General features: G+C 39.9%; 3 protein-coding genes across 5 annotated transcripts in view; 2 read left to right on the top strand and 1 right to left on the bottom strand.

Annotated features, from left to right (window-relative positions):
- LOC141807458 (cysteine-rich secretory protein LCCL domain-containing 1-like) overlaps positions 1-10514 on the top strand; it is a 16599-nt gene extending 6085 nt beyond the window's left edge. Inside the window, exons 3-15 of the mRNA XM_074693495.1 lie at positions 1381-1499; positions 4165-4297; positions 4416-4531; positions 4617-4717; positions 4809-5000; positions 5690-5750; positions 5835-5901; positions 6728-6858; positions 6994-7037; positions 7157-7229; positions 7317-7392; positions 7510-7643; positions 9611-10514. Of these exons, the coding sequence (XP_074549596.1) occupies positions 1381-1499; positions 4165-4297; positions 4416-4531; positions 4617-4717; positions 4809-5000; positions 5690-5750; positions 5835-5901; positions 6728-6858; positions 6994-7037; positions 7157-7229; positions 7317-7392; positions 7510-7643; positions 9611-9662 (1299 nt within the window). The 3' untranslated portion in view covers positions 9663-10514. The remainder of the gene's footprint in view (positions 1-1380; positions 1500-4164; positions 4298-4415; positions 4532-4616; positions 4718-4808; positions 5001-5689; positions 5751-5834; positions 5902-6727; positions 6859-6993; positions 7038-7156; positions 7230-7316; positions 7393-7509; positions 7644-9610) is intronic.
- Positions 10515-28674: 18160 nt separating this feature from the next.
- dok6 (docking protein 6) lies at positions 28675-99059 on the top strand. Its single transcript, XM_074693205.1, has 8 exons — positions 28675-28997; positions 65033-65140; positions 71492-71606; positions 76983-77102; positions 80042-80231; positions 80616-80754; positions 81704-81809; positions 95117-99059. Exons 1-8 carry the CDS (start codon positions 28932-28934, stop codon positions 95269-95271), a joined length of 999 nt encoding a protein of 332 aa, XP_074549306.1. The 5' UTR covers positions 28675-28931; the 3' UTR covers positions 95272-99059.
- cd226 (CD226 molecule) lies at positions 99026-105877 on the bottom strand. Of its 3 annotated transcripts, none has more exons than XM_074693206.1 (6): positions 105677-105877; positions 104691-105014; positions 104174-104554; positions 103718-103820; positions 102460-102514; positions 99026-99320 (listed from the first exon to the last, which is right to left on the bottom strand). In XM_074693206.1, the coding sequence occupies exons 1-6, from the start codon at positions 105738-105740 to the stop codon at positions 99294-99296; spliced, it is 954 nt and encodes a 317-aa protein (XP_074549307.1). In that variant the 5' UTR covers positions 105741-105877; the 3' UTR covers positions 99026-99293. The 3 variants fall into 3 exon arrangements, with proteins under 3 accessions (XP_074549307.1, XP_074549308.1, XP_074549309.1); XM_074693207.1 differs by lacking the exon at positions 99026-99320 and adding an exon at positions 99327-100184; XM_074693208.1 differs by lacking the exon at positions 99026-99320 and adding an exon at positions 99327-100219 and having other exon boundaries at positions 105677-105810.
- Between the last annotated feature and the right edge of the window lie 2395 nt (positions 105878-108272).

Genomic DNA, 108272 nt, shown 5'->3' on the forward strand with positions numbered 1-108272 from the left:
CGCGGATTACAAAACAGATACACCAATACTGACTTACAGAGGCCAACAGAGGTAACTCTCTGCAGGGGTAGAGTTTCAGGTAAACAAATTTGCTGCTTCCTGTTTTAGCCTAAGCTCTGTCAGTCATCATTTGGCCTTATTGTGCAAGACAGACCACAGGCAACTCCATATGAGGCTGGTGTAACCCTGATATGCTTCCTTTGTTGCAGGTGAAGAGATGAATGATGAATGTACCCCATACCTCATGTGGTTGATTTGTTTTCTGAGCTAGCCGTGTGAGATTTTTACAAGGATTGTGTCGAAATCTGACGCAAAACACAAGGCAGTCATGGCAGAATCAGCCAGTACTGCCTCGTTGTTTTAGACAAATAGGCCTACCACGCTGTAATAGCTAACAAGATTCCCAGAAAGAGCTGAAGTTAATTTGCAGAGCTGCCAGACATCCTGTTGTTAGGTAGGTGTGTGTTTTGGGAGTAATGCAGAGAACAGCAGTTGTTTCTGGTGGGACTGGTGGGTGACAGATGACAGAGGAGAGGGAGGAGGCGTTGGTGGAAGTGGGCTAGTTACTGTGGATTCTGTCATTGGAGGAGATTTCAGTAAATGGTAAGCCATGAGTTCCAGGTTTCAAAGTACAAAACATGAGAACTTTTGATGCCTCAGCTGGTGTGTTAACACACATGCTTAAACACACATTCATGCACACATTCAACTAATTGACTCCCTTGCAGAGACCTGTTACATTACACTAAAGGTGAAAGCAAAGGTGTGCAATTAGGAGCATATATAGTGTCCTTTGGAAGACTTACAGCTGGTGTTATTCTTACATTTTTTTATGGCAGAATGTAGGTCAGCAGAGAGGAAGGACACTTTGCATTCCCAGAAAACCCCAGAAAAGGAATATGATCTCTTAGTATCCAACCAGAGCCCAACTTAAACTGCCAGTGCAATTCAGAGAGGTAACAAAAGCTTGCACCCAGACATCTCACCAAAGACATATGGAAGGTATTACTTAAAGGGGGAAAAAAAAGGCCTAGCATTTTTTAAATAACACCCAATCCTATGGGAAAATCCATCTGGGGGGAATCAGCTGAGAAGAGAGGAAAAGACATCCTTATAAAGGAGCAGCAGCAGATCAGCATAGTTTTTAAATGAGTACCTTTTCCTAAACATAACAGCTGTAATTCACAGCAGCGATCAGAGCTCATGATAAGTAATCCATGTTCAGTCTGTGTTTTAATATCCCCTCTCTTCACATTATTGGAAACCTTGGCTGTGTTATCTACTAGAAGCATTGGCAGCTTTGGTTTCTTTCTTAACACTTTTTACAATATATATGGTCCAAACAACAACTTTTATCTTACCATCATGTTTTTCCCACAGGTGTGGGACACAGAGCTGGAGCGTACAGCCGAGGAGTGGGCAGAGACGTGTCTGTGGGAGCACGGTCCTGCTGGTCTGCTACCTCAGATAGGCCAGAACCTGGGAGCTCACTGGGGAAGGTATAAGAAAAATTACCATGTGATAAATAATTTGCAAATATCTAACTCCAGTTTGATTTAAATTTAAGGTGGTGAAAATATTTTCCACAGCCCTCATACATTACCTGAAAACAGCAGTGCTCGAAATACGAGAACTCTTGTTCCACATCTAATCATATCTCTCCACACCCAAGATGTCTGCTTGACTCTAATCAGATTAACGAGCAACACCTGGTGCCAAATCAGTGTCAGCCCCTGCTGCTGCAATTTATTTACCAATGCTCGGTTGCCAAATGTGAGCTGAATGACGGTTCTGACAGATATATAAATATTCTACAGTTTGCAGCGGACGTTAATTATACGCTAATGGTAACTTAGTGATTTTCTCTATTAAGCAGAGTATAGTGTTAGATACTCTGTGTTTGTTCTATCTGACATAAACAAAAGATTTCTATGTTGGGCAAGTAAGTGCGCTGTAAGAGAATTTGTCTCTGTGTCACTCACAGACTGAGAATATGGTACGTTACCCATTAGCCAGGTAAATTTGTGAAAACATATCGATACAGAAATATATAAGGATACTTTGACCTCCGATAAAATAATGATATTTCAACTCTTAATATTGATGTTTTTGTAGAAATGGAACTACAATATGACTTCCACAACTACACTGCGGTGGAAGGCGCCAAGGAGCTACTCCACTGTATGTTGCCAATAGACTGTATAATAAATATAATCTCAAAGTATATTCAAAATGTTTTTTTCTAAACTTGATAATATTGGTTTTTGTTACACTGAGAAAGTCAGTCTACTGTAGACATCAATGTTTTACTTTCTCCTTTTAATTTTGAGTAATGTTTTATGATTTACATAAACATCATCTCTAGTATTTCCTCAGTTAACTGTGCAGAATATCGCGACATAACACAATGTTGTGATAATGTTATACATCGAGAAACTACTGTACCGTGACCCAAGTATTGTGATGTGTATGTTTTTGTGAGGTTCTTGCTGATTCACCCCGATAATCAGGTAATGCAGGAGTGCCTTGAACCTGCATTCTTTATAATGCCAGGCATTTGAAACCTAATATGGAAACAAGCCTTCTTCTGTTTTGATTTATTATCCCAATACTAAAACTTTTTCTTCAAACAGTACACTGCTCATTTTTTAATGCCCAATTCAGAATAATGTTAGGTGTGGTTTGCTTTAAGGCAGGGCTTTATGTGATTGACATGAAACTACCACCATGAGGTTTCAATTTTCTCTGTTTTTTCTCCACATGTGGTCACTCCAGGCTCTTAAAACATCAGACTTAAGATTTTCAAAAGGCAAAAAGGTATATTAACTAAATGCAAATGTAAACAAGAACAGATGAAAAATGGCATCTCGTGGTGCAACACAGTTTTACTTGATTTTTATCTAAAAATAAAGTAAGCTAAACATCTAACAGCTTATCCGGATCAATGTGTAACCAGCACAGATGTCAGGTCGTTAACCTGCAAGAAGGAAGGCTGAGGATGCTAACTCTGCTTATGCTAGTCTTACTTGGTAAACCAGTTTTAAATGACCTGCAGACTTTATGACCCTGTGTTTAGCAACAAAAATGTCCTAAGTTTAAACCGTTGCATACATGTTTTCTTACCTTTAGAGGTAGGGTCTTCACAAATTTTTGTTACTGGTTAGTTAACACAAAGTTAAAACTGGGCTCATCCTTCTCTTTGGTTCAGTGCCAGCAGCAGCGCACTCTAACAGTCTCTGACCGAAGCTACATGAACACACTCGCTAGCCTAGCAACCACCTGCAGCATCCCATTTCTGCCCCGAGAGCCGTATACCTGACTTGGCACGTTAGCACAAGCTAATCACAGATATTTGACACATACCTGCTCAGAGGAAAGCCAACTTTGTCCCATCCCACTCTCCATGCCAATGAAAGTCGAGCCAGGCTTCACCCTTGTTTAGTAAAAAGCTTTATCTGCTTGTTGTTTCGTTTCACTTTGGTTGTGGTTTTCTTTCTCTGTGCTACATTCACTATCGTAGCCACTCAGGATAGCTTCATCCATTTGCTAACACGCAAAGTTACTTGCACACTGTGATTGACTGATGTACCACGCTTACTCTCAGCCCAGAAACGTCCCGACCTAAACATGAACATTCAGGCAGAGGAGATGGTTTGAGGCAGTCACAGACACTGGTACACATAGAGGCCCAGAAGTGATGATTGAGCTGGATTATTCCTGTAAAAGTTGACAATTTATATTTTTAAACCTACCTTCAAACTAATTTGCTTTGCCCAAATTTAAATTTTCATCCAAACAATTACAAAATCTGTCCATTTTGGAGCATCTCCTATCTGTACAGTGATGTAAGGCCAAATGTTGTTTTTTTAATCTCCTATTTGTCCAAAACATTCCTGTGACCTTCTTTTAAACTTTCTAATCTTGACAAGGGTAAGACTAGAGCTGTTTTGCACTAATAAAACCACAGTTATTTAAATAAATTCCAAGGCTTAAAGGTCACCCACTGTATGGGCATCATTTTATGCAGATCGGTTTTTGAAAGAGTTCTCGCAGGAAGCAGAGAATAGCTTTGCATAATACCAACTCCTACACCAGCGCACACAAGGCAAAAGATTTGTTGTTTGGAACAGTTTTCATTCCAGGTATGCTTACTCATCTCTCCAGGTATCGGCCTCCTACGTTCCATGTGCAGGCCTGGTACGATGAAGTGAAAGACTTCTCCTTCCCTTATCCTCAGGAGTGTAACCCCTACTGCCCCTACAGATGCTCTGGCCCTGTTTGCACTCATTATACACAGGTAGCTGGCTTTGAATCATACAAATTCATCAGGGGGGTTTGAGATGTAAAGTTTATCTTTGATTGATTTTATATTTTATCATCCCCTGCTCATGGTCTGTGTTGTTACTCTTTTCTAGCTGGTTTGGGCCACCAGCAGCCGGATCGGCTGTGCAGTCAACTTGTGTTACAACATGAATGTGTGGGGGCAGATTTGGGCCAAAGCAGTCTATCTAGTCTGCAACTACTCACCCAAGTAAGCAGAAAACCATACCGTGTATTTCTGATGTGTTTGTAATTTATGTCTTCAATAAACCTTGGCTGTTATTTGTACTGAACAGGGGAAACTGGTGGGGCTATGCGCCTTACAAACACGGGACCCCCTGCTCTGCCTGCCCTCCCAGCTACGGAGGAGGATGCAAGGACAACCTCTGCTACAAAGGTACGTGTGGAGAGAAAAGAAAGATAGGCAGAGCAAGAAAGCCTGAAGAATAAATTTCCCTCCTACATTCTTTGCCTGATTTTACCTGAAGATGACAGCTCCTACCCTCGGAGAGAGGAAACGGAAGAAAACAACTTCATCGAGCCGGAGGCCCCACGCACTCCACAGAAGCCTTGGTCGAGGGCCTCCAAGCCTGAGCCTCCCAGTCTCCCTGCTCCAGCCCCCACCCAGCCCCCCACAGAGGGCCTGCAGAAGAATGAGGTGGTCAACACACAGCAGATGTGTAAGCTGCTATTTAACTGTTTATTCGGGATCTAGTTTCTCCAAATGTAGGCTGAGGAGTGCAGGATCTAGCTTAAGGTTGAAAGGTGCACCAAGCACCATAAGTTGAGAAAAAAAGGACATTTGTTTTGAGAAATTTTCATTGAAAACCAGATAATTTGTGAAAAGCTGACTGCTCAGTGTTGAGCCAGCAATAATGGATAAAAAATGGGTCCCTGCCGGAAATGTTTTCTCTGCAATTTATCTTAAATTGCCTTGATGTTCTGTACCCTTTATCTGTCATCTCCCTGATTAACCCTGACAGTTTCTGAAGAGTTTGTAATATTGCAAGTCACTCTTTGCAGCAGGGAAGGGAGGTCTATTTTAGCACGATCCCCTGAGTGTGTGTTTGCTTTTGGCCGGCTGAGAGGGGTGAGGGGGGGCTCTCTGTGGTTTTTAAATGGCTTCCTCCCTGCAGTGCAAGGGGCCTGTGCTTGTAAGCTGAGATGCTTCCTCTAGTACTGCTGACCACCCTGAACCTTGTAGCAGGAATTCTCCGCTTTGGTTCCTGAAGCAGCGTGACAACAACAAGTCTTCTGGGTTTTCACTCAACTCAGGCTTTTAGCAACAAGTCACCTGCATCGGAGCTGCTGATTCCAGCATATTGGTTCCTGTGTGTGTGCTGAGAGGCTTGTATGTTTGTGTTTACAGCTCAGCTTGTGACCTGTGACACCAAGCTTCGTGATCAGTGTAAAGGAACGCCATGCAATAGGTACGGCTGAGAGCAGACAATAAAATCCACCTCACAAAACAAAGGGGAATTCATATTTCATGATCCTTTTTAATCATTTCCTAGATATGAGTGTCCTGCTGGGTGCCTTGATGCTACAGGGAAGGTAGTTGGAACAGTACACTATGAAATGGTGAGTTCAGAATCTCTAACAAGAAACCTGACTGCATTGAAACATTTGAGTGTCCAAGAGAATTTCTGAATCTTTTGGTAGAATATAGGAACACATTTTTTAATTAAAAAACAAACAAACAAACAAACAACAACAACAAAAAAACATTAAATTACTTCAAAAAATTCTAGATTGCAATTTTGGAAACTTTTTTTTTTCGATTTTTTTTTTTACTTTTTGCAACATGAAACCATTTTCAATGGACATTTCTCAAGTCTGACATGTATTTTAAATACCAAATTACATTATCTTCTATGTCAATGTTTTTTCCATAAACAAATTGAAAATAATTGATAGTTTTCAAAATTTCATGGGAAACCTTTCACAAATTTTGTAGGAAACTTTCAAAAACTTTCATATATCTTATGTGATGCATACATTTTTAAATTTGATGGATCTTGTGGAAAACTTATTCCAATTTTTGATAGAAAATTTTGACATTTTTATATATTCAAAATAAAAAGCTAGATTAAAAAATACTGTAATGATTGGATAATTTAATTATACTTTTTTTGTTAAATTTGGAGATTTTAAGGACAAAGTACATTAATTTTCAGCGGTATTAGGAAGACATTTTTTAAACTCTATGGAATGTCATTTAATTTTAATTTAAGGAATTTTCAGCAGAACTCTTTTGTGCCCCAATTTTACGTTTGTATTGCGTTTTGTTTAGGGCTTATGTTTATGTTTCTGCCAAGTTTATTTGGCAAAACAATGAACTGCTTCTTGCTTACAAGTGTTCGAAAAAGATATCACTGTTTTAAAAGATCACATTTTTATATTGCAGCAATCCAGTGTGTGCAGAGCTGGTCTCCACGCTGGTGTTATAGATAATGATGGAGGCTGGCTGGACGTAACAAGAGAAGGAAGAAAGGACTTTTTCATCAAATCCAACAAGAATGGCGTCCAGTCTCTAGGGTGAGTCAGTAATGTCTGAAACACTTTAACACAAGCTTTAATTGATGACATTTGACTAACATTAGCTTAACAGACTTTCTTTAAGCTAAATCGATGTGATCTGATGCTGGTGTTGTGTTGTTTTTCTTTTGACAGAAAGTATCAAAGTGCTAATTCCTTCACAGTTGCAAGAGTGGCAGGTTGGTACTGAAATAGTGTGGCACAAAAATTATAGCTATGTCACATTTATATTGAATTAGTTCTGCCAGCCCAGACAGCATCTGTGTTTGTTGACACTCACTATAATTATTTCTCGTAGTCAAAGCCATCACATGTGAAACCACAGTTGCACAGCTGTGTCCATATGAGAGGCCAGCAAAACATTGTCCAAGGTATGAATCTGACTTCTTGTGTCAAACTTCTACAAGTTTAATTGTAGCTTTGCAAACATACCAGATATTCTTCTGTGTGTTTTTCAGGCTTTACTGCCCAAGGAGCTGTTTAGAAGAGAATCCTCACATATCCAGAGTCATTGGTACCAGAATATACTCTGATGTAAGTTGCTTTTTTTTGTAAGTGTACTAAAACCCTTTAAATTCTGGGGAAATAAATGATTTTATTGGTATTTTTTAAGCATTTATTACATTTATTTCCCGCTTCTCCACTCTGCAGAAGTCTAGTATATGCCGAGCAGCGGTGCATGCTGGAGTAATCAGGAATGGCGTGGGCGGATACATCGATGTGATGCCAGTGGACAAGCGGAAACACTACATCGCCTCACACCAAAACGGCATTTCCTCTGAAAGGTATAAAATCCTCACTCTAAAAACTGCAAACCTGACCTAAGGTTCCAGGGGAAAAAAACAGTCTTTTGTATTTTTTGCTGGAAAAAAAAAAATCAACCTCACATCAACACAGAGACAGTTGCGTCCTAATTTTGTGGAAACAGCTTTACTCTGTCTATACTAAACCATGTACACACCAAGCCAAAAAAAAAAAACCTAACAAAACATACTTTTACTGCATTAAGAAGCATATTTACAGCCTGGTTCTAAAAACGTCTTGGGTCTGAAATGCCAATTTTTTCTCTGCAGTTTAGAAGATATTAGGATTGTTTAATTATCCAATCAGAGACACAGCTCATCTCACATGACTGACAGGTGCCCTATAGCGGTTAGAAAGGAAGCTCGAAGCCTGCGTCATATCAACTGCAGTTACGTCTGCAGATTGGCTTCACTGTTTGTTCACTGTTTCAGGAACAGATGGGTGATGTCGCAGTCTATGGATTCTTCAGTCTATGGACAAGCTTGGCTTTGACAACAATGCACATTGGCATGAAACACAATTTGGATCAATAGAACCATTTTTCAGATAGTTTGAGTTTCATTCAACTCTCACAGTTAGTGTGAATTACATCACTTCGCTGATGATGCAGTGTTTCTGCTTACTGTTAAATGTTTCATGTTAATCTTGTCATAAACTTAAATTTCTGATTAAAAAAAATCTTAAACAGGCTTAAATCAAGGTTATAGTCCCTTGATAAGTTGGAGGGAATAGTTTGGAATCTGAACCTTGTGAGCACATTTTGGGGTCATATGTAAACACAGGTTTTAAATATTGCTTGTAACCTTACATTCCATTAAAACGAATTATGCAATGCCGAAAAGTTTTTGAACACCGAAAATCGGTTAATAAGAGTTTAAGATATAGAACCAACACAAAATTTTTAGTAGAGCACTGCATTGTCAGTGTCGTGCTGTATTTTTTGCCAACTTTTTATATTCTGCCCCAGAAAAGAAGGGGATGGGATAGCAGGAAGGGGTACGACTCTGTTTGACGTCACCTACCAACACAGAAGAGGAAGGAAGAGATGTCTTTGGTTTGTACCGTAGCAGCTGGAATGTTAAGAAGCTTAAACCAGGCGAGAAAAACCAACCCAATTCAGGACTATTACAAAGTTTAAAATTAAGCTTTCTAGGAAACGTTATTGCCTTGCAAAATCAGCAGTATGACTTTGGAAACGTAAGAAAAAAATACCATAGGAATGAATTATTGAGCCATTTTACTGTCGTCAAAGAAAGGAGATGTGACTTCTTGTGGAAAGACTCAGCTGATGCTAACAAAGAGAGAATGTGTGTTAAATCCACGCTGCACTACTTTATGATGGCATTAAGGTTACACGCCTGTACATGCCTCTGTCAGTGACACACATTCTGTATGTTCTGCTCTAGTTTTTTAAATGTAGTATTGAACTTTGTATTGTTCCGTTGATAGAGTGGCTATTGTTAACTTGACCTGTGTAGAGGACAAATACACACACACACACACACACACACACACACACACACACACCAAGTAGTCTCCTTTCCTCTCTCCTTGCCTCTCTCCTCTACATTTATCTTTGTCACTCTGCTGAGATGCCTGACGTCTGTTAGTATCTACCAATCATTCATCTGTCTTCCTTAACTTCACAACATGTCTGTCTTTGTTGGATTAACACGTGAAGTCCCCTGTGTTTTCATAAAGATGGGCGGTTTATCTGTTCTCCCAGGGAGCCTCAACCTCTATCTGTTTGCACCTTATCTGTCATCAGAGTGTCAGACAGCACACTGACGCGGACATTTCTCCGTAGAAACCTGAAGTCTATCTGTTTGTGTGTGTATGTCATCTCCGGCTCCCTGCAAAAAAAAAAAGGCTGAGATGTGCTCTATAACTGACACATGCTGCACCCACCCAGACTGACTCTCTATCTTGTTTGTCTCTTTCCTTGCAGCCTCCAAAACCCTCCTGGAGGGAAGGCGTTCCGGGTGTTCGCTGTGATTTGAGTGTCCCTGAGGGCGGCTTCGCCAAACACAGAGCACACTTGGGCTGTTGAATAGGCGGTAATCAAGCCCTGTTGTCAAACTCAATGACTGAAATGTTTCTGGCTTTGCTACACTCCCAAGGTTAGAGGTTGTCTCCATGACAGCGAAACAAAAAACTTGACACATACACCAAAAGGGGATTTTAGTGCTCACTCACTTTGAGCTTTCATTTTACTGCATTTCTGTGGAAATTAAATGAAGTGTAAATATGTTGTTGTACATATTTGTTTATATTATAGCAAGTATTTGTTTCTGTGTCATTGTCTTGCCCTTTTAATCAGCTATTTTAAAGAAAACCCAGGTTATATCATTAAAATGGCACTTAAGCATGAATACTATTTTATTATATTAAGTCTGGCACATTTTTATTGGTGCTCTGAAGAGGGTTTCTTGTCATATTTTGTACTTTTGAAAAATAATTTGGGGACAAATTGTAATGCATCTATTTTTATATGATTACGCTTGATATCATTATGATTCATAAAGGATGCTGCTACGTTTTTTTTTGTATTGTTATTGTAATTGCTGGTCTGATGGGTTGTTTTTGCTCTGTAATTTTTCCAGATAATGTGGTTTAGTTAAAACTCCCTGCAGGTCGGGAAGTGCACTCATCGCTCAGAGTTGTCATTCTGTAAACAAAACCTATGTGCCCAGCCTCATCATGCATCACAGATTACTGGATGTTGCAACCTTAAAGATTGTTTTCAGGCGATCCATCTCTTTTTTACTTTGTCAAAAGATGAGTAACTCGGTGCAACAGTTTTGAGAGCAGTATTGTATTGAAATTTTTAATCAGCAAATGTATTTGTTCTTTTTACCAAATCTCAGCTTTGTCTATATTTGGGCAGTATGTTGTTTTGCCTCTTTCTGTCAGTGCATATTTTCCTACCTCAGGTTGTTAGGAAAAGTCCATTTTGCAATAAAACATTACAAAACCCACAGTCACTGCTTAGTTTTTAGTTTCCGGTGTGTTATGTATAAGGTGCTGCTGCATTTTAACATTTGATTCATATACAGCAAATTACTGCTTTGTTATTATTTAGTGATCGAGTAAATAAGAACCAAAATTCACTGGTTTGGAAGACAGCTCACATTTGAAACTAAAACACTGCACTGCAGAAACGCATTGCTTCTTGCAGTAGTTCCCAAAGTGGGGGTCCCAAAATGCCTTTGAAAATCAGAACTTATTAACAATGAGATAATTCATCGATCATGGTTTTGAAGGGGCTGTGAGGAGTTTCTAAATGACCTTGCAAAAGTCTTCCTTCTAGATACCTGCCTGCTCGTAATCCACACTTTCAAATGAGATTATCAGCACCAATATAGGTTTTTTCAAAATGCTACATCATAGCTTCCAGATCGGGTCGAACAGGACCAGGTTGAGAGGAGTGATAGCACACAGGCTAAAGGCTAAAAAGGGCTAAGCTGTTTGTGCTAATGTCCATTCCAACCCATATGCAGCAGTTATTCTGCAGTGGTCTGTTCAAACTTGAGAGCCTATCAATAAAATGAAGAGTGAGATTATGTTAGCTCTGCTTGGTGAAGTTGGAGTTGGTAAATGAGCATCAGTAGGACATAACCAGAATTGAGTTAAGTTACACTTAATGGACATGTCTTTGAGCACCAGGCTGCCAGTAGCGCTACATATAGCCAGCTACTAGACTACAGTACAAACTGACAATGTTTGCTTGATGTCACGTTTCAAACCATAGTGCTACATAACTGTACCGATTAATACCTTGCCTTGTTGTATCCGGTCATAAGTCGTCTTGAACAAAGAAAATTAGTTTGATCCCATTTCCATTTAATTCCAAAACAAATGCACACCTTGTTCAGAGTAACATTTCCATGACAGTGTGTGTGAGACTCCAGGCCAAAAGGTGGCGAAGCAGTCCAATTAAAACAGATCCTCCTAACAGCATCTTTTCTTTAAAAAAAACTTAGGGGCAAAAACATGATATAAAACGATGCAATTAGAAAAGGTTTAATCTGTTCTCCACATTTCTTTGTTGCCTCTGAGAGTACCAAGTCTGGATAACAACAGTATTCCTATGGCAGGGGGTTGCTGGTCTCAGGCACTGGGGGTTGTGGGGCGAACTCTCCAAAAAATCAAAACTGCCCAAAAGAATAGATGAAAATGAAAAAAATCTATTTTATATGTGTAGTAACACTTCCAAAACCCATATTGGTTGATCCTGGTTTGAATCCCTGTTGAATCAATCCAAAGCACACCGCAAGCCCAAGTTTCTTTTCTATATTTTCAACTACAACAAAAACAATAATAAAGCAGGATGAGATTTTCTCGTCCAAAAAGCACAACTTTTGCATGTATATGGTAAAATTAGCAGATATACAGGGTGCAGTTTGAACACTAGGGGTGCCGCAATCAATACATGATGAAAGCCGCTCATTGAAGCTCTAGCAGGAGTCACCTGCTGGAAAACCTCTGTGACAGTCTATCATACTTTGTTTTGGGTAATCTGTTCATAGTTTGGAAAAGTATTTATTTGTTAAGAACTGAATCATTACCAGCCTCCTATTGAGCTAAAGCTTGAATGGTTATTTTAGAGCGGCAGCATTTGGTTTGTAATTTCCCTCCAAAGTCAATGAATGAAATAAGGAGAATATCTCCTCTAGTGTTCACATATTGGCACTCCACAGCTGGAAAACCATTTCCACAGACAGCTATCAGTAGACCCTGAGCACTTCATCTGATACGGCTGTTAATGGCCTCATATTAGAGCTGACGATCTGTTCTAAAACCTCATTGGCAATGAGTCATTACACGTATACTCTAACCCAGTGGATAAGCATGAAAAGCTGAAACACCAAACATCAAAGTACCTCAGGGAGTCACTGAAGTGGTCAGTTTTGTGGGTTCATAAAGACTGGTGCAAATTCCCCAGACTTCAAAATCCATTGCTCCTCATGATGAAGAAGCCAAGAATACAGTCGTTAAAGGCTCTGTGCCTTCCCTCCACCCTCAGACCCCCCAAATATCAATAAAGGTCATTCATTCATACCTTGGACAGCGGAAGCATTTGATTCTTAATGTCCCAGGCTTCCTCTTCAGGTCTGTCACCAGGGAGCAAGGTCGTCACTCCTCATTTGCTTCCAAGCAGCAAAAGTGAGAAATGACCGATCCCTAATGGGTTCCACCATATCCATGTCCACTAGTGTTATAATGTCTGGAGGGCTGAAAACGGTTGTGACTCAAGCTGCCAGTCTTTGTTACTCTCCTGACATATGCTACTAAATCTCACATGATGGGCTGAATATTAAAGACTCTGATGGTGACACGATGTGACACAACACAAATGCAATCTTTTAAATGAATCGTCATGGATTTTATGGATCAACATGTTTGGGGTAAGTGATTACACGCCTGTGTGCATGTGCAGCATTAATCGCACATATGGGAGAGAACATGTTACATGCACTGGGACCCTCTAAACATATGGAGAACAGCTTAGTAGTTTAGTGCTCGTAAACTGGGGAGAAAGGCGCACAACTGTGTGTGTCAAATTATTCTATGATTCAGTTTTCATACTGTGCTAAAATTACAACAACCGTTGCCATATGGTATATACAGTACAAACAGATTTAATTGTGTATCAACTTTAATTAATGTCTTATGAATAAACTTGGTTGTAAATGACTTATTCCACTCAAGAGAAGGTTTCTAATCTAATCTAATCTAATCTAATCTAATCTAATCTAATCTAATCTAATCTAATCTAATCTAATCCAAACTAATTAAACAACAAAGAAAAGCACTTGGCAGTTGTGTCCAAGTAAAACATCTTATCAAAAAAAAAAAAAAAAAATTCTGTCAGAACCAGACTCAATACCAAGTCCAACTGTGCTGAGTTAGTGGTTCGTCATGGTTATGGAGAATGGCAATTTGCATCAGCAGTTACCTAAGAGGCACAAAATACAAAGTTAGTGATGAAAAACACTGGAAAACATACTTTCCCTGAGTATGACCTTAAAACTGCAGTGATAATCGTAGGTACTCACTAGTTTTCAGATACTTGCCCAACTATGGTGATCCCCAAGGATCTAGAGCCTTATTTCCACCAAGCAGGCTGGTTTGGATCAGTACAGTTTGGTATGGGTGGAAATGGGGCTTGAGCCTAAAGCAGCTTAACCCGGACCTAGTTTAAGCTTACCCTAGTTTGAAAAACTGATTACTTCATCATTTGTGGAGAACAAGAAATGACTTTGTTATGCATGACATCACCTGATGTGGATTTAGAACTGAATTGAATTGAATCAAATCCAAACTCATTACAAAAAAGGAAAAACCTGGTCTTCGCTTTTTTTTTTTTTTTTTTTTTTTTTAAAGACCAAACACTTGTATTAAGGTCAAGCTATACCTTTACACAAGTTCCCTATCAGAAGGAATCTCCAGCAGATCCAGACTCATTGAAAGCTGGCAATCTGCCAATTAGAAACGAAAAACTCTTGAAAATTCAGAAATTCAGAAACTCTTCCCAACTTTGGTGATTAAGATCTTAGAGCGTGGTCACACTGCTGTGGCATTCTTAAGAATGATTGGCCTTTTTGCAGTGCCATTGCCCCGCTTGTAAATGCATCATCATGAAGTGTCTGTTTACAAGAAGCGTGGGCTCATCAGAGTCAGCACCCTGAAGAACATGGAGAATATGGCGACAACTTTAGAAACTTTTTGGCTCATGTTAAGTTGTTTTGGTCTGTCTCTAACAACCCCCGCCACTGTTTAAAATAACTGTCTGGAGGAGTGGCTGCCACGATTAGATGTCATAGATTAAACATCTTGTCCTGTTGCACACTCAGGCTTGTGCGTGAAGCGTACTGTATCAAAGCGCACCTCTCCAAAGTGTGCCCAAGCTAAGGAAGTGTACCGTGCCTGAGCAGTCACACTAGCCAAACAAACTGGACTTTAGGGTTGAAGCGGTACAGATGGCAAGTGTCTGCACCCTGAGCCTATAGCAGCTTAACTCGGGGTATCAAAGCCAACATTGGCCATGATTTAAAAACCTTACTTAAGTGTGTCAGCCTCCAAGATTCAAACAGGTTGATACTTCTATAAAACATGGACAAAATATTGATAGAAATATATGCCTCCCATACTGCACCTGGAGACTGACGGAACCACAAGCACCCTGTAGAGAGGCAATGGAGCAATACAAGCTCTGCACGATTCGATGGTACTTGACCACCTTAAGATTTTGGGGCTGGAGGAAAAAGACCTGAGTACAAAGATTGACTGTATTCAATAGTGACTGTCAAATGTTTCTACAAGTGATGGGCCTTAGACTAAAAGAGTCTGCCTCCCATAGGCTGGAAAACATTGCTCTTAGATTGTTTCAGATTTTGTAAGGAGCAGATCCAGTGTGTGTGTGTGTGTGTGTGTGTGTGTGTGTGTGTGTGTGTGTGTGTGTGTGTGTGTGTGTGTGTGTGTGTGTGTGTGTGTGTGTGTGTGTGTGTGTGTGTGTCTTGGAAGGATGTTGACAGTCTTAATTACTTCACTCAAACCTTTCAAAAACACATTTTGCATTTTAAAACCATGTACACACACATTTGCACACTCTTATATTCATGCCCTTACTCATATGCTCAAACACATCATGTTAGATTACACCAAAGCGTCTGTGATTGTTTTTTTGCTACAGGAACGGGTTCTGCAGAGTGATTGATAGGCCAACCATGTGCACCCAGTTACTGTGAGAAGAAAAGAGAGGCATACATCAGACAGGTGTCAAAACTCACAGCAGGGTGTGGTGATAGGTTGTGTTCACAGGCTCTGTAGATTGAAAGGCTGGAGGACGAGGTGGAGAGCAAGAGCGAGAAAGTGGTGGGGACCAAAGGAAAGGGCAGAGTGATAACCTGAAGGTGAGAGAAAACAGCGTGAAGTTTTGATTCTGCTTCACCTTCATGCTCTTAACATTGGGACACCGCCTGCAGAATGTCTGATCTCGTCCTGACTTGAGGAGTTGATGAATAACAGAACAAAACTGAAGTGTCATGAAATAAAGTTTTGAGGCACAGCCTTAAACAGTGTTTGACACTTAAAAATATGCTGCACATCTTCAAAATAATTAAAGAAGAGGCGCAAGACATCAGTTGATTTTGATGGATTGTTGTTTGCCTTCATGTACGCTCCATAAGACAGACGAGGCTGCATTAGGAGCAAACAGACAGAGCGACAGCCACTGGCCCATTAGAACCAAGGAGACTGAGTGCCGTGAAGACAGATGGGATGAAAGACAAGCTTGCAGCTAGCAGGGGTCTGCATGGTGCCACCAGTGTTTTCAGACTGTCGTTTAAAATAAGGAAAGCCATTAATAACCTCCTCACCGTGCTCTGCTCGGCTGCAGTCTGGCGTTTCTTGCAGAGCTGGATGCGGTGCTGCATGGCAGCCGACTGGCAGGTTGTGTCAGAGAGAGCATACACACCTGAGGGAGAGGAAAGAGAGAGTCTGTATACTCCTGTGTTTGTTTGTGCTGTAAATGTTTGGGTTTAATTGTGGGATTTTGTTATTATTTACTCACCTGTTTGTTTGCTATGTCACATCCCAACAAGTTTGTATGGGAACCAGATAGCGGTGATGCATTCAAGGAGCCGTCAGCACCAAGGTGAAAAGTAATGGCTGTCAGTGGTAATGACTGTGCTCCTTCTTGTCAAACCTTTGCTTTGGCAGGTGAACAAAAACATAAAATTTGACAGGGAGTAGTTTTTTTTTCCTCTCGTGATCCAAAAATATTACACGTACATAGCCGCACTGTGAATTTGTTTTTGCAAAAAAAGATGGAGTGGGTACTTTGGTGCAGAAAAAATAAGCTTTTCCTGAGTGGCAATATGACTCATATAATTATTGAGTTATTTTAGGCCTCGGTGCTTTTAAAACAACCTTCTGACCAGTCTGAGACGTTTGATTTATAATAACCGTTCATTACCAACCGCCTCTTGTGTGACCAGCCCAGCCAACTACTTGACTGAAGATTGAAAATCTTATAGTAGGAATTCAACCTGGTGCTCAGGACCATTTAGCTGCTGAATTGAGCTGCATGAAAAAAGTCAGGCGATACTTTAGATTTTTCAAATTAGAAGAGGAAAATGTTTTCTGTGGATAGATTTTTTTTGGCTGTAATGATGAGAAGAATGGTTTTAAATAGTTCACCTGGAAATCATAAACAGTCTTGAGTCTGTGAAATGTGCTGTTTGAGCTTGATTGATTATTATCCTTGTCAATTTATTAATAAAACCTTAACAGAAATACCAACTGGACCTTGTTTTTCAACCAAAAATATCATGGAACAAATAAATATTAGACAGATGTGAGAGTGACCTTATACTTTCGAGCCACTGGTAACTATGTGTGAATGGTTTATTCCATGGTGATATGATCTGTAAAAGGAGCCTCAAGGCCCATTTATTCTCCCTTACATACAAAAATGCACCTGTTTTTTTCAAATGATGTTGCAGTCACTGCGTCCTTTACGTTGGCATTGCTGTTAACCAATACATCCACCAGGGGAGAGCAGCCCAGAGTCAAAAGTTTATGACAACAAACTTAAAAACAAACATAGTGACTGTGGAGGAGGTTTTGCTACTGTACTTCATGCATTAAAGACAAAAACTGAGGCAGCATTGAAAAGAGGCGGTGGTGGTGAGGCTGTTAAATATATTGCAAAAGTTCCACCGCTGTTATTTCTTCTGTGTGTCACACTTAAGCTACGTATCCCCCACAGTTTCCAGCAGTATTTCTCCACTGTGCCTAAAGGCCCAATTATGCACAACTTTATTGATGGAAACGTGCAGAAATGCGTCCAAAATGAACGCAGAGCACAAACAGAAGGCTCCGTCTGTATCTGGGTCTGTATGTTAAGTTGAGATAAATGGGCCTTTAATGGGGAAGACAACTGAAGTTGGTTCACCAACCAGGAACAGATATGTACATGCTTTGTAAATTATCTCCTTTTTTTATTCATCAACATGTTGATAACTGATTAAGTTGAGATGAGACCATTTAAAGTGCTGTTATACTTCATGTCACATTCACACTACATTTATCCCGGTGGCAGAGGCTGCTGTGAAAAATATTTATCAATATTAACTACTTCCCTTCACTCATATTCCCTCATAACTGGCAGTACTACTGGGAGTAAGTGGGGTTAAGTGTCCTGCTCAATGATACTTTGGCACGTGGACCAGAGGCTTAGTCTGAACAGCCAACCTTTGATTTAGAGATGACTCACTCTTCCACTGGGCACAAACATTGTTTACAGACCAGTTAGCAGCTTGTGATATAGCAATGTGTTGAGAAACTCCATGAAACTCTGCCCTCAAGCTGTGTCTGCAAAGTACTTTTAAATGTTTTTATTTGTTGGTTAATTTTCTAAAGTCAAACCTCTTCATCATTGACTGTATGATAAAAGGGCGTTGTCTGTGACGTCACCCATCCGTTTCTGAAACTGACTTTTGAAGCATATTGTTTAACAGGGCCATAATGGAAATGGCGCAGGTTTTGAGCCATTAGAGCAAAAAAAATGTAACAATGACCCAGGGTTAAAAATAAATAATTTATAAAATAATGATAAAATGAAATTCATTTACTTCTACTACTATTACCATTTTTAATACATTTCAGGCTCAGAACTTTTGTTACAGTCAACCAGTTGCTGTATTCCAGGTTTTATTACTTTTTTTTTTTTGGATTGCATTTTGGGTTGTTGTTATATCTTGGGTCTTTATGGCTCTAACAAGCCTCCATTCTAGCAGCTACAGGGTGCCCGCCTGTCAGTCAGCTGAGCTGTGGGAACACTTGTCATCTTAATATCTTAAAAACTGCCAAGTTTGGAAAAAAAAATAGTCACCCCCTAACAGAGTGGAAAGGAAATGGAGATTCAGACAGACCAGACTGGCCTTTATACCTGGTTGTAAACCTGTTTATTTCTGCTGTGAAAACAGCTTTTTTTTTTCTTTCTTTCTTTCTTTCTTTTTCTTTTTTTTTCTTTTTTTAAATTTTTTTGATGTGTACGCTGTTTCTTGGGCTCCTGAAGCCAGCCTCAAGCGGGCACTCCAAGTAGAGACCATAACTTGCTGCTTGGTCTTCATCTGTTACTGGTGAGTCTCAGCTTCATTGTAGAGTTTCACTGGCTCAATGCAACAAATCTCACAAAGATGTTTTTGTTTTGTACACAATTAAATGTTAGCTTTTTAAAGTGAAATTTTGATGCAGATTTGCAAAAAGAAATTCAGCTAAATAAAGAAAAAAAACTTCAGCCTGAAGACTTTTATGATGCATTTCAGAAAGTCAAGACATCTAAAGACTGACCGGTTCTGCTCTGATGGGAGCTTGTTATTGTTGTGGTCTGTTGAGTTTCTGCAGTACACTAAAACCTGCTGACACATGACTGGTCACTAGTGCGATGCTTATACTGGAATCCCCTTTCTAGAATCCAAACCCTGAAATCTGCAGAATCATGTAGAACCTGGGAATGCAGATTAGAGCCGGAATGGTTAAGCTACCTCTAAAATATTATGTTAAACAGTATAAAGTGCATCATACTCACACGTTAGCTTTTGTGCTGTTTCCCACTCTCCCCCTCTTGAGCACATCTTTGTATGCAGGCACTGATGAACAGGCATTCATCTTACTCTTGTCACGGCAGGCAGGACGACAGCCATATTTTCAGAGGCTTTATTGGTGGAGAACTGCAAATCAGATGATTTATTGTCAACAATTTACCCACATGAGACACTAACACTGACATTTGTTCCTGTATAAATGGGTGTCAGTGAGGCAGTTTAATGCTCTGGATGCAGACGTGGACCACATGTAAAAGCCTTTCCTAAAACAAGCTGTGTGGAAGGAAAATTGTGTACACCTCTCCAAGAGGAGCTGGCTGCCACCCAGACTGCACTGCTGTTAGATGTGCACCCTCAGGATAAATAATGACAAGTCCACATCATCTGGGCACTCATAACCAAGTCATATCTGAAGTCTTATAGCCTGGACTAAATCTCTGCCCCGTAAGTTATCTCTGGATCAGTGCTTCAAAACAAGTTTCCTGTTAATTCTCTGGATGTAGGTCAGTTGAGATTGCATCAGTGATAATAGGAATAACAAACTCTTCACACACAAAGCTGTGGATAATAGAGGAAATGGGTTGAGTTTCAAAGATCTTGATATCTCAGGGGTTGTGTGAAAAACAAACACTTGTTTGCAAAGGGAAGGAAAATAAATGTTGAAGCAGATCTGGAGCAGAAGATGAGATGCCTGACGGGACAAAAAGAAGCAGTCTGAGGTCATGACCCACCAATAAGGCCATGCATGGAAGATGGCAAACACACTTCTTTGCAGTCAGTCATAACACCTGTACAATAAAAAAGAGTAGAGCCAAGGCAGGAAGGGTGGAAGAAGAGCAAAGCATGAAGTATTGAAAAAACTGAAGTTCATAGTAAATCACATCAAAAAGAATACCGAAGAAGTTTGTTTTCAACTTTAAGCCCAAGTCAGCAAAATGATTCCTTTTGTAGCTGCCTGCAACGCTTTCAACAGCAGACAGACTTATGAGCAGTGGGCGATACACCAAACACAATCCTGTGACAGAAGTGTACTCGTGTATTTATATTGGGATCATGGTCTGGGAGCACAGAGTGCAAAATATTAAGAGCTGCGACGAATCAGGCGCCGACAACGAGGCCGCGAAAATCACGGCAGAAGCTGTCCCTGGGACTCTGACGTCATCTCTGACCTTTGGTGTATTTACAGAGGAGGTTTGATTTCCACTCTTTTTTCCATGCTCACACATGAGCCGTTGTGAAGCGGGGCCTGGGAGGTAAAAGAGTAGCTTTGTCCCCGACCTGGACGGTGAGCACTGGAGTCATGTGCTGCTGCCAATCCTCGAAGACAGGCCCACAAGCCACGACCATTGAGGAAAAGCACAAGGAAAACTTGTTTTATACAAAAAAACCTGTCAGATTAAATAAGGAAAACCAATAACCTGCAGCTCTTGGCTTGTAGCTTTAGCTAAACTTGACTCTCTGAAAGTCTGACCTCATGTGTTAAAACTGTTTTTATACAAAGTTAGGTGACAGAACGGGCTCTATTTGTAAAGAAATTCATGAACCTGCGTTTGACTACTTGATGCACATTAAATGAACCTGCTAACCACCTAGCATCCTTGTTTCTGCAAAGGAATGAAATGCAACACTTCTATATTTGAATAAAAATGCACAGCAGATTAATTGTTTTGAGCTACACAATTAACCTCTTAAATATTTCCTCAGACATGTCCAAGTGTATCATTACCATACAGCAGAAACATGGAAGCATTTAGACAACCCTTTCAAAATAAAACCTCCAAACACAGCAGACAATATTGCCCTCTACAGGGTGCACATATTCGTCACGCCTGCCTGTCTGTCCCCACTCTTTATTTTCCCCTCTGTTTTAGACTTGATGAGTCACAGAGACACAGCACCACATGTGTCTATATGCATGTTTAATTACGCAGTGTCTAAAAGGCTGAAGGATCAGGGGCTGTGGGGGGGTGCACAGCGAGGCCATGGCTCTAAGAGCCTGGATTAGACCCTCTTGACATTTAGCATCAGTCCTGCTGTGCTGTCCTTTAGCTTGAATCCCAACTAGCTTACTCTGTAGTATTCAAAAAGGTTTTAAAGATCAAGGGCGTCTCCAAAAGTGTGTTAACAACAATGTGTTTAATGTGTTATTATATTAGAAATGATGGTATTAGTAACAATTTAAAAGACCTCATGGGAATACGTCTGGGAATCTACTTAATCAAGCATCTCGATATGAGAGATGATTAAAATGAATGAGATGGTCGCATGAAGGACCTGGTCAGTGATCCAAGACCAGCCACTCCTGATGAATTCACCCTCCCTGCTCTCCAAATTAGCTGCGTGGCATGAAAGAGAAAAAAAAAAAAGAAAAAGGGAAAAAGAAGAGGAGAAAAAAAGAAACAGGCTCCTCATCACTCTTGCAGGAGTAGACTGAGGCACCTATTCTGCTCCTCTTTTTCCCGCGAGGAGCTCAGTGTGATGAACTGTGGATTCAGCCTCCCCCAGTCGTTTTGTACGAGAAATGCTACAGCAGCAGAACAGCCAAAGTCTCAAGAGATCCAGCGCAGGGTTCAGGCTCGCTGTGACACTAGACAGACCCCAATTTAGGACACAAAGAGTGGGTCAAACCAGCAGGAGGTATAGCCTTTCCTCTGAGAATGATCCTTCTCCTTTCTATTCAGTTTGCTCTTGCCTCTCTTCTTCCTGTTTTTGTACATTTCCCCTTGGATTCACCCTCCTCTGTCTGCATGTTTTTTTCTCTCTAACTGACTTTCCTTACCATCCATCCTCCCTTATTACCATAATGATCCTCAGTGCAACTACATAGTTAGCTTTAAAGGTTCTTTTAGTGACTCATATGCTTTATAAATGCAAATAGAAATCTTCTTTGACGTTATGTACACTTTATCTCTCTTTATTGTTCAGAATTTAGGGCCATGTAGGTTTGTGCAACTAGAAGGTTACCTCGTGCAAATTAAATCTCATCCTTGGCTTGACTGACAACATTTTGTGTCAATTCAGTAATGAGAGAAACCCTGGTACTAAGCTTTTGGCTTTGCTTCTATTCTCTTTTGAAGTGTAGGACTCTCGAATCGCCCATTCTCACTTTCACCTTCCACAGAAGGACAAAGAGGCCCTCCAACCACTTCTACTTCTAACTGTTATGGAGTAAATCACAAACATGTCATGGCCTGGTCTACCGGGACCACACACAACCTTAGCTGTCCTAGAGTGTGACAAACCAATGTCCTCCCTTGATATCCAAGGACCCATTGGATCCACAATAGCCTGCATCTCTTATTCTGAGAAATGTGCTTTTTTTTAAACACTCCTTTCCACACTAGCGCTTTTTTCCTCCAGGCATTGACATTTAATCAAACTCAAATCCCATTGTGCCTATTAACATATCAGGCTGATACGGGTTGCTGTAAAAAGCTTGAGTACAGGAACTCGAAGCACAACATTACCATAATTCTGCCTGTGTGATCTCTATTTCCTCTCCTCCGCCTACATGTAGAAATGCTTACCTGGCAAACAACTAGGCGTGGAGATGCATCTCTCCCCCTCACTCCCACCATTCCTCCACTTATCACCCTGCTTATCTTTTTTAGAAGGTGTTAATTATTTAGCTGTGCTTGTGAGTGTTTGCCAAATAGTAATGAGATGAACTAACGCAGAAAAGCTATTTTAATGTTTTACCAGATCACATAAAGTTTGTTTCTTCTTTCTGCCTCAGCTGAAACTAAATAAACAAACCATGAGGGCTTTTGGGGGTGCTTTAGTGTTAATGGATGCTATGATTCCTCAACAAGTCCTCACTGTATATTTATCATCAAATGTTGCATTTCCACTGCAGGAACTTTCCCCTGGGGACAAGGAACTTTTGGAGTTATTCTATTTCAATCCAATAGAAAGGGTCTAATTACAGTTCTATGAACTTTGTTTCACCCATCAAAAGTTCCCTTCCTCAGGGGTAGGGGAAGGATTTTAGGGGCATTGCACAGATGAACATTCCTGATTGGTTGTCTAATTTCAGCGTTTAGAAATCTGCAAGAGAAGTTTGCAGCTTAGTTAGGGACTGACCTGTACACATGATGTTTGAATATGGTGCTTTTTGCAAGAAGTGGCTCTCAGTGTTACAATTTAACAAGAGTAAGAAGTGTACTTGAAGCAATTGAGTAGATAAAACCATGCTAGCACTGATCCAATAGCCCTCTGATATCTGTAAATGTTTGTTACATATTTAAACATGTATGCCTGTAAATGGTACCAAAGGTATCAAAACAGATAAGTTATAGAGCTAAAAAATTGTTACAGATGAGTAATTGTGTGGTTCAAAAAAAACAAAAACAAAAAAAAAACAAGATATTGCAGCATTACCAAAGAGTGAAACATTAGCCAAACTAGCATAATCAGTGTTTTGCTCCAATATAATTTATATCTTTTTATAAACACACTGCTTTTAATTAGTGCTCTGTATCACAAAGACTTTGTACAGATACCTTAAATGTAACTGTAGCTACAACCTTTACAGAACCTTACTATTAGATCTGGATAATGTTTTGATAAGAATCAATGTCATTGTTGGAAACAGTGAAAACTAAATTTGTCATTCAAGCATCAGATTGCATTGTTTAGCTAAAGGTAGGGTTTGCAGAAATGTTGGTTACTTGTTAGTAAACACAACATTCAAACTGGACCCTTCTTCCTTGGTTCAGTACCAGCAGCAGCGCACACCCACAGCCTCTGACTGTAGCTAAGTGAACACACTCACTAGCCCAGCAACCACCTGTAGCATTGCATAGCATGTACTTGAAAGAGACTCGAGGAGCTGTGCACCTGACTTGGTATGATGGCACAAGCTAATCACGGGTATTTGACACATACCTGGTTAGCAGAAAGCCAACGTGCATCACTCTTCGTCTCGTGCTGCTCTCGAAGTGCCTGAAAGCGACAGAAAATTGAACCACGCTTCACCATCCTGAGTCAAAAGCTTTATCTGTCCAGTGTTTCGTTTCACTTTGGTTGTGTTTTGGTTGTAGGATAGCCTCTACAGCTCCCTATCAACACACATAGTCACTGGTGCACCAAGCGCGCTGTGATTGGCTGATGTAATCAAGCTCTCCACCAAGGCGTGCAGATACAACCAAAACAGCAACATACAGGCAGAGGAGAGGGTTGAGGCAGACACAGACACTGACACACATGTACAGAGACCCAGAAGTGATGATTGAGCAGGATTATTCCCCTTTAAGTTGATTTTTTTTGTTTGTTTGTTTAGGAAAATCCTGCAAACTCTACCTTAAAGCTTCCCACAAAGCAGTTTGTGAAAAAACACAGGCAGGGAACTTCTGTGGAAATAAGGAAACAGTCTTTAACAGGATTTAGCCACATGATGTTATGACACACACATGAAAAGATGGTGGTAATTAATCTGCCATATTGGATAAGGGTTGTTCTGCCCAGCTCAGCAGAATTGGCTGCTTCACTTGTGACCTTGCTGAACGTCTGTCTGCTCTTGACCGACTCTCAGCTCAACTGGCCCTGCTGGCGATCGTTCATGTATGTCAGGACCATATGTGCGAATATGTGACGGCCTGCCCTTTGAGCATGCACCCTCTCTACCTGAGTTCACCCTGGTTGTTGGTCTCTGTAACACAGTGGGCAATTACACCCCCTAAAACTGGGACACTTCCGGTAAAAACAAAGCACAATATTTAGCTCAGTGAAAAGACATTGTTACTGTCAGCATTGTTTTCTTGGAGAGGGAATGACAAGGCTGTGGGAATGGAGCGGCGCCATGTTGTACAAAGAGGATTATAAAGACAAAACAACTTTGACAAGTCTGAAATTTGAGGACACTTCCAGGGAGACATGAAGAATATCAAAGTCAAGCTGTTTGTTGGAAAGATGGCAGGCTGATGTGCTTTTTCTTTTCCCCACCCTCGAGGATGTGATGAACAGGACAGAAAATACAGACATTGAGTTTTACCTCTGGACTCAAAAGCTGACACTTGACAGAAAAGCACTTCTCAAAGTGGCAGCAATCTATTCCCACTGAAGAAAAGCCCCCCCATGTGTCAGCAAAGGACATTTTATTTTGAAGCAACTAAACAAATAAATAAATTAGAATGAGCGATGGCATAATTGTGCAGAGCTGGAAAAGATGGCGCTGGAATATTTGTGTCCTAATTTATCAAAGGAAATCTGTTTTCTGATGCATCTACATTAATCTGTGGTGCTTTCTTATTGTTCGATTAAAGATTGTTCAACAAAAGGAATTGATCATCGCTTAATCATACATCTCTTTACGTAACTCTCTTACATAAGTGATTTCTCTCCAGATTTTAATCAACATAAGTGATGGCAGCCCCCTCGTATCAATACACCTGAGCCATCTGTTACCTAATACCACGGATTTCACTCTCTGCGATTTGCACAGCCCAAGCTACGCCTCTCACTACATCCTGATCTGGATTACAGCTTTGGCAAGGATCAAATTTTGTTTCATTGCTTTTATTTTCAGACCTTTTTTGATTGCTAATCTGCAGCACCGCCTCTAACAATGTGCAAGCAGCAGGCGGTGGTTTGTATGCTCTGCTTTGTTGTATTCAATTTATTTGATCCTGTAATGGGGAACTGGTCTATCTGGTTTATTATTCAACAAATCAAACAACATCAATTCAAGGCCGACTAATAATGACAAAATGCGACGTTCACACATTGGCAATTGCATTTCCTTATTAGCCGGCTGTGTGGTGAAAAAATATGGAAATGATATTCATGCTCAGACAGGTAATAACCAAAAGGCAAGGTACAAAGTGTGTTGCAAATTAGCCTGAACACTAAGCTCTGCAGAACATTAGCATATTTTCTTTGAACATGTTTTGAGGGGAACAAGGGGAGTCCAGAATATGAATGGTTGCTCAAGATCTTCAGTAGTTACATTTAAATTCATGGGGCAAGAAGTCTTATTAGGAAATGCTATTAAGGTGAAGCCCTTGATCTTCACTTTGAGCTCCTGCTTCAACATGATTTGACTGATCAAAAGGTTGAACGACCACAAGTGTCCAGCACTTTGAGGCTTGACGACATTATTGATTGTTTTTCAGTTCAAAACATGCACAAGAGCTCTCAAAAGTTGTTTTCTTTTAAGAATTATTTGAAAAACTTCTTGAAACTACAATCTCATTTGCAGCACTGCAACAAAGTCACTGAGACCTGGAGGCCTCTGCACAGCTGTTGTATGCTGTTTTAGATTTATAGAATATTTAGATTAACATAATGGGTGAGACATGACACCACAACAATGTCTCACCTTTTTTAAAGATGCTGTGAGGATGATCTGTTTTAATTGGACTCACTCTTCATTTTATTGATAGACTCTCAAGTTTGAACAGACCACTGCAGAGTAAGTGCTGCATGTGAGTTGGAATGAACATTATCACCAACAGCTTAGCCGATGTTTTAGCCTTTAGCTCGGGCACTGTTACTCTCCTGTTCATCTTTCTTGCTGTCCTTTTTCTGTCAGACAGTTTGGCTCCTCTATCCACCATTACTAAAAAATTAATCACAGAAATCTTTTTCGGCTGAGAAAAACACAGATTTGTCTTCCCACTAATAAATACCTGGTTCTGAAACATACTGTTTGGAGGCAGTCCAGATTCATTCATCCATTGCCTGCAAAACAGCAGAGGAAATGAATATGTTTTGACAATCAGATATTTTTTTTCTCACGCTCACACAATGTATTCTACAAACAGCAGCAATCACACACACTACATGCTCAATAAACCACCTTCTTAAAGGGACAGATGCAGGCTGGGTTCAACTGGTACATTGTTGTCTGGGACCAGTAGCTTTGTCCTCACTGTGTTGGATGGTAGCTAAGATAACAAGATTATATTAAAAGGAAAGTTGATCAAATTATTTTTTCATTTTTAATAAACATCTCTGATCAGTTGTTTGCATTTCCTGTCATATCAGCCAGCTTTATGACTCAGCAGCCAAAGCCTTGCTCCCAGCTTTGCTAAGTGTTTTACCATTATAACAGCCAAATAATGAACGCTCTTAACAAGATAACAAGATGAGTGGACTAAGATAAAAGGAAAGTTAAACACTGGAAGTAGGACTTATGACACTTTTACAAAGTCAGCCACCACTCTTTCTTTTTGATTATTGGAGGTTTCTTATTTATAACTCCTTTAAAAACAACTAATTTACAGGTCATGGACCCAGCACAAACTTTTGATCAGAGCAAATTGAAACTCAATAAAGTATTTTTTTTTATTGAGTAAATCTAAGTCTAAGACAAAACCCAAAGATAAATCCATCCAGGTAGATTGCTGCTATTGTTGTACATAAACATATTCTATCATGAAGCCAAGAAATAAACAGTTGTAGACAAGACTTACCCATGGGAGTAACAACAATTATTTCTACAAACGTCTTGGTCATAGAAAGACTATGTAAGTAGAGACAAGACCACAGGCAAAAACCCAACTTCTGAGATGTGTTGAATCTGTAAATAATGCAACGACAAATGGGTTTTCAGATGTTAAAGCAAAGAGTGGATAGATTTATTGGTGTAGTGTACACTCACTGTACATTGACATTGACACATGTTTGTGTCAGACTTTTTTTAAGGATTAACTAAATCACTTGGTAAAATGAAACCTATCTGCTGTAATTTGATAGTGTAGCTTCTGTGCCAAAGGGGCTAAACCAGTGGTTCCCAACCTTTTTTGGGCTATGACCCCATTTTTACATCACAAGTTTCTGGCGACCCCAGACACCTAAAACATTTTTTTTTGCTAAAAAATTGTTTTTGTTCATGTAATAGTTTATATATGTATATATATATATATATATATATATATATATATATATATATATATATATATATATATATATATATATATATATATATATATGTATATAATATTTCTATTTTTTAATCTTTTTTTAATGAATTGCTGGAAATTCCAGGCAATCCCATTTGAATTCCAGGCAACCACATGTGGGGTTGCGACCCCAAGGTTGAAAAAGACTGGGCTAAACTGAGAGACACCCTCTGCGTGTAGTACATGAAAAATATGTAAGTTAGTAAATCATTAAGAAAAATAAACAAACTCCACAATAAATAATTAAATAAATTAATAAATAGATAAATAGATAAATAACTAAATAATTAATAGTTGAATTCATGATGGTTAGGATTAAATATAATCTGCTGTGTTGTATCATTTCTCTGACCTAGCCACGATGTTATGGCTGTTATATGTAGTTGACTTGCTAAAATAAAAACTTTTGCCTTAATTTGAAGGTACCCTCTCACCCACCCCCCTCCCTTTTTGGTTGATGGTGTGGTCCAGGAAGCGCGCCTCTCCCTCCTCTGCTCTCTCCTCTCTCGTGCTCAATGAATCAGCTGACGAATGGTATCTCCCTCCTCTCCCTCCTCTCCCGGATGGATCGGCGCCGCTGAAGCCGGGCAGCCTGAGCGCTGACACAGGAGCAGGTTGCCCACGGCTCGCTTTCCTGCTGCTGGATGTCACAACGCCCGAGTGCCGAGTGAAACATTTCCCTACGAAGCAGAAGAGGTTACTTTGTTGATTTTTTTCACCCCGGGCTTGAAGCTCCCCGCTTCCTGTCACCATGGCTTCCAACTTCAACGACATAGTCAAACAGGGATACGTGAGGATACGGAGTAAGAAACTGGGGGTGAGTAGTGTTGCACTTGCTGTCTAACGCTAAGGAGGAGGAGAGAAGGAGGAGGAGGGAGAGTGGTTCCAGTTGTTTCGGGGGCGTCTGGATTAAGAAAGAGGCTTTAATTGCTCCATAGACGGCCGTCCTGCTGTGAGCTCTTCAAGAGGAAAAACAGATTAGAGCAGCACAAAACAGCGGCCAAGTTTGTCTCTGTGCATTGTGCAAGAGACGCTGGCAAAGTGCTGGATGATTGACAGCTGGTATCATGTTTATAGAGACGTGTATCACTGTCTCTCTGTTTCAGTTTAGCAACTTTATTTTCAACCAGGAAGTTATATTTCCAGAGACAGGTTTTATAGTGTTGAAAATGGTTAAACAAGCCTAAAGAGTTGCAAAAAAATATCGTTAAAGGCCAATGATGTGTAAATATGTAAAATCTCTTCACACTAAATAATAAAAATGATTCATATTAAATATTAAAGTAGACAACATAATACGTCTTTGCTCAATTTACAACTTAAAATGTCATTTTCACAATTAACTTATTGTTCTAATGTATGGAAATGACACAGATAGTGGTAAAACAGTTCATTTCAGCTACTTAAAGCTCAAGATACCGTCATAAAATTGTTTTTTTTTTGTCAAATCACTAACTGAAATCACATAAATTCAGTATTACTTAATTTCAAATCAACAAATCCTTCCATAAAAAGCTGAATGTTTGATATGTCTGACTAAAACAATGAATTGCATAGCAACATGGTCGGTGATTACTTCCCTTTCGATTTAGTATCAGATTAATCAATTAATAACAGCAGCAGCTCTTTGCCGTACATTAATTCGTCAGCCTGTTATCACCGCTGTACTTTAAGTCTCTTTCAGGCGTGATGAGTTATTCCCAGCTCTGAAAAGTCTCATTGAAATCCAGCTGATTCGCTGTGATGGCAGCTCTTCAATGCCTCTGATAATAGCTTTTCCATTGAGATGAAGCAAGTTGAAAAATGGCTGGACTGCTTGAATGGAAACGCATGATATATATTCAATTATGAGCGCCTTATTGTCTGACTCATAAAGCCATCTGCTTTTGTTCATACTTCCAGCTCATTAGCAGGAACACTCCCTCTCCTTTTGATGAAGTGTGATGATGGGGGCTAATGATGTCTGCCTCCTCACATCATCACCTGGCTTCATCAACACTTCTTCTGTTGTTTGCTGCTACTGTGGCTATCTTTGATTACACTTTGAGGGTGGATATTGTTGAGTAGAAGTAAAGCCTCCGAACCTCCTCTGAAGGACTTGCAGAACACAAGTCTGATATGAGAAATGAAAGGATGAGACATTTGTTGTTGTTAACATGCAAATTCTCTCACTCACATGCAGTCAGAACAGTTTATTTACTTCTTGCATATGCAATTATCCAGACGCATTCGGAGAAAGAGTGTTTGTGTGTGTGTATGTGTGTGAGTGTGAAGGGAGGACGCATGCTGTGTTGACTGTGCTGGAGGTATGGATGCCACGTCTCTGCCTTCTCCACATCTCATCCTGCTGCTTGTTTGAGGGAAACAGTTTGTATCCTGATCGCCCACTCCTTCAACCCTCCGCCGCTTGCTCGCTTGCTTTTGTTTCATCAGAGAAACGCCACGCTGCGATGGCCTCAGAGGACCCTGGTGTGGGCAGATAGAAAGTGTTCATCCATCCACGCTGGGGTTAGTTAACACAGAGACTTTATTATTCCATATTGAGATAATAAAAACAACCTAATGGAGTAAGAATGGGTCTAGGTATGACTGAATCAACAGACAGGGATACACAGCAGCCCTGTGAAATTTTCAGATTGGGTTAAGTTAATGTGTATGTTGTAATTTCATGACTTTAGTGTGGGTTCTTTGTTAAGGATGATAATCCAAACGTGACAGATGTACACTTGCATTGGCCAATGGACAGATGCACATCTGTTTGGAGGGGATTCAAATTTAGAGCTAGCTTAAACCCAAACAGTGGTATTATACAGCATTATTTGAAACATCCTCATTTTTGTCTAGTTTAATTAAGTTCAGTAATAATCGTTTGAGGCTCCTCTGACGTAAAACTTAGGATTTGTCATTGAGGACCAATCCAGACTTCTTTCATCTCTGTATTTGAAGGATTAAGAGTTTTTTCCTATTTTCCTCTGACAAAAGAAAGCAAATTGAGCAGCTTTCTCCTTGGGTAGCCCGCTTCTACTTACAAAGGCAACAATTTTAATCATCCCCCTAAAAAAACAAGAATCAACATTTTTTTTCTAATTGTAAATCAGCACCTTTAAGCTGTCTCATTGTACAAGAGCATGACTTACTTCAGATTCAACTCTACAGGACACGTTTTAAGATGAATCCCCACTTTAGGATTGTTTTAATCATCCCTTGTCCCCATAAGAAGTGGACCCAGAATTAAAGCAGTAAAAAAAGAAAATCAGTGTCTCTTCAGCAGGACGCCAGGAGGGGCTCATTGGTCAGGGTAGTTGATGAGGTTTCCTTGATTGTTCAAAGGTTTTGGATTTTGAGCAGAATCATCAGCAAGAGTCTCCTCCACTGAACAAAACAGCTCATCATGAATCATCATGAAGTGCAACATGAGACCATATGTGTGGGTAGCCCATCATTGGTACTGATTGAACAGGACATTTGATTTGTCATGACTCATGTCATTTTTCATTTGGCAGACTGGCGCCACCATGCTGTGCTTTCAAGCTTAATCTTATTGGATGAAAACAAATTGGAGAGTTTTACGAGAGGAACCCCTCCCCTCTTTGACATTTGTGGATGGAGCCGATATGACATTTGGTGGTAACAAAACATAAAAGTTCTTGTAGCAGGCCTGCTACGCTTTGCTTGTGAAGAGAGGCCTGGTGCTCCCAGCCCAGTGCGGCTCTAAATCTCTAGCCAGACTCTTCTCCTCTGTTGTGTCTGAATGGTGGAATGAATTACCTAACTCAATACGAAACCGTAGAGTTCCTGTCTACTGTTAAAAGATGTCTGAAGACTCATCAGTTCAGGGAACACGTAGGCACTTAATGTGACCCTCCTCTTTGTTCTCAGGGGTAGAATGAGTCAGAAGGTTTCAGACCCAGCTCTTACTTATTGTTGCAGCGATTAATTGTGGTCAGCTATGGCTACTTTATTCAACATGAAAAACAAAAACAAAACAAAAAAAAACAGTAAAAAAAGCCCACTTCTTCTTGCACTTGATGGCATCACTTGTGGCCAAATAACTTAAAGCTCTTTGGCGCATTAAAGTTTTACCTTCCGTCTAAATTCTTGCTTGTGTGTATGTTGCTTTGGACAAAAGCGTCTCCTAAATGAAGTGGAAGAATTGACTTGAAGAATTTGACAATTATACAGTCAAACCTTCTAAGCTTCCAAGTACTTCTTCGGTAAGCAGATAGTTTTTAATTTTCGTTACTTTGTCTGAAAAAGAAAGCTACCAATAGCCCTAAAGCTCAAAATAATCAAAGTATTATTTTGTAAATAGGAGTTTGTGCCTATTGGACTTATTTTTTTTTGATAGAAATGATACATTTTCATGAAGAAAGGTGGTTTCAGCAAAAATCTTGTCAAATTGTTAACTACATGGATTGGCAAATACTGTAGTTGCTAATTGCCAGTGTTTTTGATTTGTGAAAAGCCCCAAGGTAGAAAACTGGCAACATCAAAAACTTCAAAAAATGCTCAAAATTATAATTTCTTCAATCACTGAGGATACAGATCACAAACATCTGATGACCTTGCAGCTGCAGTGAGCAGTTATTTTCATCACAGATAATTCATCCAATTCTGTTTGTCGTAGATTCAACGTCTTCTTTGCAAAATCTGTGAAAATTGTGTTCGTGTTTCTGTCAGGGTTACAGAAAAAGAGGATGTCTGCTTGATAGAGAAACTAAAACCAGACAATGAACGGCTCGGACAGTAATTTCATTACAGATCATTTCTAATCTTGTTTAGTAAATGTCATTTTTTCTTTCAGTTTCAGGCGAAGATGTTCAGATTTTTTACCATTGGTTTTTGACTTAAGTATTGTTGACATATTTTCATAAAACAGAAAATGTACAAGGTTCAACATGCCGCCCTACTTAGATGCCCCTCTGTGCCCGACTTTAAGCCTGGGTGTTTCCTTCATCATATGCTTTTTTAAATGTTTTACTCTTTTTTTTGGTGCTTTAAAGGTCTTCCAAATATCACATATCAAGACTTTGCATCACAGTTGACCTTCTCATGCTCCCGACCTACTCTCTATTGTAATGCTCAGCCTTTTAAAATGTATTCTGGATTATTTTTCATCAGGAAGTCATACAGTCGAACGGTTTTCTTTATGCAATATGTAATACAGTGGAAACAGCAACAGCTTTGCCTGAACTCATCAGCATCCGTCAGCATGATTGGCTCATTTCCAAACCCCGTCATGTGTGAAGGTTGAGGCCATGAGGTCACTCCTGTGTTCTGCCAAGTGATCAAAATTACCAAGCAGGGCACTTTTTCTTTTTCTCTTTTCTTTTACTGGTTTTCTTTTCTGCTGATGTGAATGAGCCACGATTAGTGTTAGCCAACTTCTTTGTCTCTTTGTTGGCTGAAGAGACAACGATGCAGTGTTCTTGAATGCACAAGTAGTATCTCTCCCCTTTCTTTTCTCACATTTCCCTCCTCTTCCTCACCTCTCTACCCTTTCTCTCACCTCACATTCCCTCCCAGCTTCTCACCTGTACTCTCCACTCTTCACAGTGTCTCTCCTTCTCATCTCCTCTCCCACTATTCTCTCTCCCTTCCTTTCTTCACCCCTTTATCTGGCTTTATCTCCCTCACCTCATGCCCCCTTTCTCTCTCACCTTTTCTCTCCTTCACCGGTTTGCAGACAGCTGAGAGACTGAGCACAAAAGCATCCTATTCATCACCCCGCACTGCACCCTCCATAACCCCCGACAGGCCATTCCCCCTGATACACTGCAAAGACACACACACACACACACACATGCACATTCATATGCATTTGCTTGGTTCAACATTGAAGGATTGGCACACACATGCGCTTCACAAATAAGTAAACAATCTGCTGCCAGAAAACAGTGTGCAAATTCTCAATTAATTTTAATCCTGTGGCTTTGTACCATACAGTGTTTTTTACTACATGGAGACTAACCAAACGCTTACAAGAGCCAAAAACAAGTCTCCCTGAGCTCAGAAAAACATCAAAATCTGGCATTATCTGAGAAACAGAACTCCTGATATCCACTGTTTCTTTCGATCCCTTTCAGAGAAAAATGTCCGATGCTATCAGGGATGAATAACATGACCTTTGAGTAATTTTCAGTGTCAATCTCCACCCTGTTACATGTTTCCCAGGTTAGGGATTGCAGAAACGCAGAAAAGGTCAGCTGTTGAATATTTCTACCCTCCTGTCTGTCTAACCGTTTTCTAAGCTCTAACAAAAATGCTCAATTTAAGTTTGCTGGAGGTGAGTGTGTCTGCCATTCAGCCTCTCCATTCACAAACATGTTTTGACACTTCAAAGGAGCTGTGGATCAGATGTGGGCTCAGAGGCGGATATGTAATATTTTAAGAGAACTTCACACACATATTTCACACTAAGATAAACTGCTACTTCCTACCACATATAGTACCTACAACAAACTAACGGTTACCAGATGTAGCGCTTCCATATTGTGTGATTAGAATGAAAATTAACAATGTGCTAATAACACTATATAAAAATAACTGTTCTCTTATATAAGTGTCATAAATTAACTCTAAACACAATTTTCTTTTTTTTACAAGTGGATTGTAATAAGCACATTATTTCACTAGTAAGAAGCCACAGTTAACTGTCAACTATCCTCATCAACCGTTTAGCACTTGCAAAACAACATAGCTGACAATGTCTCACAAATTCATGAAGTAAAGAAAAGGGAGGAACATTGTGATCGTGCTGCAAGAAAAAAACCCAACTCACTTTTTGCTTTTTCAAACAGTTTTTACCTGAAGAGAAATTTTGTCTTGAAAAGCTTTGTATATAAAAATCAGAACAAGACTCCTACATTTTTATACATAGTGACAAACTCACCTTGTCAGCTTGGCTTTCTGTTTTAGACACTCTTTACTTTTTGTGCTTCAATTAAACTGTTTTTATTGGGATGTCTTTTTAAAGTAAAACGTTCAATTGTGTTCAGCCAAAAAGCTTGAAAAGCTTAGCAAAAAAAAGGGGGCAACAGGCTCAGCTAGCATTTAGCTCATTGTGAAAGTGTGAGATTTAGCATCTGGAGAGCAAAGAAAATCTCCCAGGAGGTGGATAAAGGACAACGGTTGAACCCGAAGTACAATGTACACCATTGGAAATACCGTAAAGTGGAAACTGTGTGGATACAAAAAGGGCTCAATTTTTTTTTTTTACGATGGCTAATAGATTAGCATTCAGTTACCATCAAAAACAGTACCATGTTAGCATTGTTTCAGACTCAATTCTCTGCTAAAATAAACTAACTGAAGAAAATATGGACCAGATAGTCGTTCTCCTTTCATATAGTAAAATATGTTATGTGGCTACGTTATGTTTGATAGTTAGCAACCAACTAACCCGAATCAGGTACTTTTATAGGCACTGAATGAATTCTGTCTGTAGTAGCAAGTACGGGTTCACGTAATATTTAATGATACCATGTTTTGGTACCTAAATACATCCTTGTGACTGTGAGGGAGTGGAAGAGTAGCCAATTTTCTATACTGGACATGAACACAGCATTACAAGTTTGTTTATTGAGAAATAAATATGCTAAAATGAAAAACTTTGAGATTTAATTAAGGGAAAAAAATGTATTACCACATAAATGCACACAATAATAAAGAAAACTGGGACCGTGGAGTACCGATACCAATTACCAGGTACTTGGCATTGGTACCATATTGGTTTAAATGTGAAAGTTACCCATCCCTACAGCTTAGTCAAGGTCTTAATGGTCTTATCTCTCTACAGCTCATTTTGATATTTTGAAACTTGAGGCAGACTATGTTGACTACTAAAAAACTTGTACAGTGAGCTAAAATACATTTTTGGGATTGAGAACTGATTCTTTGTTTGGCATCTGAAACCAGAAACCTTGAATGCACCATGGGTCTGACTTTTTGCCTTTGATTCAGGCCCAAATAACATTAAACCAACAATGTTGCTACTATGTATGAGAAGTATAAACATAATAAACTCCCAGTGCAAACCAGGACAGCAAGAATTAAATTGAAAGGGACAAAGTTTTACTCTTCTGCAATCTGAGTGCAGTTATGAGAGCAATGTGGTCAAACCAGAAATGTCAAGCAGAAAACACATTAAAAATGCATTACGTCTGGTCCGGAGTAAGTAGGAGTGAAAACACAATCAGCCAAAAGTATGGATGTAAACAAATAATCAGTAAACCAATAATCCTGTCTACTGAGTTAAAGAAAGGCTATTCGTCATCTGAACACAAGCATATCATTTGCTCAAAGATGGGTTACTCTACTCTAATGTTTGCAGAAGTGATTTGGGGTTTTGAAATTACTTTTTTGCAAAACAGCCATTTCAAAATGGTTTGTATGCCCACACTTTGTTTAGGGGCAAATAACCCTGTGTAATTCAGGCACTGGAAAGCAAATATCACACTGTATTCCAGTAATATAGGATTCTTTCCTGCTATGATCTTATGAGGAGGTTTAACGTGTGATAAAAGTTTCAATGTAAGCGCAGAAGCTTACTGTGACTCATCCTAATACAGAGGACAACAAGTGAAACGGATCATTTTTAATAAATGTTTAAACATCAAATTACATGATGTAATACTCCCACCAGCCATTGTGACTCCTGGGTTAGGCACTAATTAGCAGTGTTTACTCATGAGATAAATGTGCAATTCATTTATCCTCCCATCTGCGCGCCAAGATTTTAAGCATGTAAATATTACTGATGAAGCACAGTTCAGGGCTGAAAACAATCAACAGAAAGTCTGCAGTACTTTGAAGAGCTGATTAAACCTTGTTTTTCTTTTTTTTTTTGTACATCAAACCTAAGAAACAGTATTTGGTTTAAGCTTCTCAAATGCGAGAGGATTTAGTTTATCAGACTTTTTTAACACAAGGATATCGCCATACTTTGCAAAGCAGTTGAACATTCATAATCAGGAAGTATGATTCTCATGGGTTGGATCAAGAATGAACTGGAACACCTTGTTACAAGCAGTAGAGGGCGCCACCACACACACACAAGAACTGACCAAACCAATTTTCTTTACACTTAACGATTCCATAAAACCGCTGGACCACACATGTAACAACAAGGGAAACAATTTCATAGACATGACATCTTGCAGAAGCTTACATGATCGATCATGTATCTTCAAAAGAAACAAACATACAGGTAGCGGCAGATAGCCGTGCTGGCATGTGTCACCGTAACCAACAAATCAAAACTAGAAAAAGACTAAAAAAACACTCAAAGAGTGCAGACCTCCACCAAGCATATTGTGATTGTCATACAACACTTAAGTCCTACTTTAATGTTATACTCCCTTTCAGCAGACTGTCTGCTACAATTTGGTGTTAGTTCTGATGTTTGGGTTGTTGTATTGCTGTAAAATGTAAGGGGCATGCCACACATGTTCACATGGGTGTGATTATTGAAAATCGAAGCATTCAAATTGATATTGAATCAAATCGATATTATAACGCAACCTAAAGAATCGTGAGGTTCTTAGCAAAACCCAGACCTTGCAACTGCCATTGTTGAACTTCAAAATGCTTCAAAGCCAATGAGTGATGTCACTGAGACGACCTTCATTTCTTTCATCTTTGTCCAGATTGTAACTGTTGGTAATTTGGTGGACTATCTCTCTTCTTCTCTCGAATCATATGCCTTTCCATTGGCTGCTTTTGCCTCAAGATATTTGTATTTAATCGAGGGTATGTACTTGATGTCACAGCAAGTGGAAGTCACTGCGGTTATGCCCACTGAGAGTCAGAAAGAGAGAGATGAGTGGCAGCGTTGGCTTAAATACCGTCTAAACTCTAAAACAAAATCAAAAATGGGGAAGAGCTGGATTGATTGATTGATTGAACCAATAGGTTTGAAAAGCAATCATAGCTATCTTTCAAAAGGATACTGAAAAACAAAGAGAAGAGAAACTGATGGATTGCTGCAATTTTCAGAAACAATCCAGGCAACTATTGCTGGATTTGTGCTTTCCATTTTGTGTCAGTTAACATGAATTTATGCTGTATTTTTGGGTTAAATCATTCCTTAAACTACGAAATCTTTAAATGTTAGCATTTTTCATTCATCATATTTTTCATAACTGATTTTTGTCTTCGTAGGATTATGAACATTTTGCTAGACATGATTGGTAAACTAACTCAAACTGAGGCTAACCCAGTTTTCTAAATGGGGGAGAACTACAGCACAAGCAGCTGTAGCTGTGTTTTATAAAGTATTTGATATTAAGTATACTTAAATACTGTCTCAGAGACCAAACCTTAAATACCAAAAGTACAGATAGATAATACGTGTATTCACTTGGGTAAATACACTTAATACTGTAAATTGAATCATGTAGAGGCTTTTGTAGCTTTCAGGCTTTACATTGTGTGTTTTCCTGACGCTGAAATCAGGTACAAATAAATGTCAGGATATGATTTCTGTCCACATTTCGATGTTTGTGAACCCCTTGTTCTTTGGTAGCTATAACAAATCAATGTTGAGTCCATCTCTACATAATTTTGTGCTATATTCCACATTTTAACCGGTCTCGTCGTGTTTACTGCCGCACTCCACAGTGCTAAGTTTGGGTTTGTTTTGCCACTCAGTCCGACTGAAGTGGGCGTGTCCCCGAGGGGAAGTGATGTAAATGCATACCCTCTATACATGTGAAGGTTTTTTTTGTCTTTTCTCATGGATTGTTCTATTGGTTGTTTATATGGACTCCTGTGACTTCATGATCTATTAGTAGTACCTGGTAGAATTTCTAAATTAAAGAATGTTTGTTATTGTCAAACCAAAAGAAAAACCATGGCGTGTGCCAGTAAGACAGGCATAAACAAAGGAGTACTACCACAGTTAAAGGGGTTTACTATTCCTGAAAGTTGTTACTCATTCAAAAAGACATGGAAAAAAAACATCATCATTAGTCGATCTGTAACGTGGGGCTGTCATTGTTATCATTGTTATAATGTGATTATTTATGGGTTTTAGTGTTCCTAATGCTCGGATTTTCTGTCTCTACATATTTACTGAACACTTCTCCATGTTATCAATAGTAATACTGAACCTGACAGCAGTTTTAGTTTCTCATCACCTCACTTCATGTGCTTTGAATTGTTCTTTCTTACATAAAATGCTTTTTGAAATTCTTCTGTGGCTTTGAGCTTTGCCCAATTGCAGTTTTTAAGAAACAATGGACCACTTTCAAAACTTCTAACTCTAATCCAGCGCTGAACAAAAGCCAAGAGTTTCCTTTGCAGTGAGAATGTTTCTTCTTGAACTCCAGGCAACTTTTCATCTTTAGGAGGAGACTCTAAAAAAAGAGAGTGATGCTAAGCTTGCAGTTTACTACGGACACCTATAAATACATTAATTCTGCGTATAAAGCATTTTCATGCCACTAAAAAAGAACGGGAAAATTTAAGAGTTATTACTCTTTAAGTACTTTTCTGGACCAAGCTTTGCTTTCTTCACATCCCTGTCTACAGATAAAACAGCTATTAGCTGTTTTCCACTCTTTTGTCTCACTCAGCTGTTTCTGACCCACAAGTGTGTATTTGTGCTCAGTGACCAGTGGCTTTTACATGAGGCGGCATATATTGTAATGGTGTGTGGGTTTGCCCCCCCCCACTCTCTCTGTTGGCGCACCAAAGCTGAGGCAAAGAAGCGGAGAACAATGAGTCTATTGTCCAAGATGGCACAGCCGTTTAAGATAGGATCTCACCACCTCCGTGCACTCGCAATTAACAATGACAGCCCGTCCAGAATGGTGGCTGTCAAGAGATTTTTTCACCGCAGGATCTGTACTTGTCAGTGGAGCGAAAAGACACTGTCAGCTATGTTGGAATTGCAGCAATTGAGACTTCCAGAAACGTGGAAATATGTGGATGTTTTGCAAGATTTCACCAAGAGATGGTTAGATTCTTACATCTCAAAACTTGCAGTTTTTTCCACTCCATCTTTATGATCAGCCAAAAAAACAGCAGCAGATAAAAGATTTCAATATGCCTAGTTGTGTTTATGATTTTATTTGTGCCTTGTGGCTGAATCTAGCCTACTTTCAGCTCTCCTTGTGATAGATGTTTTGGAACCCAGAGCATTATTTCTGGGATATGCTGGGCTATACATTGTGCAGCCATTTCCTTTGGTTTTTATCAGCTTCCTCCATCAGACACAGACCTGAAGACAAATTACCAGCTCTTATTGGCCCTGATGAATTGCATCTGGGGCTTTATATGGGAACAACAGCCCAATAGTCGTTCTTCATGCTGAGAAATGTGCCTCTATTATATAGTCGCTTTCATAAATAAATCTCTGCCTGAACCTCACTTGAACATTTCACATCATTGATTTCGTTATTCCTAATTACCAAAAAAGCTTTCTGTTGTGAACAGAGACAAATGTTATTAGTTGGTAACGTCTCAAATCCAATTGATGAAGTAATGCACCATGAAAATACTCATTGCTAATAATGCTCTGTTGCATTAACACTCTATTTCTTGCCCTCACTCAGTGACATTCTGTCAAAATACCAGACAAGACTCAGCTTTTCCTCCTGTTTTTTTTTTATTTGACTTTTTCTTGCCTCTGTATGAAATCCATTCACAAACACATGTTACACTGAGCCGACACAGTCCATAACAGCTTTGTATTCCCAATGTTTTCTGATGAGCTGCTTTGTAAAGTGCAGGGTTCTCTAATCCCATTGGGGCAGAAGTCAGAGCTCGGTTAAAGAGGACTCACATCACGGCTGTTTAACCTTTCCAATCCCCACAGACCCTGCACCCTCACAACAGACCGGACGCTTGGTTTAACACCACAGATTTAAGAAAAAGTCAAGAAATAACCATCTTATCCAGTCACATTTCAATTGTGCCTCTGTTTTCTGCTCTTTGGTTGAATCATTCTACTTGCCAAGAAATAACCAACAGAATCAAACACAAACAGGTATAGAGACTAAGGATGGACAGTGATTTAAGAATATTCAAATAGTCGTCAACATTAAAAAATCAAATAGTTCATGTGACGATGGTTTTATCCTGTCTATAGCAGGCTGCAGTTTTATGTTAGATGCAGGAGCTGCTTTGTGTCAATTTCACATAAAAGCATGTTGAGCAGGACAGTGACTCTAAAAATAAAACAAACTGCGTCCAAACCAGATTGTATTGAGGTTGACTACAGCAACAAACTGACATCATGAACAGAGCCAGACCAGAAGTCAACAGGTTGGAGGATTTACAGCCAAAACAAGAATGAGGAGACACTCTGAAATGGATTGGGAAGTGAGGGAACTCCTTCAAAAAACAAACCAAAAAGTAGGGCTGAACAATTAATCGAATTTAAACCAACATCGCAATGTAATAGAATGCAATTTTCAAATTGCAAAGGCTGCAATTAAAAAAACAAAACAAAAAAAATTAAAGTACATTTAGTTTAGTTTGTGTTTTGTTACTGATGAGAGATCAGTATGATTTCTATACAATTGATATTTAAATTTATGTTCACACAGTGTTTCTTTTTCATTTTATAAAAATGTGCATTCTACATGTTGTCATATTTCAGGGGTTGAGCCAAAGATTTGGTCTTATTTACATTTCTGCACTTTATATTATGACAGATCCATAGACGAGAGGATTCATATTTACATTTTATTATTCATAATAGGCCTATTGTCCTGCAGGGCTTTGTTCCTTTCTCTGATTTTATTTAACGTAATTAATGATAATTTTATTACAAGTCTATAAGGCCTCAAGTTAAATCAATGAGTCAATATTCTACTCTGATTGTAAAAGTTAAATAAAGGTATATGTTATTTGTAAACATGACATGCAGGCCTGGCATACAGGAAAAAAATGTTTGTATATTACACTATCCTTTGTTGTATTGGTCATACTATAGAACGCTTTGTTGCTTGTGTTAAGTGACTAATGCAGAAGATAACCACCCCCCAAAAAATATTGCATGCTAAATCGCAATCCCAATATTGGTCCCAAAAAAATTGCAATTAGATTATTTTCCAAAATTGTTCAGCCCTACCGAAAAAGGAGGTGTGGTGCAAACTCTGCAAGGTTAGGCTAGCATATTGCAAGTTGTCAACAACTATCTCCTGTCATGTGACAGGGAGGCATGCGGGGGAAAGTACAGCGCTGTCCGCAGATCAGCAGTCAATGGTTGGCTTCATCACCAAAGAAGTAAGTTTGGTGATCGGCGTGGAGGGCGTAACAGCGCTCTCTATCTGAGTCAAAGTGTAATGTTGGCAGATGTGTAAGTGGGTGGGCAGCAGTGGCGGCTTTCAGAGTGGACAATCTTTGTACATTTGGAATAGTTCTTTGGGAGTTGGTAGAGACCAAAATTGAGCAAAATAAGTAATGAGAACTCTCCCGTTATTGAATCAAGATTACATCTACTTTCTTTTTTAATAACTTAAGTATTTATTTATAATTTGACTACCCTGAATTTTATATAACAGCTCACAAGCCACCTTCTCTGGAGGAAAAAAAAAGCACTTCCTGAAAGCTGTTGAGTGATTGCAGGTTTATCAGTAACTAAAAGTAGCACATGCACAGGCCTCACGCTGGTTATTTTCGCTCCTGCATTAGAAAGCAGCAAATGAAAGGTGAACATAATCCTGTAATCATGCAGCAGCACATCCAGGAATGACACACGTAGCATTCTGGGAAATATTCCCCAGATTAATTGGTTTAGTGTCAAGCCTGGTTACTAGTTTATTTTCGTCCACCTTTTCTATATTTTTTGTGCGTGGATAATTTGAATTTCCAGTTAGATGACATTTTAATCCAGGGGCATAATGTTAAATTATGACAAGCACCTCAAATACACACAGGAAGGAAGGAAGAAAAGTATTCTACTTGTGTGATAAAATGTATGATTTGGTCTGATTGGTTCTTGTCTTTCATGAATGACTTAGATTTATCCACATTCTGTATTCCTGTGGGGAGCTGCCTCTCACATCTCTAGTTTACTTTTCTTTTATGAAGGCACTACAGTCAGGATCAAACTAGGGCACATCTCAAGATGTAGGGCCCTTTGATTTCCAGAATGGGGGAAAACACAGACAGAATCACAGAATCTGACAATGAAAATAGATCAATGCCAAAGTGCTGAAATGTGGGTGTGATATATGGAAAACCCTGGCTTTGCTGTAGGTGTTTTTTGACACAGCCTGAACAAATAAACAGATAAATAATGGTGAGAGTCTCTGCTGTATTTTGGCCTCTCTGGCACTGCCAACTTGCCTGAGGGACCAGTGTCCACCAGCCAAGGTTAAGTGTCCATTCCAGATGTCAAGAATTAAAATGCAACAGTTAGCACTGAGTCACTTTTCTGTAACTTACAGCAACTTTACTCTGAGGTTTGTGTGCATATAATTGACCAGGCCTGCTGGGAAACATGTGACAACCACCAACAATCAATAACCCAAGCCAGTGTGCGAGATAGAGCTCATAGCTTCAGCAAACTCTTTCTCTTGCAGACACATCAGCAGAAACAAGATATGAGTTTGTTAAAGCCTTCATGGCTTAATATGCAGAATCTAATGTTCTGCTGAAAAAAAAAGTTAAATCTCCCACGGTTCCTCATGAATACTTGTAAATAAGGCCCCCCTTCTCCATGCAAGGTCGTTTATACTGATGGTTAATTTCTAAACCTTGACCAACAAAAAAATGTTTTTAACACTTACATTTGCAAAGTAGTTGACTCTGTTGAACCAACACCGTTTTTGTCGAAATTTATGAATTTTTGTAATTTTCAATTTCATGTTTTCCTTTAGAAATATTCATGGTTTTTCAACTCACTCCAAACTGTGGTTTCATAAAACATAGAATTTAGAAAAACAACTGATAAAAGTTACTTTCATTTGCTTATCAACAAAACATACAGACATGCTTCCCCATGGTCAGTTAGTTAGGAACTGTAGTGTACATCACTACTGTTACCATGACGACACCCAGATATACGTTCCATTATAGTCCAGCAATAATAACATTGTGAATCAACTTACTACGGATTTTAAAAGCTGGAAACTAGAGCAATGAATGACAAAATGACTTAGTTCACAGCGCTTGATGACCTTTTGTGGAAGTAGACCAAGGATTTTGTAAGTTAATGGTGTGTTTGAAACAGTATTTACAGAATAGACTTGAGAAGATCAGCATTCCAATGATCTGTACCATAGACTGTATAAAACATGGACGTAGTCTTGCTGACGTCACCCGTCTGTTTCTGAAACAGAAAATGAAGCACATTGGCTATAGCGGCCATATTTGTAGTGACAAGGGCTTCACCTACAGCCATAGGGCGCCTGTCGGTCACGTGACCCTCAGCTGTGCCTCTTCTTGGGGGAGCTCGCGATCTTAATATCCTTTTAACGGCCGAGTTAGAAAAAGATTCACCCCCCATACAGTGGGTGCCATTAGTAAAATTAGCGACTCAGACAGGAGACGTTTTTTGAACCAGGCTGTAAATAGGTTAATTTCTGCTTTGAAAATGGCTTTTTTTGGCTTGGTGTGTATGTGACTTCCGCTACTTCCGTAGCCAGCCTCAAGCGAACACTCGAGAAACAGCAGATTTTAGCACTTCTGCATTGTCTTATATTCTTAGACCAGAGGTTGCCACTTGATCTGTCCTCAGGCTTTAAAGAATCCCCCTCATTGAGTTAGTTTTGTAAATTTAGAAGGTTGATTCACGTTCCTTCATATTCAACTCTGTCCGATCCACATGTTTCACCCTCCACACAGGCTCGATCTTTGCAGTCCATTGTGGCAGTGTAGCGCTACATTGTGCAGAAACACCAGAGACTCACCTATAAAACACCAGGCCGGGAGGAATCTATCATAGCTCCATTAACACCTCTGCTTCATCCTCCTCTCCTCGCCTTCCTCCCCTCATTAATCAACGAGACCGGCCCTCGGGGCTGTACTATGCAGCGAAGCTCAACCTCACTTTGTTTGTCCCTGTGTGTGTGTATGTGTGTGTGAACTGTATGTCAGCTGTTGTGTTTAATGTGCATAGACGTTCATGCTTGGGTGTTTACATTTGTCTCTATGTCTGATAAAAGTTACAAACAGTTTTAAGGAATTTCAGCATCATGATGTGAAATTATTAAATTGGGTCCTCTGGGACACGCTGTCGACATACAAGGTAAACAGATTTGTGAGTAGTGTTTCAAAACAAGGGGACAGGATGAAGTTATTCTTAGCAGAAAAGAAGCCCCACCTCCCTTTTATATTTGAATCACGATCTATAATGAGTTCTTCCCCTGCTGTTACCTTTCATCAGCCTGCTTGCCAAGCACATTCAGTACAGTGCAGCCAAAGATAGCCTCAGCTGTGTGTCTATGCGTGTTAAGGGGCTTGTCTTTGTGTCTGCGTTCTTAATTTACTCATTGGGCTGCAAAGGTAAACATCATTAAAGTCTTGTGTTTAAAACAAATAAATAAATAATACACCTTATCTGCTTTAAATGCAAGCAAAAAGCCTTGTAGGATAATGTAAATAGGCTCAGGCTGTCAACTTAACCAGGCTGTTTCACGCGGCGCTAATTGTGAGGTTCTGTATTATTAATGTGCTGTAAAAAAAGAAAAACACCTTGACCTTGTGGGGAAAAAAGCAGCTAGGTCTTGTAAGAGGTCTCCTCTGTTTGTTTCTGTTTGTTTGAAGATGCTTGAACACCCCTCACTCCTCCCCCCTCTTTCTCAGGGGAGCTCTTTTAATAGTAAGGAGGTGACAGGTTACCTCTCACTGAGCACCGAGGTGACAGTTTTGGTACCTGCCCAGCCTGACATGAAACACCGCAGCTCACCCCTCTCACGTTGCAAACCCAAGCAAAGCTGCCTGCTTTCTAAACTCGCACTCCGTTTCTAATGAGCTGAAACGACCTCAAGTTTAGGCCGAGGCGGTCTGATCCCCTTTCTATTAAACAGCTTTTTAATTTTTCCCCAAGAATTATAGTGCGGCGGATGAATTTTGGATAAGGTCTGCCAAGGGAAATGGAGCACACAATGGTAGCCTTGGCAGTGGCACTTTGAGCGGATCATTTAAAGGTCATAATGGGGGAAATAATGGCTCCTGAGAGTCATAAAACAATCGAAAACATGCGGTTTATGGACAAAGTTTGAGTGAAATATATAAAAGAAGAAAGAGGAGCTAATGTGGCAAACTTTTGACCCACAATAAATCTGTAAATATGCCAGCAGAATGGGAGTTTTCTAATTTAACGAAGAGGAAGTTTGTAGTTCAGCGCACACATTGGGGTCAACGATAAATGGTGTTACCCCTCTCCCTCCCTCTCACTGCCCTCTTATTTCCCCAGTTGTTCGCTCGCATTGCAGAGAAATGCCTGTTGGGTGAAGTGATAATTGCATTCCTCAATGATTTCATGCTGAGACACACAGCGACACTAAATCACAGCCTACTTATCCCAAGCGAGTGTGTTCTTTGGGAGGAAATGAGACAAAAACAATGTGACCAACTCCATCCCGCACCCATCTTTTGACGCAGAAGTGCACTTCCTCATTCTCCACATGTTTATTTCCCCCCTGTGCTTGTCTTTGATCCACAGACCAAATGTGGCTGAGTCGAGTTAGTTCTGGCGCGTACAAATCTCTTGCTTTTTCTGGTTGTAAGGGAGTAGTTGTTGCAGACACAGAGCCTGCTGCTTTCCCAGCTAACCCTATCAGAGGAGCAGGCCCGAACATCAGTGAGCAAGTACCTCTTTTAGAATTAATCCTCAGGAGAGGGAGGGCTGGGAGGGTTGGGAGAGGGGGAATGACTGCACCAATGCATGAGGATTACTGCTTTTAAAGCTTCTGATGAAATTCAAATAACAAAAAAGCTTGCACAAAGTGTCCTGGAAAACACTCTTTGGTTTCGTAATATCCTGCCAAACATGCAAGTTTTTGCCGGAGCAGCGCACAGTAAGGCCTGCGCCTCATTGGATTTCACAGTCTTTATTGAAATGATAATCAAGTGGTCAGCTAATGGTAATTAAGCTAGTCAATTGGAGGAGTTGCATCATGGCTGCGAGGGCCAGGGCTCCTTTCATCCTCCTTACTTTATATTCTTTTCCCACAGAGGCGAGCCGGCAGCTTCTGAAGCGCTTTATTTGGTTTCCATGTAAGTGCCCCCTCACCTGTTGGCCCTTCATGCTAATTTAGCCGGTAGCTGCCAGCACTAGCACAAGCTCTCAAAGTGAGAAATACTGTTTTTGCTAGGGCTAAGTATGGTTTGTCCCCACGTTTCTCCTCATTTGTGCTTTTTGCTAAGTTCTGCATTAGGAGAGGATGCACACAATAGGGGTTAAATTATTTGTGTGCAAAAAGGAGAAAAAAACCTGCTCAGTATTGTTGCTCTATGTCTGCGGTGGTCTCAGTATGCGTGTCTGCAAGGGTATTCTACCATCGTTAAATCCGTCTTTGTCTGCACGTTATTGTGTGTGAATGCTTCAGCCTTGTACGTGGATTAAATGGAAATTGCTCTATGGTTGTGTGTGTGTGTGTGTGTGTGTGTGTGTGTGTGTGTGTGTGTGTGTGTGTCAGGATTGCTGACTAAAGCTATAGCACAAAAAGAGGTCTGGATGAGGGACGGTTTAAAGAGCAGGCAATTGTCATAATGATGACTTAAAGCAGAATAGCTGCACCGTAAAAATGTTTTACACATGCATACGAGTTCACAGTGAATTGCTGCCAACAACGCCTGCCAACCTCAATGTCACTGGAATAAATAGTGGCTGAAATATACGACAGAATAACTTTGCAATCGTGCGAGAAAGCAACATTATAAACCTGAATTGTTGTTTTATTGTGTTATGAATGTGGGGTTATCTTCTGTCATCCTCCCTCCATCTACAGACCCAAGGATGGAAGCAGCATGTCAAGTCACACATCCCTCCTGACGCCCCCTCCCCCCTTCTCTCCCTTACACCTGAGAGAGAATCTTCAATATTGACCTACATCTGTGTCAGAATAACTTTGCTGCTATTTTTGGTGCGTTGCTTAAAAAAAGACGCTCTGCTACGGTGGCCTTGATGGCTGGATCCAAACAGTGTGTGACATTTTAACTGATGTTTTCCTACTTACAGCTGGGACACACAGCATGGGTAAAACATTACCTTTGCTTCCTAGTGGTAGGAAAAAAACTCTATCGGCACTAAAATGTCATTTACTGGAAAGTTAGGATGTCAAATATAATAGACTGTATTAAACATCGATAAAGTCTTGGTGATCCAAAAAGAAGTTTGGCAAACTGTAGATGTTTTTAGTCATGCCTAGTCACACTTAAGGTGATGGTTGGGCCATATACTGTATGATAAATGGTTTTGGGAGGGTGCTTGTCATCTTTTAAGTCAAAGAGCACACCCCATGTCCAAAAGATGTAGTCCTTGTTGCAGCTGTTGCTGATCCTTTTCGACCTATACCCTTTTTACGTCATCCACCATTCCTGGTTTTCCAGTAAAAGCAATCCCACTTCAGTTAGGGATGGGTACCCAATGAGGTACTTTTTTAGGTACCAACCGATTTCTGTCTTTAGTACCCAGTTATGATTCAAAAAAATTGAACAGTACTATGTTTTGTTACCTAAATGCATCCTTGTGACTGTGAGAGTGTGGAAGAGTAGGTAATTTTCCATAATGGACATGAACACAGCATTTTTTATAATTGAGAAATAAATGTACACACAGCAAGTTTATATATTGAGAAATAAATGTATTCAATTGAAAAACTTTGAGATTTTATTATTAAACAATTCAATATCTATTACCACATTAACACACAAAGAACTGAAAATTTGTACCATTGAGTACCAATACCTATTACCAGGAACTGGGCTGTGTTGTTTCAAATGTGAAAGTACCCATCCCTGACTTCAAAAGAAAAAAAAACCCTGAACATAACTTCAAGGATTTCACTTGTTGCTTCATGAAGAAGTGTGTAAAGCCCAAAGATGGCAGTTGCCTCACTGGTCCAACTATTAGCTGACCTTGAACCCACAAGAGGAGGAGTTGAGGACCAAGTCAAGCCACCTGGCAAAATGCTTTAACTCCCCGTCTGATGGTCAAATCAGCCACACACCATTTACTTGTAGCTCTATGCGTGAGTCTGACCAAGAATATAATTAAAATGTACATGACAGGGGTGGGCGATACTGGGAATATTGGTACCGATCCGATACCAAGTAAATACAGGACTAGTATAGTTGATACCGATACCAATACCAATACTTTTTCCATGAAATGTAATGATCATTGAATAATTTTATGATTTTGCCTTGAGTTGGTTGATTATGATAAAACACAGCACAAAGATTTTAGGCAATAAAAACACTTTTTTTTATTAACCACAACAATAGAACAACATTTTAACTGTATAAAAGTAATAAAATAATAATTCAACCACCACAATTGTTGGAAAAAAAAATCACAAGTGTAAAATAACAAAAAGTTCCCTCCCATTTGCACAGAGAAGCCGCAGACGGAGGAAAGTAAAGTAAATTGCTGGACGACATAAGAGAAACTGCAGTATCAATATCATTACGCTTGTATCGATCCGATACCAATACTCATCTTGGTATCGATACTCTCGATATTTAGATCGTTACGCCCACCCCTAGTACATGAAGTCAAGGAGGAAAGTAAAGGACATGCAGTTGACTCTATTTACAACATCCAAGGTTGTTTCTTGGTTCTGTTAACCCTGTTTTCTTCATTGGTGTTCCATTGTTCTCTCAAATCTGATTATTGAAGTCTCACCACTCACTTACAGCCTTTAAGAAGGTATTGTGCATTTTTCAGGCTACATGCTGTCCTCTAGTATGTAGTATAGTTATCCAGCATTTTTTAATATCCATATTTAAAAGTATTGGAAAGCATGATGACCCTCTTTAAGCAGAAGTGCACTGTTGATATTTGTTATCTCCACTCTGACAGTTTACCAGATACCAGTGACTCCTTTTTTGGGACTGTGTAATGGGATTGATGCATGGACTTAGTTCTAGCAGATTTGTGAAACTATATCTGGACAGTACCTGTACCTGTACCACATTTGAGCATGGCATCAGTAAAGAGTGTCTCAGTAATGAGAATTTGAAACGAGAAGACTTTACTGTTGCTCTCCAAGGTTTGGAAAACTTTTGAATCTATGCCCTCGTTCTTGATATTCTGGGTAAGGCAAAGAGGAATTCCTCTGAATGGTCCCTTAAAAAATACTCATTATGATCTATCCTCACTCCTATAACCACAAGTCCTATTTAAAAGCCTAATTTATCATGAATCCTAATGGAGGCCTGCAGCCAGTTGCCTCTGTGGCTCTGGCTTAGTCCGACACTCTACTTTTTCAACAGCTGCTCTCACCACCTCATAATTAGTTTCACTTCTCAAACCAGTCCCTTAAGCAAACTTTCTTTCTTTTGGCCTTTCCTCTCATGCTCTCTTTTATTTTTCATTTCCCTGCCTCTTTCTCTATAGCCCTGTCTCATTTCAGGCCCTTACATGGTCATTTCTATCCCACCTGCCCCTGTAGTCCTCCTCACATTGGGCAGACGGGCCCTTAGCTTTTGGGCGAGGAATCAGCTGGAACGTGTTGTCCTTCATATTTCATGCCACATTGTGACCAGGGGTCCAGTTTTCTGCCATAAATCCTCAGTGTGTAATGCCACCCAGGAGGAGCCAAGACCCTTAACAAGTGGGAGTAAGAGTTTCTAATGCTATGATATTACATCCAGAACCAGTTTGGCTCATGAATGTTTGATGAGAATGTCCAATCATGCATAGACACAAGAAAGAGATGAGGAATGGGAGAGGAGACATTCAGAAGAGGGCATCAGGAGAGAGAAGCTTGGGGAGAAAGTGAGAGGGGGCATGTGTGTGTGTGTGTGTGTGTGTGTGTATTTGGTAAGGAGAAGGGGGCAGTGATTACTTGCTGCTGAGGTAGCACTGCATTACACATGAGGATTTGGAATGGCCCAGATAATGTAATCTATGATTAACTGGGGCGCGGCTGTCCCACCACCCTGCCAACAGCTGTAGTCTGGGGCGAATTATAAAATTATGGGATGTCCAAACATTTTAAAATGCAGCAGGAAATATGTTTCGATACAAGAAGGGAGAAGGGTGGATGGGATTTGAGTTATGTATTGAGTGAAAGGTGACAGCCGCCAGCGAGGGAAGAGACTGACAGAGAGTAAGGGTGCAATTAAAATAACTTTTTGTAGTTGCATTTGGTGGATAATTGGTAAAATGTTTGAGCCGTCCTTGGAGGATCTGGGGGAGGGGGAGGGCGGGGGTCATGGCTGGCAGAGTGATCGTAGCAATGATTGCTGTAACAACTGTCCGACCTGATAACAAATCAAATTAGAAAGATGGACACCGTGGCACAGACCGTGCCGCCGTCTGAAATTGATTGCAAGCACCGCAAGCTGGTATTGCCGGAGCTTGGTCTGTCATAGTCCATCAGGCGTCATTATCACCAGGGGAACACTAAACCGTATGCAGAGCTGAATGAGAGGGAAGACTTCATCCTTGGTAATGTGAGGAGTCTGATAGTAAAAAAACAAACACTTTCTGAACCGTGCTGTATCACAGGGTTGTTTCTTTAATTTTCTCCTTTAGGTTTAATAGAGCTGCCTCAGAGTATCGATCCAGAGAAAATTAATTACCAAACATTTTGATGACGGATCAATAGTGTCTGTGATTTGTCAAGTTCAATTTTAAAAACTTGCCAGTTTCAGTAATGAAGTCTTCAAGCTTTTGTTGCTCGCAGTCAGCGGATGAATGAAGTCTGTTTTCAGCTTCAGGCTTGACAAGGAAGCAATTTCAAGACATCACTCTGAGCTATTTCAAATTTCACCGAGCTTTTTGCTATCACAACTTCATGTAACTTTATAGACTGAATGATGGATGGATAGGTTGGAAGACAAATACAGAGTTGCCTTTGTGATCCACAGCAGAATCTAGATTGGCAGCATGACTTGTGTATGCACCATAAAGTGAGAATAAAAATGGCCACCATAAGTGTTCACTGACTGTAAAGCTAAAATATTTAGAGCCCCTCATAATGACTGGCTTTAGGAAGGGCCATAAACCCTGCTTCATCCATTAGTACAGATGGAACATGGGTTTAACTACAAACTGGAAATGCACATCAAATACATTTTTCTTGATTATGGTTTCAGTTCTGAAAGTTTGTTCTCATTATGCTGATTTATGTTTTCAATGTTCTTTTCCCATGTAGTTTGGTTTGAATTATTAATTTCATTTTAAAAGATGGCTGAGCGCTTAGTACAGGACTAGTTGAGTGGAAGAGGAACATAACACAAGAGTCATTCATTGTGTTCCACCTGGGACTGTACACACCTAAAGGAATCTTAAAATCTTTGTATTGGTAATTTTGACCTGTGTTTAGTTCAGCTGAAAGGAAGTGATGTCAGTTCTGTGACTCTACCAGTCAGTTTGCCTCTCTGCGTGCTTAGGCTCAACCAACACATAATGATTCCTTTGGCTGCAAACTCAAAAACAGGCAAAAATAAAGGCACATTGTCAATCCTGTATACAGTCAATGTTATGCTAGTGTACACCAAACAACCAATTGCACCAAGGTTAAGAGAGTATAATCTCAGTAGCGGGGAACAATTTGATCATTTTGCTCCCAAAGTTTACATGAACACAGGAAAGATGGATATAAACCCTCTGATAAAGGAAAAACCACACAACTCTTGTGGGACATTCTTGGTTTTAGGAATCAGTGCTCCCCAAAAGTGGTCCAGTGATGGAGAACCAGTTCACCAGCCAAGGCTGTTCCTCATGTTTGATCCAACTTAATGCCACCTCTGGTGTCAGAACTATGAACTGTAAAAAGATGGACGTCGGCTTGCTCTGCTGGAAGTGAGGTCTCCACAAAAACTGCTTCCCCTGGTGGCTGGCTGCAGTATAGGTTAAAAAATCCAGCTTTCCAGCCATTCCAGATGGGCTGTGGTCAAACTTTAGAAAATTAATACTCCTGGAAGAAATATTTCTTATGTCACTTCTTAATGATGATTGATAGCTGCCATTCTGGTGTATTTTTTTCAGGGATTGTAAAATATGTCGGGAGGTAGAGTCAGGAAGTGATTAGACTCTCGAAAGAAAAGAAAATATATAATTTTTGTCACCCAGCTCCACTCAGATTCTCCCAGAATCCCTCATTGTCTCTACTGCGCAGACTCTGGCTGCACAACTGCTACAATGGTGGAGCCTGTGACAGGGAATTTTTGCTTCAAAACCGTACAATGATAAATGGCGGAGCCACGCTGTCCACACTGCATACAGTCAATGGTCAGAACACTTGGAGCATTGTGGAGGTGAGGACAGGTCAAGGTGACATGCTGACTCCTGTCCATTGTCGAGTGTGCCTACAAGGGATTTCAGAACGTGATTAAGTACTTCAAGGTGTTGACTTGGCCTTCAAAGTCCCCAGATGACAATACATTTAGTCAGCTATGGGATATGCTCGCTCAAGTCAAAATGCAAAACATAGAGACTCTGTCTCACAATGCACAAGACTTAAAGGATGCGCTGCTAGAGTTTTGGTACCAGATACAGCAGTGAAATTTCAGAGGTCCAGCAAAGTCTGTATCTGTCAGAAATACTTCTGTAATCCTTGGGGGGAAAACCTGTCAGGTCAGGACTGTTTTGGGGAACTGCCACGGTATTAGGCTGGTGTTTATAATAACATGGCTGATTAGTTTTACTAAAACATTAAATTGACTTCAGCGAGCCTGGAAGTGAAACATTACAAATTCTTGTCTAAGAAATCAATCCATCAGTCAATAAGTACTTGTATCTCACGCTTTGTCTCCAAAAAAAAGGGTAGACCCAGCAGAGTCTATCTCAAGCAAGCGCTTCCCACAAACTGCAAGACAAGACTGGTGGGTACAGTCCTCAAGTACAACCATGTTTGTTGGTAGATAGCTATCTGCTGCTACTCGGTACAGGGACATATACAAAGAGACATGATGAAAAATTTTCACAAAAGAGCAGCAATAACACATAATACAGATTCATGGCAACAGTGCCAACAATAATCCAAGATGTAGCCAATCAAAGGCAAACTCAAACCAGTCCAAACTAAAACTATTATCTAGAAGAAAAGTGTTGATCCAGTTCTTGAAATTAGCATTCAAGACTTGCGTGTAAAATTGAAAAAGGATTGATTACTGTGTCATGTAATCACTTCTCTCTCCAGAATCCTGCTAAAGATAGCTTAATATTCCACATGCTAAGTACCCACTAAATCCGTTGTTATCATCATGTCTAAGTGTTGCACGGCTACCTTGATTGAAGAGCTCTTGTGTCTAGTATTGCCTGTATGAGCAGCTTTAATCATCTTTAAATCAGTTTGTAGGACGCATGAATCACCAAGAGGGTACAAACGCTTCCCACTCTACCCCCCCCCCCAACACACACACACACACACACACACACACACACACACACACACACACACACACACACACACACACACACACACACACACACACACACACACACACACCACACACACTTTTTTCATCAAATATCTGAGGAGTAATAAATGAATTTGCGCCTCTAAGGTATCATGACTTTGTTGCAGTTTTCACCAGTGCTCCAGGGAATTTCACAAGTGATCATTTTTATTCCTCCATGTGATTAGTCATTTATCTGAAGCGAGCTGTCATTGGAAATCATTGTCCATGTCTTTGGACACTTTTTTAGTTCATCCAAATGACAAGTGATTTTGCCTTTGGGGGGAGAAAGAGCCCATATTTTATAGAGAGGCGAGACGGTTCTTGAATATGCCAGTAGTTTGATAATCCTTGGCAGAGTGAACGGACTTTAGTACATTTGAGGCCACTTATAGAAAATGGCTTAGGCTTCAAAATGGCTCATAGCTGAGGACCATGAGGTGTCTGATTTCCTAAATGTTCTGCCAAAGCTCTCAGCCAAGGTTTTACACACTATTTCATCCGACAATAACACCTGTTAGAACCCTGAGTTAACTTTTAAAGCATTTATTGCACCATAAAGCAAAGTTATTTTATATGTAGACAGATGTGTTTTCAGCTTCTATTTAAGCTTTTTATAGGACTTCATCAAACAGTCTGCTTCCATCTGTCTGTCCGGGATCATAGTTTGGCTCTAATCCTCCTTCCGGCTCCCTCCAACAACAGTCTCAGTGTGGATGTCATAGTGGAGCTGGTGCTGATGAACTCACTGTGCCTTGCCAAGTACCTCCTGAAGTGTTTTCCCTGCCACAAACACTCCCTAAAAGTGAATGGATTGCCCTTGAAATGTTACGTGCTTCCCATTTTCCACACTTCCTTGCCATGCTTGGCAACATACACTTTGATATTGATAGTGTAGACTTAGAGACACATTTGACTATAGAATAAAGAGTATTTTATTCAAATTGAGGTTTTCTAAGGTTGAGCATTGGGTTCAAAATGGAAATCATGTTTACCGAAAAAGTCTGCACAAAACAGAAAATGATGACAGCATGTGAAACTCTCTTGGAAGTTTTCCTCAAATCAACACATTTGCTCAAGGTCAGCCGTATTGCTTGTGTAGCACTTTGAAAACCAATTTTAAAGCAAGTGGAATTCAAATTTGGCCCGGCCACTCTGCAGCCTTTTCAGTGTTGATTTCACTTGATGCAGGGAGTCATTGTAATCAAACATTTTGAGCACTTTCAAGCAGGCTCTTGTCAACACTTTGAATACAGCTCCGTTTATTTCTTTTTGTCCTGTATCTTTTCAAGCCCTCCATTTTTCTACCACTGATGTTACATCCACTGGTCTTCATGGAAGAGAGCCTACGTGGATTATGAGCTTAGCCTTGCTTTAGTAGATAGTTTTGCATGAGAACTGAAGATTTCGGCCTTTGTTTCATCAGTCCTTTGAATGGTTTTCTTCACAGCCTTTTCATAAACTCTTTTTTCATTATCATGTGCCTTCTTCGGGAGTGGTTTTCTTCTGGTCATGCATAAATACTGGCCTCAGTATTGCTAGTGCTTTGCTGATTGTTGTTTTTAAGACAGAATCCTTCCTCTGCAGCAAAATGGATTACAAATACAAATGGAAAAGGGTGAAGGTCATAAATGAACGGTTGCTCAGTCTGGGATGATTGTATTAGGATGATCAATAACAAGGAAGACTTTTACCTATTAAGGCAAGAGGACAACACACATTTTGTCACTGGCTTGAATGAGGAGGGATATTGTGGTTTGATTTCCAGCATGATCTCCTCTAGAAAACTAAGATGCTATTTGTTATCAGTTTTAGAAAGTATCATGAGATTTTTTTTAGATTATGTAACAGAGCCTGGAATACATTTTTCAAAATTGTTATCAGGATTATAGATAAGCTCAAAACATCCAACACGTTTTTTAACTGGTTATTAAAGGGGGCATTTTGTGGAAAACCCTCTTTTCTAGTATTTTTTCTAAAATGCTCAGGGTATCCAGAAAATTTTAAATAAGTCAACCTCGCCCTTTGCTTGTGTGTTAAATTGATAAAAAGGGATCATCTCAAGTTTGAACGGGCTGAATTATACTGAATAGAATAGAATAGAATAGAATAGAATAGAATAGAATAGAATAGAATAGAATAGGATAAAATGTATTTTATTAATCCCCGAAGGGAAATTCAGTCGCAGCAGCAATACAAGAAAGTATAAAACAAAACATTCAAGAATATATAAATAGGATAATAAAATAGGTGTCAAATAGGGAAATAAAGTCCATCAGAGACAACAGCTTGGCCATTATTCTCCTGTCAGCCTCCACCTCCACAGGGTCAAAGACTTAGCTGGACGTCTTCACCAGTCTGATCATTATCACTCACCTGTATCTTGTCTCCTCATATCTGGTGAAATCCTTCCGATTTGGCCTTGGTGTCCGCAGTTAGCTCCGTTAGCTGTGTCTCTGTGAAGAGCATGGTGCCACTGTGCCCTCTGGTGTTTCCTCTGGTGCTGGGTTGGCACAGCTAGCTTGTCCATCTTATTGGAGATCAATCAATCAATCAAACCTTTATTTATTCTCAAAAGGACACTGAGGTTTCCCTCATTTCTACTGCTGTTGAAATTACAGACACATTAAAACCACAGCACTATAAAACAAGTACAGAATACACACTGTGAGCAACAATCTCATCAGTGACAAGCTAGATAAATAAAATCTGTTAAAACATTTGCAATGTGAAACACAATGGTTAGAAATCAAAGTCCTGAACTCTGGAAGAGAAGGAAGAACATGAATTTTTAGAGGGTGTTGGAAGATGTTCCATGAGGTTGGAGCATCAAAAGAAAAAGCTGTTTTACTAAGTTTAGTACATGCTCGAGGAACTTTAAGAGGTAACAGATCAGTAGAGCGAGTTGTATAGCTACCAGCATTCCACTCTAACAAGGTTGAGATGTAAGGTGGTAATTTTCCAACGAGGGCCTTAAAGATATATGAGGAAAGATAGATCTTACATTCCTGATAATGATGAATGAAAGGACAGGTAAATGCTGTCTATACCTCACAACACAGCAATAGCACGCTGTCCTCCCCTCCTTCTCCTCAGCTTACAGAGAACACCAACCCCAGCACCAGTTAGCATCGACATGCTACCGGCTGCTAACAAATGAAATCTAATGTGTATACAATGCAACCATGGTTACACGTAGTATCTTTAGATACACTCAGAAAGAAAAAAAAGTAAAAAAAAACAACTCTGGAAACGCAACAAGTTTTGGTGTCCATGACCAACAAATGAGACCCAATAAGTAACGACAGGCTCTAAATACAAAGAGAACCAAAAATACAAGAAAAAAAAAAAGAGGAAAAAACAACAGCAAAGAGAGAGATGTTTAATAGGTAGCCACTTGGGCGGTGCCTAGCAACAGCTCAATGCGGCTGATGTGTCCCCACGACCTAAAAACTAACAGTTAGTATCAAATGGACTTGCCCCACCAAGTTATTCTCATGTGTATAACTGTTTTCACTGCATGAGTGTTGGACTAAGGATTCAAAGGATTAATTTCTGGGTGCGATGAGTGGCATTATTATTACCATGAGAAGTAAGATTTATAATGATTATATTGTGGCAATATGTATAAAGTTTACAAACAAAATGAACATAGCTCCTGGCTACAACAACATCGAGAATTGCTTCTCAAAGAATTGGGTGGACAAGGAATAACAGATCAGTAACACCATTCCCATGATGGTAGCTATTTGATACCAAACTTTACTGCACTGCTGATAAAAATCACACACAAGGCAGAAAATTTTGATTTATTTTTATTACATTTATTTTCTGTATAGTTTGTCTGTTTGCTAAATATGGATAAGGAGGATTGAGGCACATGGCCTTGTCCACAGGTACATGCTCACACACACCACTAAAGCAAGTAATGGGCTGAAAAATAATTTTCTTTAATAAATCATTCTAAGATTGTGTTAATGAAGTGTTAAATTTTAATGAACTAATCTTGAATTCCAGTGGCCCTGTGGGTTCATCCCACCTCTCAGAATTTAAATGAATACACAATAAAAGCTCTTCTTCTAATCCCGATGAAAGGCTTCTCATTTTTTGTGATCCTTGTGACCTGCTGGTATTTTCCTGCACTGAAAGTAAGATTTCAACCAGCCGATAAGATGAATAATTTGGTTTTAAGAGACCTGCATATCTGGCTCTATCTGACCCATCATCATGGAGAAGTGCTGAGATGGTGGTAGTGTTGAGTGGGGAATCTGTGTGCATCCAAATGAGACAGTCCTCTTAAGGGTAACTTCTATAATAGAAGCGATTTACACATTAACCAGACCTAGCAATCAGAGCAATCAGGTCTGTGGAAAAAACCTACATAAAATTTAATTAAGTTCAAGATGAACTAGACCTCTGTTGAATGCTGCTTAATTCAGATAGAAAAGATGTAGCTGATCAATCTCAAGCATATTGTAATCAGTAGATTTTAAATGATTCATTCAGAACCAATCAGGTGGATGTCTATAAGCAGTCCAATATTAATCAAGTAGATTGGAGTTCAGTCACAGTGACACAAAGTCGAATAATGCTTCTGCACAAGGTGGAGATGCTTGTGCCAAAAGATTGATATTTGGCACTGAATGCTTTTCATTCTGTCCCTGGAGCTTTTTCAGGTCCTGAGGACTTGATAGTAGTTAACTGCTGATGTGTCTGGCAGAGTTCTTCTGTTTGTAAATGACACAGGTGTTCCTCAGGGTATTCTTTTTGGGACCATAACTTTTTTAACAATCAAGGTACCCTCGGTGAAAACATAGGGAGTCATGTTCTGTTTTGAAGTTGAAAATGATATTTGGATTATACACTACCCTTACTGGCTGTGCCCCTAACTTATATTTCCTCTGGCTTTTTGTACAGCTCAACCAGATCTACAGATTGAAACTGAAAGAGTACAAGACACAAGATTTAGAGCGGGACTGGACTGGGACTGACAAAAATTTAAGAATTTTCAACAAGTCCTCTTTTATAGCCTCCAAAAGTGTCACAAAAAGGAAGATAGTGGCATTTTCTAGTGGATCTGGCACATGTCAAGAGACAGTTGAGATTTAGATAAAAATTGTTCCTCTATGTCATCATCTTTTAATTCAATAACTTCATTTTGACCTGAAGATATGAGAATTAAAAGAAAACACTTCACATTCTGTGATTTTGCCAAGTTGCTTTGCAGCTTTGCCTTTTTTTTTTTTTTTTTTTTTTTTTACAAAAGCATCACAACCACTGTCACTTCCAGGTCAACAGCCCCCCAAGGAATGTTTTGATTGGCTACTTTTTACAGTGTCTATTAAAGGCTCCTCATAATCAATATAATCAATAATATCTTTATTTATCGGCTTTTTGGTTGCCTCATTGGTCTCCTAAGTGATTAAAGTAATCCCGGTTCAAATCAATGTCTTCAAACAGTTGTTCTGATTAAAGGTATTGATTTGATTGATTTGATAATGGTTGGAATAGACACAATCCCTGAAAACAAACAGATCTGGATGGATGCAAATCAAAGACTCAGTTCAAGGCTCAAAGAAAAGGCATAAAATGTGATCAATTGCTGGACATTTTGGATGAGTTTTCGAGGCAGCCAGGATAACAGAGGCTGTGGAAACAAGGTCGGCAGGCCAGCCTCTGAACACTGCAACAATCAAAGCTGAAGGCAGTGATGCTTTCTGGTCACACGCCTACCATTTTGCCTATGTAAACACGCCAAAACCAAATTGTTTTTCGCTTTATGCATGAGAAATTTAACTCTCTGTAGAAAAAGCATTGCTATGCTTACTTTATGTAATTGGCCAAGGGTAACCCACAGACTGGTTGCAGGTGGAAGAGTTTCACAGAGAATCAGAGGACATCTGAAAACACAAACATTACTTTGTTTTTGTCTGGAAACGGTGACTTGGTTTCTGGTGCCAAACAGTGTTCTCTGCTCTGCTCTGGAATTAAATGAGTTGCACCAAACCAGCAGAGAGTCTCATTCATGTCTGTGTAATTACAATCAGTGTAAGAGTTTCTCTGAATAAGACCCACCAGCAGCTAGAGAATAGGACCGCCTTGACAAAGCATTGACAACCGTGGAACAGGCAAAATTAAGCCCTCTCCATTCATACCCCCGAGTTCTTATTATGCACGAGCTATCTCACTGAGCTCGCTTTTGTGCTGGTATAATTACTTAATCTGAGCACTCCAAGGGTGGATTACTTTGTGTGCGCCAAGCAGGCAGCAATGCTTTGACTCAAGCTCCCAAAGTGGAATTGAGGCTAGCTTCAATTTTGGTTCTTAATAAACGTCATAAACGTGATAATGGCTGTCGTCAAATAGGATTCACATGTATGCTTGTGTTTCTGCCAAGACTGCAGTTTTGATGTATTAAAAGTGTATTAATATAGAAATAAATCTAATTTACAGCGGTCAAATTTGAGTACGATTCTATCGCCTCTCTGTTTCCGCACTTTCGGAAAGCATTTTTATACGGTCTCGAGAATGATCCATGCTGCATTAGAGAGTGTGTAGAGGTCTGTTTTGTGTAGCTTGCTGTTTATAATGGGCTTGGGCAACACTTAACTAGAATGGAGACCCATCAAGGCAAGCCGATAAGGACCTAGGGATCCACTTCAGTCAATTACTGCAAAGTGCCAAGTTCAACTCAGTGGGCCCTTTATGAAGTACACCAGATGAGTAAACAAATTAATCGTACATCCATGGTTCCCTAACACAACCGTGAGGCCCAGAGCAATCATACATCAGACAGAGTGATAGCGCCTGTCTCCAGCAGGAAATAGAAAGGTCCCACTATTAGAGGTAGGCAGCCACAAAGGACTCATAAGCTACTGGCCATCCCATCACACTTCCCCTGCCTCTAAACTGCTCTGCTCTGTCTGTATTGGCTTTTTACACCTTCATACTGCCTTCGTGAGGAGGAAGGATATGTTTTGAAATTGTGGCTTTCCGAATGGTTTATGAGTTCAGCTGCAGCAGTTATGCAGTGGATCAGATTGAATGATATTAAAAGCTGTTTTCATTGATCCTTAGAGATGTTGCTGTCCAAAGAAAGTCATGTTCCTCCAAACCTGGATTGACCAAATATTTCTTTATGGGTTTTAAAAAAATCTATTTTTTGCTTAATAAACTGTCAGAATAACCCCTTAAAGGCTGAAAGTTTTGAAAACAGATATTGTACCAGATAGTTGGATGCCAAATGTGGTATTACAAACACATTAAGATGTTTCTAGCCAGCATATATCTGAGAGCAGTACATCTGTCTGCCAGAAAAAAAAGGGAAACCTTTCGGCAACATGTTGTTTGTTGTGTTCATGTAAGCATTTCAGTGTGTATTTATTCCCTACTCCTCTCTTGATATAACCTTGAAGCAGTCTGATTTACTACTCCATGTATTTGTGTCATCTTAAGCTTATGATTCTGTCAGACTGTGGTCCAGTAATCAATACAATGCACAGTAATCTGCTGCACCACACACACACACACAAACACACACACAAACACACACACGATGACTGAGTCTCAGAGTGTATGTCACATTGTAAGGCAGGATAAAGAAACAGACTGCATGCTCTGCAGCCTTCATAAATGGAATCACATTACTCCAGGTTAGAGCTAAGTTACTAGGCTTGCAGAGCAGAGAAGTGTTTGGCCATGTCTTTGGTTTATTTTGAAGTATCTGAAGAAGGGACATTGTTTTCTGTCCTAAAAGAATATATATATATATATATATATATATTCATTCATTTATTTGTTGTTATTATTTTTTTAAGTCGAGTTACTAGCCCAAGTGAAGGTCAAAATCAGCAAATATTATTTAAATGGTGTAGGTTTGTCCACAGGGGGTGGCAAAACTTGCGCAAAGCAAAAGCCCCCACAGGAGCTTCAAGCCTTGACTCAAACTTACATGGGATATTAATTTGTCCCTCTTTAAAAAAATGACTTCTTTTTTTAACCATGTCTTTTCTGTCTTTTATAATAAAGCATTAATAGTGTATATCAGAACAGTATACACAAGAAAAAAAAAAAACCAAAGAACAAAAAACATAAAAATACATGGCAGCCCTACTGACAGTCAGATCTGTTTATCAGTCCAAACCTCATTTTATATTTCGTAACCTTCCAGGAAGTTACTAGAAAATAGTCCATACTTTTTAAAACTTGTCAAATTTATTTTTTGAAGAGTAGCTTATTCTTTAAAAAGCAAGAAAGAGAGCAATTCCTTCCACGTGCGAGTAATACATGTGTTGCTTCCAAGAAACTGACATTGAACAGATACTTGGCATTATTTGAAGGTGTAAAATCGTCAGAATAAGCATTGAAAATACACAGTTAAAATGACTGCTTTAATGTTTCTGTAAATGTTCTATGAACTCTTTGAGTCTAGTTTAAACTTCTGCAACCAAAAGACATGGTGACTGACACAGTTGTGAGCACTACATACTGCCATATTGACTTTTAGCATTGTTGTGCCTATGCAATTCTGCTAGACAGATGCCGTGTAGCCTGTATGATCATCAGAGCCTCTGTTCTCAGTCTGGCTGCATTTTCTGCTTGCTTTATACCAGCATTTTTTGGCATGCTATGTCAAGTTGAAGCTGATAGAAGCATGTATCATAAACTAAATATAAGAAGGAAAGACAGAGTGGAGGTGATGCAGGAAATGAAGTGTAGGGTCAATGCCAGCTGATGTTTGCTGATCCTAAAAATGTTGTAAACATAATGCCACTCAGAGGAGCAATCAGAACACCCATTCAGCGTAGTTGTATTATGAAGGCAGTGCAGGTCCAGGTTTGAATGTAGGCTTCCATGTTGGAAAAAGCATTAATAGTGTATATCAGAACAGTATACACAAGAAAAAAAAAGGCTGTGTAAACCTAAGATTAGTACGAGGTGTTGATTCAATGCAGAACAGGATCTTGACTTAATCAATAGTTCAGACACTGGGGTGAGGTATTAGATTGAAGACTGCCCTAATAGCTAAGTGAGATCAGATTTTTAAACCAGTTAGTGTGTGTATATCTGTCATTGTCAAATGAACTGGTTTACCAGGTAATCTTTTTGAAAATCAGGAAAGATACAGAGGCTGAAACACAAGTTTCACCATTCTGATAGAAATACTTTTTGACTTGTTTCTTCACAATATCCAGTGTCTATTTTTTTTTAATGAGCTACAATAATTGTATCTAAATTGCTCCACAAAGATTGATTTAAGGTCCCTCTTGATGTTTCACTGGAACAATGAAACTGGACATTTTCTTTCACATTTTTTTTTTCATGAAAACGAACCAGTTTGTCCAATAGGTCACTTCTTCTACTCTGCTCTGGATCAGGAGACAGCCATATTAACTTGACAGCATCAAATTTATGTGACAAAGATAAAAATTAGAGTCAGTAAGATACAGAATAATGTTGGCTAATGACAGCCAGCATGGCACAGTTTTTGCTGATGGGTATTTGCTGATATGGTATCCTGTACTGTCAGATGATTGAAACTATCTTGAAGGGCTATGGAAACGATGTCTTGAAAACCCTTCGGACCATGACAACATGTGCTTTCACCTTCAACCACCAGACATTTTCCTAATCTCTCATATCATTACAGTCATTTGGAGATTGGGAGTAGCGAATCCTCTAATGTATATAACGAGCCCATCGTATGAACAGCCTCTGCAGAACAAACCCAATGTACATGCAAGCAAAGAGAGAGAAAGAGGAGCTGACAAATGAAAGCTTTCACTTAATGTAATAAAGCACAGACAGATGTCATGGATGGATCCATGCAAACACTAAATGCATTATTTGACACAAGATAACACTGGAATGAATCACATCCCATTGGATTTGTTGATTTATGAGGCATGATTTCATTTCTTCTCTGAACGTCTGTTTGGGGCTTTTAATCTATGTTGACATTGCCTAGGAGTCAGGGTTCTTAAATATGTAATGAGAGTGAGAAATAATTTTATGTATCAGGAAAAACATCCACAGCTTGTTTGAAAAGTTTATGTTTTCCTCTGTTAAGTAACCATTTGTTCTTGGATAATACAGTAGTTTACATTGATTTAACTTCTCTCTGTTGATACAGCAGCAGTTCATTTGTCTGTTCTGTTAATTTGCTGTCAGTTTGGACTCTTCTCTGTTTATTTGTGGTTACTAAGAATCACTCAGTTTGTGTTCTGCTGTGGTTTTGATCTCTGCCTACCTTAATGTGTTTCTGCGGTTCAGGAGTTGTTTTTCAGTAACAAGGCTGCCATCTCTCTTTGTTGTCAGATTTTCCGGAGGTGCTGGCTGGTGTTCAAAAAGGCCTCGAGTAAAGGACCACGACGGTTAGAGAAGTACCCAGACGAGAAGGCGGCATACTTCAGGAACTTTCACAAGGTAAACACACGACTGAAACACACCAGAATTTAAATTTTGATTGTTTTAATTCTGGTGTGTCTTAATTTGTTTAATTACGCTTCTCAAATTCAATCCAACATGAAGCGTCAAAAGAATAAAAGGATGAAAAGATTTATTCAGGAAATTATGGAGTCAGACTTAGAAAATTACAAATCAGTTTTATCTGTCTTTGTCAATACATTAATCAAGGGGTGCACCAATCACAATTTTCTGGACGATCACCGATTTTTAAAAAGCCTGACCGGCCCATACAGATTTTTATTTTTTATTTTTTTATAACTGACAGAATATACCTTCAATGTTCCAGTCTTATTTTATTGAAAATCATTGAACAATACCTGTGAAACAATACAATCTTTATGTTTCAACTTAAACAACCAATAAAGTGCCCTGAATTTTAGGTTTCAGAGCAAAACGCAACAGTGGCTGGCTGTCAGATCTTCGTACGGATGGGCCGATCACGATCCCTGATCACTTATCACCGGTCCCCCAAAATTAAGGAAATTGGCACAGATTTTCTAATAATTAGGTCAATATTAGGCTTGTAAATATTAAACAGGTTTGACAGATAACCTGTGGTGTCGGTGAACAGTCGGGTACTCTGTAGATTGTTAAGTGATGAGCAATCCAGATGCAAGCTAACCAAAGAAGGGTAAGCACAAAAAACATGACCATGTTGACAACAGCTAGTGAAAGCAACTTAGATGGACAACATAAATAGACATGCTACTTGTTGATTAGTGGCAACAACATAACTTGTCTACTTTGGTCGTCAGTGAACAGAATCTGTTGGTGTCTGCACTGCAAAAACTAAAATTGAAGAAACTGAATAAGAGAAGTGTCTCAATAGAAGATATACAAGTTAAGTTATCTTACCCCATTGGCATTTTTTTTTATTCTATACAAGCAACTCAGGTGTCTTTTTTGTTTTTTGACATCTTGAATTTTGACATCTTACTGGTTTATTTTGACTAAAAATAAGACAAAAACCAAGGGGCAATATCCTGTTAGTAAAAATGAAGCCTATGCGGATGTGCTAAAAGTCACTGTTCATCAAGAATCCGTTTGAGGCTTACTGCAGAAAAACCTGAAGTCACGTACACATCCAGCCAAAAAAACTGACTTTTACAGCATTAAAAAGCATATTTACAGCCTGGTTCAAAAAACGTCTTGGGTCTAAAACACTGATTTCACTATCGGCACCCACTGTACGGTGAGTGATTTTTTTTCTATCTCTGTGGTTCAGAAGTTATTAAGATGGTTCGATTGTCCAATCAGAGACACAGCTCAGGCCACGTGACCGGAGGGCGCCCCGTAGCTGCTCGGAGACAAACTCACAGCTGGCGTCATAGCGAATGTGGCTGTGTCCGCGGATTGGTTTCATTTCACCGTTTCAAGAACAGACGGGTGACATCGCAGAGGCTACGTCCATGTTTTGTACAGTCTATGACAAAAACTTCTTCTTAGTTTTCAGTTTTTACAGTGTACTGCGCTGTTTCTGTGTTGGCTGCATCTTTGCACGGCACACACTTTAAGACCCAAACAAACTGTTAAATCTGTCATCATATGCTCTCCCACATGTTCTACATTTGTTCAGACGTTAAGAATCCCCTGAGTGTGAGCCAGGCTTTGTGTATCATAGAAAGTGTCATACTTCTATCAAGTAAACAGTTCTCCTTTCACAAAGCAAAGTGCTTAAATGTACAAATCTGCTGCTTTTGTTCAGGCTGAATGATACTGATGTCAGTCAGTGGTTTGGTCGATCATAATAAGACAAGATGAAGTGGCCAGATTGCTTTGAAAGAAGAAATCAATACTTATAATCTCCAGAGTATGATTGCTAAAGATTTGGTAACACTCTGACCTTTTGTCTGATACCGGCATCAGACAGTCATTTCAGTTTGACAATTCTTAAGTCTGAATTCTTATCGATGTTTGGCTGGTCTTGAATACTAAATAAGGGTTTAAACCTGGTCTGTCTTTTGGTCTGTACCAAACAGAACTGCTATGGGTTGAAATTAAAGGCATTTTTATCAGAGAACAGTCATTCATTCATTAGCCTGTAGCCATACATTACAAATTAGTGATCTACTGCTCCAAAGCCTGACACCCCAGGTCTTCAAAACTAAGGGTCGTAAGATGTTTTTTTTTTTTTTTAAGGCAGTACTCATTTCAAAATGAAAAGTCCACTGACTTTGCAAATTCTTTTGACATTGTGGTAGAATACGATGAATAAATGTTTATTTTATTAAGTAAATGCACTGAGAACTCAATTGCATCAGACTCTTCTTCCTTATTTCATCCTCAGATGAAAAAGTTAAATCTATTGGTCACAGATGATAGAGTTCAGGATCCATTAAGACGCATTTTGCCACTTCATCCTCTCCTCTGGGGCCATTTTCCTTCCTTCTAAAGTAATAATCCACACTGTAATATATCTTTCCTTGCCTCTTAGGCCATTTAAAATACTCCAATTATGGCTCATTATCATGGTGAGGGGATATCATGTTAAAGGAGTAGCTGTGTGCACAGTGTTTTACTGTAATGAGAGGAGATAACAGCAGATGATAGGGGACTTCGACACCAGGTTTACAGCATGGCTGAAGTTTGAGAGCTGATTAAGTAACCATGTAATTATGAATTATGTCGGGGATTTCTCAGACACTGTGGGATTTTTTTGTGCAGTTTTCCAGAATACTTACAAGCTGTGTAGATGTTTCATCCCCTTTGTCAGCATCCCTCGCTGCTACAGTACAAGCCATGTATTGTGAATGAAGCGCCTCCCTGCCCACTGCATCATGCTGTCACTCGGGGCGTCCTGTGTGGCTGTAACCCCCCTCCCTGAGGCGTCTCATACAAGCGGCGCTGGAGTGAGCGATGAGTGCGCACATGCACCAGTGCACCTGGTAATGCATCGCCACAGAGATCAAGAAAGGTCCCGTCTGAGGGCTTCATTCAACGCTGCAGTGCTTTGGGAGGAAATAGGCTGCAATGGTGGCTGATTTACAGAATCAACACAAAGGGGATTGGCTTTCTAAGACACTTTTTTTACCTTTCTCTTTCCTAGCTGCCTAACTCCCACTCTCCGTCTCTCTTTTTCTTTCCCTGTACCTTTTCCTCTTTCTCTGACATGCACTGGTCCACACAGTAAAACAATACCTGAATATATTTTGTCATATTTTTGGCCTTGTGAAAAGTTTTGTTTTCCTTTAACTAAATATCTTATGCTCTCCTGAGCTTCTGACAGATGCAGATGAAGTGAAAAGACAGAGCTGTATTTAAATATTAAAAACACGACATATGCATACAGAAGTGAGGAACAACTTGTGAAGCAAAGAGGAATGATACGTTTCAGCTGTAGACTGCACTGAATACCTGATTCACCACCATTGGTAGAAGAACACAGTCCTTAGACTTAAAGTTCAGCCCGATGGAAGTTAACCTCTTCTGGGGAAGGGGAAGCTGTTGAAAGCTGCTTTTTGTCAGAGTTATACCCAAGGTTAATGATCATCTGGTCCATGAGATAGGAAAGAAAGGTTTCCAGATCATATTTTTGTTTGTAAGTGACTGGAGTTAATTAATTCGACTGAAAAAAGCATCAAGCTTGTGGAAAATAGCACGTGTTTCTTGTTTACACTCATTCGGGTGGGAGGTTGAGCAGTGGTTTAATTAAAAGGGAAAACAAAGGAGTCTTCTCTACGCTCATGACTGAGCTTGAGGTCTTCTCTGTGGGAAAAACAGTCCTCACTCCTTTCCACTGACCTCCAAAATAAATGAGTGTTTGAGAAACACTGAACCAGCTCAAAATCTGGGTGTGCCAAGCGCAGATATGGTACTTGTTTATACATGCTAACATATATTACTAATACTTGATTCAACACCAACAGAAAGCACCTTGTCTGGCACAACAAGCCAAAGTATTCGCCACGTCTTTGTATAAACGTACAAACAACACGAGCATGCCTGAAAGTCAGTGATTCATAACTGAGATGATGGCTTGTCAGTAAGCTAGCAGCAGCCATATGCCAATTAAAGCTTGCATGCCCACAATTCAGTACAGTACATGTAGTATGTTTGTATGCATGGTTCCTCAACGTTGCTGTGCTGCTGCATATTTGAGGTAGGACTCATTTTTGTTTCTTTCTCTACTTCCATGATAAGATGAGGTAGAATAAAAAAAATATATAATTTGCGGCCTTAACCTATTATAAGGAAATGAGCTATTGGGATGAAACAGATTTTTAGCAAACATGTTACTTCTGGTATCAAAGTTGTACTTTCTGTCTTGTGCCTTTAAGGAGGCTAACTTTTCTTTGAGGTCAGCCTGAAGTGGACTGTAGATTTTAGGATTTCAGTGTTAGCATAAACGTTCAGCGCCAGAGGTTGCAGCTTGGTTTTAGCTATGCTATGGTTACTTATTAGGTTAATCCACCATTTTTTGTCAGGAGGGAAATGTCTGGACAGCTCGCAGAGAGATCTTTATGCTGACGAGCTGTTCCCAGATATCAACAACTGAAGGTACATAGAAATTTTGATATGTTAGCGCTAAGTCGAAACATGCATTTATCTGGCAACATCAGGTCAAACTTTCATGAGTCCAGTTCCAAATTTTACTGCTATAAACTTGCTAACTTTATCATGAGACAAGTATTTTATGCTAAAAGATAAACATTAGTTAGCTACATGCTATTTGCTATTTACATTTCAGTGAATATGATAAACAAAGACTGGTAAACATTAACATGTGGCAAATTTTTAGCATTTAAGTATTCTGATGAAGCTTATATCTTTAACAAGCTCTGAAAATAGTGGCAAAACACTGCTAAAAAATAAAATAGCAAGGCTAACACCATTTTCATTTGGCACCTTTTTTCTTTAATGCTTGTAGTTTAAAAAGGTTAGCAAGCTCCACTAATAATGTGAACAGTGTAGCCTTTTTAATGAAATGAAAAAATAGCACGTTGGAGCAGTCACTCTCATTACTTCCTCACGCTGACATTAGCATATTAGCCTATCTCTGCTGTGCCTCACAAAGCTGCTAGCATAACAGTGAACTTTTAATCTTTTTAATATTGGATTTAACTCACAACTCTGAATAAATAAAAAAGAAAGTAGAGGAGAGGAGATGAGGAATAGCCTCATCACAGATGATTCACTTTGCCCGGACTCTTGCGCCTTGGGCTGGGAACGCACCCAAACCTCCTCCCATACACACACAGCCCTACACACAAACAAACACACACACACATACACTCTCACACAAACAGAGAAGGAGATAAGAGGCTGGTGGAATTCACAGCTCAGAAATTCCCACGGTTGATGCCGTCTTAGTGTCAGTTATATGTATGAATCGCCCGCCTGAGGACAAATATATACTGTCTTCACAGGAGGAAAACACAACCTAGTCTCATATGAAATATTAAGATACTATCTTTTAAGGGGGTGGAAATAACAAATGAAAAATATCTGCTATCTTTTCATATCCACAACTTCCTCCTTCTCATCTCTCTTTCTGTATTCTTGCTTGCTGCCATCTTTTTACTCGTTGTTTTCTGTAACTTGAATCCAGAGTAGGATATATCAGACAATTTATTACATGTAGTGTTATCAAACAAAGAAATCTGTATTCCGCATATGTTCCCTGTGTTATTAGGTCTGCTCTTTTAACCTCACACAGTTCAGCTTTACTATACGGGCAGTGAGCCCAGATAATTCATTCCCAACAGCCTGGCTGAAGGCCCACAGTTAGCACACAATGGACTTACAATAATGTAATGGGCCTTATCTCCAAGGCAGAGTGAACACAGGGAAGACGGTTGAACAAAATGGCCTGTAAATGCGGGTGATATTCAATTAAATGTAATCTTCTCTTTTTTTTCATTCACGATCAATCTCCTGGTAAAGTGATTTAGATGCTTTTGATCTCACTCCTTCCTATTGAGTGGAAAAGCAGGTTCAAGGAGAGTGGTTAAGCAGTGGATACACAGCCATAGAGATTGAGCACTGGGCTACATTTACGCATAAAGTGCTTTTAGAATAAATAGCATTACTGTAGTGCAGCAGGTTGCAAGGAGCAAATAGTGTGGATGACTTCCTGCTTTCTGAAAAGAGCTTTTGGTAATCAGCGGGATGACTACTATTATTTATTTATCCCTTAAGATCATCCAGATTTCTATTTAACTTGCCCCTGTTTCATATGATAAGCCTCTGACTACTATAGCACTTTCGGTGAAGCAGTGCAAGATGCCACTTAAGCCTTGCCGCTGCTGCTTCTCATGCTGGCTCTGTTCATTCGAGCTAATGTGCTCTCTGCCGCTCTTTCCTCCCCAGATCACTGAGCTCCACAGCATCAGAAACATTACCCGGATACCGCGGGAGACGAAAAAGCACGCCGTGGCCATCATCTTCTGTGACGACACATCCAAGACATTCGCCTGTGAGTCGGGTAAGTGCTTTTTTTTCCCTCTATCCTCCCATTCAAAATTCAAATTCATCTTTTCTCGGCTCAAGTAGGATGAAGGAGGCATTATTTTTAATTTTTTACATGCAAATGAAAAGTGAAGGGGTGGTTTCAGGAAAGTTTTGCAAGAAGCGGAGGAAGAATCAGAAGTGAGAGGCTGAAAGAGAAAGTGAGAGGTGAAAGATGCAGCGGAGAATTGGAGACGAGCCAAGTGATGCTCATTTGCCGCTATATTAAGAAGTGGGAGGATCTGTTCCGAAATATTGATTTTCATACTGCAGGTATGAAAAATGATATTGGGCATCGTTTGCAGAGTGTTTCAAACCCAATTATGGAGTGTAACAATGGAGATTGCCTCTAATACGTGGACAGGAAGCCAACGAGTTGCATGATCCTCACGTGGTTGTTGTGTTCTGTAGGTGGGACTGGATGTAGAGGAGGCCAAAGGCGAGATTATGCCTCTGCATCCTTAAACAGAAAGAGATGAAGCTTTCTTTCTTGACTCCAGCCTTGTGGATGTGTGCAGACATGTGATCAAGTATCTTTTGATGGAGGGTAGAGGGAAACCCCAGGGGAAATATTATTGAACTTAGAGCTGTGAACTCTCTCTTGCCTTTACTCTGATTCCCATGATCACTCACTCTTTATGCCCCCCTTCTCACTCACACACTCTCTCTTGGCTCATTTCCATTCCCAGAGCCTTCCCCCCTCGCACAGACATATGGATGGCTCTAATAGTGTGTGTCCACTGACCTCTCATAATCCCTCACTTCCTGTTACCCTCTTTACGTCTGAACACCAAAGTCGCCCTTATCTTGTGTGGGCTTTCATGTGAGGACACAAAAGACTGGAAATTTATGCACAACTTCTTCCCTTTATATTGTCTGAATAGATGCAATTTAATATCTGAGCTTGACACTGAAACATATTGTGAACATGCCACTTTTTCTGTAAAATGTACATTTCATCATGAGACTTGACCCGTTTTGCCCCATCTGGCAACATTTGTTGCGGAAGTGTATCACTGTTATTTTTCTACTCACAATAAAAAATCTCAAGGTTACTAATGTAATGTTTTCCACTTATATGCTGGTAGACAACTCAAAGTTTTTGGTTTATAAAAATGATTTCCAAGTGGAGCTGCACTGTGGCGCAACAGTTAGCGCTGCAGCCCCACAGCAAGAAGGTCACTGGTTCGATTCCCAGCTTTGCGGGTGGGCCTTTCTGTGTGGAGTTTGCATGTTCTCCCCGTACATGTGTGGGTTCTCTCCGGGTCTTCCTCCCACAGTCTAAAAACATGCTTATCAGGTTAATTGATCACTCTAAATTGTCCATGGGTATGCGTGCGTGTGTGAGAGGTTGTTTGTCTTTCTATGTCAGCCCTGTGATTGACTGGCGACCAGTCCAGGGTGTACCCTGCTCGCTCAATGACAGCTGGGATAGGCTCCAGCCACCTGCGACCTTGAACAGGATAAGCGGTTAAGACAATGAATTAATGAATTTCCAAGTGGTTCCTGTCACATGACAGCATCTTCTGGTGGAAGACATATTTATGATTATTTAATCATTCAAGTCTATAGAGTAACAAAAAATTATTTCTCCACCAAATACTTATTTCTGTGAGTGGCAACAAAAGTTGCCGGTGGGCACATAGCTAGTTGAAATCAAAAGGTAAACACTGCCTGCAGGATTGCTCATAATGTACTTATTAGGTGCAATTTTCTTGACACACAAGTACTTACCACCCCCACACACCACCCCTTTTATTCATTATGACTATATTATTATTTTTGTTATACCTGTTTCAGCATTATGATTATTATTATTTCCATATGATTACTGGGTGACCTAGTGACAAGTTGTGTGACCACCGGCAACAATTGTTTCCCGTCATAAAGATCCTATTTTTCTCAAAACAAAGTACAAAATGGGAAAAATAAATACATAAATTGATTCAGAGGGACTCAACTTATAATACTCTATGCCTTACAACACTTTAAAAAATTGTCATAAATGGGTTAATGGGGATAACTCTGCTTTTGCAACCAACCTTGAGTGGACACTTGAGAGCTGCTGTTTATTTGCCCTTTCTCAAATTATGGAAGAATACTATCATATATCATATATTTCCTCACGTACCCCCTAACCAAATTTGACAGGTCCAGCAGGCTCAGGTTACATGAAAGCAAATGGTGAACTATCCAAGGAAGCCTGGATGTGAAACTTAACCTGACAGCTGTAAAGTGAACATCAGATTCAAGCCAGACAAAGAATACAAATTTTATTCAAGTGTTGACTTTTGTTGAAAACCTGTAAGAAAAAAAGAACTAGGAGGCTATATTTTGATCTCCTGATATGTTATTTTGAAGAATAGCTCTTTGATGCCTTGAGCAGTGTTGTGTTTTTAAATCTGCTGTCAAAGGAAACAAGGAACTTATCAAAAGATGCTAACAGCTTCAACATTTTTGACAGTTGTGCGCTCTGAGAGTTTCCATCAAAGCCACTGGATGGCCTAAATATAAAATATCTGTGTATAAAGTCTGCTAAAATTACTTTGACATACATTACTCCCCCAAGAGAAGAAGACTGAGTGTGATCCTCTGACAGATATTGCATCAATGTCTGAGATTCCACAGAGAAATTAGATCCAGACATTATTTACTATATTAATCTGTACAACTGCAGCCAGCTGATGTGATCAGGAAAGATGAAGGATCCTGGTCCCTTGATTCAATTCATATATCTTCCCTCCCTCTAACCTCATCCTGTTGTTTTCCTGCACTTTCACACACTCTGCTCTATCCTATTACACCTCCACCTCTGCACACACAGCACCATATTTCCTCATACGTAGCACATACACCAGCACGTCTGCCTCTGTGCTGATGAGGTGTTTGTTTAGCACCATGCCTTAAACTGTGGGAGTTTAGAGGCACTTACAGGCAATAGAGACCCTGAATGAGCTGAGGTATGAGCAGAGCTATAGTACAGAGCTGCTGCCTGTGAGTGTGTGCTGCTATATTTCTGCTTTCTGGTGTGTGTGTGTGTGTGTGTGTGTGTGTGTGTGTGTGGGACTGAAGCGCTTCAGGCAGCAGCAGACCTTTACTTCACCCAGCAAAGTTGTATGTATCTGTCCCATTGGACACTCGAGTGGATCTGACAAAACAGGCTGTTAGATATTACCTGAGCTAGTTTGAAGTGAATTAAGGGAGATGAAATTACCTCCACTCTTGTTACAAAAGCAGACGCTGAGTTTTGATTATTAAACCTAGAAACACTGTGACACCCTGCTCTTCTGCATGTGTCTCTGTATGCATCATTGGTCACAGAAAGCTTCATATCCCAGAATTCCACAGGGGCAGCTGTTAAGGGGCTTTAGTAAGATAACCAACTCCACCATTTGGCTCATTTCATACTTCAGTAACTCTAACCAAACGCTCACACAAGACAATTGGAAATCTCCTGCGCTGTAAACAGCATTTTTTCCAGACCAAACAGGGAGGGCTTTTTGGTATGTACAAACAACAGAGCCATGCAGACTTCTATATTCAATTCATAAAATCATTTGTCACCACTTAGCGTCCAATTAAGGAATTCAGTCTTAGATTAAATGCCTCCTCTTCTGTAAGTACCAGCTGTGTTTAGAAATGAGTGCCCTTGTATAGAGTGTTTCCTGAGGCCAAATTTCACAAAATTGCTACTGCTGTAAACCTTTAAATGAATTCATCTTTATTTTGTTTTGCTTCCTGCCTTATGAGTAGGCTAGCTGTTGCTACTTATGTTTGTGGTCAATGCTAACAGCTATTTAGCTTAGCCAACAGCATATAAAACCCCTGTGCTTTAAATAAGTAAGAAATAGCATGAGTATGAATGATTTGTGCTGTCAGGCATATTTTGCAAGATTTGGAGAAAACTCACCCTCACTTTGCTATTGTTTCTAGTCTAATCTGGGTAGCTAGGCTAACATACTGTGATACCCAGTATTCATTAAACAAACACAGAACAACATGTTTAGCAGTAAGCTCAGTTGGCAGGTGGAATATTGGCATCCTTTGAGGAAGCCAGACTAGCAGCTTTGCTATCGTTGCGTTTTGTTGAACTAAGCTAACCTTCTCCTGGACGGCTTTTCGAACAGCCTTTCAGCTCAGCTGCCATGAGAAAAACAGGATTCTTTTCCATTCTTTTTATCTAATGCTGTATCTAAACAAACCAGAAATGGAATGATAATCAGGGAGTTGTGCTGACAGAAAGATTTGAGAAAACTGGAGCAGCTGCCATTTTTGTTCTAAGCTAAGCTAAGTGCCCTTCCTGGCTAGTTTTTTACCAACAGCTTTTTTTTCTGCTAAGCTAACACTTGTAAAACTGCACTTTTGGGTTTATTAGTGCCACAAATTAAATTAATTAATGAAATTTTGACAAATCTTTTTTATACCTTTTTAACTGCACAACTCTGCACTCCAACTTTTATTCTTATACCTTAAAATCTGTTTTAACCTTCTTTTCTTTTTTTTCATTCTGTTTCATTTTAATACATCTTACCTTATAACTTGTCATTTTTATCTGCTTTTTAATTGAATTTTAATGTTTTCTTTTAATATGTTTTCTCAGTAAAGCACTTTGAATTGCCTTGCTGAAATGTGCTACATAAATAAACTTGCCTTGCCTAGAAATAAACAACTAACATGTTTATACATAAGCTTGTTCTTAAAAGCAGATTTTTGTAACCCATTTTAAAAGTAATGCAGGCTGTTTCTCCCTCAGTTTGTGCCAAACTGAATAGCTTGTTATACATGTTTTTACAGAAGGCCTTTTATTCATGCAACTTGAGACCAAATGCAAGTACCATTCCATTCCACTGAAACATTCATTGATTTTCATCACTACATTTCCTGTTCAATTAACAATTTGCAGCTCAAGCCATCCTTTTAATTTGTAAAATAGCTTATTGATTGTCTGACTAGATGATCACTGGTTTCACTTGTGACTCTGCTTGTATTGTTTTAGCAGAGCTACTTCCACTGTGCAGCCTCTGAACTGTAGCGAGGAAGGGAGGGGAGATGCAGCATTCATCTCTCTTGTGGGCTTTCGCAGAATCCACCTCCTCTTTTAATCTGCTCTTAATCAATCAGATAGATTTTTCTCTCCCCTGGATACTGTTTGCTGTACTCATGTCATGTACGTGCAGCATTTTACTGTGAAATTCTTTGAGTGATTTATGTCCCTGTGCACATGTGAACGCCATAAAAGCAGCAGAGTTGTAGTATAATCTGGACAGGCTGTTTTATTATGAATGCAGTGTTATGGAGGAGTGTGTATCATGGTGGACATGCATTAAATGCTACGCTGCTGTTTGTGTTGCAGAGCTGGATGCTGAGGAGTGGTGTAAGCTGCTATGTGTGGAGTGCCTCGGTAGCCGTCTCAACGACATCAGCTTGGGAGAGCCAGACCTGTTAGCAGCAGGGGTGCAGCGGGAGCAGAATGGTGAGTGCCCAATTAGTCCCTGCTAACACAGACAGCCATTCAGGGTCAATCTCTCTCACTCCCGCCACCGAGCGTTTATGGTTGCAGTCCGATCCCGTATGTGTTAATGCAACCAAGCCCTCAGAGGTTTAAAGGAGCAGAACAGGGCTGTCCAATTAGGCCCGGCTAATTAGGGCCAGTTTTTGTCAATACCTGATCCAAAAGTCCCCTGTTACCACCTTCAGTAACATTACCACATGTTTGTTCAACTTCTGAGCTACGTTTCACCGTGTGTGCGTTCATAGAAACCCACGTGTGTGTGAGTTGGAGCACAGGTCACAGGCTGTGGTCAGGGCTCTGTTCCAGGCCTAATGAGAAGTGCTGTGCATCACTGGCTTCCCTCATAATGAAGCTTGTCATAGAGATGGATGAGATTATGGCTCCTAAAGCCATGTGAAATAAATGTGCTTCCTCCCATATTCCACTCACAGGAAATAGAAATTGAAAAGAGTGCGGACAACAGGGCGCTGCTATCACAGTGGAGCTCATTCTCTGTGTAATTTGTAAACTCGTGGAGGAAATTGAAAAGGCAACAGGCAAGAGGAGCAGTTTAAAGTTGTAAAAAGGAGAGTAATTGAAAAGAATCTGCCGTCATTTCAGCTCATTTCATTTCACTGCTGCTGTAAGCTGAAATAGTATTCCCAAACAGAACTGGGGCCCGTTTTTAGGTATCAGTACGCAGGTTTTGACTGTGCTGCAGTAAACCAGCCGGCTGTAACAACACAATCCCTCTTCCTCTTTGTGGCAGAAGTCCTGCTGTTTGTGCCACAGTGTTGCAGAGACAAACAGGACAATCTTTCTCTACTGTCCGCATGTATGAATGAAACAAGAGGCTTGGGGCCTTCAACAGTGTTTCAATTAGTAGCCCTCCCCAAACAGCAGGGGCAGATAATTAGATCAGAGTTCATTTTCTGTGTCCCTAAAAATATGCCTCACTGTGACATTGCCATTTCCTATCCACTGCAGACACATGGCTTATTTTGAATCATTAAGCATAATTAGTGAGAACTAATTTAGATTATGGAGACCTCTGCCCCTCTTCCTTTCACTGCCTGCCTCAGAGAGTAGGTTTAATATGAAGAGGCAGGCTTGGCTCCTTGATTCCAGTGCAGCACGATCCACGGTTAGGTATACCCTCTGAGGGCTTGTTCTACTCAGTTTTTGCCACAGTGGATAAAAAACATTACATAACTAAGAGCAAAAGACAGAAAGAAGATGTATTTTTTGCTTTCTGCAAAAGTAAACAAATATGTAACCTTTTGGTATGTTTTTACTCCATGGTGAGGCACATTGACAGTTTCTTGACTCAGGTTTTCATCCAGCTCCTTCTAAATCAAATAATACTTCACAAAACTACTGGGGTTTGAACAATGTTACTTTTCTTTACCTTTTTATGCTTTCTTTCTTGGTGTTCAACGTTTTTCTGACCAAGAGTTTAAGATGCTGTGTTGCAAGATAACATCTTTGGCATCTGTGTGTTTAAGGACACATTAGTAAAAACTGAAATATTGGGAATGATTATTTGAAAATCTAAAAAGTTGCCGAATCAAATAAAAAATGTTACAGACAGAAATGGTAGGCCTGTAGTTGGCTGTCTTGTCCAGAAGCAGCTTTTGGTACCTCTCCACCAAAGTAGAGTTGGGCTAATCATCTGGTGTATTGGTGACTGCTAATTGCAGAAGTGGTGCTACAGATGCACCTTTTGTTCAAAGACAGTCAGCAGATACAACAACAGCTAGCACACCATGGTAGTCCTCGATGATCACTTTGGAGCGTCAAAAGCCATTTAGTTTTAAAAGCTCCTTCAAATGCATCAAGTTTATCCTTTGTAGCCTAATATAACCACTTATTTATTGTGTGTCAATTCCCATGAGATTGCAGACTCTCAGTCAGGAAGCTTATACACCTTAAAATGCCAGGAGCTGAGTCAAACTCAATTCAAATGTGGAAAAAAAAAGGGTTCTTAAAACATTGTGTTATTCTTGAAACAAAGACTCATTTGCGTGGCGTTGTTGACAAGTGTATGGTTTGATTAGTTCAGGGTCAGGGCAGGAACAGCTGGTGACAGAAAGAGGACATCTTGAATCATTGAAGGCTTGGTCCTTTGACGGATCCCATCTCTGAATTGAGAACCAACTAATGAAGGAAGAGAAGCCCACCACCTCCTTCACTCGAAAACATAAGAAAAAATATGACAGTCCCATTTTATTGTATTTATTTTTTTTAACCTATGGCATAAAAGTAAGTAAATAACCAGCCAGTTAATGATTGTATGTTGATAGTATTAGGTAGAATAGGTAGAAATGGGTACTTTTCACATTTAAACCCTTTTAGTACCGATGCCTGGTATCTAGCAATCAGTATCGGTACTCAATGGTACTAATATTTTAGTACTTTGTCTGTGTTAATGTTGTAATAAATATTAATTTGTTTATAATAAAATCTCAGTTTTTCAATTTCACACATTTTTTTCTTCAAATATAAACTTGCAATGCTGTGTACATGTTCAGCATGGAAAGAACTCTTCCACTTCCTCACAGTCACAAGGATACATTTAGGTACCTACACATGGTACTGTTTGATTTTACGTAAAGCAGTACTCTGTACTACAGAGAAAATTCAGTTGGTACCTATAAAAGTACCTAATGCAGTACCCATCTCTAAAGATAGGTATGATTTTTTTTCTTGTTTTATATAAATTATAAAAAGAACAGAATACACATTGTGTGAGATGTGCCTGTAAAAAGTTGTTGTCATCTTTGAGATGTTAATTTTTTTTTGCTGCAATGTCACAATATGGACAAAACTACTAGTCTCCGAAGTTTTTTGTGGATATGTTGAATAATCAGAAATGATATTAACTGAATCTTTTTAATACACTTTCTGTCAAATTTTCCCAGAACGTTTCAATGTGTACCTGATGCCCACGCCTAACCTGGACATCTATGGGGAGTGCACCATGCAGATCACTCATGAAAACATCTACCTGTGGGACATCCACAACGCTCGCCTCAAACTCGTCATGTGGCCCCTCAGCTCTCTGCGCAGATATGGACGAGACTCCACTTGGTTCACTTTTGAATCTGGAAGGTGTGTGAGCATAGAGAAATGTGTTTGTAAGTCTGTGTGACTGAAATGTTGGCAGTGGGAAGAAGACAAAAGTTTTTCCAAGTGTCGTAAAAACTTCAACAAAGCAACTTTGGATATCCCAAACATCCCAGGATATCAACGTTTGCTGCAGATCCCTTCAGGCATCTGATGTGACAGTTGCTTCTGTGAGTGCGTGTCTTTGTTTGTGTACTGTATCTACTCACGCATGTGAGAGCGAGTTTGACTTCAGTGGGCTGTTATATCAGTACTTCTCTCTGTAAGTGCACATTCAACCGTGCGCATTTGTAAATCAGCAATCTGAGAGCAAACGCGATCAAAGCGTGTGCACTTCTCCCTGTCTCTGTGTGTGTGTTCCTGGCGCAGGATGTGTGACACAGGAGAGGGTTTGTTCACGTTCCAGACGCGGGAGGGGGAGATGATCTACCAGCGGGTCCACTCGGCCACACTGGCCATCGCCCAGCAGCACGAGAGGATGATGGAGGAGATGGAGAAGAGCTCCCAGGTACATTTTAAATATTTTGGTTGTTTTTGTCAGACATGCAGTCTAATTCTAGTGCTGCAAACATCTCAAGCAGTTAGCAATGGATGTTTTTTAACTTAAGAATCATTTACAGAGACATTATTTGTAAAAAAGAACATCAGAATGCTGCTCTCTTTTCTTTAAGTTTCTTTATTGTATGTTTGATTAAAGCCGGACAATCAGGCACGTCTCTAAGGCTGCTCACCAATATATCTTCAGAAACCAAAGACTACAAGAGCAGTAAATCATGACTTTCACATACAAAAACCTGCATCCATCTTGACGTGTTGCCCCGTGCAGTCTTGGACCAGGAGCCCCTTCCGACTCCCTATGGTCTTGGCCTCCGCTCCCTCCTTCCATCACAACACCCATCCCTTCCTTCCTTCCTTTCTTCCTTCCTTTCATCCCCCCTCCTCCTCCCCTGCGATCATCTGTATTCTTTATTTATGTAGGTCTGCCGAGTGTTTGATGAGCCTTGACCATATGGCCGTGCACTTGGACCCCACCATTTGGGAACATTTCCAAATGCAGCGTTTAGCCTCAGCTCTATAAATCACATGGACAGCAACACAAAACTGTCAGAGTTGCAGGAGCAGGGAATTACAACATGCTAATTGTGCTTCATGGTTCTGAGTGAATGCAGGTTTTTGCTAAAATAGTACAGCTAAAATGTTCCAAGCTAAGTCCTGCTCCTGTATGGGGAATAACAAACACAAAACACATCACCCAGGAGCTCGACGACATCATAATCCCAAATGTTTCTGCAGCTCATCTGCCAAAGAGCCATTCAGAGAAGACACATGCCATTCACTCTGCAGAATACAGTACGACGAAGCCTCTTTGTTTACCCACATACCTGGAGCAGTTACCCCTGCTGTGAGTGAGTGACAGGAAGTGAGAGACACTAAGCTTCTCTCTCTGTCTGTTTCAGATCCACTCCAGAGAGACGCTAACCAAGTCCATCTCCCTGCCACGCAGCGCCTACTGGCAGCACATCACGCGTCAGAACAGCGTGGGAGATCTCTACAGTTACCAAGGTATGGGAACATTGCTACTAATTATGTCAAGAAAAGTGTGGCTGTTTCTTTTACCTGATCCTGTGGTGGTTGTGTGAGAAGCACGTGGAGTGAAGTAAAGAAAGACAGGTGGAGAAAGCAGAGACTAAGAGATTCTAGGGATGGAATAGTGTATCCCCTGAAGGAGGAGGTGTCATTTTTACCAACCTGCAAGTATCACCATACTTGTTTTTCTCAATCTGTCAACAGCATTTTTTATTTTAATTGAATGTGGCACTGAATATGCACTGTTCACCAAACACTTAATACAAGGCACAGGCGCAACATTATATAACATACAACACAACCGATGTCATGACTTTACTAAGAGGACCATAACATGGCGCTGTGATAAGGGAGAGGGGAAAAAAAAGGTTGACAGTCAATTCTACCACTGCCTTTCCTTGGATTTGTTTTTGTCCTTGTTACTCCATGTAAGTTTAGCTCTGAAGAACAGTGACATTCTTGACGTCATTATCTGACCCTGCTAAACATCTTACTAACAAAAGGACACAGATACATTTTTCAACAAAAAAAATGTAGAGAATACATGTAAACAACCAATTCAGAAGAGAAAAATATTTTAAAATAAGACCGATTAATCTGATTTATTTGCCTCTGATTTGACAAAATCTCAGTAAAAACAGAGACTTTGCCTGACGACAATACACACAGACACTTGGACTCAGGTTTTCTGGTGTACCCAGCTTTGAAGGATGATCATATTTCAGCAAATGCTTCCTTTTTGCACCATTTATAGTCGTGTTAGTAACTTGAGCAAAGCAGAATTTGCTCCTGAAGATATCTCAAAAGAAACACCACTATTTCTTGGTTCATTGTACACTGTAAGAGCTATGCTTTAGTGGTCGAGTCTTAGTTTCACTGTGAGAAGTTACACCTAAGTTTCACTCTAATTTCAGCTATATGCACCTCGAATACTAAGTTTCTATTGATTTGCTTAACGCTGGGATATTCTGGTTTAAATTAATCAAACATGGATATGAGATAATGTTGAGAGCTAAAACAAGGGCCAAACTGTCTGATAATATGTGGTCCAACCCACAGTCAGCAGTTATTCTGCAGTGGTCTGTTTAAACTTGAGAGTCTATGAATAAAATGAAGAGTGAGGTTACGTTAGCTCTGCTTGGTGGGGTCGGAGTTGGCAGATGAGCACTGGTAGGACATAACCAAGATTCACTTCATATACAAGTTACAGACGCATCTCAGAGCATGAGTCTACACAGTTTGCTTGTTGTCACATTTCAAACAACAGCCCTTCATAAATGTGAATAAATACATAACCTTGTCGCTTTGAATTCTTTAAAAAGTTGTCTTGAACAAAGAAAAGTCATGTTAAAAAGAAGAGCTTCTAATTTTTCATTTGCTTCAAAACCAACTCATGCCTTTGTAAAAGTCAGGTGGGTGCAAGTGCTAATGGGAAATGGAGTCTCTATCCCAGGAAGACACTAGCTTTACCAGATAGTCCTCACAGCCTCTTTAACCTCCATCAGGAAAAACAGAATGACAGTATAAAGCCTGAAAAAAGCATGATAATGCCCCTTTAATATAGTCGGATGCTACATTTCTGAAACATCAACATCTTGATACAGATTTATAAAAAGTAAGATTGTCATTTTTTATCAGGACTTAGGTGCTGTTTACCCCTTTTTTTGCCATAAGTAAGGACTGTTATCTGCAGCCTAACTATATACAATACTAAAAAAAATAAATACAGCACTGAATTCTAGGTTTTTAGATTGTCGGTCCACAGAAATACTTCTTATTTTCACCTTTGCCTCTCTTTATTTAAAATGTTCCCTCAATTCTACTGATGAAGACACTACTGTTGGTCTAGTTAGGGGAGGATTTTATCAGTCTAAAAATATGATCGTTTCAATAGTTTGTGATCTATCTTTTTCCTGGTTGCAGAGCCTGTGGCTCAAGCTAAAAATGTGCATTACATTGTAAATAAGATGCTTGATGCCGATATAACTGGGGTATAATGAATTACTCATTACCTCTGTGCTGTTAGCCAGCAGTAATTTAGTCTTAAGTTAACCCCAACACACATTAAAGACCAGTAGGGACTTTCAGATTAGTCATGAGCTTCTTCATAATTGCTAAGTGATTGTTTGAAGTGAGTCATACCACTTCTACTTTTTTATTTAAGCAATAAAAGAAGAAGAAAGTAGTTTACATCTTTTTATACAACCAGTCCTGACAGCCCTTAATGTTTCCGATGTGCACTTAATGGACACGGAGTAACGGTGTTTGAGTGTGTGTTGATGTCTGTTTGTAGACCACAGGCAGAAAGGTGATTAGAGAGCTGATGAGATTATGCTCTGTCTATGGTATTAGTTGATTAGTAGACTTATCTGAGGATTATGGGCCTTTTGGCTCTCACTGATAGAGCCAAACAGAAAGCCAGGCGAGAAGATGAAAGTCGCTCTGACGTCATCGTTTTCTTTTGAACAGCTGCGCCTGGTGTTTGTGTTTTTTTCCTCTCCTTCCATTATCATTTAATTGTGGCCTGATAAGCTTAAAAGCAAAAAATATGGCTCCTCTCTTCCAACCATGTTTTTTTAAACTCATAAACACATTAAGTGGAGAAGTTTCCACCTCGGGGTCATTATTTATGGGCTCAGTCTCTGTAAACTTTTATTTCTTAAACTCTTCCTTCTCCAAACTCTGTTGAACAGAGGAGCTTCTCCCTCATCCATCACCCTGGCATCTCCACTGCTCCTCCCACACTTTCTCCGTGTGTCTGTCCGTTTCTGAACAACCCTCCCCACCACCACCGCCTTCTGCTGCTCACACACATTCAGCTCTAACATCATCTCCCCTCCTTTCCTATGAATAAATTGAATGCATCAGTGTGTTTGAGGACACAGCAGAATAGAAGGTCTCGTCAGATAACTGGGACGACAAGGTGATTCTGGGGAGTGACAGGAGTTTAGCTCCCATCGTGACATGTGATCTTTGGACTGTGGAAGGCATGTCAGGAGAAGCACACACACACATACACACACAAACACACCAGGTGCTGCTTCTGCTTTTAACTTCTGACAGCCATTATTAGATGAGGAGACACATATATAGTGATTGCATTGATTCCTCATTAGCAGAAGGTCTGCTGCTCCCTGGAGCTCTTTGACACCTGCTGAACAAGGAGCTGTGAGAATTACCTTATACACTGAGAAAAAGAGAAACAAACACAAAATGACTCATAAGTAAACATTTAAAAGAATTGGATCTCCTTTTTCAGATATAAAGGATTGTTTATTTTTAACCAGTGCCTTATAATCATACCAGCCATCCTTTAATACCTTAGGCTTTGGCTCAGATCTTCCCTCAGTGTCAACAGTAACTCAGGGACCAATAGTCTGTACAGCATGAACAACTTTCATGGAGCACAGCTGCCAAAACTGAATAAATAGGTTATAGAATAAAAAGAGTGAATACATTTCCCTCTTTTCTCATCATGCAGGAACGAGCTGACAGATGTTACGGTGTTGCTTTTATCGCATGATGCGATTTGAGCATGATTTTACAGCTAAACTGAAAAAAAAAAAACTGGTAAGCTATTTTAGGAACCACATCAAAAGTGTGTGAAGATGGTGAAAAAGCTTTCAGAATATGCCTTGGCTCTACCTTTGCCTTGCATGCACAAAATCTCCTCTTTACAAACAAAAAGACCCTAAAATGAAGCGGTACCATGTACTGTATTGTGTTTAAGGTTTGATAAATACTACACACAGTATGCTTTATGGAGAAATTTTATTTCATGTATGTTGAGCCATAATGCAGATAATTGCAGTATGATGTATAATAGAGACCAGGAAGCAAATTAATGTTGTCTCAGGTGGATAACCTCAAAAATAACAAGGAACTGGATGGTAAACCAGTTTGAATTTCATACGATGTGCTCACTAAACAGCTGGGTTATTTCATTAACTCAACTGCTGGGTTATGAAATGTTTAACTCATATTGGGTTATTTAAATCAAGCGCTGGGTTCAAATCCATCAACTCAACATGCATTGGTTCACCCAGAACCCGGGTTTTGCAAAGTAATTTTGTTGAGACAGTGTTTTGTAATTGTGAGTGAGGAGGGAACACAGCAGATATAAGACCCAGCTATACGTCAGCATAGTGAGCACACACAAAGCTCGAAGTATATCCGCCACTAACGGTATGGTTTAACTGTCTTAACTCCTCGGTACAGATCGGTTGTTTGCAATCCACAGCATAGACTGGCTGTCTGTGCTTTACAGTACAGACCTGTTGTCTGTGTTCCACGGCATGGACTGGCTATCAGTGCTTCGTGACTTTATGAAATAAGTCTGAAATGAGGCTGAATTGAACCACCTCTTTTTATCCATGTATCAATTCAAATATAAGTGGTTGAAACAAACCAGAAATGTTATACATTTGAGCCAGAATTTGGGTGAAATATTTAACTCATCTGTTGCCATCACCACTTGCCATTACATCCTTATCTCGATACAACGTACCTGTGTTCACACCCTATAATAATGTCCTTATATCTTGGTTAGATGAACTGCACATGCACATCCCCCAACTCTCCTACTTGTGTGGGACAGAAGGGAAAGGGAAAAACAAAGAATATTTGGGTTAAGGCTGCATACTCTACCTCCTCCTCCTCTTCCTCCTCATTGTCTCTTTGTATTCAGGACAAAAGTAGATAAGGGAGACAGAAGACCTAGAAAGTGTCTTTAAGCAATATGACAAATGGGAAGGCAGAGGCTGGGTGAGGAGACTCAAAATCAAATCAAACTCTTCTGAAAATAGCGCGAGATCTTCGTGAGATTTGCTGAAATGATAAGTTCATTGCACAAGGATCTCCTAACTAGTTCATGATACATTCGAGAGGTGGGCCTCAAACACCAAAGTCTGTCCCTCTTAACAGAATTCCAGAGGCCTGGCCAATCAGAGGGAAAGGGGTTAGTGGAGCAGGGAGCCTTGAGGCTGTGTTATGCTTTCCGCATGAACATGGCGCATGGAAATTAGACGTGCGGAATCAGTACTACAGAACGCGTGTGGCTTTTATATTCTTTAACACTCTACGCGTCTGTTCCCAAGATGCAGGGGGCCGTGTATACCAAACAACTTCACGCCAGGAACTTTTCATCACACAGTAATCATAGTGATCCCTGTGTGATGAATCATATAAATACCAGTCTTTTTTGTCCTTTAGACACCAGGAGCTCTGGTTTGTCTGCATGTCTCTGCGTTGAAGTTCGACATTTTTCAGGGGGGTGCAAAGCGGAAATTTTCGGCGTGAAAAGGACCACATAAGGGGGCAAGACTGCTAAAATAATGTAATTTGTTAGCACGAAGCTACATGATCCTCGCAGACACATAAAGCAAGCTTTAAAAAGATAGCAGCAAAAACAGCAGTGTTTCAGACAGAGGCTGAAATAAAGACTTTCTAAAACATTCTTTTTTTTCTGTAAATCATGTAAAGCTACTACAAGGGTATCAGAATTGCGACCTGTGCACCTTTGCACAACGAGAGCAAACACTGAATGAACATCCAACAACCTCTGATGGTGAGATTATGAGACAGCACAAACAGAAAAAAACAAAGAGTGTAAATAAGCTTCTCACACCTGGTTTTAATGATAGCAAGTGTTGGTTTCACTTTAAGAATTATGCAACATATTAACCCAACATCATAGGACAAAGCAACATATGAACTGAGGAACATGTGTTGAGACCAGGAGGGCCAGAGATGTCATATAGATTCAAAAGACTGAGGAAGATTTTAACACTTGGTAGAGCTGTTGCATTGCACAAGATTGCATGAGTTTTCATAATGTCATGGCTCATCTGTGCATTTCCATGTGTGTTTCAGTTATCCACATCCCATGGTGCACTGCTGCCATGGTGCTTTCTGACCCGTCTGTCATTCTGTGCAGGCGCAATCAGTGAAAGATCCCCCAAGCAAATGAACCAGCTCGTGGTGCTTTGCTTCCATTGTGCAAGAGTGTGCAAATGGCTGACCAGGATTTCTGGCCTGCTGGAAGTCCAACCAGAAGCAGTTGATTAGGCTGTGATTGGTACATGTACACTGCAAGGCAAACTTGCAAACTTAGCCTGACGTCAAAACCAGCTCAAAAATTGGGTCAGAATCTGCCTCATTGGTGCATTGCTTCCCCAGCTTTAATTTAATTTACTATGTTCCCAGTTTTGTTCTGATATTTATGAATGTTCCACTGCAAGGATAAGCAGACCTTAAAGCTCCTGTGAGGAGCTGAATGGGAAGTGAACTGATTTTTTTTTTTTTTTTTACCAATACTTCCATTTTACCTAAAAAAAAAGCAAATCATCAGCAACAAGATTGACAGTTTCAATGTCGTTATTTTTAATGCTTGGCAAGGCTGCAGTAGGTGTTAGACAAAGCAATTAACAGCATGTTGAAGAGATGGTACTTTCTAAAGATTTATATTAAAATGATATTTTTAAGGTTCTTTTTTTCCTTTTTTCTATCTAGAAAAACAGACATACAGAATGAAATTAGTAACAAACTAAGCCCCTTAGGGGATATAGGCAGAAAAAATAAAAATATATGCTCGTGCACAAGACATATCAGTTGTACAACAGAAAACAGCTGGTCTTAGCATTCTTTTTTTTCTGGTTGACATTACAGGACTTAGTTGGGAGATATTATAACCTTAGACTTTGTCTCAGAATATCATTTAAAACGGGTTTTAAAGTCTTGTAATCGGGTTCAGACGCGAGGGATACACCTGTATCCATCGGGTAAAAGCTTTCATTTATGAACTAAATACTAGGCCAACTCCATGGATACAGATATATACACACAAAAGGCAATAAATATGGATTACATGCCAGGAAAGAAGACTTTTGTTCCTAAATAAAACTGAACCCAAAAGATGTCAAACTCAGAAGAACACGACTGCTATGGAGCCATCCCACTGCTCAGTCTGCAGCGCGCACCCAGCTTCAGTCAAACAATGTGCATTGAAAACTTCTGGATATGCAGAAAAAATTTAATTATCTCAAAACTTTAAAGCTACCACAAATAAGATCAGTTATTACTGGGTCATACCCCCGATATTTAACCATCAGAAATATTGATTTTGCCTTCACAAAGCAACACTAACTGAAGCGCTGCGATCTTGGTTTGAATCTAAAGTATCCCCAAAAGAAAATAGTTCATCTTGTTTTTTCTGGTGACATTACTAAAATATGCACACCCTGTTTCATCATTAATGTGATCATGTGTACTGAAACAGATAATTTAGTCTCTGTGTTTTCTTGAGTGCACAAGGAACATATATTTTTACTTTCTCTGCCTATGTCCCTTCAGAGGATACCACGTTACCCATTTAGGGCTCTATAAACTTGGAAAATCCCAAAAGGCCCTTATGTTTTGATTGTGCATATGACTAAAAAGTGGGTGTACCCCCCATATCTACGATGCAGCGAGGAAAATCCACATGTGGCATGTTTCTACATCCAGATCTATGCCATTTCACACCCAAGATTGATAAATGTGGGCAGAGAGCTTTAAATTTGCCAAAAAAATGTAAAAAATCATAAAGGATCAAAATAGATTTTCTGAAATGCAAAGATTCATATAGCTTTTAGTCACAACTTCACCCACCAGGCACACAGATATAAACATTATAGACCCTGTAAAAGGCTGATGGTTAACTGTTTAAAAGAGCTACAAGTGAATTACTTCTCACAAACCTCTTCACAGAACTCCTCCTCAGAATGAACACCTCACCAGCTGTAGTTAACGTTCACTCCTGCAGGGATTCAGAGTGTGATAGGCCCTTTTATTTTCCTCTAATAATGATTGTATTAGCCAAAATGGATTAAGCAGCAAATAGAGGTAAGAAATCAGGAAATTTGGACCATGACGGCTGGCTGCTTCAGCTCCTTGGCTGTGTCCCTGCGTGCACGATGAATATCCAATCAGCACAGTCAATTTGCTGAGTCATGCTCGGGTTGCTTTCAAATACCCTGCGGGTCCGGGGGAATAATTAAGGAACACAGTTTCCCTGTCCCGTTGAGGTTTATTCACCTATGTGTTTATTTCTTTGCCTGTGTTAATATGAGGAGCTGGCAGCTGATGTACTCTTTTATTTAAAGTAATTTCACGTCTGCTTTTTATTGAGCTTTATTTCAAAAGCACATCCCCAGAAGCCTTGTTTGCGGTCACTGAAAGTAAAAATTGTCCTAAGTGTTTCCTTTAAGTGAACTTGAAGGATGAATCCTCTATCCTCTAACACCTATGTAGCTCTAATTTCAGCCTCCAGATAATTTGTTAGATGTTTAAATCTCCAGGAACTAAACAGTAAAACAGAGTATCTCCACTTTGTCTTGTTTTCCACCTCCGGTCTCCTAATGCTATTCACTTTTATTTTGCATTTCACTGGAGCGGCTGTGTTCTCTTGAGTTTGCCGATGCATACAAATAAGTGCACTTTAAAGTTTTGGAGTTGAAAAAGCAAAAAGCTCCTCGCCTGTCGGAAATGGTTCAATTACTGCCTCTAATAGTGGAATGGAACGGGAACAAGAATGTCTGTATTTTTTACTTGGGCCCATTTTTCTGTAATTTTTTTTGCCATTTCACAAACACACTCACTCTCACACACACACTGTTTCTTTGCATTTCATTGTGCTCCACAGTTTAGTGGCAAAGCATTAGCAATTCTAATAGAACAGAGTGCTGTTCTTAGTTTGATACGAGGGGGGTTTACTGAGCAGGTGAAAGTATCGGAGGCACAGGGAATGATGATTGAAGAACAGGAGGATAACACTATCTTTTCTGCAACAGGCAACAAGGAATTTCACAGATTTGGATGCAAAAGACTGGATGCTATAAAAAATTCATTAGAGGTAAAGAAGCGTTCAACTGCTTTGGTGTCTCTCAGGTGGCTCTTTGGGAGGTTCTCAGTCTCTTGCAGAAGTTCTACGAATCCAAACCCAATCCTCAGCCCGCTTTGGACTCGCTCTTACAGGGAATTATCGCTCCTGAAGGTTTTTTTGTTGCACAAAAACACAAAGCTTCACACCAGCAGCTGAAGTTTTCCTCTCAAGTTACAGCTGTTACGAAACCACCAGCTGGGTTACGGTAGTGTGAAAGAAAAGGTGCAGACAGATGTGAATGTTTTTGTCTGAATGCAAGAATGAAAAGGTGCTTGTCTATCCAAGGTTCGCCATTGTATCAGTCAGAGAGTGTGTGAGTGCCCTCCCTGCCTTGTCGTGTCTGCTCCGGCCCAGCAGCTGCCACCCCGGGCTAGATAGGATGACATGACCTTGCCTGGTAATGAAAAGGCACTGACAAATCACTGTCTGCTCCTCATAGGGACCAGAGAGCAGGAGGAAGAGGAAAAGAGATGCTGACATCCTCTTGTGTGTGTGTGTTTTCAGGACTATTTTTTCCTGTGAGAGTGTTTGTGAGTGTTGATATCTTGTCCAAAAAGTGGTTCTTGTGAAAAGTCAAGCATTACAGGACAATCACAAGCACTGACATTAGTGGCTTAAGGAACTGCAGTTCTTAGAGTGTCCATTTGAGGCTGGTTTCAAAAGTGAGTCACTCCCTATTGGGTCTAATACCAACACTTTCAGCAGAAATGTACATACAGTAGTCAAGGCCTGTTACTGTAATGGCCTTGAGAGCTTATTCCTTATAAACCATTTAAATAAATCTTCAGGGTAAGGCATGGTGTTGTCTGCATAAATTTTGGCACAGCTTATTCGATGAGCTAAGACTTAGTCACCTTGTTTGTGTTGTTGATACTTTTTGGGGATTTTTTAATAGGAATCTCAGTCTGTTATCGTATTTTCCAAGCACTCTATTGTTGTAACAAGCAATCTGTGTCTTTTTTGGTGGGCGAAGTTTAGTTGGATTTTTTTTATTTTTAAACACTTATTTGGCGACCACTTACTGCATCTATTTGTTTTTTTTTCAGTGTTATACATATATTAATCCAGTGGATGGGAATCAGAATTGTTGAAGGGACTAAGGAAAGTTATCATGATAAAGACTGATTACTCCTATGCCATTCACCTGTTCCTCTACGAATGGAAAGACTATCACACGATCCATTACTTTGCTATACCTCACAAGCTCCTTTAGCTTCTTTGATCTCACAATAATGTCTTGGGTTTTGAAAGTGAAAGTAGGAATGTGTACCTTTAGTCATCTAAAAGTTTAAACTTTTGCCCTTGGTAGTCAGCAGATATGAAAGTCGATTAAACAAGTAGTCAGAGGCTGTATCTGCAGTTAACAGCTCATGCCATAATACTAAAAGGCTCTACTACCTGGATATAAATAGGCACAAACAATTGATGGGGTATTGTAGTGCATCATAATCTGGTAGAGTTTTGGTCTACATTGAGTTTTATATAGGCAGTGATTGGTTAAATTAGCATACACACACTTGACTAGAGAAATGTTAAACCATTACAGTCATGTTGATAATAACCTGCAAGAAGGACTGAAGGCTTGTGACGCTGTCTCTGCTGACACTAGCTACACTCTGTAAAAAAAATTTGACATCACTTACCTGAAGATCTGGTGATCCAGTGTTTGGCCTCATCGATTTGGGCCATTTCCTAAGTGTTTCGTCGCCAGAGACAAGTCAGTAAACTGCAAGTAATATTTCTATTTCTTGACTGAGAAACTAGTCATCATGGAATGTCCCTTATCTAGTCTTCCAGTCTTTGTTCTTGATGGTATGATTTCTTCATGGTATGATTATGTCTCTTCAGAAGTTGATGTACTTAGTAAAACGATCAACCTGTCTGTCAACGTCCATGCTGTTCTCATCTGTTTCCAGCATCGCAATCTGTGCATTTAAAGCAGTCCCTTGGAGCCTCACTAGCCTCAGGTGTCCATTGCCCGACTGTGAGGCTAGTTGCATGCTGCCTCAGTACACAGGGTTTGTTAAAGGTCTGCAGGAAAACCGGGTTGTGCTCTGACCTACCCAGTGTTGTTAAGGCAGTAGCTCTGTAGGGCTGTATGCAGGGAAACAGTCCATGAGTTAAAGTGGTGGTATGCAACCCCAGGGTTTATTGACATCCGTACAGTGGTCTACTCCATTGACAATTTATCTGCGATTAATGTCTTGGGGCAGATCGATGCATCAGCTATTGCTTTTTAATTGATAGATTGTATAACAAAATAAAACACACAAAACAAAACAAAACAAAACAAAAAAAGGAAAAATGACTGGCAAAAGCACTTTACACCAAACCGACTGCAATGAGAGCCCCGTCTGTAAATTGTCTCTCATTTGTACAGACCCTTACTGATTCTAGCTGTTTCTCAATTGAATGAATTAAGCATTGGTGTCAACTTGGCTTCACTCAGCGATTGTCTTCTTGTCCAAATGCAGTTGATCAACAGAATTGCATGAGAAAGAAAGCCTTGAAACAACACCTTTTCTTGCTAACAATTTGTTACGCCTTGAGCCCGAAACTGTTTTCTATCACTCCCAGAGGAAAAAAAAAAAACATTGGGTTCTTCAATCAGCAAGGAAATGAATCAGCCACAAGTGTCATCTGTATCAGCTCCAATGATTTGGCACCTCTCCAAGCCTCTCTTGGCCAAATGTGGTTGACTGTGGCAACAGTAACCAATATGACATCAGAAAAATGGCAAACCCAAGGTTTCAAGAGGCAGTTGACAAACCAGCAGAGGAGGCTGCGTGTATTATTGAAAGCATCTACAGACAAACATAGCTGTTTATGACGGAAGAGACATCCACACTGGGCTTCCTGCCTCTTTTTGCAGCCTAAATTGGCCATGCTTGAGGGAAAGGATTGTCTTGGCAAAGATGTGAAAGGGACATGCCTGGTTGCGCATCAGTCGTTTCAGCAATTTATTAAGTACAACATGGAAGGGAGAGGAAATGTCCCCGTTTTCCTGACTTGCAGAACATGGACTGAGCTGCATTTAAAACCTTAAGCTGGAGCCTTATCTCATTTTTCTTTATTCCAGTGAGGGATGGAAGGAAAGACTAGTGGACACAGGTGTATGTGCGTTTGGTATGTGTGTGTGTGTCTTTATGACTCACCTGTAAGACTGCCTCTGTTTTGGTCTCATCCTCACTCCCACATCAGCCCCTCTGTGTCTTCCTCCGGCAAGCTGTTCCCTTACCTCACACAGGAAAGAGCGTTTTTTTTTTTGTTTTTTTTTTTTCCCTGTCTCTCTTCTCCCTGTCTGTCTTTACTTCTGCATCACTTCCCTCCAACACACATATTCTGTTTTTAACAAGACTTCTCTCCCTCCGTGACTCTCGGTGACATGCATTCACGCAGCCACTTGACATTGATTGCCAGGCTGACTGGGTCATGTTTAATATTCCGTTGTGTGGTGAGGTTGGCAGTGCGTCTCGCAGTCTTAGCCCTGACTCCTTTTGGTGGCAGCGTGACTGGAACACAGAAAAAAAAACATGTTTGCTCTAAATGATCCGCAAATCTATAAAACGTCTGTTAGTTAATCACCTCTTGATGTAGAGAAGATGACCCCTTTGGATGTTTTCTTTGAAGCAGGCTGCTTGAGAAAACAAAGTAAAATGAACGCCTCACTCAGATTTCAATTAGCCTCTGTGTGTTCATCCACTGAATTGTAATGACGCGCACTCACCTGTGAGAAGAGGATGCTCGTGCTTAAGTTCCACTTGATTACAGCTGTTTCTGATTTTGCACCTCCTGAAACATTTATCAGTGGCCACTTCCACCTTGTTCGGTGCATGATCAGCAGTCTGCCAGCCACTTTATCCTCAACCTACCTTGCAGAGCACATCTCCAAAACAGCATCCTAATATATTATTAATGGTCTCAGAGTTGCAGAGAACAGCCCTCCACCCACAAGTATCTATTACCTCATTTGTGGTGCAGTTAACAAATATGAACTGCAGAACAAATTGGTCCAATTAAATTAATTTAAGGTGGAGGGGGGGTGGTAGATTTGAAGTGAAGTTTGATTTCTTCAGCGTCAGATTGATGTGTTTTGTATCCTGGAAAAACCACCTACATCAGTCAAAAGGTTTTAATGATTATTTCTGCTCAGTGACGAACATTAAGGGTATTTTTGTCATCGTATAGATATCAGCATGGACAGTAACCAAGCAACAGTTTAATCTTGAATATCTTATCAAGAAAAACAGGATTTATGCATTCTTCATGTCAGGTCAGGTGAAATGAAACAGATTCATTTTCATTCTGCTATAAAAAGACGAGCTCCACTGACTCCATCCCCACTTTTTTTTTTCTTCCACAGGAAGCAGCCTGTCAATGACTTTCATCCCTCGAGCACAGACCTTCCCCAGCTTTCTGTCTGATGAGCCAGAACAGGAGGAGAGCCAGCACCAGGAAGAGGCACCGTCGCCCTCTAGTGGCTGTGAAACTGGTTGCAGCCTGAGACCCATTCAATGACACAGAGTTGCTCCTGTAAAACTGGACACTTTGCCCTCTGTTGTAGAAAGGATGTAGAAATATGTATAGTGACGTGTAATATATCATCACCTGGTGTCAACTGTAGAGCAAGTGGGATGTGAGAAGGATCCTGAAAAGTCTCTTTTGTTTGTTTGAAAGCTTCAGATATTTTACCAAAACCCTGAAAGTGTCGTTCTCATGTACTTCTCTCTTCATTTTGCTCTTAAAGCCAGCGGGACTTTCTTTTTAATCTCTGCGCTGTACATTACAAGAAGTTTGAGAAGTTCAACAGCGAAGGAAAAGAAAATAATCAAAAAGTTTTGAGGGTTTTTTTTCTGAAAGGGGTGAAATCACATCAGGCTCATTCTCACAGTTTGCTGTGTCAGCAACCATTTCCAGTGAAATTTCACCACTTTTAACATTACTGTACTTTGCCCTCTCAAGAATGTGAAATTGATCAATGGCCTCAGAAAAATGCTCAACACTGATGTCCGTGATGAATCAGCAGAAGCCCTTTAAAGGTTATAAGGGAAGAAGTCATTCAGAGGTATGCGCTGAGGATAAGAGTGAACTGTTGAGTCAGAAATGACAAAATGCAGCTTTCTCAAATCCTCTACTTCAAACTGCCAGCCCCACATTACTCCAGCAGAGCAATTTAGGTTTAATGGCTTCCGAGCTCTTCTTCAGCCTCATTTACAGTAGTAAGAACTGGATGTTAGTCAAAGGAGAACAGTGGGACATGTTGGCAAGCTAAGTTGGGCAAGGGAGGAAGTAAATAATGGCATCTTAAGAAAAAGTATAAAGATAGTCATAAATTTATATGAAAATCTGGGAAATAAACTTAATAACAAACAAAAGCTGAATAAATTATAAGCTGATCTACAGTGGGTAGCTGGTTAGCTTAGCTTCCAAGACTTAAGAGCTAAACTAACCCAACCCCACTATAAATCATCAAAACTGTGTCTGAAAAGCTATCCTGCAGATAGTCTATAGTTAGCCTAGCTTTCCACAAGCCTGGGAATAGCTTGCCTGCGAAGCAAGAAGCTAACAATGTCTGTCTACCAGCACTTTCAAAGCCATAACTTACTTGTGGAGTAAACAAATAAAGTAACTGGTGTTATGTTGTGAACATGAAGAGTAGCTTGAGCTAAAACTTCCTCATTCTCTTCTGAATTAGTTTAGCCAACCAGCTGCTAGCATGACACATTAGCTTACATATGGCCTTTATTAACTTTTGTCAAGAATATAAGAAACTTTGAGCTGTAACTACATCAAAAATAAGGACAGATTAGAAGCCATCAGTTTGTCACCTTTCAGCCTGACTCACTTCTTTTAAAGTATTTTACATTAGCTACAATTTACTATTGTTTTGGGAGCTAAAATGGACAAAATTAGTCAAAACTCCTTTGTAATTTCAGTGATCCCTTCTGTAGCATGTGAGCTGTATTTCCGTACATGCCAGCTGTGATGAAAATTTTCCCCACACCATCATCCTCCTAGAGTAAGAAGTGCCTTCAAAAACAGACCGCTGAGTGTGACCGCTGAGACTTACACAGAGCATCCCCACTTTGAAGTTTGAGTTTACCCCATTTGGACAGAATTTAGTGTTCAATCTTCAAATCATTTCTCATTCTTAAGTTCCTGTGGACCCAGCTGTGAAATGCCATGTCATCTGCGGAAAAATTTAAGCTGAGCTCCTCTAGTCAGTGGAGAAACACACTTGTTGCCTGTTGGTGGCTGTCAACACGTCTTGAAGTGTTTGTGGTTTGAGTGGTTGTGTTTTTTTGTTTCATGAGTAGATACAGATCTTGCGACTCTAAAACCCTTCAACAACTGCAGACAAAAAAATGATCAAAATGACAATCAGTTTGAGGCAGCAAAGTTTGTAATACCTTTAATGATTTTCTTTGTTGTTGTTAATATTATAAATTACTGTAGAACTAAAAATACAAGCACTTATTTTATGTTTAAGTTAAGGTTTGCAGTTGGTCACTTTATCTTGTATACTGTATTTAAAAAAGTTGAATCTTTCTGTTTATTTGAGCCTCAAACAAAGTGCCCATGTCTTAGCATCACAGAGCTCATAGTTACAGAACATAGAAGTATGGTTGTCTGATATCTGGAGTAGTCTTAGCTCAAATGTGATAAATAAATGTATGTAAACTAGTTTCACTCCATTAGGACCATTAGAGCCAATACAAACCAAGACAACTGGGTAAAGGTAGAGAAAACTGTGTTTATCATTCGCTATTTTTGTTGCATACTTCAGTTGTTCGAGGGATGACATTGTATGTGTTGCTACATGATTGTATGTTTCCTCTGCGTTTGTGTTTTTGTTACTGTCAAGTTATATGTTATTAGCACTTTGGGTACACAGAGTGTAGGACTACAGTTTTCATTAAATGTACATATGTAATGTTTTTGATCATACAAGGGTAATAAATTGAATGTTCTACCATGAATCAGCATATATTTTAAGCTAGCTAATTAAGAAGGCAAAGTAAGTGGCTTTTCAGCTATTCTATACTTTTTTTTCCTGTGGAGAGAAGATTTTTACCTGGCGTTTCAATAGGAGACTAATTTAATGCTGTACCAAGCTATCCTCCTGTTAGCTTAGCTTCTTGTAGTAAAGAGAAAAAAAACATATGAGCATTATTAACAAAATCAACCCAGAGGAGCTTCTTAGATATTTTCTCAAAATCTTTTCTTTGTGGTGTTAAAGGTAGGGTCCGCAGGATTTTTTGTTGCTTGTAAACAAACATATCATTCAAACTAGGCTCCTCCTCCTTGGCTCAGTGCTAGTGGCAGCACACACCCACTGCCTCCAATAGAAACTACGTAAACACATTCACTGGCTCAGCAACCACCTTTACCATCCAGTTTCAACAAGGGAGAGAATCAAGAGCCGTGCTAGTGAATTAGCATGTTAGCAGAGGCTAACCATGGGTATTTGACACATACCTGTTAGCAGAAAGCCAACTCGCACTGCTCTTCATCCTGTGCAGCTCTCCAAGTGCCTGAAAGTAAGTGAAAGTCGAGCCAAGCTTCACCTTCATTTAGGCAAAAGGTTGATCTGTTTGGGGTTTTGTTTCACTTTAGTTGTTTCTTTCTTCCTCTGAGCTACGTCCACAATCGTAGCTGCTCTGATTAGCTTCTTCCACTTGCAATCATCAACTCAAAAAGTCACTTGCGCACTGTGATTGGCTGAGGTAACCACACTTATTCACTGCTCAGAAACGCCCCAACACAACCCATTCTATAAAATACAGGCTGAGGACAGGGTTTGAGGCAAACATAGACACTGACACTTATGTATAGAGGCCTATAAGGGATGACTGAGCCAGTTTATTCCTTGTAAAAATTTGTCAAGGAAAATCCCTGCAGACTCTGCTTTTAAGGTGAACTAAGTGCTATTTTTTCTGAGAGCTTCCTTTAGCCTACATTGATTGTCACCATGATAACTAAGCATTAACTAGAATAAGAGCTAGGCCAGCCATTTCTGCGTTCTTTAATATATGCGCTAAGCTAGGCTAACAACTGGCTAGTAGCAGCTTAAAGACACATGGATGGTGCAAATTTTTTCATGGTATACTCAATAAATAAGGAACATTTTCTCAAATGTGAAATTATTAGTGAATCAAGTGTACATGACCAAGACAGTTATATTTCCTTGGCACGGTTTATATCAGTGTGCAGTTTTCCTTTCACTTTGATTTTCTGATCACACACTCCCACATCAGAGGAAATCAACATGTTCACAGTTTTGACACTGCTTTATTGGTTCCACTTGGAGTCATTTACAGTCATGCACTTCAGTTTCAGTATTGCTGGTCACCCACACAGTATCACAGGCTTCACAGTCGAACGTACACTTGCAGCTTGTTCTGTTTTTCCATGAACAGCAAGATGAGAAAATGAAGGCAAACAAAGGTGTGTTTCCAAACTATATTGTCCCTTTGTGTTCCACATTTCTAACTCGTCCACACTTGTCTTGTTCTCTAGCAGAATAGCCTGCATATCCATTACTGCCTCTGCCACTGCCTCCATTTCTATGGAGATAAATGAATCAGATTATACGTAAACGACACACAACTCAGACACACTGCTATAAACTTCAAACACAAGTGCATACAGGCAGGCGTGGAAAGCATTCACAAGTAATAAATATAACTTGGAAATATTGTGACAGCTCATCATAAAATTGTACAGAAAAGAGTCATAAGAACAAAAATATGTATCAATAAATTCAACCAAAATTAAGAAGCTGTATTAGCTAAAGCAGAGGATTAGCTAATTAGAGTCGCTTTCATTATGAGAGCGTGCTGTAACTAGAATGCAGTCATCCTAGACAGAGAGCTCTTTGGGGGAAAGAGGGAGTCTCGAGTGATGGTACAGTGCTGAGTGAATGCTTTTCTTTGCCGTTAGATGATTAGACACCATTGTCAGGCTTTGAATGGAAACCAGGAGGGATGAAAGTTAAAAGAGTAATTACACAGGCTTTTGTCAATCGTTTTACTCAGGAGCTGGGGAAGTGAAAGAATGATTATCCAGGCCTTTGTGTGCTGTTTCTGCAAAGCGGTGACTGTCAAGAATAGTTTAACAAATATGTCCTCAACAGCAATCATGAAATACATCCTACATTCGGTCAGACTTAAACCTGAATAACAATCAGTGTCATTCTGGACCCTGCATCTTTAAAAACAAATAAATAACTAAGTTCAGCACTTACAATACATTTTTTTTCCTTTTTTATTCTTCAGTCTGCAAAGACAACATCTGCTGCTGGAAGCTCTATCACATTAACATGTCTGCTTTATTTACAAGGGAGCTGACGTCTGGTTTGGTGTGATCTTACAGTCCGTAGGTTGGCATAGACAGGGCAGTTTTTAATCTGCCTGGACTTCTTTGTACTCCTAGGACACACAGAGACGTTCTCATAGAAGTTTGGCTGTGGATATGTGGTAGACTGTGTTAGTGTATGAAGTGTTAGAGACATGTGACAGATTGCAGAGTAATGAAAGTGCAGCAGCTTCACAGAAAAAAAAAATCAAATATTTCTGTAAATGACTTAATATTAAATAACCCATATATTTGACAGAGGATCAGGACCATTTAAGAAAATTAGGATTTGGAGAAGAAATCTGTAATGTTACTAGAATACGTTGAAATTTTAAAGGAATAAGTCTTAATGTTGTAAGAAAAGGAGTCATGACGAAACAAGAAAAAGTCAAAATGTTAAGAAAATAAGTTGTAATTTTATGAGAACAAGTCTTGATGTTGTAGGAAAAGAAGCTATAATGGCTATAATAAAGATTTGTAATGTATCTTATGCGAATAGAGTCGTAATTTTACATGAGAAAAATCCTAATGTTATGAGAACAATAGGAATGGGTACCTTTTTACATTTGAGACGATACGGTACCAATTCCTGGTACCTGGCAATCGGTACCCAACAATATCAATTTCTAGTACTTTTGTGCATTTATGTGGAAAAAAATATCAGTTTTCTTTGTAATAAAATGTAAATTCTTTTAACATAATATATATTCTTCAATGTATAGCCTTTTAATGATGTGTTCATGTCCACCAACTCTTCCACTCCCTCATAGTCACAAGAATGTGTTTAAATAACTAAACACGGTACCTTTTGATTTTATGTGAATCGATACCTGGCACTTATGACAGAATTTGGTCGATACCTATGACAGAACCTAATTTACTACTCATCCCTAGAGAACAATGCATAATGTTAAGAGAAAAAAATAGGCAATACTACAGGAAAAAGTCCTAATGTTACAAGAAGTGTTGGGCCTGTTACTGAAAAAAAGTAATATATCATTTATTACTCTTTACTCTTTTTTTAAGTAATGTCATTACTTGAGTTTTACTCCGTGCCAAAAGTAATATATTACACTACTGATTATCACCCCACAAAACTGGTAATCGTGTCCTTTCTCCTCATGATTTTGAGTTTGCACATGGCCTCTGTGTGAATGTCATTGATGATAATGCCAGCTGGTGCGTTTTTTTCTGCAGCCTTTGAACACATCAAAGTTACAGTAAATATGAAATGCACATCTGGTCCGACTAAAGACAAGATAGACATTTCTTGAAATCCAGTCTATGTTAAACTAAGCTCAAAGAGACCTAGTACTGGGACACAATTTACCTCTGACAACAATACTTTTTCTCTTGATGAAACCAAAGCGATGGGAATATTTCCAGCCACTGAACTTAAATGTTTACTACTCCATTTTTTTCAAGCTTGCCAGGGTTGTCAGGTGTGTATGACAACAGGACAACAACTAAAAAATACAAGCCTATCGGCAAAACTACCTGCAGCAGGGCAAAAAATATGGCCAATTATGCAGAAAAAACCTGGCAGCAGTGAAGCGATCCACCTTGCTGCTCAACTGACTTGTGAAATAAAATTAATCTGCGGATTGTTGTATTTTGAATCTTTAGCAGGTTACAACAGTAAGGGAGTAACAAGTTACTTATTTGTGTTAGTAACTGTAGTATTATTACTGGAATTTCAAAAGTATTTCAGTACACTACTCATTACTGGTAAAAGTAATATTATTATAATAACATGTAACTGCCCAATACTGGTTACAAGTTGTAGTGGTACCAGATTAAGTTTTAATGCGAAAAAAACTGTGATGTTGCGAGGAAAAAAATTATATCACAAAAAGAAAGTCATAATGGAAAGAGCCCGTATATTACAGGGAAAAAATCAACTAGAGTAAAGCTCCCGATCCTCTGTCGAATATAAATAATATTGCATGGTATTTATTTAAAAAGCCTTAACTTAAATAATTATACTTGCTAAAACTGAAAAAAAAAGATTGTTTGAATACTTTTTATATTATAAAGCATAAAAAAGCTATGCACTTAACTCAACATGACAGTGTTACTATAACATAATAATTCTGTGTTAAAATATAAACTTTAACTAGTTTATTGACTTGTTCAGCAGCTGCCCACAAACATCATCCAAAGCCACAGCATTAGATGAGTTAGTGAACACATTACAGGGTTAATAATGAAGTGAAGAGTGTTTTAATAAAGAGGAACACTTTTATAATTAAGTGCATGTCTGACAAGAAGGTAAGGAAGAGCCTTTAATGTATTAAATGTATCGAGTGTAAAGACCAGAGTGGAAATGATTACTAAGGTCAGGCTCACCTGACTCTGGGACGGGTGCAGTTTGACTCTGTACTCCTCTCTCCTGTTCCTCTTCCTGTGATAAACATTGAACAAATAAACAAACAAACAAACAAAAAGGAGGAGGAGAAGGAAAAAATCAACAGATGTTGTGTAGTTAACCGTGCAATTTTTTGCAGTTGGGCGATTTTCTAATTCATTGTCCCAGGAGGATAAATTACAAAAACTTCTCATCTGGTGCAATGATTTCAAAAGCTCCAATGATTGATACACACAAGATGAATCAAAAGAAGTAAGTGATAACAGGGCAGCACAGAGACCTCCTTTTCTGAATAACTGGATGATATGATGGTTCCTGTAAAGATATTTAAGTCCTAATCTGCCCCCCTCAGATGCAGAGCTACCCCTACCCTAGCGGCCACACCACCCCTATATCAACCAGACTTTAGCGGGTATCACACACGTGCAGAGCCCGCCTACGTCATCGTGAAGCATCTGTTTACATGAAGCGCGATCTCACTAGAGTCAGCACAATAAGACCCAGAAAGCACTGCTACAACTTTAGAGACTTTTAGACATGGTAGGTCGTTTTTGTCCTACAAAGGCCTCTAACACCCCCGCTTCGTTTAAAATTACTGTCGAGGGATGTGCAGGCAGTGATCATACGTGAAGGATCACACGCGCTGTCCGCGTGCTTGTGCTCGTGCTCGTGCATGAATTAAACCGTGCAGAAGCCCACCTCTCCAGCAGAGAAGTGAATCCTGCTCAAGCCCGGCCCCCTTGCGGTCACACTGGCCATTCGAAACGTGCTTAAGGGCTGAAGCATGCTTAAGCACGGCACGGTTTGCCAGTGTGACCGCGTCCTAAGAATACTTTTTTTAATGCAATTAACATAGTACATATAAACTGACAAAATCTGCATGCTAACACTGACAATACAAGTATGTTAGCATAATGACATTTATATTCAGCCAAAGGCACAGCTGTGTGGATGCCCTCAGACCTCCTCAGAGTAGATTTCTGGTTTAGAAATTTTAAAAAATTTGACGAATGGAATGATGCTTCAAAATTAGCTGCAGAAGCATAAAGACAACTTCTCATCCCGTTGTTTTTAATGCAACTGTTACTGGGTAGATGCCAGACAAAGTGATTTATGCTTGTACATGAGACATGCTTTTATTAAAGCACAGAAACATAGAAACAGTTTTGTCCACATACAGTTATTTTTCTTACGGTGGCTTTGTTTTCGTCTATGCATTAAATGACCGTAGGCTCTTACCTGTGCCTCAGTGCAAGTATAAGAATGATGATGAAGAGAATAAGCCCAGCAGCTCCAGCCCCGATGTATATATACATCATGTACATAGATAAGCTGAATCCACCTGGTTATATAACAAAAAAGTCCAAATCAGACAAAAGGAAATGGTTTCTGTTCTCTGAAACACAAGACCATGTGGTTTTTCTTGAGTTTGTGGTCACTGAAACCTCCATTTTGGACTTATTGACTGCTCATGACTCATAGAAAACACATGACATTACTGTGCAGACAGGACTGTGGAAACAGCATCATGAGATGTGACAGGAAGTGGTTTCAGCTGAGTCTGTCTTGTAACATCACAAGCATTGTTTTACAAACCAATGCTTTTAAGAACATATATGAGCATTAGTAAATCAGTTTCATATGAATTAGCACCAGTAAGATGTCATGTGTGTGCTTGAGGTGGGTTTTTTGTACCTTGAGGTGGCACAGTGAGCAGCACAGTTGTGGTTTTTACACCTGCGTCGGTGCTGAAGGTACAGCGGTAGAAACCCCCGTCCTCTGGCTCCACACCTGTCAGGTGCAGACTGACATCCAGGCTGTCTGCACAGCTCACCCTGCCTCTGTCGCTGTAGTCTTCATTCACCAAGCCCCCCTCTACCTTCTTACACACACCAATGATGCTCCAGGGCAGACCGTGTGGCATCTTTTCCAAAATGACCTGGTAGACGGTGCCGTTGTGGACGTGGTTGCAGCTGATGGTCAGGTTGTCGTTCTGCCTTGCGACCAGCTCCCTGTCTGTTTTGATCCATTCTGGGGTGGGTGGCTCTGTGATGTCGTCATCTTTTGGGGGAATATCTGCAGAAAAAGAAAAGAAATCAAACCACATCATTAAGTTTTATTTCCAGTGTTCATTCTTTTTGGTAATCGAGTGGGTGCACAGTGAGTCAAGATTGAAACTCCCCCCAACAGTGCTCCCTGGAAAATCTATTACCTAAATCTTCCACCTGAATGTTCCTCGTCCAGGGGCCTTGTGGGAAGGTCTGAACAGAACAGTGATAAAGTCCGATATCCTGGTGAGTGACGTTCCTCATGGATATACTTCCATCCATCGGAGTGGTCCTCAGGAACTCTATCCTCTCGCGGTAATGGTGAGGAAAGTTGACGCCATACTCAGGATGGAAAACAGCTATTGGATCCCTGTCTGGTACTTTGGTCCAGGACACCATGCTGAGATTGCCGTTCCAAGGGCAAGCACAGTCGAGAACCATGCCTTCCTCCAGATGGACTGTGATGGCATCTTTCTGCTGAACAGCAACTGTAAAAAGTCTTTATTAAATCTATAATCTTAAAAAACAGAGTTCTAATCTTAATACACAGGGTATCTTGTAAAAAAAAAAGTTGGTTACAGATGGTTTTAGTGTTCTTGATAGTTAATGCTTAAAGAACAAACTCCTGAACAATGTATTTATTAACGCATCTATATGATCTGACAAGGAAAGACCTGTTTCTGCCTCCTAAATCTCTTCCAGCTGAAGATTAACACAGCCATTCACAGCTGAGGCCGTCCCCTGGGTAATGCTAATTAGGCTAATTTGAGCCAGTACACATAAACACAACTGACAATAGCTGGTGATCGAGCTTCCAAGTTTTCGAAGCCTTTTATCCGAGCTGAATGACAACCGATTTCAAGTCCAGCGATGCCTCTGGGAGAGCTCTGGCAGGTTTAGAATAATAATGCCTCTCAAAAACTGAGAATGACAAGCCTTTTTAACAAGATTCAAACCAGTTAAATCACAAAGAAACGTTAGATTAATGTGTAGAAATGTACAATCTGACAAAAAGTGCAGCAAAAACATCAGCAGAAGTTTGTTTCTTTTCTGAGTATCCTTACAGAAAACAGCTCACTGAAAGTGTTGGAATAAGACAAACTGAACCTTGGATTATCATCCAGTAAAAGCAGAGAAAAAATCTCCTTACCTTTAAGGAAAGGCAGAAAGATGAGTACCATGAAGTACCAGTGGTCCCTTTGTACAGCTTCCATCTTGCCCCACCAACGGAGAATGAAAGCAGCATTGATGAGACGAGTAAAGAGGCACCCAAGCTGCACTTCCTGCTAGCTCTCTGGCCACAGAGAAACACTTGAGCGACTGGGGGCCACACTTCATGGTTAGCCCACTGTTAGCTCATCCCACACAGAGAGGCACTTTATCAGCAGGGCTGGGAATGGGAGGCAAGCTTATTGTGTAATGCTGGGGTGGGGCACATGCTGGGATTTTACAAACTGTGGTGATTTTTAAAAATGCTGAGTATAAAAAGTTCTGATTCTTTATTATCAATTCTTCATTTGTTAGTGTTTTAGGTACATTTCATAAAGTCAAATCATGATTCAAAGAAGTAAAACTTTTAAATAAAACTATAGTTTGTTGGTCTGTTAATCCCCCTTTTCTTGCAGTACCAGGAATCATGAAGTGTTGTTGAAAGACAAGTGTGAAAGTGCAAATAAACTGCAGTTTCTTAGATGTCCACTAGAGGCTGGCCCCAAAAGCCAAGGAAGTGTCATAATCACCCAACACCCATTTTTACAGCAATCGGGAGTGACAAGGGCTGTGCACATGGAGCTGCAACCTTGATACCAGATTACACCTGCGCCCCAATTTTGTGTCATCAACTACATGTTTGTTTCTTATGCGGTGGATAGCTGTTTGTGATACTGAAAATTACTGAGGCAGTAAAATTCAAGGTTTACAAGTAATGGAGGAACTATGGAACAATTCCTTTAAGCAAAAAAATTGCTGACTGTAACTCTTACTCTCACTTCTTCGTGTGTTTTTATTTGTGTGACTCTTGATGTGCTGTTTCACACGAACAGCCATGTACACTCACCGGCCACCTTATTAAGTACACCTGTCCAACAGGTCATTAATGCAAATTTCTAGTCAGCCAATGACATGACGGCAATTCAATGCCTCTCGACATGTAGACATGGTCAAAATAATCTGCTGCAGTTCAAACCAAGCATCAGAATGGGGAAAAAAGGTGATTTAAGTGACTTTGAGCGTGGCATGGTTGTTGCTGCCAGACAGGCTGGTCTGAGTATTTCAGAAACTGCTGATCTACTGGGATTTTCATGCAAAACCATCTCCAGGGTTTACAGAGAATGGTCCCAAAAAGAGAAAATATCCAGTGAGCAGTGCTGTGGGCCAAAATGCCTTGTTGATGCCAGAGGTCAGAGGAGAATGGACAGACTGGTTGGAGCTGATAGAAAGGCAACAGTAACTCAAATAACCACTGGTTACAACCGAGGTCTGTAGAAGAGCATCTCTGAACGCACAACACGTCCAACCTTGAGGCAGATGGGCTACAGCAGCAGAAGACCACACCGGGTGACCCTCCTGTCAGCTAAGAACAGGAAACTGAGGCTACAATTCACACGGCAACACCAAAACTGGACAATAGAAGATTGGAAAAATGTTGCCGGGTCTGATGAGTCTGGATCTTTGCTCCACATTCAGATGGTAGGGTCAGAATTTGGCATCAACAACATGAAAGCATGGATCCATCCTGCCTTGTATCAACGGTTCAGGCTGGTAGTGGGGTTGTAATGGTGTGGGGGAGATTTTCTTGGCACATTTTGGGTCTCTTAGTACCAAGTGAGCATGTTTTAAACGCCACAGCCTCCTGAGTATTGTTGCTGACCATGTCCAACCCTTTATGACCACACCCATCTTCTGATGGCTACTTCCAGCAGGATAACGCTGCTTGTCATAAAGCTGTAATCATCTCAGACTGGTTTCTTGAACATGACGAGTTCACTGTACTCAAATGGCCTCCACAGTCCCCAGATCTCAATCCAATAGAGCACCTCTGGGATGTGGTGAAATGTGAGATTCACATCATGGATATTCAGCCGACAAATCTGCAGCAACTTCGTGATGCTATCATGTCAATATGGACCAAACTCTTTGGGGAATGTTCCAGTACCTTGTTGAATCAATGCCACAAAGGATTAAGGCAGTTCTAAAGGCAAAAGGGGGTCCAACCAGGCACCAGCATGGTGTACCTTATAAAGTGGCCGGTGAGTGTATAATCATTCCGTAAATAATAATGTGTCATCTTAGTCATATGGTACCAACATGTATGCCAGAACAACCCCAGCATGACCTGGTTGTATGCAGCCAAATCACTTGATGCAAGCTCTGAGTAACTGCACAAATTTCTCTCAGGAAAGGAATCAGTTTCAGACGTACCTGCTTCGTGAAACGTGGTTAACGTTTGACACACCAGAGGTTAGGTTGACCTAGCTGAGGCTTCGTCTTCTTAAGAAAATAAAGATAAACGGGCTCATGTTGTTAGTAAGATCAGATGATGGAGACTGGTATGGCATTTGATTTAATTCTATGAAAACGGCGGTGTGTAACAGGAAAAGGAATCTAAGAAGATTTCAGAGTTTTTCCTTTTTTGTACGAAACATTACAAACTTCTTTAAGAGGCAAGAAATCAAGACTTGGTGTGAACGTAGATTAATTGAAGTGACCCCATGATGTCCTGATATTTCTTGTAGCACCAGCATTAG

This window comes from Halichoeres trimaculatus, unplaced genomic scaffold (assembly GCF_033239565.1).
Source record: "Halichoeres trimaculatus isolate MK-OKI-2021-1 unplaced genomic scaffold, fHalTri1.1 fHalTri1_scaffold_18, whole genome shotgun sequence".
In the NCBI taxonomy this organism is placed as follows: Eukaryota; Metazoa; Chordata; class Actinopteri; order Labriformes; family Labridae; genus Halichoeres; species Halichoeres trimaculatus.

Bases quoted from the DNA above. Each gene is read 5' to 3' on its own strand.
- cd226 (XM_074693208.1), bottom strand. From the start codon at position 105,740: ATGGAAGCTGTACAAAGGGACCACTGGTACTTCATGGTACTCATCTTT. The intron at 105,015-105,676 runs GTAAGGAGATTT...GACTTTTTACAG, and splicing joins CTTTCTGCCTTTCCTTAAAG to TTGCTGTTCAGCAGAAAGAT. The intron at 104,555-104,690 runs GTAATAGATTTT...CTTTTTCTGCAG, and splicing joins CATTCAGGTGGAAGATTTAG to ATATTCCCCCAAAAGATGAC.
- dok6 (XM_074693205.1), top strand. From the start codon at position 28,932: ATGGCTTCCAACTTCAACGACATAGTCAAACAGGGATACGTGAGGATA. The intron at 65,141-71,491 runs GTAAACACACGA...TTTCCTCCCCAG, and splicing joins ACTTCAGGAACTTTCACAAG to ATCACTGAGCTCCACAGCAT. The intron at 71,607-76,982 runs GTAAGTGCTTTT...TTTGTGTTGCAG, and splicing joins GACATTCGCCTGTGAGTCGG to AGCTGGATGCTGAGGAGTGG.